The sequence below is a fragment of the Coffea eugenioides genome, chromosome 3 (genome assembly GCF_003713205.1).
Source record: "Coffea eugenioides isolate CCC68of chromosome 3, Ceug_1.0, whole genome shotgun sequence".
Taxonomy (NCBI): Eukaryota; Viridiplantae; Streptophyta; class Magnoliopsida; order Gentianales; family Rubiaceae; genus Coffea; species Coffea eugenioides.
The window spans coordinates 945,578-1,079,625 of NC_040037.1; the positions used below are offsets into that span (position 1 = coordinate 945,578).

The 134,048-nt window shown below is 36.8% G+C and overlaps 18 protein-coding genes and 1 non-coding gene across 26 annotated transcripts in view; 14 read left to right on the forward strand and 5 right to left on the reverse strand.

Annotated features, from left to right (window-relative positions):
• Positions 1-3,651, forward strand: part of LOC113764846 (acetate/butyrate--CoA ligase AAE7, peroxisomal) — a 4,411-nt gene extending 760 nt beyond the window's left edge. Inside the window, exons 2-3 of the mRNA XM_027308863.1 lie at positions 1,475-2,065; positions 2,541-3,651. Coding sequence (XP_027164664.1) covers positions 1,475-2,065; positions 2,541-3,437 — 1,488 coding nt within the window. The 3' untranslated portion in view covers positions 3,438-3,651. The remainder of the gene's footprint in view (positions 1-1,474; positions 2,066-2,540) is intronic.
• A 4,703-nt stretch (positions 3,652-8,354) lies between these two features.
• Positions 8,355-14,715, forward strand: LOC113767055 (beta-D-xylosidase 1). Its single transcript, XM_027311223.1, has 7 exons — positions 8,355-8,767; positions 11,205-11,483; positions 11,955-12,124; positions 12,218-12,315; positions 12,675-13,019; positions 13,346-13,759; positions 13,876-14,715. The coding sequence occupies exons 1-7, from the start codon at positions 8,363-8,365 to the stop codon at positions 14,451-14,453; spliced, it is 2,289 nt and encodes a 762-aa protein (XP_027167024.1). The 5' UTR covers positions 8,355-8,362; the 3' UTR covers positions 14,454-14,715.
• A 1,161-nt stretch (positions 14,716-15,876) lies between these two features.
• On the forward strand, positions 15,877-19,245 carry LOC113765100. 2 transcript variants are annotated; one of them, XM_027309158.1, is made up of 6 exons: positions 15,877-16,048; positions 16,486-16,569; positions 18,134-18,196; positions 18,308-18,355; positions 18,644-18,709; positions 18,881-19,245. In XM_027309158.1, exons 2-6 carry the CDS (start codon positions 16,501-16,503, stop codon positions 18,950-18,952), a joined length of 318 nt encoding a protein of 105 aa, XP_027164959.1. In that variant the 5' UTR covers positions 15,877-16,048; positions 16,486-16,500; the 3' UTR covers positions 18,953-19,245. The 2 variants fall into 2 exon arrangements, with proteins under 2 accessions (XP_027164959.1, XP_027164960.1); XM_027309159.1 differs by lacking the exon at positions 15,877-16,048 and adding an exon at positions 16,231-16,339.
• Positions 19,246-20,779: 1,534 nt separating this feature from the next.
• On the forward strand, positions 20,780-23,984 carry LOC113764627 (putative pentatricopeptide repeat-containing protein At3g16890, mitochondrial). 2 transcript variants are annotated; one of them, XM_027308589.1, is made up of 2 exons: positions 20,780-23,109; positions 23,512-23,984. In XM_027308589.1, the coding sequence occupies exon 1, from the start codon at positions 20,838-20,840 to the stop codon at positions 22,962-22,964; it is 2,127 nt and encodes a 708-aa protein (XP_027164390.1). In that variant the 5' UTR covers positions 20,780-20,837; the 3' UTR covers positions 22,965-23,109; positions 23,512-23,984. The 2 variants fall into 2 exon arrangements, with proteins under 2 accessions (XP_027164390.1, XP_027164389.1); XM_027308588.1 differs by having other exon boundaries at positions 23,515-23,984.
• Positions 23,985-24,845: 861 nt separating this feature from the next.
• On the forward strand, positions 24,846-26,073 carry LOC113767075. The gene is made up of 4 exons (XM_027311244.1): positions 24,846-24,924; positions 24,999-25,165; positions 25,324-25,549; positions 25,728-26,073. Exons 1-4 carry the CDS (start codon positions 24,846-24,848, stop codon positions 25,844-25,846), a joined length of 591 nt encoding a protein of 196 aa, XP_027167045.1. The 3' UTR covers positions 25,847-26,073.
• A 1,635-nt stretch (positions 26,074-27,708) lies between these two features.
• On the forward strand, positions 27,709-29,761 carry LOC113764907 (protein trichome birefringence-like 4). Its single transcript, XM_027308951.1, has 5 exons — positions 27,709-28,229; positions 28,377-28,569; positions 28,684-28,877; positions 29,029-29,187; positions 29,437-29,761. The coding sequence occupies exons 1-5, from the start codon at positions 27,709-27,711 to the stop codon at positions 29,759-29,761; spliced, it is 1,392 nt and encodes a 463-aa protein (XP_027164752.1).
• Positions 29,762-30,650: 889 nt separating this feature from the next.
• Positions 30,651-36,665, forward strand: LOC113765456 (AMSH-like ubiquitin thioesterase 3). Of its 2 annotated transcripts, none has more exons than XM_027309643.1 (14): positions 30,651-30,911; positions 31,169-31,233; positions 31,338-31,413; positions 31,511-31,708; positions 32,200-32,291; positions 32,763-32,868; positions 32,946-32,992; positions 33,198-33,519; positions 33,717-33,806; positions 33,893-33,955; positions 34,470-34,544; positions 34,999-35,061; positions 35,713-35,765; positions 36,250-36,665. In XM_027309643.1, the coding sequence occupies exons 1-14, from the start codon at positions 30,792-30,794 to the stop codon at positions 36,422-36,424; spliced, it is 1,545 nt and encodes a 514-aa protein (XP_027165444.1). In that variant the 5' UTR covers positions 30,651-30,791; the 3' UTR covers positions 36,425-36,665. The 2 variants fall into 2 exon arrangements, with proteins under 2 accessions (XP_027165444.1, XP_027165445.1); XM_027309644.1 differs by having other exon boundaries at positions 32,203-32,291.
• An 11,206-nt stretch (positions 36,666-47,871) lies between these two features.
• On the forward strand, positions 47,872-50,856 carry LOC113765053 (myb-related protein 330-like). Its single transcript, XM_027309105.1, has 3 exons — positions 47,872-48,151; positions 48,610-48,739; positions 49,650-50,856. The coding sequence occupies exons 1-3, from the start codon at positions 48,019-48,021 to the stop codon at positions 50,557-50,559; spliced, it is 1,173 nt and encodes a 390-aa protein (XP_027164906.1). The 5' UTR covers positions 47,872-48,018; the 3' UTR covers positions 50,560-50,856.
• A 231-nt stretch (positions 50,857-51,087) lies between these two features.
• On the reverse strand, positions 51,088-56,534 carry LOC113764634. Of its 3 annotated transcripts, none has more exons than XM_027308595.1 (7): positions 56,378-56,534; positions 55,560-55,677; positions 55,169-55,380; positions 54,976-55,034; positions 53,011-54,804; positions 52,165-52,321; positions 51,088-52,049 (listed from the first exon to the last, which is right to left on the reverse strand). In XM_027308595.1, exons 3-7 carry the CDS (start codon positions 55,287-55,289, stop codon positions 51,388-51,390), a joined length of 2,793 nt encoding a protein of 930 aa, XP_027164396.1. In that variant the 5' UTR covers positions 55,290-55,380; positions 55,560-55,677; positions 56,378-56,534; the 3' UTR covers positions 51,088-51,387. The 3 variants fall into 3 exon arrangements, with proteins under 3 accessions (XP_027164396.1, XP_027164398.1, XP_027164399.1); XM_027308597.1 differs by having other exon boundaries at positions 55,472-55,677; XM_027308598.1 differs by having other exon boundaries at positions 55,169-55,329; positions 55,411-55,677.
• Positions 56,535-60,932: 4,398 nt separating this feature from the next.
• Positions 60,933-62,005, reverse strand: LOC113767047 (zinc finger protein 6-like). The gene has a single exon (XM_027311218.1). It carries the CDS (start codon positions 61,932-61,934, stop codon positions 61,305-61,307), a length of 630 nt encoding a protein of 209 aa, XP_027167019.1. The 5' UTR covers positions 61,935-62,005; the 3' UTR covers positions 60,933-61,304.
• Positions 62,006-66,296: 4,291 nt separating this feature from the next.
• Positions 66,297-67,796, forward strand: LOC113765746. The gene is made up of 3 exons (XM_027309991.1): positions 66,297-66,494; positions 66,670-66,902; positions 67,161-67,796. Exons 1-3 carry the CDS (start codon positions 66,348-66,350, stop codon positions 67,546-67,548), a joined length of 768 nt encoding a protein of 255 aa, XP_027165792.1. The 5' UTR covers positions 66,297-66,347; the 3' UTR covers positions 67,549-67,796.
• A 954-nt stretch (positions 67,797-68,750) lies between these two features.
• On the forward strand, positions 68,751-74,164 carry LOC113764870 (importin subunit alpha-1a-like). Of its 2 annotated transcripts, none has more exons than XM_027308905.1 (12): positions 68,751-68,854; positions 68,990-69,236; positions 69,738-69,834; positions 69,917-70,008; positions 70,100-70,231; positions 71,009-71,194; positions 71,301-71,464; positions 71,558-71,636; positions 72,312-72,440; positions 72,669-72,796; positions 72,876-73,250; positions 73,532-74,164. In XM_027308905.1, the coding sequence occupies exons 2-11, from the start codon at positions 69,030-69,032 to the stop codon at positions 73,246-73,248; spliced, it is 1,587 nt and encodes a 528-aa protein (XP_027164706.1). In that variant the 5' UTR covers positions 68,751-68,854; positions 68,990-69,029; the 3' UTR covers positions 73,249-73,250; positions 73,532-74,164. The 2 variants fall into 2 exon arrangements, with proteins under 2 accessions (XP_027164706.1, XP_027164707.1); XM_027308906.1 differs by having other exon boundaries at positions 69,001-69,236.
• A 1,610-nt stretch (positions 74,165-75,774) lies between these two features.
• On the forward strand, positions 75,775-81,163 carry LOC113764869 (importin subunit alpha-1a-like). Of its 2 annotated transcripts, XM_027308904.1 has the most exons (12): positions 75,775-75,860; positions 76,051-76,302; positions 76,812-76,908; positions 76,985-77,076; positions 77,180-77,311; positions 78,117-78,302; positions 78,412-78,575; positions 78,670-78,748; positions 79,258-79,386; positions 79,606-79,733; positions 79,811-80,185; positions 80,414-81,163. In XM_027308904.1, the coding sequence occupies exons 2-11, from the start codon at positions 76,090-76,092 to the stop codon at positions 80,181-80,183; spliced, it is 1,593 nt and encodes a 530-aa protein (XP_027164705.1). In that variant the 5' UTR covers positions 75,775-75,860; positions 76,051-76,089; the 3' UTR covers positions 80,184-80,185; positions 80,414-81,163. The 2 variants fall into 2 exon arrangements, with proteins under 2 accessions (XP_027164705.1, XP_027164704.1); XM_027308903.1 differs by lacking the exon at positions 75,775-75,860 and having other exon boundaries at positions 75,876-76,302.
• Positions 81,164-82,234: 1,071 nt separating this feature from the next.
• On the forward strand, positions 82,235-84,936 carry LOC113764775. The gene is made up of 3 exons (XM_027308761.1): positions 82,235-82,804; positions 83,017-83,400; positions 83,998-84,936. The coding sequence occupies exons 1-3, from the start codon at positions 82,402-82,404 to the stop codon at positions 84,360-84,362; spliced, it is 1,152 nt and encodes a 383-aa protein (XP_027164562.1). The 5' UTR covers positions 82,235-82,401; the 3' UTR covers positions 84,363-84,936.
• Positions 84,937-88,591: 3,655 nt separating this feature from the next.
• On the forward strand, positions 88,592-90,246 carry LOC113765169 (GATA transcription factor 16). The gene is made up of 3 exons (XM_027309255.1): positions 88,592-89,108; positions 89,309-89,452; positions 89,641-90,246. The coding sequence occupies exons 1-3, from the start codon at positions 89,088-89,090 to the stop codon at positions 89,983-89,985; spliced, it is 510 nt and encodes a 169-aa protein (XP_027165056.1). The 5' UTR covers positions 88,592-89,087; the 3' UTR covers positions 89,986-90,246.
• A 9,173-nt stretch (positions 90,247-99,419) lies between these two features.
• LOC113765281 (leucine-rich repeat extensin-like protein 3) lies at positions 99,420-100,649 on the reverse strand. Its single transcript, XM_027309401.1, has one exon. It carries the CDS (start codon positions 100,390-100,392, stop codon positions 99,820-99,822), a length of 573 nt encoding a protein of 190 aa, XP_027165202.1. The 5' UTR covers positions 100,393-100,649; the 3' UTR covers positions 99,420-99,819.
• An 11,592-nt stretch (positions 100,650-112,241) lies between these two features.
• LOC113766984 (COBRA-like protein 7) lies at positions 112,242-115,675 on the forward strand. The gene is made up of 2 exons (XM_027311144.1): positions 112,242-112,918; positions 113,925-115,675. Exons 1-2 carry the CDS (start codon positions 112,381-112,383, stop codon positions 115,337-115,339), a joined length of 1,953 nt encoding a protein of 650 aa, XP_027166945.1. The 5' UTR covers positions 112,242-112,380; the 3' UTR covers positions 115,340-115,675.
• Positions 115,676-116,665: 990 nt separating this feature from the next.
• LOC113764908 (two-component response regulator ARR2-like) lies at positions 116,666-120,606 on the reverse strand. Its single transcript, XM_027308952.1, has 6 exons — positions 120,147-120,606; positions 119,516-119,668; positions 119,053-119,439; positions 118,568-118,644; positions 117,291-118,448; positions 116,666-117,182 (listed from the first exon to the last, which is right to left on the reverse strand). The coding sequence occupies exons 1-6, from the start codon at positions 120,325-120,327 to the stop codon at positions 117,111-117,113; spliced, it is 2,028 nt and encodes a 675-aa protein (XP_027164753.1). The 5' UTR covers positions 120,328-120,606; the 3' UTR covers positions 116,666-117,110.
• Positions 120,607-129,577: 8,971 nt separating this feature from the next.
• Positions 129,578-129,651, reverse strand: TRNAT-AGU. Its single transcript has one exon. It is a non-coding gene; the product is annotated as a tRNA-Thr (tRNA).
• Positions 129,652-134,048: the final 4,397 nt, after the last annotated feature.

Below are 134,048 nucleotides of genomic sequence, written 5' to 3' on the forward strand. Positions count from 1 at the left end.
ATCACCTTAGCTTATTCAGAGCTGAATTAATTTGTCTAACTTAAATAAAGTTCTAAGATACTGTTCAGTTGCTTTATTTTTTTTTCTTGAAACTAATTTTCATATTGAATCTAGACTTCCATCAAATTGGGATTTCTGGTCCAAATATGTGGCGCACTTTTTAAAGTGGTCCAATCGTTATTTGTTTAATTTAAGCAAATTCTTGGATTTTAAAAAGTGGGAGCTGGTTTGGCTTTAATATGCTCATTTGAGGTAGAGCGTGCTAAACAACGTATATTAGGCAGTAAAATACTCAAAATAAGTTTGTTTGCATCTGTAATAAAGAATATGTTTCTGAGAGTTGGTAAGATTTGGGTTCTGTTGTTTGTTGCCTCTTTCAAAATGTAGAAGGTCACTTAATTATTTCACTATAAAATCTTATCAAAACGATAATGCTGTCTGACTCATTTTCTATGATTAGGATTTAAAGACATCTTTAAAATTGCAGTAGGTTGAATGTTTACTTTTAGAACATTACGCTTCAATTTTAGCTTTTACCATTTAGAACGAATGACCCTTCAGTTTTTTCATGTTGTCAGTTTTCCTTGCTTTTCTCATTGCTGTGTATTACTATCAAATGGAACTTCAGTGCATGGAGATAAGAAATTGAAAGTGGATTAAGAGTTTTAAGAACATGTGCCCTGTATTTCTGTAGATGAGTGAAATATGATATACAATGAATTGATTTTTAGTTCTCTTCATTGTGTTTGGAAGATAAGTGTCCATTTGAATGGAGAGAACGGAGAAGAAGTGAGAGAAATTGTTTTGTCTTGTTTCATTTGTTGGTTTAATGAGGTGTGGAATCAAGAAAGAAAGGAAAAGCTGAATGCAGTACAAAATCTGCTATGCGAAGCAATGTGGAGCTGACTTTGCTTTACTAAACCAATTATCTGACTTTGCATTACTAAACCAATTATCTGACAAATGCGCTAAAAGCTACATATACATTAGAAAAATTCCTTCTTTCCTTTGCTACTCTAGTACAATCTTTCCTACTTGCAAAGCATAATAGAGTAAAATATTTTTGAAGTTTTTCGTTGGTCTCCTATGTTCCCATGAATTGGAATTACAATATATCTAAGTATAGAACGCAGATTAAATCTGACGTGGGAAATGAATTTACTGACAAACTCTAGAGTCAGGGACATATTCATGTGCCAAAACGCTAGTCCTGGAAACAGAAGATGCTGCTGCGCATTATGAAGCTTCCAACTACAATGAGTGAAGAATAAAGGAATTTTTTTGCCCCTTGATCAAAAGAACCAATCTCTAACTATGTGAAATTAAAACAGGGGATCAATACGGAATTAATTCAGGAATAGAAAAATTATGTATGGATTTGTTGTTCATCAAATTGGAGCTTGATCTTGTACCTCAGTTTTTGGAGTTGATGGTACACTTCCACTAATTATCGTATACTGATACTCAAAAGCAGGTTGCAGTAATTGCACCAAATGTGCCGGCAATGTATGAAGCACATTTTGGGGTTCCAATGGCCGGAGCTGTTCTGAATGCTGTCAATATCCGTCTAAATGCACAGACTATTGCATTTCTTCTGGGGCACTCGGCATCTGCTGTTATAATGGTTGACCAAGAATATTTCTCCCTGGCTGAGGAAGCTTTAAAAATTTTGGCTGAGAAGAGCAAAGGCTACTTTAGACCCCCTCTTCTTATTGTTATTGCTGATAAAACCTGTGATTCAAAGTTGCTCCAGCATGCTCTTTCAAAAGGAGCAATGGAATATGAGAAATTTCTGGAAACTGGTGATCCAAACTTCGCATGGAAACCACCACAAGATGAGTGGCAAAGCATTGCTCTTGGTTATACTTCTGGCACAACAGCGAGTCCTAAGGGAGTGGTGCTCCATCATCGAGGTGCATATCTTATGGCTCTCAGTAATCCTGTTATATGGGGCATGAAAGAAGGGGCAGTTTATCTTTGGACTCTACCTATGTTTCATTGTAATGGTTGGTGTTTTGCTTGGTCACTAGCTGCTATTTGTGGGACAAGTGTATGCCTTAGACAGGTATTTTTCTGCGATAGTGATTTTTTTTTTTTTGGTTGTGAATCGGTTATTTCTTGTAGAGGATGGATACATACAATTTCCTATGATGTGCTGCTACTGGCAGTCCCTCTTCTTGGTTGACTCACCATTCCCATACTTTGGCTTACTTGATAATGAATCTTAGGAAGTTAATTCTTTAATGACAAGTCTAAGCACACTGTAGAACATGGTAATGGTTTTATGTTTTGCACTAGATTAGTTTTATTTGATTGTCCCTGGCTCTGGATTATAATTTAGCCTTCAGATATGATGAATCAATTGCAAAACCAGATAATATCAATTTGTACTAAAAACTCATAATTCATGTAAAAGTTTGTTTATACAGCCTTTTCTAACAAGTCATATGCTGATTTCTTCTGTAACTTGCCCTATGGCTTAACTGGGCTTAAATTGCTTGATCATCTTTACTAAATCTTTTGTGATTTTGTCTTCTTAGGTAACGGCAAAGGCAGTGTATTCAGCCATAGCCAATCTTGGAGTAACCCATTTCTGTGCTGCTCCAGTGGTGCTCAATACAATAGTGAATGCTCCAAAAGAAGAGACGATCCTTCCTCTCCCTCGTGTTGTGCATGTGATGACTGCTGGTGCTGCTCCGCCACCTTCTCTTCTGTCTGCAATGTCTCAAAGAGGATTTCGTGTTACGCACACTTATGGCCTATCTGAAACCTATGGCCCTTCCACCATATGTGTGTGGAAACCTGAATGGGATCTGCTGCCACCTGAAAACCAAGCGCGATTAAATGCTAGACAGGGTGTGCCATACGTTGCTTTGGAAGGCTTGGATGTTGTCAACACGAGTAATATGATGCCTGTCCCTGCTGATGGAACCACAGTGGGAGAAATTGTTTTTAGAGGTAATGTCGTGATGAAGGGATATTTGAAGAACCCCAAAGCCAATCAGGAGGCATTTGCAAATGGTTATTTTCATTCTGGTGATCTTGCTGTTAAACATCCAGATGGTTACATTGAAATTAAGGACAGATCAAAGGATATCATTATATCTGGAGGTGAAAATATTAGTAGTGTAGAAGTAGAGAATATTCTGTACCAACATCCTGCAATATTGGAAGTTTCAGTGGTTGCAAGACCAGATGAACGATGGGGGGAGTCACCTTGTGCGTTTGTCACGTTAAAGGGAGAAGCTGAGAAATCTAACCAACAGCGCTTGGCAGAAGATATAATGAATTTCAGTCGTTCCAAGATGCCAGCATATTGGGTCCCAAAATCTGTGGTATTTGGACCATTGCCAAAGACGGCAACCGGAAAAATTCAGAAACACTTGTTGAGGGCCAAGGCAAAGGAGATGGGACCAGTGAAGAAGAGTCGCTTATGAGCAATTAGGCTAAATGAAACGCCTTCCGGATGCTGTTTTTCCTTTTCTTTTTCTTTTAAAATAAAATGCTACCTCACCAGTGTCTCCGACCTCTCTGTCTCTCTCGTCTTTCTAAAGCTGTGAACCTTACTTTGTTATAGCCTTGGGAACCTCGCTGCATTACATTAAAATCGTTTCATATTCATGTTCGTGTGACTTCAGCTAGCTTGCTTCATGCTTACCATTTCAAGTATTCTTGTGAAAAGTTGTGTGGCGCTTGTACAAAAGAAAATTGATTAAAAGGTTATTAGTTAGTGTTACCATTGTATGCTCAAGTATGTACACCTCGGTGCAACTTCACTATTTCAGAAGAGATTTGTTTGTGATCCATAATCTTTCATACGAGAGTCAGGAAACAAGCGTTCTTGAAACTGATTGAGATGAAGCGAGATGCCCACCATTCAATTATTCATCTTCAGCTGGGCTGAAAAAATCCCAATAATAAGGCACGACAGAATTGGACGCAGCCTGGAGTTGGAACATTGTATGCACTCACGAGTTTCTATCTGTAAACAATTGATGATGGGACAGCTTAAACAGACTTAGACCAGATCATTATTCATCAACGAAAAAATACACACGGCCTGTGGGGGATGCGGAAGATAAGAAACATGATGATGCTCAGATTAGTTGGCAACGCCTATCTGCTATATATATATCTGTCATTTAGTATGTTCATCTTGAGGATAAGAATGCTGAATACACTCGTGTATCAATAAGGATCAGCATTCATCACCATCCCCATTCCCATTCCACTGTTACAGCCTGAAGGGGAAAAAAAAAAGTATATATATATATATATATATATATATATATATATATATTATATCGTCCAATCGCAAACAAGCAAATAAATACTATAAAACAAACCAATATTGCTCATGGAAGAAAAAAAATTACATACTTCAAAAAAAAAAAAAGAATTATATGATTGAATGGAAAAGTATTTCATTAATTCACTCCAAGAATATATGGAAGAGCATAGACCTTACATGTCTCCTCCATCATTTCAACATTTCTTGCGTGCAATAGTAAGAAATTTTTTTTTTAGGGGAATTTTTATTCCTGGGTTGGGTTTTCTAGATTCTCATCCGGAGTTTGTGGATTTATTTGAACTGAATGGACGAGTGGGACCTCATGGTTTTGGATCAAGTTAGGCCTGCTGCTTGGTCCACAAAAAAAAAAAAAAAAAGACAGAGAGTCCAACAAATACGTTTCTTATTTAGTAGTGTTCTTGGTCACATTCCATGTCCATGCACAAGCCGCAACAAAGAAAGTCATTACTCATTACATTACAAACGTAAGATAAGAGACGCCGGGTAGCCATGGAAGAAAGACCGGGGGTTTGGCTGGCTACTGAGAAAGCAAGCAAAGCTAATAGAAGAAGATTAATCACTTTTTGAAGTTTCAGGTTCAGAAGACTAAGCAATCTTACAAAATTCATATATTCTCGAAGCCCCTAAATGCATCTGTCAAGACTAAACTCTGTGCTTATCCAAATTGCTATCACAATTAAACCTATCTAATCCATCTGTTGCATTTGTTTCTATGCTTGATTGTGGTTTTCGCATTTAAAAAAGGGTTTTACGAACAACTAAAAAAGGTATCGTATTGGGTTATTAGTTGACCAACAAGGACATCTACGTTATAATCCCGTGAAGGGTAATATGATAGTATAACACATGATTAACAATGATCAACAGTCAAAATTTTTAAGATAAAGGGGAAAAAAAAAAGAAAATAGATTGAAATAGTGGTCAAGATATGATCATCTTTCACCTCCTCAAGAACTGACTCAGGAAGATTAGCTTTAATTTCTTATATACTATTTTTATAACCTAACACCAACACATTCCTTTCACAGCCAATATAGAAAAACCAATCAGAGGATTAATTTTCTTCATCGTATTGCGTAGCTGTGGGGGCCTGCACCGATATGTATGGTTGCTTTGTCGTGCCCCAGTGACCAAAAGAGTTGGAATCGAAAGAAAAACTGCAAAGCATAATAGGAGGACCTCAAAAATATCAGGACCCACAAAGGTTATCCAATTGGTGAATGCAACGTGCAAGTTTCAACATTGTGGACAATCGCACAGCTGGTGAGGAACGAGGCTGTAATATCAAGGATGGGACATATATGGTCCAGAAAAAAAAACGAACGGATTGCGTTATTCTCTGGCATTGGCTAATTATACTAAAAGCGAAGGAAGGTCGTTATGCATTTGGTTTTAAACATACTCCATATGGTTATTATTATGCATTGGAACTTATGCTTCCAAGTTCGATGACGATCTGTCGTTATGGGACCGTTGGAATGAATTCATGCATGGATCATTGGGTCTAAAGTCTAATTTCTTCTTCTTTTTTTTCCCCCTTTTTTCTAGGAAAATAAAAAGTTGAAAAAGAAATTTGCTCCTCTATATTTTCTGTGCAAATTAATGGAAAATGAAAGCTATGGATTGAGTTGCATGACAGACTTTTTGCAACCTTTTTCTGGGGTCGAAAATGAATGCAAGCAAGTTAATATGCGTAAATAAGGTAGGTGGAAGTTTCTTGCGCAAACAAAGACATTTACCGGAGCCATGTACTTACCAGATACAAGATCAGTTAACTCCAGCCCCCGTTTTCTTTCATAAGAATTCCCTCCCTCTTAAAGGGAATCAGCAAGAGCAGTGCATCAAAACCTGGCCATATGTTTTGTTCTTTCTTTCCTATTAGTGCATCAAAACTGACAGCTTTTACGTACACCCTCACATTTTGATTCCTCTTTTCTCTTTGAGGATTACAGAACAACAGCTAAATTCAAATTAATTAATTAAAGTGCGTGCATACGCAAACGCAGACATACACGCACTCTCACACACCAACAAAAGTCAATAAATATTATTACGCCTGCGACAGGACGAACCTCACGTTTTTACCATTAGCAGGAATTTTGATCACGGGGCGATCAGGTATCATCACGAGGGCTCCATCCCTATTATTTCTACACGCCCACGGATTTCTTTCTTCTGGTTTTTGTGTATATACACATATTTCTTTCTTCAAGATCTCAAATCAAATGCTTGTTCCAGTCTGATTCTTGTTAACAATTAGATGAATAACTAAAAGAGATGAATAGGTGGGACATTTGACCAAACGCAACCATAATTATTAATGTTTGCATATTTCTTTACATGTCGACGCAGTATGATGGCATATCATTCGTTTGCCTCGATTTATCAGTCAAAATAGGTTAGATGTGATAAATGCGATCAGTCTGCAATTATAGGCTTCATCTATTGATGCATATATAATCCATACCAGGCAAAGCCCTTGTAATTAAGTCCCACTCTTGTGTCAATAAAACTGTCCATATCAATCCTTTTTTTTTTTTTTTGCCTGCTTTCGATCTCTGTACTGTGGTGGTTTTAAAGCTGTCATCAAGAAAATAGACAAATAGAGATGTATCCTATCCTTTTTCAAGGTGCAACCAATAATTATATTAATTACTTGCTTATCATATCCTATATTGAGATAATTAATCCCTCAAGGCACGATCAGTATCTACATCAGGGCGATGTGACGCCCCCTACTTCCTGATTGTGAATGCAAAATGTGGTCCTCCCAAACTTATCACAGAAACGTACGAGAACTTGGAATCTTTACATCCGCGTTGCGAATGGCTTTAATTAACTTACTACTAATAGCTTTGTTAGTTACTTACTTACTCCCTTACTTGCAAACTTTGCGTCGGTGGTACTTTCTCATAACAACTTTAGCACTAAAATGAAATAAACGAAGCATAAACGGGAAAACAGATCAATATGGAATAAAAAGAAGTTTGCTACCTAACTTCATTTGCCGAAGGCGATTTGATTCTTCCTTTTTTTCCTTTTTCCCCTAATTTTGGATGGCAATTAATCCCATATGAAAATTTTATATGTCTATCAATTTAGGTGTTTCGTCATGGTCAATTCTAAATTACTTCTTACCTGCTAAGTTCATTAGTATCGAAGAGGGAGAAATGACGATTTGAATTTAAAATCTCTAATTTTTAATAATTTTTAATTTTAACCATTAGACAAAAACTTCGTCGACATCTTAGCCATTTGTTTATGTAACTTTGTAAATGGCCGAGACAACAAAAAAATCATTCTATATATTCACTAACGATGCCCTTCCCAAATATCTTAATTGAAATACCGTAATCTTCATATAGGTTTTTAGAATCAATATTATATTCCGTACTTAGACTTTATAAGTATCTTTTATTTACTTTTTACATTAGCAAATTGTCATTGCGAGCCACATGAAAGAAAAAAAAAAGTATTGCTAATGTCATTGGGTTCAAACCTTGGCTCCTACCAATTGCCACAATATGTGGGCTTGTTGAACAAAATTCATATGAGTGCGTGGTACACCAGTGTGGTCCGGTAGTGGTTCAGTCTCCTCCGGATTATCCCTAGATCTCTTCAATTCTCCCTCCTCCTAGTATATAACAGTGTAGGTCTATCGTATCCGACAAAAAAAAAAGCTATAAAGCATTTCAGTCACTGTGCACGTATATATCTGAAATGCGTTGCATGGAGGAGGATAGATTTCCAATTTCATGCAAAATTGCAAATTGCGTGTTTTACTATCTCACTCCCACGAATTCATCACTCATCACCAAACAATAGTCTTAATTTGCATCTTTCTTTCCCATTCCTTGCTCTCTCTTGGAAGGGAGGGGGGAGGGATGGATGAATTTAAGAATTAAGGACGTGGAAATCCAATCACGAAGCTTGTTATTCCAATTTCCACGTCACGATAGCCGCCATTTTAACTCTACTTTTCTCTATATATACACTTCGCTCTCAGTCCATCCCCTTCACATACGAAAAAACAAACCAAATAACAGTAACATGGCTCAAAGCCAACGGCAATGCTTCTCATTTCCCATCATTTTCCTTCTCATTTTCCTATCCTCTTATACGGGACAATCACGTCCACCATTCGCGTGCGACCCCAACAATGCATTGTCCAAAACCTTCCCCTTCTGTAGCGTTTCTCTTCATATAAGAGATAGGGTTAAAGATTTGCTGGGACGACTGACATTGCAGGAAAAAATAAGATTGCTAGTAAATAATGCTGCACCGGTGGAGAGGTTAGGTATCAAGGGCTACGAATGGTGGTCGGAGGCGCTTCATGGGGTGGCTAGATCACCCGGAGTCCATTTTGGAGGTGAATTCCCCGGTGCAACCAGCTTCCCTCAAGTTATCACCACCGCCGCCTCATTCAATGCTTCCTTGTGGGAACAAATTGGCCGGGTATGGCATTTTTCGTTGTCTTCCATCTCCGGTTTTTAAATTACTTTCTTTAAATTTCTAAGTCTGATCATGACGTAGTATATCATAATAGTTTGATTACTCTAGGCAAGCCCTGATGCTGCTGAGAGCGTAATACGATTTGGACCTATAACTACTGCACTGCATGTCACCTGTACAACACGAACTTTGTAAAAATATGCTTGCTTAATTTTTCTTTTTCTTATGGCCGACACAAAACACATTACTTCTATCTCATTCAAAGTAAAAGAGGGCTTTAATATGCACCAGTGAGATTCTTTATTTTGTTAAAGGCAATCTCAAATAGGTATAAAGTGTGTTTAAGCAAAAAGCAGCCAACACATCAAACGTCAAAAGAGAATGATTTTGCATGAGAACCTACTAATTTTCCTTAACAAATATTGTTTCCCATGAAATTATCATTCATCTCAAAGATGGTAAGCTAAGTCTTAAAAATTTGGTCGTGGGGGCGAATTCTTCGTGATTGATCATTGGAATTGGGATGCTACAATGTGACAGTGTCACAAGACGTCCTAGCTGCTTTGTCATCAAGGACAGACCTTTTGACAGTTTTGTGTTTGCATGTGATATGAGTTAGGTGAAAATACAAATACTTAGCAAATTGTTGCAATAGTCCTATAACTTTTCATTAAGCGTCATTTTGAGCCCCTAAACATTTTCCTAGCCTTTTACCTAGCTTTACTCCAACTTGTTCAGAAGATCATTTTGGACCATTCTTTCATCTGTAAAGAACTAATTAATGAACCTAAAACTACGGGAATAAATATATTATTTTCTATAAAGGAATTCTGCCCAATAACAGTCCAAAAGAATTGTATAGAAAAGAGATTTGGTAGCTCAATCTGGGCTGCATATGGTAGGTAGCTGTAGCTCTGGCTATGGTGAAACTTTAATGTTAGGAAGGAACCCTGAAGACATATTTGTCGAAATCATTGGTGGTATTAGTTGCGGTAGTTCTTGTTTTTTGCCTATACCTAAAGATTGCAGAAGGTGCACAAAAAGATAGGGCCAGCAACACATCAGACAAAGCACGCAAGTGGATGGCAACTGAGCTATCATTACCAATATGTTAATATTCTTGATCATATGTCATAACCCTTTGAAGTTTTCTGATGCCACACTAAGAAATATGCGCACACAAAGCTGGAATCTTTTTTGTCGGGTTGATCCAAGAACTCGAACTTCAAATTTATTAGTGCCATCAAATGCCGTGAAAAATCCATCAAGGTTCCTGATTCAATCGAGAAAAATTTTTATGACTGGTAATCTTTACAACAAAGGTCACAAGTGCACTCATGTATGTTCTCTCGAGCATCCACAAAAGGGAAAAAAAAAAACACACACACACACAAAACTGTATGTCTTCCTCTGGTAAAAAGGGCCAGATATGTTGCTCAGGATCACGCAAGTTGCCATGTTTTTACCCGCGAATGGTGATTTTCCAAGCTTCTGTTGAGCTAATTGTATGATGCGTCCATGGCACATCTCATGAGGGGACCATTGCTATGATGTGAGGCTGGTCATGGTCCAGACAGATTAAGAAATTAACAGCTTAATTGTGATGATCAACTAAGTAGCCAATTGACAGCAATTATTATGACAATTTCACGACGATTAATTTGTGCTGCCAATTTCTTCAGACAGATTAGGTAGCTACAAGATTATTAGACGACTTATTAGCAAGGGTAGAAGGTGATTGGATTGAAAAGTCTCACTAGCCAGCCAGTTCAACTCAAAACGTCTTTTTTCTGTCATTTTTTTTTCATCATCTATGCAAATAATTGTTTGACACACTAGTCAGAAGATGATTAGCTTCATCTTTTAACCTCCAGCTTTTCCCTGTTGAAAAGGAGAAGATCAAGCATCAAAAGACAGTTTCAAAGACAGAGTAGTACACGAATTGATAACCTACTAGACTGACAATGACTTTTTGCTTTGGAAAAGAGCGACCCTAAATGCTTAATAATGAGAACCTACAGCGCAACCTTCAACTAATGCTAACCTTTACCTCTGTCCCCTGAGTAAACTGATTAATTAGGTGGCACTTTTGTGGTTACAGCGGCTAATTAATTACTCCAACCGTCCCCCAAAGTCCATGTTTTAGCAGAATTTAAACCTTTTTTTTTCAATCAATGTTTCATTTTTAATGTAATGTATCTTAGTTTGGCGATAAATTTTTTTTTTTTTTACGAATAAATGTGATTTGGACACCTGAAGTATTCGGGACAAGTCCTAAAAAAAATTTAAAATGATGAAATCTAGAATTCAGTGATTTTTCCCTATTACAAAAAAAAAAGAAAGAAAGAGCAACTGTGACAATCTTTTTGAGAAAAAAGGGAGAAAGAAGGAATGATGACGTTGTCATATACTCCGTACCAAACAAATAAGTGGCTTGCAGGTGGTTTCTGATGAAGCGAGAGCAATGTACAATGGAGGGGCTGCCGGTCTATCATTTTGGAGCCCAAACGTGAACATATTCAGAGATCCGAGATGGGGGAGGGGCCAGGAAACCCCCGGTGAAGACCCCATTGTGGCTTCTAGGTACGCCACCAGTTACGTGAGGGGGCTTCAGAGCCCAGTTGGGAATAGCTTGAAGGTTGCTGCTTGTTGCAAACACTACACTGCTTATGACCTGGATCAGTGGAATGATGTGGACCGCTTCCATTTCAATGCCAGGGTAAGAATTGTTCTCGATTGATTATTTTAAATGATTGTGGATAATCAGTTTTAGCGATATTTTCTATTATATTTTGATTATTGATTTTTTAATGATCGAAAAAGTTAAAATTTATGATCATTCAAAGAGTAGCTTTGCTTTTGCTGATTCTGATTATTCTCCACGATCAATTTCTGTAATCAGATTTTACAAAATTTAAAACAACCTAAAACAAACAAGGCTATGTGAATTACAATCGGGACAACAAGCAATAGAGCTTAGTTGCCCACCACAAATATAGTAACATTACCAACAAAAAAAAAATTTAGAAAAATGCTACAACTTTTTTATGTAGGGAAATTTCATTCTTATAAATTCATAGCCTTACCCAATGGCTTGATTATGCCAATAAGCCACAAGTAATTGCCATCTAAATCAGTTGTACATCGTTCATTAAAGGGGCTTGACTCTACTATTTCTTGACGAGTACAGGTAAACAAACAGGACTTGGAGGACACTTACAACGTGCCCTTCAAAGCTTGTGTGGTGGAGGGCAGGGTGGCCAGTGTAATGTGCTCGTACAATCAGGTCAATGGAAAGCCCACCTGTGCTGATCCCAGCCTGCTTCGTGGAACCATCCGTGGGCAGTGGCGGCTGGATGGGTACATGTCTCTAATAATTAACTTTCTGATGATCTCTTCTTGATGATGATACTACTCATAGAGATGCCACTAATTCAATCCAATCTCATGCAGGTATATTGTCTCTGATTGTGATTCCGTCGACACTTTCTTTAATCAACAACATTTCACCCCCACTCCAGAAGATGCAGTTGCAGCTACCATTAGAGCAGGTTACTTCAATTCGAGATATATTATCGCATTTATATTCCATTTACTTCATATATACTTTTGAAACAAGTTAACAAAAAATTTAGGCCTTATTAAATTTTTTTTTCCTTACATTTTCAATCATTCTTTTACTTCACGTACATTACATTCTGCAGAATGTGTTACAGTAATTTTTCTACAAAAACTCCTCAAAAAATGCAATCCAAACCGACTCTTACATTCAGATAAAGTGTTTTATAGTCAAATAAATCTTCATTACAGTTGGCATTGTGTGCAATATAAAGTCGATCCAAATGAGAATATAATCCAAATTTATATAGATGGTAGCTAATTAGGTTGGTATGAATGATTAACATTGTAGGATTGGATTTGGACTGTGGGCCTTTTCTTGCAATTTTCACTGAGAGGGCCATTCGTGCCGGCAAACTATCCGTGGCGCTTGTTGATGCGGCCTTAACAAACACATTACATGTCCAAATGCGCTTGGGCATGTTCGATGGAGCTAGACAGCCTTACCTGAACTTGGGTCCAAAAGATGTCTGTACACCCGCCCACAAACAACTAGCCCTTGAAGCTGCCCATCAAGGAATTGTTCTTCTCCAGAATAGGGCCAGGTCTTTGCCTCTGTCTACACACCTTCACCACACTGTTGCCGTGATTGGGCCCAATTCTGATGCCACGGAAACTATGATAGGCAACTATGCTGGTAAGTAAAAATTTTCTCAATCCCAACATTCTTTCTGATGTCATTTCTTTTTTTTAAGGGAAAATGGCTACAGCTGATTATCAGTATCTGGAGTAAATGCCAGTATTGGGCGAGAAAAAAATTTAAAAAAAAAACAAAGAAAAGAAAATAAGCTTATTTTAAAACGCCAAAATAAGAACAATATTCAAGATATATAGTTTTTAGTCTAAAAAAAATTACGATTTCCAAGGCAAAAAATAATTGTTTTCATGAACTTTGGTGAAGTATAGACCGGATCGATCTTTACCATTCATATTCTCAAAACAAACATTTGATTCATGGTGCAGGGATACCATGTGGTTACATTAGCCCTTTGCAAGGCATAGGAAGATATGCTAGGACAATTCATCAAGCAGGGTGCAATGGTGTTGCTTGCATCAGTAACCACCAATTTGGTGCAGCTGAGGCTGCTGCCCGGCAGGCAGATGCAACTGTCCTAGTGATGGGGCTAGATCAATCGATTGAAGCCGAAGCCAAGGATCGATTAAGCCTCCTTTTGCCTGGACTACAGCAGGAACTTGTCTCCAGGGTGGCAAGAGCTTCAAGAGGACCTGTAATTTTAGTCTTGATGTGTGGCAGTCCTGTGGATGTCACATTTGCCAAGAATGATCCACGCATTGCAGCCATCTTGTGGGCCGGCTACCCTGGTCAAGCTGGAGGTGCTGCCATTGCTGATATAATTTTTGGAACAACCAATCCAGGTACATAAAGATTTAACGTATTCAAGAAACTGTGTTCATTTTCTGAATTTTATTTTTTTCCTATAAAAGAATCTCCAGAATGATACGAGCGAGAAAGTTGCGTTGTTGCATTTCAGGAGCAAAGCTTCCCATGACATGGTATCCACAGGACTATGTAGTTAAAGTGCCAATGACAGATATGGGTATGAGGCCGGATCCATCAAGAGGCTATCCGGGACGAACTTACAGATTTTACAAAGGACCAGTTGTGTTTCCATTTGGTTTTGGTCTGAGTTATACAGCTTTTAAGGTAGCGTTAGCCCATGCTCCAACCACCGTTCCAGTGACTCTAGCAAGCAATTATGCATTTAAAAATATGACATTGTTGAAGGATGCAGTCAGAGTTTCTCACAGCAACTGTGATGCTATGAAGTTAGGCATGCATTTTGATGTACAAAATGTAGGAGAAAGGGATGGAAGTCATTCTCTTTTAGTATTTTCAACACCTCCAGCCGGTAAATGGGCTCCTGCAAAGCAATTGGTTGCATTCGAGAAAGTCCATGTCTTGGCTGGGGCTCAACAGAGGATTAGTGTTCATTTTGACGCCTGCAAGCACCTCAGTGTTGTGGACCGATTTGGAATTCGAAGAATTCCGATGGGTGTGCACAGTCTTCAAATTGGAGATCTTGAGCACGCCATAACACTCCAAGTTTGAAGTTAGAAGTAATAGTGGTGTGTTCTTTGGTACAATTCTGGATTTCAACCCTATGAAACAACAGCAATTGTGAATGTGACATGGTTCATAGGGATTATATATATTAAAAGAAAGGAAATTTGGTTAGTCATGAATGAATACGACCAGATCAAGTGTAGAAAAAGGTTGTAATGCATCTTAGATTGGCAAGTGTAGAAAGAACTCGATGATGTACTTCTTACACATGAAATAATTGAAGAATTGAAAGTTTGGTGTGTTGTTAGTTGCAGAGTTGAAATACTACTGCCATAAGCTTTCTGCAATCTCCTAGCCTTCTCCCAAGTGCCGAGGAACGCCCCTACTATCTGTCATTCATATTCGGTCACAAGACTGGTAACTCAAAATCTTTTGACTGAAAATCACTTGACTATATTCGGCTTGTGAATTAAGTTCCCCAGTTTTTTATGAATCAACATGTTACTGCATCAGACATAAACAGTTCCAAGAATATCCATCAAGAGAAAAACATGAAAAATCTAACCTTAGAGGGTGCATCTCATGAGCGAGTCCCCTGCCATCTATCGGTCATTGACCATCTCGTGCTAACAAATGTCATTGCACGCTCAATTATACACACGAATGATATAATGGAATCAGAGCACCCTTCTGGTCTAGTAAGTTACCCTTTATATACAGTTTCTTTAGACTCCCCTATCCTCTAGAGCAGGATAGATTAGGTTATATAAATGTTATCGTTGCAGTAAAAAAAAAAAAATAGTATAATGGAACCAAATTCTTGCAAAAACAAAAGAAATGCAAAAAAATTTGAGAAGCTAACAAAAGAGCACGTGAATAATGCAAATGCAAATGCAGAGGAGGTGTCGGTGTTGAGGATGGTTAGGACGATATTATTCAGTGTGCCTTTTAATCAATGGTCCCAATTGACGTTGATATCTTAACAGCATTAACCAGCAGCGAAATGCAATCAATCTAAACTAGAGCCCCTTTTAGCTGCTTTCTCTTCTCCACCACTCCAGCCCTACTCTCTCTCTACCTCTCTTTTTAAGTCTATTTGCCCCCAGAATCCAACCTTATCATCCCATCTCTATTCATTCACCGACAAGAAAGCCAAAACAGGGAGTATTATTTTGTTGAACATTCCTTTAATACTGTAACAATTTCAGCACATAAATTTGTCACTGCATTGAAAAGCTTGCAAGAAAATCGCAGATGCTTCATAATCTAATAGGTTAAACAGAAAATAATACTAGTGTGTTTCAAGAACCCATTAATCTGCCCAAGAAAATTTTTTTTTAAAAAAAGACTGTATTTTTTTTAATATATATATATATATGGAAGCGACTACCAATGGAGCCTGTCTATATAAAATAAGCATAAAAATTAACCACACATATATAGCCAAAGATGCATAGACATACTACTATTTGATAGGAGTAACATTCTTATCTAACCGGGTTACTCAACCATCCCTTTCCCCTAACGTCTACCTTCCGCACTCTCTCTTTTCTCTCTTCTCTTTTTATCTTCTTCTTCTCTCTCTCTCTCTCTCATCCTTTGCTTGCTTCGTCTAGTTTCCTGTTTCCCTCAACCTCAAGGTACGCATTCCTCTTATTCTCTCCTTCTTTCTTCTGGACTATGGCGCCTGGATTCTTCTGTTTTTCCACTATTCATCTTAATATATAGTGCTATATACATATATATATATATGTATATACGGCTCAATGCTAAATCTATAACCTGTACATGCCACTATAAATATGCAATGCACATATAGCCATTAACAGAGTATATACAGCCGGTGTTTCCCTCCCTGCTGATTTTCTCCTCCCTCCTCCACCACTTTTGCTGATCAAAACCACACACACACGCAGTACACACACAAGTTTGTGAGTTCAGCTGGCATTTATTTTGTGTGTGTGTGTGTGTGTATGTTTCTCTTTTTAGTGATTATTTTTTGAATTTTTAATGATTGATGAGGAAATAGAAGTACCACTACTAAATGCTAATGAACAAGGAATGAGTGATGTAACAGGAACCGGATTAGCAGATGGCAGGCGTTGGCAGAAGCGAAGAGCAACATCAGCACCGTACTGCCTCTGCCACCGAAAATCATGAGGTATTCATCTCTAGCTAAAACTCCTTTTGTCCTTATCTTATCTATTTAACCTGAATTCGTCCTCATCCTCTTTCTCATTCTCCGTCAACCTATATACTTTTTTTTTTTTTTTTTTTGTAAATAAATTTTATAAAGAAAACAACAACAAAATAAAAAGGTGAATTCAGTAGATAGATCTACATTATGGGATGTTCAGAGTTCTGGTTCTCAACATAAATTTTTTTAATGAATTTGCTGCATTGGATACTCATCTGCGCCATTGCTAATTATTGCTATTTAAAACCATTAATATTTGCTTATATTGGCATTGGCACTTTTTTTTTTGTTTTTGAGCCTTTTCAAGTATTCTCGACCGGATTAGCTGCCGTTGTAGCATTTCTAAAAGTTACATGGAGCCAGGACAAAAACGTAATGCATTGAGGAAAAAGTGTGAATATAAGTTTGTGTTTTTATTACGCTTTTCTTTTATATATGTGTATATATATATATATGGACATAAGATTTCCTAGGATTTGTGGGGCAAATAATTCATGTGTCATGTATAGCTCGCTTGGTCCCTTTGAACGATATATCAGTCATGGCCTTGTGAGCTTTCATGTCCCCCACACAAAAAGCTATTTGTAACCACCAGCCGACCCATGAGCATAAATTAGAGACATCATCAACAAGCAAGATGATATTTCCACCACCAACTATCTGCACATATATATATTTTTTTGGGGTTAAATTTTGTTGCCTTTCGGGGTTTTGTATGGTCCAATCTTCTTCTTCTTCTTCTTCGTTTTTTAGTCTTTGTTTTAACAATTGTCTGAAGTGAAGTATACCAGAATCCAACTTTGAACAATAATAATAATTTGTATGTACCTCATCGTGCATCAACACTAATAATAATTGTAAACAGTCCAACTTTGAACGGGCGGCATAATAATGAAACATGCGTAAAAGAATGAAAAGTTGAATCTTTGAATTTGAATTTGAATTTAGGAAACAAATAATAATTTGAATTCTTCGAGTTAGGCATGAAATTTGAGTAAGGGTGAAGGAAACGCCAGCAACTGGAAATCATTAGTCAATCACTTTTTAAAATTGAGAGTTGTTGGCGGCATCCTCCTTTAAGGCTTTAACAAAAGACAAAGCGTTCGGCTTTGGACTACAGAACAAAAAAGGCTAAGTCATTGACCGGTTGGCATCTTTCCTGGGAATATTCTTCACCATCGGTTTATCAGAAATCAATTATGCTTTCGCTTGCTAATTACTACTACTGGCTATATTTGTACAGCTTGGATCATCTTTTCATCCTGAGCTGAATACTTCGGAAATACTTGATTTGTCAGATCAGTCTAATCCATTTTACTGTCTCCAGCGTCAAGTAGGAGGAGGAATAATTGAACTCTTGTTTCATTAATGTTTGAGTTTCAAGGTCATAGAAAGTAGTGTTTTCTTAATTGGAAGAAATTTCCGAGTTCCCTTTTTTCTCCAAGACAAGACTAGATATATGAGGATGCGGATAACATGAATTATTTTATTGTTCACATCTGCCGACTTCCTTTTCAATTCGGGGCAGGTGGCATCTCAAGACAAGAAATATGGGGGAATCGTGCCAAAGAAAAAGCCCTTAATATCCAAGGCAAGTCATTTAAATCTACTTTGGCTTTTTTTTTTTCTTTCTCTCTCTAATTAAGAAGAAATATATATTTTTTATTAAAAAGGAAAAACATACTGACTGTTGTGAATGCAGGATCCCGAGCGAGCCTTCTTTGATTCAGCAGACTGGGCTTTGTGCAAGGTAGTACGACAGATTTTGCTACATGAAAAAATAAATTTTATTTACTTTAATTTAGATTTGCAGGGAATTTTTAAAAAATGAAACAAAATTATTGTTTTAATGGAAGGACTTCCTCTCCCCTTTCTTCCAAGGAGCGACCGAGTCCAATATCTTAGTTTCAATATAGTCCTTTTTTTTTTGGCTTTTTTGAGCAAATACAGCTTAAGTTTAGGTGCAATTTGCATTGTTTTGTTATGAATTCTGATAACGATGACTGCCAAATATTAATCGACTACGAATGACAAACAGCAAGGTGCAGGCGCATGTCATGAGAAATCAACGGTTGCTGTGGAGACATTGCGGCCAAAGCTACAGGTAATTGACAAATTAATTGAGAGCCCATTTGCCATCTCATCTACAAAGTTAAAGTCATATTTTGTGTAAGAAAAATGACGTAGCAACAAGTAAATTGAATGTAAAAGTGTTAGCATATGAGAGAATTTTGGTGGTTCTTGATTTAATCAAGTTTTAATTGACAAATTGCAGAGAACGCCTCATCAGCAATTGCCTCCTAGGAGGCCAACTTGTACGTCTGGAAGTGGAAGGGATTCTTCATAAATCATAGCATAGCGGGTTAGGCTAAATCTGAAGTCCTTGGTCGATTACTACTACTATTTACTGCCACTGGTGGAGTAGATCTCCTCCATAGAGAGTGCTAAAGCAGTGAGAGTCACCCCCCCCCCCCCCCACAAAAAAATAGGGTAGTGAGAGTCATCTCATCTCATCTCATCTCATCTCATCTATATGTAGTTCACACTTTATAACTGCCACCATGCATCGATTGGCGTACGTGTAGTTTGTACTATTGGTGGTTCAATAAGTTTTTCTTTCGTAAATTTTTTTCCTTTCAAGTTTTGTGCAAGGTTGATGATGAATAGGCTTGTTTTTGGTTTTTAAGATCCAACTAGGCTCATCACAATAGTTGAAGATCCAGACTTGGGAACTCTCTTGCTCATGGAAAGCAAGGAATTAAAAAGCAACTCACAATACCATGAACCACCAGTCAGCTGTAATATATACATGAAATACTTGGAAAACTTGAAATAACTGAAACTGAAACGCCTGTAGAGCTTGATCAAACAGTAAAGGAAGCAAGAACCAAAAAACAATCAAGTTCAGCATGCATTTCTTTATATGCATTTGACCATAGCCAAAATTAATGTAATTGTCACAAGCATGTGTATGCATGTTACGGACAAAGCTTCCCACATAAGTGGAAGTGGAAACCTTTTTTTCTTTATCCCCTCCCTCTCCGGTCCCCATTCCCTTCTATCCCAACCCTGGCAACTAGGGGCGCTACTCGAGTCGAGTTGAGTTCAAGTATCACCATGCTCGAGTTTGAATTCGATCACTATCAATATTATTCGAGATTGACCTCGAGCTCGATCAAGTATATAAATTTGAGCTCGAATTTGACTTGACATAATGGAAATCAAACTCGAACTCGACTTGTTTGAGCTCGAGTAAATTGCAAGCCTTATCAAGTTCGGGCTTGAGTTTTCCTTTTCTTGTTTTTAATTTTTTACATTTTAGATTTATCCGATTACCATTTTGCCATCCATCACTTTTTTTTTACTGAACATTACTTCATGTAAATTTATTAAAATACGAACCTATAATAGTCATTTCATAATTAAAATATATAAAATATAAATAATACAAATACTCGATTAAGTTTGTTGAGTACTCGACTATTTACTTCTATGCTCAAACTCGACTCGACACACGTAATGAGCAACTTGAATTCGGTCAAACCAAATTCGGGCCAAGCTTTTGATTGAGCCGCTCGTAAGCTACTCACCAGCAGTCTGGCTCGATAGCACCCCTGCTGTCAACCAACTAGATTGAACGAGAGTTCAACTTTCTGACCAGTAGCTCCCACAACTAATGGTTAAGTGGAAACATAATTAGCACCAGCTTCACATCAAACATATGCAAACTATAATGAACGAATTAAAGGTTTGTAAAAATATCAAATATAATTATATTAAAATTGGAATTGTCCCATTTATTATATATACAAGTCTCCTTAACTTAATCAACAAAAAATCGTTTTGCTACTTAAGCAACCAATAATTCAACTTCTTGTTATTTCACATAGTATATAATGTTTTGGTTTCTTAATTCAAATTCTTTTCTTTCCATCTCCAACCTTTTACTTTTATACAATATTTTGGACTATTGCCAGTACATTTTAATAGATAATCTCTACATATGCTCTTTAGATACCCAAACGTGCTCTTTCCACAATTTTTGCACAAATTACTAGGAATATGTCCAGTGTCCTTAAATAAACTGGCTTCTCTTGAACGGGAAGATTAAAAAAAAAAAAAGAGTAGAAAAGATAAAAGTAGCATCTTACTCCTGTGAGGCGGTCTCCATTCCATCAAATGGAAAACGTAAAGGCAGCTTTCCTCTAGAGGTACTGATGGAATGAGAGACTATGAGAAGGTTTTGTTCATTGGCTTCCAGGGCTGCACCTTTTGAGAAGGAACAACATTGCCAGACGAAACTAAGAGTTCAAAAGTCCGCAAAGGTCAAGTCTTTAACAACTCCGTTTGCTCGAAACCCTGCCGCCCCTTCAACAGGTAAAAATTTCAAAGATCCTAACTTGAATCCAATTTCAATTACTTCTGCTGCGGTTCCTAAACAAAACCCGAGATTGCATTCGAAGCCCATTGATCACCAGTACTTTACTCACATTCTGTCGAGAAAAGATTGGTATATATTGCTGAGACAAGAGTTTAAGGCCCGGAGAGTGAATTTGAACTGCCAGTCAATCATTAGTATTTTGCAAAATCAAGAAAACCCTTTACTCCCTCTGCGATTTTATATCTGGGTTTTGAGTATTAACCCTTCATTCGGCAAGAATCAGTCGATTCGGGGTGTTTTGAGTAATACCCTTTATAGGAAAGGTCCAGTTTTGTTGTCAGCTGAACTGGTTCAGGATATTAGAAATTCTGGTTCTGGAATTACTGAGGATTTGCTTTGTGTTCTGATTGGCAGCTGGGGGAGGTTAGGGCTAGCGAAGTATTGCGCTGAAGTTTATGAGCAGATATCATATTTGGGTCTCAGTCCTAGCACTAGGTTATACAATGCAGTCATTGACGCTTTAGTGAAGGCTAATTCACTTGACCTGGCTTACCTGAAGTTTCAGCAAATGCAGGTGGATAAATGTTTTCCTGACAGGTTTACGTATAATATTCTCATTCATGGAGTTTGTAAGGTTGGCTTAGTTGATGAGGCACTTCGTTTGTTGAAGCAAATGGAGGGAATGGGATTTGCACCCAATGTGTTTACATATACAATCCTAATTGATGGGTTTTGTACTGCTAAACGTGTAGATGAGGCATTTGCCTTTCTAGAAAAAATGAAGGAAAAGAATGTGACCCCAAATACTGCTACTTATAGGTCCTTAGTTAATGGATTGTTTAGATGTTTATCCCCATCTGAAGCCTTTAAGTTATTGTCAAGATGGGTGGACAGAGAGCTTAATTTGCCTAAAGTTGCTTGTGATGCGATACTATGCTGCCTTTCTGATAGTTTTTTGCCAAGGGAGGCTGCTGCATTTCTTAGAAAATGTTGTCAAAGGGGTTATGCTGTCGATAGTTCAACATTTGATGTGACAATGACTTGTTTGATTAAGGGATTGGATCTTGAGGAGACTTGCCAGTTGTTAGATAAATTTACTGAACTGGGTACAAAGGTGGGGTTAAGAACGTATCTGCTTATTATTGAGGTATTGTTCAGCTCAGGACGAGAAGAAAAAGGTAATCAATACCTGAAGCAGATGCTCCATGATGGGCTTGTGAGGAATGTAAATTCATATAATATGCTGATTGACTGCTTCTGCAAGGCAAAAATGATTAGACTTGCTTCAGAAGCTTTTTCAAAGATGCATAACAGAGGTATTCGCCCTAATCTTGTTACTTTCAATACTCTCATTAATGCACACTACAAGGCTGGGAATATAGTAAAGGCACAAGAACTGCTTGTAATGTTCTTAGAGTATGGATTCAGACCTGATATCTACACTTTTAGTTCAGTGATTGATGGACTTTGTAGAGCACACCAAATTGAGGATGCTTTTGATTGTTTAACGGAAATGGTGGAGTGGGGAGTCACCCCAAATGCACACACATACAATATATTAATCCGCTGGTTATGTGTCACTGGAGATGTCTCTAAAGCTGTGAATCTGTTGAGACAAATGCAAATTGATGGGATAAGGCCTGACGTTTTCTCATTTAACGCTCTAATTCAACGTTTTTGCAGAAGTAATGAGATTGAGAAGGCACAAAGACTGCTTTTAAGCATGTTAGCATTGGATTTGAGTCCTGATAATTTTACATACACAGCTTTTATAAGGACCTTGTGTGAGTTAGGAAGATTTGATGAAGCAATAAGGTTGTTTCACTGTATGGAGGCTAATGGATGTGTCCCTGATGCATATACATGTAACTCATTTATTCAAATTTTGGTTAAGAAAGCTAAATTTCATGAAGCGCAAAACATCTATAATGACTACAGGGAGAGAGGTATGCCATTAAAGCCCATCAGTGTTTTCTAGTATGGTTTTAAACTGGTGTACTCCGCATTGTACTGATTCATGCGGTCTTCTGCTGTATGCAACATGCCTTGAGATGACATGAGGATAACATTCTGATCCAGGCTTCCAATAAATCAGGAATCATGTGGTTTAGTGCATTAATGGGGTGAGTTGTTTCTGTTACTGCCTTCGCTTTTCATTTTTTGAATTTCATCTTATTGTTGTTTAACAAAGTTATTTGCATTTATGAGCTCTTGGGTTATGGTTTTTGGGAGGCCTTTTCTAGCTTAAAACATCCAAAAGAGTGAACTCACAACCTTGTTGAATGATGTGGTGATAATTTTATCGTTAGTTTCAAGTTCATTTTGTACCTCGAGGTACTGTTTTGTGTGTGTGTGTGTGAGAGAGAGAGAGAGCATGCATTTTGTAAATATTGAGATAATCTAAGGAGAAACTACTTCGAAGTTGACAGCCATTGTGGTTTAGTGCGTTTCTTTTCATTTTATTTTATGCAGAAAAGGGATTGGACAGAACAAATAGCTGATGAATCCTTTTATTGGTCTGATAGCAGGGAAAAAGGAAGCTAGGAAACAAGAGTTGATTCCTCGAATGTGGCTTATTTCCTGCTTCATTTTTGAGAGCTTGTTCATATGATCTCCAAATCAAACAAGGACAGGCGATTTTGGCGAAGTACATAGCAAATGTCCATAGAAAGAAATGGCAGTTGCTTCCATCCTCTCCATGACTGTGCCAGGGAGTGTGGCAGGATTATCATTTGTAACACTTGAGCTGTACATCCTGGCATGATGCACAAATTGTCTTGAAGGCTTCAAGAAATATGTCGGAATACTCTTCTTCCAGTTAACTGTGGCTACTCCGGTTTTGCAACTAGCTCGCTGTACATGAACCCCCAAACAGGGCTATATTTTTACATTAGTAACCCACAGGACGAGGATCTCTTGCTGGGGTCCCCACGTTGTAACAATTTTTCTTTGGAATAATGCAAATTATTATACAATGGAATAAAGTGAAAATACACTGAAAATACAATGGAATCTGTGACTATTTGGTCACAGATTAACTGCTAATTTCACAAATTAAGAGTAATTATCGACCAAATAGTCACGGGTTGCTGACAAAAAATAATTTGATGGTTAAAATATGATCCAACCAATAGTTTAGTGGCAACTGAGTTTTTCTTATTTAATGGCAGCAAAAAGTGCATTTGTAGACTTTGTTCTGCTCTTTCGTATCGGAATGGGGAGATTTATGAATTTTACTTTACTTGAAGTGTACGTATGGGTAATACTTTCAAGGTTTGCTTTCTGATGGCTAAAATTCTCGGTTGTGGTTTAGCCGTTCAACTGCCTCTTCTTTAGTCATCTCTGGAGTCTGGCCTGCTTCATTCTTTATCCAAATCTGGAGAACAGATTACCTAGCACATTTACATTTTCCTTATTGTATTTGGTGCATTACGTTATAGCACATCAAAGTTATACCCTTCTATGTTAAGCTTGTTTGGTAGCACCTATAAAAGGTGAATATTTTAATAGCCTGCTACACAAATTTTAACCTTCTAGATCACTGCTTTCTGGTGCTAGCCAAATTCCTCTATAATTGTCAATTACGCAAGTCTTTACACCACCATTTTACATTTATACAAGCAAAAACCAGATTTCTTGCTCGTCTGTAAACGAGGGTTTTATTTTTTCCCCCATTTCCTTTTTTCATAAGCCATATATAATGCGGGTAGTTCTTGAACTTCTAACAAACAGTCGGTTGGTTTGAAATTTGCAAGTTGAAAATTTCCAATAAAGCTATATATTAAGGCCGCATGTGCATGCTTAGGCTATTATTAACATAAACGTGACTTTTCACTTGGAAAAAATACAAGTTTCTGCAATGGCTTTCTCATTTGCCTTGAGGCATTCGCGTTTAGCTCTGGCTGTGTTTTATATCCTTATTTCTCTTGGAAAATTTGGTTTGTATTTGAAACCGTTGTCATGTTTCTTTGGCTTTTTCACAGCTTCTTATGATTCATTGCAACCTTTGCAGGCAAATCACAAGGGACTCCTTCAGAAACAGCTGCTGCAGGAGTACTTGCAAATGAATATTTGCCCGGACAAGTAGGTGCAAATCAAGGTTACCCCCAAACAGGAAGCGTGGATAAGGATCCGGATCATATTGTCAATGAAGCCCTGCAATGTTTCGATGAAAAGCAAGTAAAGTTGCCCATCAACTCATGTAGTAAAATCAAGATTTACATTTTCCTGCAAGAGGCATTTAGATTATCATGTATCAGGACATCCTAGCCTTTGAGAATTGAGATCATGCAACTCTTTAGCAGACTAACATTATTGTCTGGTTGAACAAACTACAGATTTACAGCAGCTGCAGTGAAGCTTATAGATTGTCCTCGAGTGGAGACCTTAACGTGCCAGCAGAATACACAGACCAGTACTGCAGTGGACCTTGTGTCTCTGAGACACACCTTGTTCTTAACTGCATCGAAGGTGTACTCTTGCAGTTCAAGTTCTACAATCAGGCCACTATAAGTGATGTGAGAGAGACAATCAAATCCGGATGTAGCTATGGCCCTAAAAGAGGTAAATAGCTTGTCCGATTACGCGTTTTCTCGTTTGGTCTTCTTGCAGGATGAGAATGAAATCCTGGCTCTTAAACGAAAAACAAGACCCTTGATCATTGACAAATGAGAACCGAGCTACATAACTTATCTATTCGAGTATTTTCTTCTAATTCATGAGAAAGTTCTGTTTTCCACAGGTGACTTTAATGTAGCTGAGCGGATCCAGGAGGAACATAGCAATGGGCACAGGACTAATTTCAGTCTTTTTCTTTCTGGCCTTGTTTTGATCATAATGACACGTCGTTTAATGCTCTGATGCATGGCTTTTTTTTCTTTTCAAGGGCGAGCATATACAGTAGTGATTGTCTGGCGCGAATTGATCTGCATTTTTGGCCATCTTGCTGTGGTCGAATTATGCCCGTGAAAATTATTATGTTGTCGTCTATATAAGCAATCCAACCATTTCAAATGTTTCGTCTGTTTTTGTACCGATATTCCATGAGGAAAAATAAGGACTGTGAAATATGAATGTATATTGTGGGTCAAGCAAAGGTCAACTCGATTTCTATTGCACTGTTTGTCCAACAAAAGCCTTAGCATATGTAAATTTGAAGGAAATTTGGTTGTGTTTGGATTGCATTTTCCGTGATTTTTCATTGAAAAATTACTGTAACGATTTGATGTATGTGAGGGAAAAAGGTAATAGGGAAATGTGATCACGGAAAACGACGTAATTTTTCGACGAAAACCGGCAATCCGAACAAAGCCTCGTACACAACTTGAAGGAGTTACACTGAAGATACAGAACTAAAGCTCAGTGTTTGGTTGTTCTTATGTTTTCCTCTTGAATTTGTATATCGTTGGCTGAAATATTAGAGGAAAAGAAACTGACAATTTTAGTTGATAATGAATCTCAATCTGGTTGGTATTGGTAATACGTTTAATTCTTAACACGGAAGAAAGGTTGAACCGAAGATTCTATCTATTACTCTAATTGAGGTAATGCAATGATGGATAAGTGGGGAAAAAAACAAAAAACAAAAAGAACGAAAAGTTGGACCAAAGATTTTATCTATTACTCTAATTGAGATCATGCAATGATTTCAAGCCAAAGGGTCTGTTTGATAACATAAAAAAGTGCTGAATCTGAATTGTTTCAGACATTCAGATGTTTTAAGTGTTTGATAAATGAAAATCTATTTGCTGAACTTGTTAAGCAGTGCTGAACCTGTGTGTATTTTTTTCAGCACAAGAATCTTAACTGAATGCTTAATTCTGATAAGAATCAATAGAATTACTTCAACTACCTTATCTTATCTACCAAATTTACCCTTGTTTGTTAATTATGTTCAAAATTCTTATCTAATTAAACAACCTAATATTCTCTATCTAACGATTTTTTGTTTCTTTTTTCTCCCTTTTTAATGACTTTCACATCTTCTCTATACTCCTCATATAATATATTTCATCTTTTATATTAATTTGATTTAATAATAAATATTGTCATTTTCATACCTAACAAATTTAAACTAATTAAATCATAGATTCTATTTCTTTTTTGAATGAAAGGATATAAGGGCAAAATTGTCAAATTAAACTTATTAAGCATTCAACTATAAATATTTATCAAACAGTATAAATAGATTTAGCATTAAAATTCAAACATTCATATATTTTTTTCAATACTTAAAATTCAGCAAATTAATTGTTTCAGTATTCAGATTTCAGAATTCAGATTTCAGAATTCAGATTCAGTTTTATCAAACGGAACCAAAGAATATAAGGTAAATTGAAGAGGAGAGACAGTCTAATTCTTGCTTTTCATAAATGTTCTCATATCTTGTTTTTCCTGCGTTGGAGAAAAAAATTCGTTCTTTCTTTGCGGTAAAAAAAAAAAAAAAAAGATAATAAGAGAGAGAAACAGAGTAAGAGCAGATTAACTGATTGTTAAACCATCGGATTACCAATTTTATTTATGCGTAGTTGTTTTACCATTTCACCCAAGTAGAAGATGAGGTCAAAATCGTAAATTAAACAACAAAGAGCACGCATTTCCCTCCTCAACACAACTCTCTCCTGGACGCGATCGAGTATAACCGCCACTCCCACCCTCAGAAACAGAGCCAATGCCATCTCTGGTCTCTGCTTCGTCAAAATTTTTCGTTTCTCAACTCTGCAATGGATTCGTTCAAGAACTTGTTCTTCGATTTCTCAAGAAACTTCGGTCAATCACTGCCAAAATCCAGAACGAAAGGGCTTTTCACTCTGTTTTTAACTCTAGTTCTTGCCATCATCTTCTTCTCACCCCTATCCAACAAATCCCCTGCTGTAACTTCCAAAAATCTCGTTTCTCATCTTCACCCCGGCTCAAATTACATCTCTTCTTTATCCTCAATTGTTCCCAGTGAACCCCATTTCATTTCACAGCCTCCAAGAACTTGCACTGATGCTGTCACGTTTTCTGCTGTCAATAAGAGCAATGAAACTTCAAGAATGCATGAAAGCGTGGCAACTCATGAAAACATCATCAGTTCTTGTGATATCTTTGATGGGAACTGGATTCTGGATGATTCTGAGCCGCTCTATAGGCCAGGATCTTGTCCTTTCATTGATGATGCCTTCAATTGTTTCAAGAATGGCAGGCCAGATTCAGATTATCTTAGGCTCAGGTGGAAACCCCATGGCTGTGAAATTCCAAGGTTCTATTTTTTGTGCGTTTTCCCCCGTTTGTTTCTTTAGGATTGAGTTCAAAATGTTCGCGTTTTCATATAGGTTTCGTTTGATTTTGTGAGATTTTGGTTTCATATTTCTTTTCTGATTTATGTTTGTTTGGGGTGCATGTTCAGGTTTGATGGATTGAAAATGCTGAAAATGTTGAGTGGAAAGAGACTGGTGTTTGTAGGGGACTCGCTGAACAGAAACATGTGGGAATCATTGGTCTGTGCTCTAAGAGGATCATTGGGCAATACCAGCAATGTGTATGAAGTTTCGGGTCGCCGCGAATTCAGGACAGAAGGATTTTATTCCTTCAAGTTCCAGGTTAAATCTCTCTCAATGGAAATAAGATTTTTGAAATTAGATTCAACAGAAATCTTTCCCAATGGTGTTAATTGTTGACTGATATGTTGAAGTACTATTCTTCGGTTGATGTAGGATTTTAATTTGTCAGTGGACTTCATTAAATCCCCATTCCTAGTTCAAGAATGGAAACTCACTACTAAGGCTGGAATGCGGAGAGAAACATTGAGATTGGACATGATTCAGGCTTCCTCGACCAAGTATCATGACGCTGATATCATTATCTTCAATACAGGCCACTGGTGGACTCACCACAAGACATCTAAAGGGTAAATAAAGCTTTAATCTTTTGGTCTACTTGACAAGAGTGAAGTTCCAACCTTGAGATACATTTTTGACACACATATCATGGTTTTGCCACATTTACATAAGTTCTTCAAAGAAAGCATTTTCCTGATCAAGTCTATGTTGTTAGTTCAGGAATAACTATTTCCAGGAAGGCAACCGCGTCTACAACACATTAGGAGTAACAGATGCATTTACTAAGGCCCTGAAGACATGGGCTCGTTGGGTCGATTCCAATATTAACAGCAGTCAAACAACGGTCTTTTTCCGCGGATACTCTGCTTCCCACTTCAAGTAATACTACTATCCACCAAGCTATTTTCTGTGTGTGCAAAACTGTAATGTGTTTCTAGCATGAACTCTGAAGTTCAGAGTCCGAACCAAGTCTTTGGTTGGCCCGATAAATCGAGAATGGTTTTCTAGAATTTGATTCGGGACTTGGCTTTTTCAATTAATCGTAGTATTCAACTAGATTCTCTGTGTTGGCGTGCAAATTTTCGTAGCCTGATTTAGCATTGTTGTTCAATGGTTCAAATTGCGCAGAGGTGGTCAATGGAATTCAGGAGGAAGCTGTGAAGGCGAGACGGTACCAATAACAAATGACACCTATCTTTCTCCACATCCATGGATGATGACCATCCTCGAATCGGTGATATCAGAGATGAAGACCCCAGTATTCCTCCTGAACATTACAAAAATGACAGACTACAGAAAGGATGGCCATCCTTCTATATTCAGCCAGCCAGAAACAATTAGGAGGCCTGGGATGATACAAGACTGCAGCCACTGGTGCCTTCCTGGGATTCCAGATTCCTGGAATGAGCTTCTATATGTTTCTTTGCTCGCATCCCGCAATAAATTTTCGTAGTTTTCAGTAAAAAATAAATAAATTCTGTTGTTGTTGTTGTTGTCGATTACATCCGTTGGTACTTTCTGCTGTCTACCAATTTGTAGATTCTGTTGTTGTTGTCCATTACATCCAGCTGGAATAGGTCCTGTAAAAATGTTTTTGCACTTGATATCAGTTCAGGTATTGAATTCCACTAGTCCGTTTATCAATTCCATTGTCACTTTCTTATTTCGGGCAAACCTATTTACATCTGCATGAATGTAAATCACAGAGAAAGGAATGTGGGTTTTGTCCCCTTTTAACTGTTTTCTGATGTTCCTCGAAATAGCTGTTATCTGTTAGGCTTTATTAGTCATTCATTCATCAGCTTCCCCTCGATTTATAATCAAACAGCAGTTTAGGCTTTTTTTTTAAATTAAAAGCGTAAATAATATAAATGGAAAAAAGAAAGAAGAAAAACTTATTTATTGTGAATTGTGAAAGAGGTCTACATTTTGTATAAAACAAAAATTAGTGAGACAATTAATTTTTCTACATTTTTTCCTTTTATGAAAAAATAGTAAACCCTCTTAATGAGTTTGAAATTGTTATTTTTGGCTTAATTATTATAGCATCTCAATTAATTTTTTTTTTAAAAAAATGCAAATATCAAGTTATCCAATTATGTATAGGACCTTTGACTTGATCAGTTGACAACTCAATCGTGCAGTATTAGTTCATTTTTCCGACCACCACCCTTTGAAAAAAAAAAAAAGAGAGTCCATATTACTCTGCAATTCGCTCCTGCCCCAATTAGAAGGTCCAGTTCGGAATTCGGATCCTTCAAAATAAGCGGTATGACACTCTGTCGACATTAAAAGCTTTACTGTCGTCCTCTTCTATAAAAAGTAAAAACGACCCAGTTTTTGGTCAAACCTTTGTGTTCACTTCTCAACGGGCTCCACGTTCGGGAAAACTCGCCTAACATTTCCAACTGGGGAACGACGTCGCATTGCAGTAAGAGCAGAACATTTTCCCTTCCCCGGTGGTTCCCCATCGTCGTTGGAAAATGAGGCGGCCGGCGAACAAATCGACGATTAATATCAGCGCCATGGCGCGCAAAGTTGGCGTCGATAATCGAATTCCTCTCCGTAATTACTACCGAATTGCCGATAATCTCCTCAAACAGGTCATCCATTTCTCCTTGCCAATAAATATTTTTTTGCCCCCAATTTACGTGAAAATGATTTCCCCAAATCATTTATGTTATGATTGTATCATGTTATTTAAGGATTTGTAGTTGATTAGTTACTGTTTACGGTCATTTCAATTCTTAATCAGGGTTTATGAGTTTGTATGGGCGATTTTGATTAACTTAAAGTGATCACTTGCTTTGTACAAATTGTCTGTTTATGATTTATGAAAATATTGGGTCTTTTATGGCAGGCTAACATTTATCGGGAGGAGAAGAATATTATCGACTTGTATATAATACTTCTTAGATATTCCAGGTATAGACAAAGAATAATGCTGCCACAACAAAATATTTTCTAATACACTAATGCATTTTTTTTAAATTATTACTTCAACGAACTTTTTGTTGATTGTTTGGCAGTTTGGTTTCTGAGACTATACCGTTCCATCGCGATTACCAGGCTTTGTATCCTAAAGAAAGAACGTCTTTTAGAAAGGTTTGTTTGATGTTATTGCATTACTGTAGATACTGCATACTGGTGAGCCTTTGTGTGTAAAGGTGTGGCATATTGTTTGATGCTGGTTCTGTTGTAGAAATTATCAAGTGTGCTAGATGAGCTGGAGGCCTTAAAACCGGAAGCACAACGGCGGTTGCATGATAGAGGAAGAGTTGAGGTGAAAGATGAACCTTCTTTACTTGATGGAGAGAAAAGGGCTCCATCTGCATCAGCATCCTTTCAAGAATGGCCAACTGCAAACAATAGAGCATCATTAAGCTACGACAATCAAAGGGTACTGCTTCTGATTCTGTTCACTATTTTTCAGTAGGATGGTTGTGTATATGTTTTAAGTGCTATTTTTCCGAAACCATCTCAAGTTTTTGTTTCTGGCTGGACTTTGACATCTCTTGTGTAGCACCTATCTGAGACCACATTTCAGTGGTTCGATGATATTCTCTAGGATTCACCAGCAGGCTATTTCCTTGTACTAGTGGCTGCACGTTCTTCTTCCATTTCATTCTTGGACTATGGTTTTTTTTTCCTTTTTTCTTTTTTTCTTTTCAAGTAAATGGCTTCTTCTTCTTCTTCTGGTTTCCCCTCTACTTTTTATAGTCAGTTGGAAATGCATACTTCTTCTCATACATATGTTTGTATATTTTTCTCGTATGTTAAGATTTCTTTTGGACAAATGTCTTTCATTTCATTGATTCTTTTCCTTGTTGGATTTTGTCCTTGTATTTCTGCCATATGGACCTTCTTTATTTATGTTTTTCCCAACTACAGCAGGCTTGCACAGCTCAGTCTTCTTGGAAAAGGAATGATAACTACAGTCTAGTTCCATCAACGAGTCCAATTGATAAGCATTTCCAGAAGCTGTGAGTATTCATGATTTAAGGTTTTTAATTGAATCTGTTAAAGGTGGGCATTTTTGGCTCATGCCTCTTATAATTCAGCTGAATATTAGTTATGTTCTTCCTCTTGTTAGTCTTGATATGTGTTGCTTTCTAGATGAACTATTGTCATTGGCTACAGGTAATATTATTGTCCCTGGTCTGTATTTTGATGTGCAGCTTATCTGAACTTTAGAATATATGCAAAATATTTCTTGAGGACAATAGTCGAATAAAGTAGCCCTGAGAGATTTATTGATCCCTACCTTTGTCTTGGATGTCTCACACATTGAAGTTTGTGTCTTCTCATTTGACGTTTTCTGTTTTACTTCAAGTTTGCTTTTCAGCATAATAACAGCAATAGCCAAATTAAAGATGTTTGTACATGTTGATATTGAAGAATCACGGTCCATTTACATATATCTAACAATGGGTGATTCTCTGATAAATGTACAGAAATCTCAGTTTACCTCTTCCAAAGCAAGAAACATTGTCTAGACACTCCTTTTTAGGACCAAATGGTCTTCATGGTCAGTGGCTAGGATCTACCACTGAGATAAAGGTAAACTTCATCATGTAGTACTTTATTTGCGAAAACTTTTGGGCATGAATAAAGTAGTTGGTTTTTGTTGTATGCAGGTCAACTATCCAATTAACACAGATTTAGCTTCAAATGAAGACTCAAGGTCAGGAACCTATATATTCCTGATTGTTCCGTGTTGGCCCTGCAAGTCTGCTGTATTTCTGTGAATAAAAATTATTAATCATATGATTGTGCCTTAGGGTTTTTCTTTTTCTTTCCTGCTTAATCAATCATGACATTGTTCTGTGTGATGTCTTTCTTCTGTCAGAACTTGTAACATTTCAAAATGTTTCTGTGTATTGTTCTAGCCTGAATCAGGGTGGAAAATATGAGATTGTCACATCAAGGGATGGTGATCTGGAAGTGGAAAAGTCTGCTATGGCATCTGTTCTCTCTCTGGATGATGGAAGATGGTCATCTCTTGACAAGGATTCCGCTCGTCCATTTGATGACGAAGTGAGAGATATTTTTCCATTGGTTAGACAACCATCTCCACCTCCTGTCCTTGCTCAGGTGCAACCCGAGTATCTTCCAATATCTCCTTCAAAGGTTGCAGATCCAAGACCCGGACCTGCAAAATTCTTTTCAGATGGGACAGCCAGTTCTAACTCATATCAACATCTGCATATTGTGAGTTGTTTTCTCTTAATTTTCTATTAACAAACTCCCCTCCCCCACCTCCCCCCAACCCCCAGTCAAAACCTCCCTACAGATTACTGGGGTAGTTATGTTACTATAAAGCATTGTTTGATCTTTAATTAGTTACTGAGTTGCTTACATTTAGTTCACTAAGAACGGGATGCTTGTTTTGTTGCATTATGTTGCAGCCGGTGAAGATGATGGATGATTTCTTGAGATTGGCTAAAAAAAATACAGCAAGAAATTTGGAAACATGTGGAGTTCTTGCAGGGACTTTGGTAGTTGTCTCTTCCTTTCTCGTCAACTATTATGTCTCAATGAGCCAAAAGTAAATGTTGTATTCTCCATGGGTATCTAATTGCAGAAAAACAGGGTGTTCCACATAACAACACTTATCATCCCAAAGCAGGAATCAACTTCGGATTCAGTAAGAGATGTCTCCATTTTCTGTAAAAAAAAACCATTTAAGGCTGTTTATAGCACTGTTTTGTCTCTACTATCCCTTTGCCCACTCTCCTGGTAAAGAAAAGATATAGAGGAAGAGGAACATGCAAGAAAATTTTGTAAAAGAAAATGTACAAAAAAGTTGCTGTGTCAGTCCTTTTTGTTTCAACTTGAATTGTGACTGTCATATGTTGCTGCTGACATCTTTACAAGCTAGATAGGGAACCTGACAAACTTATAATGTTGAATCTTCTCTCGATATCTCAATGCATCTTAGGTTCAAAGTGTAACAACAGCAATATGAAAGAGCGGGCATATGCATGGGTCTGTGTATGCATATTTTATTTTATGCTAATGTTTTAGATGGGTCACATGTCAAGGACTTCTGTTTCCCATGATCAGAAACTATGATTATCAGTTCTCCTTCTCTAGTATTAGCACTTTTTGTCACTTATTACTGATGATCGATCTTATTGAATAAATTTCTCTCATTTCAGTGTCAGACATTGAATGAAGAAGAAATCTTTGACGTTCAAGACAAGTGTTCTCTCTTCCCTCTTGGGTGGATTCATGTAAGTCTGGAAATAGCTCTAATGGGCATTATTTGTTAGCTGATCTATCGTGCTGTGCTCATTAACTAGGATCGGAAGTTCTTGACAACTGTGAAGAATTTTGGATCCCATCATCGTTGATTTTGCTTATCTTCTGCGTCACACTTTGGTCCTCAGTTGAAATGGGCCTGTTGTGATTTGAGGATGTTGTTTAATGTTATTTTTATTGGTAGTAGTATGATAATTCTACTTAAATATATTACCATGTTTTTGGATTCAGTGAGATGAGTTTAATGAATAGAAAGATTTAGAACTGGATCTTTTGAACATTTTTTTCAATCCTTAAATCCATGTTAAAGAGTGTAAGCAGATTATTTGGAGCGACTAAGATTGGAAGTAAAAGGCAATGGTCCTTGTATGAATTTTGTTTACAATCTTACTTTCACCCATTGAACCATTCTTACTTGATTTTCAGACACATCCATCTCAAACCTGCTTCATGTCATCGGTTGACCTTCACACACATTACTCATATCAGGTAATAACAGAAATAGTATTTTGTTATTTATACTTTCTCCACATTGTTTTATTGAAATTTATTGGCTTTTTTGTTGGCAATGTCGAACAAATAGAAGTACATGTACTTTCTACTTTGATTTGATTTTTGTAATCATTTATTTCGTCTCATTAGCTTTATAGACATGCTGGGTGGGTACTGCATTATTTTTAACGTTTCTGGAAAATGTTTGCACGTATACATACTTATTATTCTACTTTTCATTGTCATGGGTAATTTTCCCATTTTTCCGACTCATATTTTCATCCCACCAAACATGGTGTGTTCTTCCTCCGACCACAATTTCTTGACATGTTTTGTTGGAATCTGGTTTTTTTGTCCTGTAGCCAGTGATGTTTTCACCATTAGTATAGGTTGGTGTAATTGGAGAGGTGGATAACTTGTTAGATTGTGGAGTTTGTAGCGGAGGTTAATTAGTTTGAAGAGAGTAAAAAAGAAATCACTTTTAAAGGATATATTTCCAAAGGTTGGCAGTTAACTAAATCGTAAACAATTATATTCCAGCTATTTGACATTATTACGAACAACTTTTGATTGTTGTAGTTCTGGTGTAATTCTTGCAGTAGATGCTCTTGTATTTCCTTTGCTGAGTCACATTTTGTCATATAACAGGTGATGCTACCAGAAGCCATTGCAATTGTTATGGCTCCGACAGACACATCCAGGTATAGCTATATACACCTTTAATTCCTTCCATAAATGTATTCATAGACTGATTGAAGTTTTTGAAACTACCAATCTCTATTTTTCACGTAAAAAGTGACCGGTATACCACTCATCTGGTGGAAACAAAAGGTGGCTCTGAGGGCATTTTTTGGTCATTGTCCATATCAATTATGTGTCAACTGTCATAAAAGTAAGCAGCCAACATGTACCATTATAAATTGAGGATGGGGGATGGCAAGCGTAGTCTTTTGACAATGACCTAACCTCACGGGTTAATGTAATCAGCGAAAATTGATTTTCTTAGGGCCTTACCAGACTGTAATTTGTACTTGCACCATGAAAGTTGATATTCCATTGGCTGGCTAATGTGGGTTACTTTTCAATTTTAACCCCTTCATTTCAGTATTTGTATGTCTGCTAGTATTTCTGTATAGACATGTTTCTTGTAAGCCTAATTTCGTCTCATTCAAATACTTGTTGCAGTCCTCATGGCATTTTTCATTTGTCCGATCCGGGCGGTGTGGCTGTTATACGCAACTGTCAGCAACGTGGTTTTCATCCACATGAGGCTGCTGAAGATGGAAGCCCCATATATGAGCACTGTTCGCACGTGTATATGAATTCTAATTTGAAGTTTGATGTGGTAGATCTTCGGTGAGCTGATGTTATACGGCTAATTTTGTATTGATAGAAATAGTTTCGGACATGAAGCGAGTCTTATTAAAATTAAGATGCCTTTGTGAATAGCATTTGACAGGAAAAGAGAGTCATTCGTTTTCTGTACCATCGAATGATCAGCTAGAAGTAATCATTCAGTTTGAGGATGTGTTGCGATGTTCCAAAAGAAATTTGTTTCCAAACCCATGCCTGTTAAATTCATGTACCTTTTATCTTGTGCATTTGACGAGATAATTTTTTTCATAGCACTCAAAAAGTGTATTTGCTTCGTCGGATAGGTTTCTGGTTTGTGTTCCGATACTGTAGTTAAATTTTCTCTCTCTTGTGTGGATTTGTAGTAGAAATAGGAGGCCATATGCCGCGGAAAGGGACAGACAACTTTGTTTTGAAAATTCTTCCTTGATTGCGTACAACACTTCTTATGAGCATCTCACTCTGATCTGATGGTACCGTAGTTACTAGGTAGAAATGCTATCTGATTGCTAAATACTGACAGCTTCGGAAGTGTGGCCGACTTGAAACAGTTTTAGATGAAGGCAGAGAAAATTAAAAAAAGTCTGCACAAGGGGTTGGTCGTAAGCTGGTAATGTAACTACATTTATATTAACTTTAGAAAATTAATGGTTTTGAAAGTTATTTTAAAATTACAGATGATTTTTTAAACATATAATATAATCCAAGTAGGAATTAATGTGGGTGAAATTCAAGTGATTCAAGACCCATTAATTCTCTCCAATTAGCAATGCCAAGTGCGAAAGAAAAAACATTTGATTGAAATAATAACTTTCATATATATATATATATAGATTCCAATGGTTCCCAAGGAAACATAGCCTTATTTTAAGTTTAAGATAAGAGATTGGAAATGATACGTGTAATCTCAAACATTAGTACTATTTGAGTAACTCAAACTTGGGTCTTAACCCATTGGGTAAATTATATAGGGAGTTTTTAAAGTACTCTAATGGTTAGCTTTTGGCTTTTAATTTATTTCAAATCTCAAATCGGCTCCTCAATAATAAAAAAAAAACATAAAATTATAATCTTTCAACCCATTAGACCCATAAGGTTTAACAGTGGAGATGAATGAAAGGATAGCAATGTAAGGCTTTTTATAATTGAAGATCCAATTTGAGATTTGAAATAGATAAAGGGTCAAAAGTTCACAGTTGAAATAGTTCAGGGATTTCTTTAGCAGTTTACCCTAACTCATTTAACTTGATTATGACTTGTCGAACTTGACATTTTGCGGAATACAACTCAACATTACATGTGAAGCAATAGGCTGGCGTAGATGATGTAAACCTATTTAAAGAACGAGCTTCCAAGTTTTCCAAGTTTCAATTAATTTGGGTGAAACTAAGGTTGTGTTTGGATTGCATTTTCCGTTATTTTTTATGAAAAAATTATTGTAGCGATTTGATAAATGTGAGGAAAAAAGGTGATAGGGAAATGTAATAACGGAAAACGACAATATTTTTCGACGAAAACAAGCAATTCAAGCATGACCTAAAATTCTGACAATCCACGGGGGAGCCGTAGCGAAAGCGATTCTGACACGACCAAGATGACTGGGAACCTACTGAAGTCGTAACAAAAGCGAGTCTTCGTATGGCAATTGTCATCGCTCATGGACCTGAACTTGAGTGATCTATCCATGACCACGATGATGATTTGGGTGTAAACTTAGAATTAATCAATTCATGGATCTAAATTAATTATCACAACAACAACGGGCGTACAAGCATACACCAAATGAGGTAAGAATTGCACAAATGTGAGCCCCTAATCCGGGGCTTACGTGTCTCAAATGTCTCCGCCACATCTTTGACACATGGCATCCGCCAGTTAAAAAAAAATCATTGGTAGAGACTAGAGGGTCCTTCATTGCCTCGTAACTCAGAATCAAAGGAACACGTCGCTTTGACTCTATCGAAGCCAATTCAAATTTTTCCGGCCCTCTGCCATGCAGGTCATCAAGATCATTTGCTCATGCTGCTTCCCGACATTATTGTTAAAGGTTCCATAGCTTTTTAATTAGATTTGACATAAAACATGCAGGAGGACCTCAATTATTGTCCTGTAACTTAGTAGTACTCTGTTACTAGTACAACATACAATAATAATAAAATAAAATAAAATAAAAATGCAAGAAAGTTGCCTCGTCATTTAGCCCCCCCACCAAGCCAAATAAAATGAAACTCACCTGGTACATTACACATGGTTGTACTACCAAGGCCAGTGTAGTGGGGCAAATTTCCCAGTAGCCACGTGTCAGTTCGGACATGATGACCTGTCAGCTCGGCCAACCAATCTACGGATACTGTGATATGGCAGCTCGGGCAGAGCAGCTCGAAGTAGAGGGAGGTCAGTTCGGCCGTAGCCGCCGCCTCTCCATGAAGTGGGCCTGATGGGCCGCCGTCTCCGAACTTGTAGGAGCCGCCGCACGAAACCCTAAGAAGACTCCGAACCCTAAGGGGACGCTGACTCCAATAAGGAAACTGCCACCCATTCTGCTCTATATATAATCAGCGTAAGGACTATACAAGGTACGCCAACACAAGTATTCTAGACTATTGCTCCGAGTATAAGCTCACTGACTTGATCGTCGGAGATATTCCGGGGACATCAGTCCCGCACTTGATCTTCCCTTGTAGGTACGCTAGCTCGGCCCCCTCTCTCAGGTCGATTGCGCCTGCTCAGCTCGGCTCGCTACAGCCCAACTCGGATCTGGTTTTTGGCAGTCGCATCAATTGGCGCCGTCTGTGGGAACCAAGTATTCTCTTTTGCGAAAACATGCCGAAAACTAGATCTCAGAGGAATGTGGACGGATCTAAGGGGAACGAACAGAGTAATCCACCGCACCCCCGTCAAGATCCAATCTTGGAGAATGAAAGGCTTGAGCTCTCACGGATCCCGCCTGAACAACTGGTTCAGACGGTGGCGAAAAACCTACCTACCTTTGAGGCAATCATGAATTACCTCAAGGGGCAGATGGGAGGTCATCATGATCCGGGGCTCAAGTCCCAAGGAGAGGAAGAGGTAGGGCTGTCAGAATCCCGAACAGGGAGCCCTAACCCCCGGCCCAAGCGAGTGTGCCGGGAGCTCACGCGTGAACAGGTCGACGTCGTGGAGCCTTCTCACAAACACTCCCGACCAGAGCACCCGGAGCTCTTCCGAATGTATTCAAGGGGAGAGCTCTCCCAGCGGAGAGAGTCGCACCAGGTGCGGGACGAGCTGGACCTGCTGTTGGATTCTGAGGCGGACAGGTACATCGCCTCTCCCTTTGTCCTTGACATTGAGAACTACCCGCTGCCTGCGAAGTTCAAAATACCGACCATGAAATCCTACGACGCGACTACGGATCCGGAAGATCATCTGTTCACATTCTTGACACAAATGCGCCTACAAACGGCCGCCGATGCAGTTAGATGTAAGACCTTTCCAATGTTCCTGGAGGGAAAGGCACGCCAGTGGTTCCAGGGACTACCCCCCAGGTCAGTTCGGTCCTTCAGCCAGCTCGCGCGATTGTTCTCAGCTCAGTTCATTTCGTCGCGAGCCTTTTCCAAGAGTACTGCTCACCTGATGACAGTTCAGCAAAGGTCCGAGGAATCGCTGCGCGAGTACATGGTCCGATTCAACAACGAGTCCCTCCAGGTCCGGGATCGGGACGATAAGGTCGTCATGGCCGCCTTCATCAACGGACTGCGCAAGCAGAAACTATACACCGAATTCGTAGAGAGACCTCCCAGGTCAGTTCGGGAGATGCTGAATCGAGCTTACGAGAAAGCTAATGCAGAGGAAGCCAATCGCTTGAAAAGCGCACAAGAGAGGTCGGAGAGGCTCGCGTTGAGCTAGCTGAGGCCAAATAGGCCAAAGAAGCTTCTGCGCGAGCTGAGGCCGAGCTGAGGCCCAACAGGCCAGAGAGGCTCCTGCGCGAGCCGAGGTCGTATGGGCCGCAAGGGTCGCCGAGGCCGAGCTGACCTGAGACGCAGCTGAGGCCGAGTTGGTTAGAGACGCAGCTGAGGCCAAGCAGGTCGGAGAAGCTGCCGAGACCGAACAGGTCGGAGAAGCTGCCGAGGTCGTACAGGCCACAAGACTTGTCGAGGCCGGGCTGACCTGAGACGCAGCTGAGGTCGAGCTGGTCAGAGACGCAGCTGAGGCCAAGCAGGTCGGAGAAGCTGCCGAGACCGAACAGGTCGGAGAAGCTGCCGAGGTCGTACAGGTCGCACGAGTTGTCGAGGCCGAGCTGGCCAGAGACGCAGCTGAAGCCGTGCAGGCCGGGGAAGTTACCGAGGTCATACTGGCCGTAAGAGCCGACGAGGTCGAGCTGGCCAGAGACACAGCTGAGGCCGAGCAGGTCGGAGAAGCTGTCGAGGCCAAACAGGTCGTACAGGTCGAAGAAGCCAGGTAGGTTGCTGGACAGGCCATCCCAACCTAGACATCGTATATTGATAGAGCATCAAGCAAGGGTGTGGAGTCAGACCCCTCCTAATCAGCCCTACGGAGGAAGAATTGGCTTGCGCCTTGAGGTTCGACTTCAGAGCTTCCAATGACGAGTCCGAGTATGAAGCTCTTTCATTAAAACTCTCACTCTGTCCATACATGACCTAAGTTGTTTGGTCGCGCATGGTCCTATCTTTTCGTGCAAATATATGAACTATTTGGAAGTCAGTTCACGCGCTAACCCAGGGTCTGCTCGCGCAAGTGTATTTAAATAGCATGATAAGAAAGACATGAATGAAAAATTTTGCTAAGTATAGAAGAAACAAAGATCTATTCATTCGACAAGAGTCTACTTACAAAGGAGGAGTTCATACAAAAAACGAACTGGTCCTACTCAGTTCGGTCTTACGAGTTATTCGAGCAAGGGCCGCAATCGTGGAATCATGGGTCTCATACCGAACTGACTCTTCGCCAAGGAACTTGGTCCAGACTCATGCGACTTTTCGATGACTCTAGACTCAAAGGGGGGCTAGTGTAGTGGGGCAAATTTCCCAGTAGCCACGTGTCAGTTCGGACATGATGACCTGTCAGCTCGGCCAACCAATCTACGGATACTGTGATATGGCAGCTCGGGCAGAGCAGCTCGAAGTAGAGGGAGGTCAGTTCGGCCGTAGCCGCCGCCTCTCCATGAAGTGGGCCTGATGGGCCGCCGTCTCCGAACTTGTAGGAGCCGCCGCACGAAACCCTAAGAAGACTCCGAACCCTAAGGGGACGCTGACTCCAATAAGGAAACTGCCACCCATTCTGCTCTATATATAATCAGCGTAAGGACTATACAAGGTACGCCAACACAAGTATTCTAGACTATTGCTCCGAGTATAAGCTCACTGACTTGATCGTCGGAGATATTCCGGGGACATCAGTCCCGCACTTGATCTTCCCTTGTAGGTACGCTAGCTCGGCCCCCTCTCTCAGGTCGATTGCGCCTGCTCAGCTCGGCTCGCTACAGCCCAACTCGGATCTGGTTTTTGGCAGTCGCATCAGCCAGCATCTTCGCCCTTAAACTGGTGGTCAGATGGACGCGTGGATTTGCTACGATTTCCTGAATCTAACGGTAGATTTGCTCCCTATTCTAACCTGCTGCAGTGCATCGTTAGCGTCAAAATTTTCCTTTTCTTCCCCGAAATAGCAAAAGACTATCCTTGAAGGATGATTTGGATGGTATATCTGATTTGACTTAAGAAGGATAATTTTTTTTTTTTTGGATACATTTTTTGAAGCTTTGCAAGAACTTCGACCATCACACAATCAATCATGGGTTCCTGTCGTGGATTTAACAACATTGCCCATTCGAGGCCAAAATCGAAAGGGTTTTTTTGAAGCAAAATGGGTGGGTTGGAAGCTGGATTCGTCGAAGCTATGCCATAAAAATTACTTGGGTCGTGGATCGCATGGCCTCCAAGTAAAATCCTCCTTTGATTCCATCCATCTAATTGAGGATTTTATCAAGTTTAATTAAGCTTTAAAATTGGACTCACTAATTTCGGTTCAAGAAAAAGAAAAAAAAAATTCGAACTTCGACAAATGGGGATGGATGGATGGAGGAGTCCGTGTGAACTCTGAAATAGATTATCTCCAATGAAAACTTTGTGACTTCTTTCTCCCCATGCGTCCCAGGACGGCAATGCGATCACTGATATTTGATGGAACCAATTGACAAGGAACACAGTGAAAGATACACCCAGCGAAACACGCACACCCAACTTTTGACGCATAAACTGAAGATATTAACCAATTAGTTGTGGTTTAGAATATTCCACCGTGGTTTATTGAGGATCAATTTGTTATTTTTTGCATATATTGGCTGGCAAGTACAGAACAAGTTTTTTTGCATATATTGTTTGGATTGCCGGTTTCCGTCGAAAAATTACGTCGTTTTCCGTTATCACATTTTCCTATTACCTTTTTTCCTCACATACATCAAATCGCTACAGTAATTTTTCCATGAAAAATCACGGAAAATGCAATCCAAACACAAGAAGTTTTCCATCATGTTGTATAGACAAGATAGCACTATGCTCATTGAAGAAAAATAAAAAGAATAATAAAAAGGATAGCACTAATCCAAAATTTGTTCAACACCTTGGAAGACGTGTTCAAAAATTAAATGATTTCATGTTAACCGTGCGAAGATTATTAGGAAGTCTTATGATTTATTAATAGTTCAAAATTTCAAGCTCCTAATTGCTAATGAGACCTTTGTTTAATGATTAAAATTGAGACCCAAATTCAGATATCTTGCGTTCAAGTCTTTTTTTTACCGTAACGATAACATTTTTTATCATCTAATCTATCCTAATTTACAAAAAAGAAGAGTCTAAAAAAGATATATATATAAAATTGGCTCAACTAAAAAATTGTTCTGATACCTTTTTTAAATTTTTTCATTATAAGTAGGGTTTGAACTCCGATCTCGCCTCGAAGAGGAAGTTAGCCCCTTTTTTGGCTCGGTGGCTGGGTTCAAGTCTTTCACTCTATGCAATATTTAGTATAGCACAGCTATATGTATGTTTAGTAGAACTGCTCAACTCAGTTGTAAGTCACATCATATTGTTTATTTTTTTCAAAAAAAAAAAAAAGTTTCCAATCGCTTGACCCGGTAACCCGTATCCAATTTAAGAGACGGTCCAACTCGTTTAGGAAAAAGTATGTAGAATTTTGAGAGACAAAGAAATGGACCACGATTGCAAGAAAAAGACGTGAAAAACGTGGACCGCAATGTCTTATTTCGCTTTGGATAGTTCGCGCTCTACCCAGTCCTTCCAGACCAAAAAGTAAATACTTGTACTATGTGTAATCTGGATTGTACGTCGTGTGATGAGACTGTTGGGGCAATTATTGATCCACCATCCGTGGGCCCGTAAACTATCTCCACTATCAGAATCAGGCAAATAAAACTTTTTAGTAATTTATACCCTGCGTAGTTGGAGGTTACACTCTCTGGTGCATCAAATTGATCCTTACCTTTGGAGATTAATTGTAAGGGTTAATCACAAAATAGCCCCAAACATTACATATTTCTTCTGAAATTACCTTGCTTACTGTCCAATTCAATCAATTTGTTACCAAAATATTTTAACTTCTCCCTGCTGATCCAATAAACTTAACAAAATGTTAAGTTACATTTGATTTTATCATGATTAATCCACTTCACAAATTGCGAGGACATGAAAAATATGCCTTAAATCAAGTCAATAATTCATTGATTCAGTGGAAAAATCTATCTATCTATATATATATATATGCACATTAGGGCATTTTTGTCATTTTAATGAGGTGGGCATAGGTAAGGTCATGTATTATCAAAGGTACATTTTGTAATTAACCCTAATCCTAAAAAATGAAGCACAAATATAGTAGTTTTTAATTGTACAATATACAATATGACCTTGAATGTTTTAACAACTCAACGGATAGCCAGCGAGACGAGTACATGTGCATCAACCAAACAAAAAGGTAATCCTGCCGTTCTAATTATTTTGTCATGTTTTGAAAATTTAATTTTTAAAACATAGCGGTATGATTATGATGTTTGTATTTTTCTTTTCAATCTTACTCTCACAAATTTAAAATTTGAATTTGAATTGTCATATGCATATGATTCAAAGAAAATACTATATTGGAAGCAGTGACGGAGCCAAGATTTTTTTCTTGGAGGGAGGAGCCAAAATTTTTCTAACAAAATTATTTTAATATGTTATGTTCCAAATAATTTTCATCTATTTAAATATATGACATCTGAAAACATTAAATATTAACTTTAATTATAAAGATATGCCTATTTTATAAATATGTAGCATGGTCATAACGAAAATTAAGACAAAAAATAATCATTGATTAAATATCTTATAATATCACAAACCACCTAAGTTGCACATTATGAAAAGATGCTCCATTATGTCACATATGCAAAATATATATATTTATATATATATATTTTTTATTGTAAGCAGGAGGACTCGAACCCGAGACCTCTTGTTTACACTCCCTCCCCCCCCTCCCGGGCAAAAAATATATATAACTATGTAATATAAATATAAATATTTTCAATTAAAAGGATAAAAGTTATGTTAACATACCATGAAATTCCAACCTCTTTTCTTACAAGTAAATTGAACTTTAATCAGTGCTAAATTTTCGGTAACTTCCTTTTCTTTGTACATAGTTACATAATCATTCAATAAATTATTTTCCATCTTGTTTCGGAGTTTTGTCTTGATTATTTTCAATATTAAAAATATCCGTTCTATAGTTACAGTTGATATAGGAAGAGTGAAAATAAGTCTAATCAATTGGATTAAATTATAGAAAGGATGGCAGGAAATTGAAGTACAATCGGATTACCAAAATATCATAAAGAAGCTGCAATAGGAAGATATTGAGGACAACACATGTGCGACGGTGTTGGAGGATATGGGAAGATTGAAGAAGCATTTTTAAGTCCTGTACCTGTTCGTTTATTAGGAGAGCAGGCAATGTAGTGGGCCATGCCCTCACGGGAGTGGTCCAGCGGTAAGCGGGCTCTTAAGAACTCTTGTGATTTTGAGTTCGAATCTTACCCTGAACTTGAACTCCCGTGACTCGCTTGGGGTCGCTGCGTGGGGCCGTGGCGCACTTCTCCGATTTGGTGAGCTGGCTCGAGTCCTAAAAATTCGAATCGGAGCATGTTCCGGGTTACAAAAAAAAAAGGTAGTGGGCCACAAGTTGGCAAAATTTGCCTTAAAATGTTGCTTAGATGTACTCTTGGAAATGTGACTTCCCCCCTGCTAGTCAATGTCGCAAGGGATGATTTAATAGAGCAGTTGCTCTGAGTGTAAAATATTGACAGTTAATGACATGCTATTATCATTTGGGAAAAAAAAATTGGGTTAAATTGTATACGGGCCAAAAAGGTAATTATTTTTGTTTTAACCCACTGACAAGTATGAATTGGGTCTTTTTATTATAATGTATTAAATTGGGTCAACTTACTATGGATCATCAAATTATATATTTAATTTTTTGAAAGTTAAATAATTAGCACAATGAAAAATAAATAATTTTTTTGAAGGCAAAATTAATTCAAAAGTGTCTAATTCATATATATATATATATATATCTATGAACGTATGTATAAAATCTCATGATATAAATTAAAATTATAAAAATCTGGGGAGCCGACGTTGTTTTACACATATATTTATACGCTACAAATTAAAATTTTCAAAACTTAAGAGGGGACCATGAACCCTCTCAACCCCCTTTGACTCTGTCATTGATTGGAAGGAGCTACTAAAATGCACTTTAACCTTTTTAACATGACAAATATTTTAGCATATTTTAAAATGAAAAGTATGACACTTTCAATGAAACGGATTTACGCTTTACCGCTTGCGAGCTAGTAGTACTACGTGAATGAGACTTAGAGGTCCATCCTCCAAATTTCACATCCAAGAAACCCAGGATTCTCAATTTAAGAATCTCTCCTGTATTATTTTAAATCACGCTACAAAAAAAATGATTAACTAGTGTAATATTGAAAATGCTTCAAGCGTAGTGTCTCTATAACCAATAAGAATCAACCATTAAGAGGTCTGCCTCTGCTTTAAAGATGCAACGTGGAAATGGACGGAAAACCAACCAAATCACGTAAAGATAAGTAAATGTCTTGTCGGGTTATTCATTATTAAGAACTTTTTCTTTGTTATTCATTATTATCAACTTTTTTCCTCACATTATTAATTTGTAGATCAAATCGAGTTATTCCACTGTGGTTGCAATGATTGTTCAATGCGGGACAGATTCATTACTTTATCTGGAGCAGCGTCAGGGATATTATAAACTATCAATGGGCAAAAGTTTTAATGCAAGGGAGGACCGTGAGGCAATAAGCAGCAATGGCCAATATAATAGATCGTACACATTTGTAAAGCTCATCATGAGTCTTTGTCTAAGAATCGTACAGTTTAGCTTTTAATCAATAAAAATTGATCATTTCAATAAAAATATATAGAATACATTGTACGTTTGGGTCCCGTGAATGTAAAAAATCTTTTGTTAATAGGCAATGTCTTGATCTACAACAATGATCATAATTGAACCAAAACATTTTTTGTCCGTTTGAATTTTATGTATTTTGGAAAAACAAGTTTTTCATATATAATATTATAATAATATATAAATAAAAAAAACTTCAAAAATATCACATTCATACAACATATAAAAAAAATTCTAAATATACAAAAAAAAATTTAAAAATTCACATCATTTTCTTCTTCTTTTATCTATTACCACAATTCCCTCGTTCCTACTCTTTCCTCTCACTCCGTCTTCCACCTCCCCTCCTCCCTTCCCCTTCCCCTCCTGTTTCTTACCACATCCATCAAGGTCATGTATTAGAGGAGGGGAGGGGAAGGGAGGAGAGAAGGGTAAGGGAAGCGATGGAGGGAAGAGAGGGAGAAAGAAAAGGGAGGAGGAGGAGGTTTAGAGAGGAGGAGGGAGGGTCAGTGGAGGTGATGGGTGGTGGTGTTAATTTTTTTAAAAAATATATTAAAAATTTTTAAATTTTAAAAATATTTTAAAATATATTCTAAAAATATCTTCAAAAACATCACCAAAAACATTTACAGTAAAAATTTTCATATACATTATTATTGTAAAATATTTTAAAAAATAGCTAATTCAAACGGAGCTTATATATATATATACTTATATATATATTTATACAAAAAAATTAACAGTAATGGACAAATAATAATAATATAAAAAGAGCAAAAAAAAAACACATGCTGCATAAATGGTGGGGCTATGGTTCTTGTGGCGCATTTGATATCCGTAAACATCTCTATCAGGAAGCCCCACCTCTTTACATCTCTGACGAGTTTTTTCCGGTATATAAAAGCAACTGCAAAGTCACGTTGGTCTGGAGTTGTGCTCATGATCGGTGGGAGAAAGAGAAGAAGTCTAGCGAGCTAGTAGATATCGGTCCTTCATTGATTATTCTTTGCTAGCTAGTAGACCACGCAGTGTCGTTTCCAATTTTTTTTTTTTTTTTTTTTTTTGGGGTGGGAGGGGGTTTGGAAATTAATAATGGGAAGAGCACCTTGCTGTGAGAAGGTAGGGTTGAGGAGAGGAAGGTGGACAGCTGAAGAAGATGAGAAATTGATCAACTACATCAAACAAAATGGGGAAGGGTCCTGGAGATCCTTGCCCAAGAACGCAGGTATATATATATATATAGATATTTTTTTTGCATGTTGGAATTCTTGGAACTCTTAGCTCCCTCGTGCAGGCAATCAAATCACGTCTTGCCATTGCTATATTTTTGTCGCCATCCTTTGCGGAAAGAAACGCGACACACTAAACTAAAGTCGCACCGCATAAACCAAAACAGCAGACAACAACGGACAATGCTAGCAACCATTTTGCCAGGCCTTTTGCTATCAATCCAAATGCCCTTTCAATCTTTGGGCATCAACCCAACAACGGGTCAGGGTTCATATATCTATACCAAAAACTAGATATCAATGCTCCAATATTTCATTGCCGATCGACGTCAAAGCCAACCATTAGTGCTGGTTTTTTATTGTTCTTTTTTCTCTCTTGCATTCAGTTTTCATGCTCACCTTTATTCTTCATGGCTTTCAAATCAAGACTTCATTTTGGCATGGGATTTTGTAGGTTTACTGAGGTGTGGGAAGAGTTGCAGACTTAGATGGATTAATTACTTGAGAGCAGACTTGAAGAGAGGAAACTTCACCAGAGAAGAGGAAGAGACAATCATCAACCTGCATCGATCTGTGGGAAATAAGTGAGAGTCTCTCTTATTCGCTTTTCTTTCCCCCCCCCCCCCCCCTTCTTTTTATTCTCTCCAAGGCCTAAGTTTGGCTTCACTAAACATAGTTACAAACTTGTACCATTTCGTTATTAACATGTAGTTGTGCGTAAACAACGGTCCAAAGAGAAGAAAAAAAAATCAGTTCCAACCTAACGAGTTGTTAGCACTTAGTAACTTGCTGAATCGTGCGTAAAAAAAGAAAAAAAAAAGGGAAACTTTATTGAAATGTACTTGGTACTTTAGATGCTGAAAAGTGAATCTACAATAATGGAGAAATTTCTTGACTTCGATACGATTGTAACTTTGTCGTACCCTCTCCTGCCAATTCTTGGTGGATGGTAATAAAGATGATGATGTAGCGCAGTGGTATGTATGTATGCATTCCACGAGTACATTCTCCTTTATTCACTCGACAGTCATAATCCGTGACTCGGTACTGTTGATGTGCGAAGTTCCACGTTTAAGAAGGCCTTTTGAGAAGCATCAAGTTAGTAAAACGTCGAAGATCGCGAAACAAAAGTATTGCCGACCACTAAAAATGCTTGTTTATTTGTGTTCCTTGTAGTATCTTCTGCCTTTAATGACTTTGGTGGAAAAGAAAAATACGGCCAAAGAAATTAAAATTGTAGCTGCCTCCCTTTACTTGGAAATGAGGGCATTAAATTTTCTAGACCCCAGTCCCCGAACTTGAAGCCGTTGATCTCTATTTTTTTCCATCTAAAAGTTGGTCGGGAAGCAGCAAATTAATTATGAGCAACTAGAATTAATTCGATCGTACAGTTTCTGTCTCCGTGGCTCTTGTACTAGTGTTTTTTCATGACATTTTATTAATTCATCGTGAGATGAGAGTTTTAGTTTTACTTCATGGGGCGATGCGTCGCAGGTGGTCCTTGATAGCAAGCAAATTACCAGGGAGAACAGATAACGAAGTGAAGAACTACTGGAACTCTCACCTCAGTAGGAAAATCTATAGTTTTAGGTCCAGCGATGGTTCCTCGGTGACCACCTTAGACATGGTCAACATGCCTAGCAAATCTAAGAGAAAAGGCGGTCGGGTGAGCCGAGCGGTTGCCAAAAAGTACAGCATGCACCCAATCACAAAAGCTCCTCCTATTACTACTACTACTAATGAAACATCATCATCATCAAAGATTAGCAGCACAAGTGGGATTCAAGAGGCCACAACAGCAGCGCAAAATGCACTGGTAGGTATGGTCGAAGCCACCACACATGGGGTACCTGAGTCCACGGCTGCAGCAGAAAAAGTTTCTGATGACGCGGCGGTAGGTGCGGTTGAGGAGAGCGGAAAATATCAGTTGCAGCCAATGGCCAATAATAATTATGATTACGATGAGAGCGAAGGGGGATGCATTAATAGCATGCACGATATTAGGTGTGGTGATGGAGGTGAAGGATGTGCGAGGGCATTATTGGTGCCCTCTCCAGAAAAGCTGGAAGGAGAAAAGGGAGTCGCGGGACCAAATGATGAGCTAGATGATGTAACTTTGCTTCTTGAAAGTGTTCTGGAGAGCGATTTGATGGACCTGAGCGAGATTTCAGTGCATACTGGGGACACAGAAAATGAATCAATGTATCCAGAAAGCGCTTCAATTAACAAGGACAGCGACTCCGGTGCCAGCAACTCAAATTCAGACACGGGGGATGGCCTGTACGACTGTTTCGCACCGTTAGATTCTTATTTCAATCATACCTGGGATGCAGAATATGCTGTACCAGGATTCGGGCTTTGGGATCAAGAAGATGACGACGTACTATGGCCATGGGAGAGTTAAACCCACAAAAACAGACCAGTTGCAGTAAGTTCAACATCAAAATGCTTCATCGGAGGAGAAAGGCATATATCGTCAACTTTTCTTGCTGCAGCTGCTGTAATCCCCTCTCTAAAAAGTAATAGTCGGCTAACATAAAAACTAGTAGTCCTGAATAAATTCACAATTTTATCTAGCAGATTGTCGCTTTATGGTAGGTAGCATGTGTAGGCAATTGATTATCAGCATGTACAGTATCAAGACATTTGCCAAAAATAAATAAAAACAGCACGAGTAGATGAGTATTCTAACTTCCTCAAATTTGAAAGCTGATGCATTTACAAATAATTTGACAGCTTACGAGTAGATGATGCTTGCAACAACAATTAGCAACCGTACCAGCATGATGCATTTCCTAATGCTAGGTTTTTATGCTTATAAACATAGTTCGGTAATTCACTTTAATATGGTCAATATGAAACGCTCGTGTCAAAGCTTGAGACAAAATGTTTGTTTTCCAGAGGTGCATCATCAGTAGTAAGATCACTTTGGGACAATTAGACAACCAGAAAACACGAGAGAATGGAAGGGGATCAATGATATTCGGGAAACAAGACATCATTTGAAGATACAGGAGATCAAGGCATGCAAACAAATATCCCAAAGTGAGAAAAGGCCAGAACTTTTCTTTTCAAGCAGAAAGAGGTTCTCTAGAGTAACTTTTGTTATTTATGATTCCAAAAAAAACCTCTTAACAATCTCAAGCAAAATTCTAAACAGGACGAATTTCCTGTTCAATTCTATAGGATTTTCGCAAAATGAAAATAAACCAAGCTAATGCAGCTTGAGCCATTAGGGTACCAATATGTCTGCTATGACTTCATCTAGTAATAGATTAAGTATGCGGTTCCCAATCTGCACTCCCAATTCAAATGCTTCAATCTCAAAGTCAAGCCATCTTCCGTGTTTGCTGCTCATATCTTTGCCTACAAGTTCATCCACCATGCAGTCCCCCATGTCATTCCACCCCGAAATTTCCTTGTATGCTTCCTCTGCAAGTTTCCCCTTGCTTCTCACCAAGGACAGACCATTTACCCATGTTTTGTATCCGCCACCAACATACCTCCTAAATCTTATGTCCAGGCACTCTGCAACACTGTCAAATAATACTTGCCGGCTTATTTTGGGTTCGTCCTTACACAACACTGTTTTTTGACTTTCCAACTGATCAAAGAGGCCAGGGTTAATTATCTGACCAGCCCTACCCAATGCAAAATCCTTGAACATCAGCTCTATGTTGGACAACATTTCCTTCACATAGTCCAGTTCCCATTTTGCCGAGTGATTGAGCTCTGTCATTGATGAGGAAACCGCTTGCTTTTCACTTATGCTTACAGTGGACATGGACGAGGCTGAGTCTGACAACTCGGTTTCACTATCCACTAGATGGGGATTCTTAAAACAACTAATACCAAGCACTTCCTGAGCATTTACTGATGAACTTTCTTTGCTACCTAAAATAATTACACAATGCTCAATTATTCAGGTTTCATCTAGTATTCCATTGTGCGAGACTATTTGTCTGCAAAAGGAAGAAATGAAAATAAAGCTTAAAAGCACTGCCCTTACCTCCAGTATTGATGCTATCTGCTGTATCTGAAGAATTGCAACTCTCTGTGAAAATCGAATGCCCAAGAACAGATACAGGACTTGGAAGTCGATGGTGGAGGAATTGTCTTGCGTCAAAGTTGTTTCTGCTATTGTTATCCATAGCTTGATCAGTCACCTGAAAACATATAAATCATCAATGCTTCAAAAGATTCTAGAGAGAGTTTGACAAGCTCTCATGCTAAGCTCAGAAGGCATGTGATTCAAAACCAAGTTTATGGTCATAGATCCTCATAGATATTGACATCATTATAATATAATCATGTAAGCCACAAGATGAGTCAAGACCACATCCATTAGCATTAACCCCCGCATTGGTGCATCTGAATTTCTCTTGGTTACTCTTCATTTTTTGTTAGTTCACAAGATAAGTTTCCTGGGATATTTTATTACCATCAGATTTTCCATAGGACAGAATGGACATCATTGACCTAACCAATTTCAGAGTGCATATGTTATAAACAGATATCTCTCATTGTACGAGAGAGTAAAAAAATGTTTGAGATTCACAAACTCTACCTCTACAAGCATCAAAATTCACAAGAAGAGCGGCACCAAGGCAATTTGATGGTAAAGTAATCGCAGGATTGCAACCTTCTGTACAGTTCCAGTATGGAATGACAGTAAAAAAATGATATCCTTCTAATTTATCTAGTGTTTAAGTGTAGAAGCTGAATGCAGATTGAGAATATCAGAGAGAACAATTTCTAGTTACTTCACTGAATTATATAAATGATGGGAATTTTGAAAGTGGAAGAACTTGTTTGACTCAACAGTTGATAGATAGAAATCATATTTAAATGATACCTGGGATTTGTGTTTCATTATGAATCCCTGAAGATCAGTTGAAAAGCCAGAGTTACATTTGTCAACAATATGATCTCTGTTGATTGCATCTCGACTTCTATCATCAAGCAAACTGGTTGAAGAGGATAATGCATCTAGATCAGGCATAGAATCCTGGAAAATGGATGGGGAAGTCCAACCTGTCCCTGCCTTGATGCGTGAAGTCTCAACTGCATGAGTTAATTCCCTTAGCTTTTGCTCCAAAAGAGTGCTCAATGCATCACCTCCTATAATATTAGGTCCAAAGAGAGAAAACTTCTTATGCATGTTATCCGAAGTTTGCGATGACCTTTTACCTCTACAATCAGCAGAAAGGGCATCACTATTTTTCTCACTTACTTCTCTAAATGCCTCAGGACCATGAACAAATGACCTTGTCATTGGAGCTGTGAATGTAAAAGAAATAACATCCGTTCCTTTTCTTTTGCAAGCTTCTGTGAGACTATTCTGCTTGTCCGCCAATGTGCTAGATTCGATCAACTTTCCATTCTTGCCAATGACGTTGTTATCCAAAGTACGGTTTTTCTCAAACTGAAAATTGCCATCTATAGACCTCTTCTTGCAAGTGATATTTCTGGTAGTGGAAGAAGAATCTTCTCTTTTACTATTCATTCCTTCTGTATTCAACCTCCTGGAAACAACTTTAGAGTTTGAAGCATTTTTGCTTGCGCTTTTGTATCGTGCAGACGAGGAATTTCCATTATGTGGTTTCCCACCTTGCACATTTGAAGTAGATGGCTTAGACATTTGCTTTCCTCTATCAACTGAGCAATTTTGTTTCTGATTATTCTGTCGAAGGACATTAGAATCTGCAAGAGTGGATGGTTTCTTCTGTGTGCTCTTTTGACTACTTGCTCGGTTTTTGAAAAACTCGCTCGAAATGACTTCAGGAGATTCTTTCTGGCCACTCAAAATTCTGCTGGTGTTTGAATTTAAACCTTCTCTTTTCTGAACATTGGCCTTTGCCTGTAATGCCAGAGAGATGGATTTACCTTTGCTTTTGGCAGTAGATGAACATTCTTCTGAGTTGGAAGAAATCTTTGATGATGTTGTATCTGCTGATCCATTCCAGCTCTTATTTAGGGATTGTCCCTTGAGATGTTTAAAAGCATTAGCTTCAATTGGATGTCGAGACACCTCACTGGATTTGGATGGTTTTTGAGAAGATTCAACCTTTTCTTTCAAGTCTCTTACTTTTAAGGGAACAGAAGAAGACCCAACCACGGGCATTTTTACATTAGTAGTGGTAGCCTGAGGTCCAGGTCCAATAATTCTAGCAGCTGCTTCCATTATGTGAGCAGCACTCTCAGAAGGGATAAAATTGGCACTTTTGATTGGAGACAAAAGCTTATGATGGGTGATTGGAATTGACTTGGCTGATTTAGGTGGCAATACTTCGGTTTGAAACTTCTCAATGGGCCTGCTCAAAGGCTTTGGACGCTTTGGCTCCAGAGAATTCCCAACGGAGGCCACCATATTGTTCTGCAAGTTGCCTGACAGGATTGATTGATATTCACAGTGACCTCCAAGGTTTTTGGAATGATAATTAGAATCCTTAAGAGACTGTGAATACAAATATGGGGTAGCATAGGGCTCCGCTAGATTGCAGGTTGGCATGGCATCCAGTCCCATAAGCCTTGCAACAACTCCAGGTGCCCTTACTCCACCAATGTCCTCATCAGTCACTGATGAAGCACAACTATAATCGCTACTTCCTTTTATACTTGATCCAGTTACAAATTCATCCTCATCTATCTGAAAATTTCCAGACAAAAAGCATACACAGTTTAACGACAATGTATACTCCCAGCCAAGGGGAAAAAAGGAAGTAGTCAATGAGAAAATGTGCTCAAAGAATGATACTAGCAACAAATCCAACATTCATAAAGTGAAAACAAATATACATAAAATGTTTGTGTTTCCCACCAGATGAAACCGCGTCCTTGGTAAATTTCCATCACATCTCTTTTTCTGTTTGGATAGCTCTACGAGACAAGCAACAAACAAAAACATTTACTCAAAATCATTGAAAACAAGGATAAGCATGGCTAAACCTACAAAAAGCATATCAATTTCACAAATCAATGTAGTGAATTGGTAAGCATATGAATGAATTTACCAGGTATACTAGGCTTGCTTGAGAACAATTTCTTTCGTGATTTTGCATTCCAATCAAATAGATGTAGCAACCCACCAACATAACCACCTCCACTCTTTGAACCATGTTTTTCAGCCCCCATCTTCACTTGCAGATATCAAGTACGGTTCACCAATGACAAACTAAAGAAACAAGTGTTAAGCCAAACATTATTTTGATGGCAAAAGTCCAATCTGCAAAAGTTAGACTTCAAGTTAATTTACCTTGCAACAACTTTATATCCTCAAAACAAGCTTCCAGACACCAATTGATAACATGCTTTACCAGATTGTTTATGGTCAGTCTACAATTGAGTGACGTTTAGCATGGATAATCCCTGTTATCACAAGACAAAGGGAAATAGCAGCGATACATTAATCATATGCTCTAAAAGGCCGACACTCGAGTCATTTAATCATCTTGTCATACAAGGACTGCTCGATGACGATACCACTGGGCTGTGTGATTTTCTTTTCAATGCAGCCATTTCCCTGCAAAAGCTAGTCAGTTTCATGCCCCAATTCTACCCAATAACAGCTGTAATTTAAAGAAATACCACTATGTGAAGATTAACAGAAAAATGCATCCGCTGTAATTTTGACTTTCCCGTTTTCCAAATTCGGATCTCCAAAAGAAAGATCATCCGGGTCTTTTCTAACAACTTGTACTATAATAAGCGTGCCTATGGAATTCACAACAAAACTGAAGAAAAGAAAATTCAAATGCCAACATACTTTTACCTAACCTGCAAACTAAACAAAACAAGTCAACTTGGTTTCGCACCACTTCCATTCTTAGCACATGCTACTTCAATTATGCCCAGCTTAGCACACTTCCATTTAACTAAGAGTAATATCTAAGCCAAAAATTCGATCTTTATCACGAAAAAACTACATGCTTCTACTTGTATAAAAGTTTCGATGTTTTTCCTACCACATTTCCCTATTAACGTTTGCTGAACAACCAAATAAAAATTAATCACCATCACCAAATCAATCTACGACTATGCATCAATCCAGAAACAACTTGAACCACACAAATCACGGGACTCGAGCAAGAATAGTAATCTACGCAGACATGAAGATACATCAGACATCAGCACTGAGACCGCACCAAAAAAACAAAAAAAAAAAAAAAGAACCCTGATGTTGATTTCAGTCAAAAAAACATGACAAAGCCAAACAAACTTACATGACCAGAGGACAATTGCAGATCTTCGAGCCTTTTCAACCACAAAAAAGATTTCTGCACTTCAAAACCATGTATGTGAAGACATATTCAAAGTGATGCTGGAGGGGAAAGAGAAATGAGAAGGAGAAGGTTTTTAGAGCTGTTTTTCTCAGTCGTCGAGTAGTCATATCATACTCCGAAAGCATTAAATGAAGGAGACAGAAAATGAATTTAAGGAAACAATAAAAGGTGTTTTTTTTTTTCGAAACAACAATAATGATTTTTTAAACAGATAATTGTTTTTAAACTGCAGAAAAGGTTAAAAAGGAGGTAACGTCTACTTTTTAGAGAGGGAGAGATTTCAAATTACAAATATGGTGAGGTGGGCCAATAAATATCACTGGGATTGCATTGGATTTTGGCGTTGAAGCCGGTGGACGATAGAGGTCCGATTACTCCTGAGGCGGTCAAGCAGAGGGTAAATGGTTTCCTTGTGCACCGAGATAAAGGTCAACAGGTTAAAGTAAAGTAGCTAGGTGCGTAATTTTTTTTTCTTTTTCTTTTTTGGTCTAACCGCCAACCGTCTATTTCTACTTTTACACTACGGGAGAAGAGGAAGTCCAAAGGAGACCCAAATAAGAGCACCATGTCACTCACCCCATCTTTCCTCCTTTTATGAATTGAGTTTGACATGTATAAGCTTGATAAAATAATTAAGGTCATGTTTGGATTGTATTTTTTTAAATTTTTTGTAGAAAAATTATTATAATAATTTAATATATACGAGATAAAAATGTGATTAGAAAATGCATTCACAGAAAACATAGCTCCAATGCCTTCGAGGCTAGCTAATGAATTTATATGCATACGTCTCTTGAAAATATTTGATTCTGTATATTATTGTATTTCATTTCATTGCATTTTTTTAGTCATACATACAACAATTACATGTATATGAATTTGTTAGATTTAGAAATCAAATCTTATTTCCTTAGGAGTAATTTAAGCTTTTAACAATAGCATATGTTTGTGGCATAAGCAATTACAAGGGGAATTTGAACAGCTTGTGCTAATTTACCCTCTTCAAAAAAAAAGAAGAAGAAGAAGAACACAAAATGGGGAAATTGATCTAATTTTAGGGGAAAATGAATAAAATTGAAATCAACCCAGATAAAAAAAAACTATGAATTTAAACCTTTCATGGTGAATTAATCATGCAATGTAAGTAATATGTTTGAAGGATTAAAGTATATGTTGCACTAGACACGAGAAGCTCCCAGCCAAATACTCAAGTAATTAAACTTTACTTTTAACTACGTACCCTAGTAACTTGAATTTGGTCAAAGGGAACTGGATTTGGAGTTTGTGAGGGCGATCCTCTTTGGGGTAATTCGTCTCACACTTGCAGCCATAGAGCCAAGCGCGTTGCTCTAGCAAACTTTTGTAGACTTCTAAACTTTTTGAGGATATCTACAAAAGTGTTTAGTAATTACGAAACTTAGAAATAAAAGAAAGAAGTAACTAAGCCAGATTTGGCTATGGATTCTATTAATGCACTTTTAAGGTGAATCTTTTTTTGTCTACTGCTGTTTGCAGCCTTTTCGAGATCGTGCTGGTAATTCATTAGTTAATGTACTGCTCTTTCACTTAACATGATGTATAATTGTATATGTATATATATATATATATATATATATAAGTATTTATGTAACAAGCAGCTCTAGATTATTAATACTCCCTCCGTCCCATTTTGATAGTCCTGTTTTCCTTTTTCGTCTGTCCCAAATTATAGTCCACTTTCCAATTGAAGAATGTAGTTGTATTTTAATTTTCCTAAAATATCCTTATTCAATGTAAGTTGTTGTTACTATAAACCTATCCCATTTAATGAGAGTTGATTCTTTTTTTACCATCAATTCAAGTTTCCATAAAGTTATACTCTAATTAATGTGAGGGTATTTTAGGAAAATAACTACCTAAATTGATTGTTCCAACAAAGTTAACTACTTTTTCTTAAATTGTGTGAAAAAAAGAACAGGACTATTAAAGTGGGACGGAGGGAGTATAATCTTGAAGAATTGTTATACATCTACAATACATCGAATTTGGGAGAAAATTCTACACCGTTATCGTATAAAAGACAAATCCTAGGTTTGCCATAACGTCTTTACTTTAAAGTACTTTGCTAAACTTAAGAATGGACAGAACGATTCTATCTTACCAATTTTGATGGAGAATTGCAGCAATACAAGAACATTAACTACTAGCTCGAGTCGAAGAAAGTACTAAACGTAATTCCCTTATCATCGATCATTTGGGGAACATGTTTAGTTTTGCATTTAATTTCTCGACCAGCATCAGCTTCACTGCTTGCACGGTCTACTTGCAGTAGAATCCACAAGGAGTAAAAGCCAAAAAGAATGTAACAAGGATTCTAGTTTCTCGTTGTTGGAGTACGTGTTTTTGGAGCTAAAAGTATATATAATAAATGAGTTTGGCGAACGAGTGCTTGTGGGATACTCGTTAATAAGAGGGATTCAGATGTTAATTTTTTAGCAAAAGTTTAGAAAAGTAACCAAATTCGATAGTGTAATAAACATGAATTTATGCATTCATTTACACCACTAGCTAGGGTGCATTTGGTTCATCAAAAAAAAAAGAAAAAAAAAGAGAGGGAATTATCTATTCTCAGACATTTATCTTGGATTGAGTCATAATCTTGTATTGTATTTATTTGGTTTGGTTGTAGATAAAATAAGTAAGGACTACTTATTTATACATCAAAATACCACGTTTGGCAGGATGAGGTGGGATTACTTATTTATACACCAGTACTATACCCTCTTTGGCAGACTTCTAATTAGAAACATGAATCAGGTTTTAATTAATAAGCCCAAACTCGACTTGTAAAAAGTTTTAATTTTGTAGTAAAAGTATTAAGTATTTTAGAAAGGTATTTAAATTCAAAGGTATAATAAATGTGAATATATAGTATATGCATTCATTTACACGATACATTAGCTAGAGATGATGCATATGTAGTAACAAGTCCATAATAACAACACACGCTTATAATAGATATCAAAGGATCAACCAATACAAATTGAGAAGAAAAACAAAAACAAAAAATATACAAGAGATTGATGTATAATACAAATATTGACCATAGGAAAAGGGAAGAAATAAAAGACCTCTTCCAACAGGGTTGACAAACAATGAATTCAATATCCATGCACGAAATAGCTATACTTGTTCTTCATCCAACGAAAAGTTTTGCGTACTGAAGCCTTGATCTTGCCTTCAACAGCGTATGCTTTGTAGGACGCAATCCGTTGCTTCCTCTTAACTTCTGAATCTTTCCCACGTTGCCAAGACGAGTTTGCATTGGAAGAGGCGGGTGTTGATGATGTTGTAAGCCTAGTGTTACGCGACGTCGTATCTGATCCGCCATAACAAGAAGAAGAAGAATCTGGGATGCGATACATGGGATTTGCAACTACATTGGTATGGTTTGAAAGCTTGGCAGCCCGGACGGGCTGAAACCTATGGTCAAGGGTTAAGGACCAGTGGGACGAGGCCATTGTTTCCTTCATTTCTCCTCCTGAATTGATTCAGGACACGTCGTGTTATGGTTGTGGTAGGGGAGAAAGATAGGAGGCAAAAGTGCTGCCCTTTGGATTAGGTTTCATTTTATAGAAACAATAACATTGAAGCAGGCAAAATCAGGGTGCTGCTGAATCCATGGGTCTTTGTGTGTTGTCCGAGCCATCATTTTGGCATTACCCCCCAAACAACAAAAAAAGGTAAAAAAAAAAACAGAAAAATAGCACAAGTAATTTGTGTGAAGAAAGGCCGAAGAATAATCTGCGGGCTTTTCTCTGAGAGACAGTGGACGACCTCAAACTTCTCATTATCCATCAACCTTTTATTTCTTTGCGTTCTCTCAAAATTGTTTTTATCTATGATGAAGATAGATTACTACAGCAACAACATTTTTTTCCTAGAAATAACATCGAAATTAATTTGTCAAATTTTATTGTCGATCGATGGAGTTCTTAAAAAAATATACAGTTTAATCATTTATGACATGTCATGGTAATGTAGCATTAATGCCTATTTGGGAGAGGGCTTAGCCACTTTTTTTTTTTTTGGGTGGCTCTTTTTCTCTTGTTTCAGAATTTAGTCCTCAAAGTTTAGAAATGTGACGAAATTTCTTCTTCTTCTAGATATAGGATCATGGAAGCAAATTAGTCCAGCACACTATTGATTGTAGATACAAATTTTAATGGAGTATATTGCCGGTAAGGTAGATATATACATTAGTAGGGTTAGACACAAATTTTGAACTTTAAACTCAAATTATGATTTGTTAACTTGCATCTAAACTTAAACAATGCATATGTATGATTAGTTAAAATTCCTTGTCCTCTTAATGATGCATCATGCATTAATTCGTTAATACTTTGATTGATATAATTTTTCCACACATTTTATGACAGTTTTTCTCATAAAATCTATTCTCCTTGGGAGTGAATCTTATATAATTTCCGAAAATTCCAGAAATTAATTCCAGAAGTGCTAAGTAAGGAATGTTTCCATAGTGAAATTCAGAATTTTTGCCACAGCAAGACAGGCATCTGAATTGTCAAATAACGACCCCAAAAGTAACTATAGCTACAATGGTTGAAAAGGATGTTACACTCGCTAAGTCATTATTTAGCTCATTAATTGTTCTTCTCCTTGTCCATCCAGCTGAAAAAACCAAGGACAATTCTACTTTCTTTACAAAGCTTTTAGATGTGAAGAGGAGAAGAAAATTGAGCTCTCGTTATGAGATATGAAAATAATGTCCTTGACAATTGGATCCTGCCACGAGATTTAGAGGTTAGTTCCACGGCGTCAAGAGCACAGAATAGAGATAATTCTACCGATCTCCTGTTGGTGCTAGTTATAGATGGAGATCAACGTCCACTTCATCATTGATCTCAGACACTGATGAAGATTTTGAGGATCTTACAGTAGCGCGTTGGAGATGGTTAACCTCCGCTTGCTCTGATCTTCCAACGTAATTAGTTGCACAAGGATATCTAATAGGTATCCCAGATAGCACCTGAGGTGGGTGTGCGAAGCTGTACTGATGAGCAGCCGACGACCCTAAGTGTGGGCCGATGTATGGACCGATGCTTGTAGCACAAGGCGGTGCTGTGGAATACAAGAAAGGTCCCGATCGAGCTGCATGTTGATTGATCATAGTGTCATGACTAGCACTAGCGTCTCCAAATTTTGGAAGATATTGATCATTCATGAACTGCACTCTTTTTAGTCTTTGCCTCTCCTTCTTGTGTGCATTCTGATGCCCACCTAAAGCTTGCGAATTTGCAAATTGGCGGTGGCAGTATTGGCACTCGAATCTTTTGCTGTCTGCATTCTGGTGCGCCCCAAGGGCGCTTCTGCCCCATTGGGTGACAGGAAAACCAAATAGCTTCACTACTGATGGTGAAGCTGTGAGACTCAAATCTAAGGCTTCAGTAGGATCTGCTGTTGATGCTGAGCTGCTTTGGTTTGAGCTCTCAGCCATTTGTGCATAGTATACTATTACATGGATAATAGATTCCAGAATCGTCTTCACAAGATGAAGGATAATTCTTTGGTGTGTAGCATATATAGAAGACTAGCTCTTTACTTGGGAATCTGGAACCATGGTTTTTGATTTTGGATTGATAGACGGACACTCAATCTGAACAAAAGGTAAAGCACAAAATAAAGTCATACTTGGAGGTACAGTATTGCTTTGCCGTTGCATCCTGTACAATTTTGCACATTAGTAACAGTGGGTCATGTCAAAGCCAAAACTTGTAAACTAGATCGCAGATAGGTTTAAAACTGGATCTTTCACTTTAACTTTTATTACTGTTTCTCGTTGTTTCAAGGTATAAGACTTCCTTGTTTACCGAAGTGTTTTTCATTCACTTGCCAGCCAAAAATATAATGATCAATGAACAGAGAGAGAGAAGGAAAAGAAAATGTATAGGCAATGAATTTAATTACCCAGTAGGAAACAGGCGTACTAGATTAATCAGCAGATTCCCCATGTGTTCTGTCTTTATACATGGAAGTGCTATAACAGGGGCCAACCTGCACTAACCCCATCTATCTGGTGGAGATGGCCAAATCTTTTGAAATCAATTCTAAATATGATGTTTTGTCTGTTTTCCTCTAGCTCAACCTAGATATATAGCTATGATAAACCCAAAAGTGCCTAAGGACGCTCCAAAAAGTACTGTTGTAACACACGCCAGATATGCTATGAATGCGCTTCAAGATATATTATGACTAAGAAAATGGACTAGGAAATTATCCTCAATTCCACACCATGCATTTCTTTCTATCGTATCGTTGATAACCACTGCTCACCTTTCGGGATGTGTAGAAGTCAAAATTTTCTTTTTTCGGCATGGAAAAGGCAATTGAGCTCTTACTAATCTTGCCATGCACGAGCACACAGTTTTTTAGTGTTTGCCTCTAGGAATTTAGGATTGCACAAGTGACTGGCAGGAGATTTTGGCTAATGAAATTGCAGTTAGCAAATGTCATCAGGTGTTGAATTCATATTAATGTTGCTGTGTCTATATGAATACTGAACTGTGCTACTTTGCAGTGTTAGACAGAGTTAAATCATCAAATGTATTCACGAATATCATTTCATCTTTTCTTGAACTCAAGAATGCAGCACCGGACTTGTTCCCGAGTAACTTGCACGGCTTTGGATCTGTGGATGCATATGGAGCTCCTCAGAGAAGTGAGCTTCTAACATGTGAATGGGGTCGGCATGTGTGCCACTGTCGTTTAGGAAAAAGGCAGAAAAGAGAATTCTGCTTTCTGATGGGCTGAATATCCAAGTCTTGATACGTTGTTTTCTTTTCTTTGTTCTTAAATTTTTAGTGTTTGAAGTTTCAAGTACAAATAATTCTGAGTTGTATGGCTTTTTCATGTTATCTCCAAGTTACTCCTACAGCTTTACCACTTTGATCATTGAGCACCCAAGTTGTCCCACTAAGTTTGGATTCAGAATTTTTAGTAGGATATGTCTTTATATCTTGTCCATTTGATAGAGGATCCAGCAGGTCTAGACAACACTGACACTTCTTGCTTCTACTTGACACAACACAATAGTGAGACACAGGCTGGTGGTAGAGGCCTCATCCGAGGAATGGCAAAAGCAGACATGACCAAAATGGTTGACGAACCTAGACCGTTGGTTTTTTTGTGCTTCAATTTCTATCTCCTGTTCTTTCAATTCTCAAGTGAAAAAATGGAAACATGCAATCCTCCTCATATCTTCAACATCACATCACAGTCCTCCTTTGCCATTTATCTGAGAAGCCTGATTTCACGTGGAGGCTTCCAAATTATTCCATTCTGCTTGGAATAATTTGCTTCCAAATCCGTATTATATATAGCCCAATGCAATTCTAACTCGTACTTGAATCTTATACAGTTCCATAAACAATATATATATATATATAGGGTCCATCTATCTGACGAGTGCTCGTGAAGTAGTTCGACTTTTAATTTTTTTTTTTAAAAAAATTATAGTTAATTACAAGAGAGGCAGGCGTATAAATGCAAGAAAGAATAATAATTATTAACATGTGAATTCACGCGATGAGTTTGATATTGTTTATGTGCGTTAACGAGAATGTCTAATGAGCACCAATGATGGATGGATTATGCATGTTACAGTGCAAGTTGATGAGATTCCAGTTCCTCTAACATGGCACCATTTATGGGAGAAGACAAGATTAGTGTTGACATTCCAGAGACTCCAGTATGAAAAATGTCAGGAACCAGAAAGATAGTGTACATAGGAGACCAAACTGTAAGAAAATTAAAAGGCAAAGTTTCTTCCAGTCGAATTCGACTAGTTTAACTAAAAGGAGCACAGCGAGATTAATTAGTCATCAATCAAACATGAGTGACTATCACAACTAATTAATCAAAGCTTGTGATCATACAGAAAAGCACACGTTAGCTTGCGGATCAAGTGTACAAAATCTCAATGGGTTAGATTATCAATATGTGAGTTTAAAAAGGTGAATATCGCTGTCATGATCTATATATGTTCGTCGTCCTTGGAGATAAGTCGGGTTTGTACATGGAGTTTAGTCCGAATATTCTTTTTAAGCATCCTAAACACAGATTAGACTCGTAGCGTAACATCACAAGATTGCAGAATCAAGAAACTGGTCCACCATCGCCCCAGTGTCCCCCGTCACTTGAGGCTTTGCAGGAAATGCAACATGCTATGGAAGAAAAGAAAAAGAAGATTAGAGTCCAAATTCCGGGTTGTTGTTGCGGTTGTTTAACTAATTTCCTGAGGTCTGCTTAACAATTCTTGACCATCCCTTTGATCAATGAAGTTGCACCTCCATCCAAAAATCCATCAATGCTTTGCGAAATTTTCTGGATGATAATCACCACGAATTATTTGGGTTGAGAGTTATATTCTCAAGAATTCCAAAATCTACACTACCACTTTTTGGAGGTTTTCTTTTTTTAAAAATAGACCCTTTGAGATGATATGTAGTTCTGCACCATTTGACCCTTTAGATTAATGTTCATCTGGAGAATTGAAGCTGCTTTTGGCGAGCCCCTCCGTTTTTGGTTTCACATTTCATCTTCCCTTTTGCTTGCCAAGTTGAACCTTCTCGTTCCACTACCTTTTTTTTTTTTTTTTTTTTTTTAATGATAGGTTTTTATTAATGAAGAGCTAAACTACATAATTCTTGAGGAAAAACTCTTATTGGTATTTTAAAATTTTGAAAGGCCTTGCTTTAAAAACATATTCCGCGTCTCGCCTATCGGCCCGGGTGTTATTCGGGCTTAGCCTGTTGCCAACTACAGCGGAACTTCAGTCAGCTATGCGGACCATTGCCCTCCTTTGCCTACTTTCTCTGGGCCTCGGAATGCAGTCCAAGGAGGAAAAAAAAAAGCTAAAAAGGTAGAGTCAAGATCTTTCAATTGTTGTATCAATTAAAAAAAAAAAATTCTTTTGGGATAGGAAAACATAATCAAATAAACAAACTTGGACGAGGAATGGGTTGGGTAGTAAGGGAGAGAAAGTGTAAATGAGATGTTTCGAGTTCAAACCTTCCACTTCAATTGCTTCTGACTATGTGAAAACTAATTTTAGAAAATTAGAATTAGAAAAAAAACCAAGACAGACGCTTTGATTTCCAATCTTTTTGGGCCAAAAGAAATTCTTCTTCTTGTTGTACTCCCGAGAGGATGATTTGAAGCTAATATTTGACTAGTAAATATTCAATGAATCTAGGGGAGAAGCAGGAAGGCAAAACAAGGGCTAGACCACCGGTTCCTGGAGATTAGCTGCAGTAATTGCAAGAGCCAAAGATGCTTGCTAGTATTTGTTTTCCTTTATTCTTGATGACAATATATTACTAGTATTTTCTTGATGACTATATATATGCGAGTAGTAACTAGCAAGACTAGAAGACCTTAATCTCGCTTCACCGATCACTAATGGAAAATAAGAAAATATGCTATGATAGTATATTAATTAATCAGACAGGCACTGTCGAGGATTGCCTTTCGAATTACAAAAAGGTTTAACTTTGGAATGTCCAAAATGGCAGTCAGTAGTGTGTTTTTCGGTTCCAAGCATCGCAATCTCCTTTATCTAATATCAGCAAAAACAACTTTTCAAGACAGGATTAGTCGAGCACATTAAAAGCTAAATCAACTTCAAGAACCCGTGTGTGAAAACTTGAGCATAAAGCCCAGTAAAGAACAAATGGAATCTCTGCCCTTTAAGCAACCTTTGTTCCAAGCAATTCTCGACTGTGCATCTTTTTCTTCTATACCACCAAGACATATCCCTGATTCTATATGTTGCATCTGCATTCTTGAGACACTGTACAATTGCAGACCATACCTCCTCCTAGCTGGTCGCAGTGCATGCACCGCAGCATTAATGGCGGTGACACATGCTGATCTTGCACCGAGTCCTCCAAGCTCAGACTTGGGTAGCAAAACAGGTGCATTTCTTATGGTCATGTCCGTCTTCTTTGGGCTAATTTGCTTCATTCTCTGCCTACTAGCCGAAGCAACTCGCTCTCAGGTATTATCCAATGTCTATCTTAACGTATTCTTTTCACAGTTCCATTCTCACGAAATAGAATATAAACAATTCAAACGAGCCCCTTGAGTTTCATTGGCGCGTTCATGTCACAGGGTTTTTTTTTTTGTTGTTTAATTTGGGGACCCATTAATGAGATTGTTCAATAATTAAGCAGGTGATACGGATGAAGCCGGCTGGTCTGTGTGTGTATTCCGGTAGCGGAAAGCTACCTTTGTTATGTGCAGCGGGTGCATTTTTTGCTCTGGCAATTGCCATGGTGGTACAACATACATTCCTGTTGATTGCAGTGAGCAAATCAACCACTTTACCCTTAATTAATTGGGACCCTGATTCTGATTCCTTCAAGGCTCTTACATGGCAAGCCGGTTTTTTCTTCGTAGCAACCTGGTATGACGGTTTCTTCAATTTTCTCTTCCCTCCGTTCCGAATATTTTCAATTTCAAAGCATTAAAAATGGTGCCACACGTACGTTGGTAGGCGACATGTTCCCCACTTTACAAAGAAAGTCACAAATTAATGCATTAATTTGTTCGATAATAGAATACAGTACGCGTTCCTTGTACCATTAATTTTGAAGAGGAAAGAAAATTAGAGAAGGTACGTACGTAGCAAAACATCAAGAATTCTATTCCACCTTCATGGCAGGATATCATTTGCAGTTGGGGAGATTCTGTTATTAATAGGGCTGAGCGTCGAGTCGGGGCACCTGAGAAACTGGGGAATACCAAGGCCGAGCTGCCTTACCATTGGAGAAGGGCTGTTCACAGCCGCAGGAGTTTTTGGACTCGTGACGGTCTTCCTTGCTGCTGGTCTCTACATCACTGCATTGCGTGCACAAAAGCTCGCGGAGGACGAAGAAATTGTGAGGCGCGAGGTCTTGGAGGCCTCTGAACTCTATGCGACCCCGCCCAGGTCACCTAGACGCGTTATCAGGGCTGTTGCAAATGAAAATACCGTCGCGAGACATGATCGGAATCAGCAGTCTCTGGCGGATTACTTGACAGAGTTTGAGAAGTACTCCAATCTAATGTAGGGATGGAAGGATCAACGGAAACACATCATTGCCTTTCCAACTTCAATTGTACATGAAACACATGGCCACTGAAGGAACCAATGTGCCAAACAATCTTTGAACAAAGGCACTCAGTTTGTCGATTGTTGTATGCTTGTAATTATCCTTGAGAGAAGTTTCTTGAATGTTTGTACAAAAGAAAAGGTAGATTAGAATTTAAAATGTTTAAAACCCCTCCCGATTGGGGCTTTTCATTGTTCTTCCTTTCATTGTTTTCTAGTCTGGACAGAACACGAAAAGGAAAAGGAACATTATAACACCAGCTAAGTTTTCTTAGTCTGGACAGAACATGGAAAGGAAAAGGAACATTACACCGGCAAAGCTTATCGGTAACTATAGATAAATAAAGGGTGAATAGAGTGACTGTGTTAAATCATAGTGTGTGTTTGGATTACACATTATTTCCATCTTATTTCCACATCATCAACACATTTTTCAATCACCATTTTATCTCACATACATCATATCAAAATTTATCTCAAATAATTTACTATCCAAAATTTTTTTAAGTGATCACTTTCATTATTCATATCCCGGCCTTTGTCATCCGATTGGAAAAAGGACAGTGTGAAATTAAAAAGAGAGTGAGAGAGAGAAAATAATAATAATACAATTGCATTAATTAGCTAATACCACTAGCCTTTTGAGTCAACCAATGAGTTGAGAATTGAAAAATTAATCGTGCAATATTTAACCTGTTTGGCACTTGATTTTTTTGCCAAGTTTGTCTGCTACAAGTTTTTTAAAAACTTTAGCTACAGTAATCTCAAAAAACTTTTCAAAATTTTTAAATTATACACTTCAAAATATTCAAAAATTTATACATTTCAAAAATTTTTTTAAAAACTTTTACAGTAAAATTTTAGACAAACACCTAAACAAAATGTACTTGCCAAATGGGCCCATTGTATTCTTTAAGTTTCGTTCACAAACTTGGTACGTCATTATTAACAGCCATTTACTGTTTGATTGTCCCAAAAAAAACCCCCCATTTAATGTTTAAAGAAATCAAGAAAAATATGAGCAACTTTACAAAAGGTAAATAAATAGAATAAGATTATTGTGGAAAGTCAGTCCTCCCCAAAAAAATAAATAAATAAATAAACACAGCCCAGCCCAGAATGCAGAGCCCAAGATTATGTGGAAAATGAGTCCTCCAATAGTCCGAACCCTTCCCCCCTCTCTCTCTCTTCTTCTGTGAGACTGTTATTCTCTCACTCTGTCTCTCTCTCACACACTCCCACACTCTCTCTCACACGCGTGTCAGGTACATACCTTTACGCGCAGACGATGAATTATTTCAATCACCACCCTTTAATCTTTCATATAATTTCTGCATCTCCTTTGCTTTTCTTAATTGAAGTGATGTATTATATTAATTTCGGAAAATTTTTTTGGTTAGGTTTTGATTAGAGTAAAGGAAATCAAGCACAGTAGAAACGATGTCGTTGAGGCCGACCGAGAGAACGGAGGTTCGGAGGAACCGGTACAAGGTGGCGGTCGATGCGGAAGAAGGACGGCGGAGGAGGGAGGATCAAATGGTGGAGATCCGAAAGAGTAAGCGTGAGGAGAATCTTCTTAAGAAGCGTCGCGAAGGCCTCCAGATGCCCTTCCCTGCCGTCGCTCCCTCCAATAACATCGAGAAAAAGGTCTTTATTTTTCATCCCAACTAATCTGAGTGATTATGCATGCGTAATTTGATTAATTAATCGACTTGAAATTGTGTGATCTGATTATGGCAAGATTGTGAGTAGGTATCTTGTATCTTTGATCACTTTTCTGCTTTTGATTTTCACCATTTTTCCAAGCAGTAATTAATAGTGGCAACACAAATTGTGAAGATATTTGTTCTGACTTTGGCAAGCATGTCAATTAACTTTTTATGCAGAAGTTATAGTGTTTTGAGGTTTGCTGTAAAGCCCCTAACCTGTCATCATTTCCTCGGTTTTACTGTAATTACCTGCATTTTTTTTCATTTTTTCTGCATTGATTGATTGTGTAAATCCTGCTAGCTGTTTGTTTATGAGCACAGCTTGGTTAGTGATTCTGTCTTTTATAGGCCTGTTCCGGTTAAGTGGGAATTTTTTTTTTTAAAAGCTCTGAGTGTTTTTATTCAATGTGATGTTGAGAGTTTACTTATTGTGCTGCAGTTGGAGAGCCTCCCTTCCATGGTAAATGGAGTTTATTCGCATGATAACAATTTGCAGTTGGAGGCAACCACACAATTTCGTAAACTACTTTCAATAGGTATGATTGTGTTCCTTATTGAATGCTTATTGTTGTTTGTTCATTATCATAGCTCATTTTATTTCTGAAAATTTAATTACAGAACGAAGCCCTCCTATTGAGGAAGTCATACAGTCTGGAGTTGTTCCTCGCTTTGTTGAGTTCCTTGTGAGGGAGGATTTCCCACAACTCCAGGTTTTGCATAGTATCTGTTTCTTCCACGGTGATTGTGTGATTGGAGCTGAATTTTTCTTATCTTAGTTATTTATTTATCTATATTATTTAGTTTGAGGCTGCTTGGGCTCTTACAAACATTGCTTCTGGAACTTCGGAGAACACCAAAGTGGTGATTGATCACGGGGCTGTACCCATTTTTGTCAAGCTTTTGGGATCTCCAAGTGAAGATGTTCGCGAGCAGGTAATATATTGAAGCCAGTTTTAAGTAAGGCATTATTTTGCTGCACCAGTTGTTGGCTAGGGAAGGTGTAATGATTCCTAGACTCTTAATTCCGATGTTTAGAGAGGTCATTTGCTTTTAGGGAATCTTACACAAAGGGTTGGCATGTTAAAACAAGGAAAGAATAAGCAAATTGATGATTTAAAGAATATCAAAAGAGGTGAGAAAAGTTAGGTTGTGAGTGAATATCGGAGGTGAGAAAAAGCATGTATTTTTCTCTCTTAAATTTAGAAGGTTTTAATAGAGCCTGCACTCCTTTCTTAAAATTAGATTCTGTTCAGCCAATGTATTTAACACTTCTGAGAAATCTACTTCTACTTCCTATTTTGTGTTGGACATGCTAGGTACTGTTTTTTGGTGGCTCAACTTTTCTTTAGGAATTATGGATGCTTATTTTGTAATTGTGGGTGGATAACATAGTGGTTGTGCATAGCATAAGATTTAGAGGATTTGCTGCTGCGATAAGTTGTGGAAAAATAATATTATTATTATGGTCCTTAAATTTGTTATTTAGTTTGGATCAGAGTGAGGAAAGCCAATTGATGGTGCTTTGTTCTCAATTCTTGTAGTTATGCCATTCTGATAGGGGAATGATTAGAAGGTAAAAACAAACAATAGGAACTGAGGTTTGATAAATTGGTCATCACTTTCTTTTTTTATTACTACCAACAAAGCAGATCGCAAGTAAAATGCTCGATCATTGTATGGAGACTTACTAGAATTGTTATGAATTTGTAGGCAGTATGGGCATTGGGGAATGTTGCTGGTGATTCTCCTAGGTGTCGTGACCTTGTCCTTGGCCACGGAGCTTTAATCCCTTTGTTAGCACAGTTGAATGAGCATGCCAAGCTTTCGATGCTGCGAAATGCTACTTGGACATTGTCAAACTTCTGTCGGGGCAAACCACAACCTCCATTTGAGCAGGTTCGCTGCGTATTTGTGTTGGTGGTTTTCTTCTCTTTTTGATTTTTTTTTCAAGTGGTTTTGATTTTAGTCCAACAATATAATAGCTCAATGCTTCAATTGTCAGGTGAGGCCAGCCCTCCCAGCACTTCAGCGTCTAGTTCATTCAAGTGATGAAGAAGTTCTAACTGATGCATGCTGGGCTCTCTCCTATCTCTCTGATGGTACAAATGACAAAATTCAAGCTGTGATTGAGGCAGGTGTTTGTCCAAGACTTGTGGAGCTGCTTGTGTGAGTGTCATTTTACACAATTTGCATGTTGCTTATCTTTGTTCTTTTCACTGATTTCTGAAATGTGTGGTTAAAATAAATCTGATTGCTCAGGCATCCATCTCCTTCTGTGCTTATTCCTGCACTTCGCACAGTTGGGAATATTGTTACAGGAGATGACTATCAGACTCAGGTTTGATCTTTAACTTGGATCATTTGTATTTTTATTTTTCTTTTGAAAACTTTCTGCAGGAATACTGAACCTTAATATCTGTTAGTAATGCCTTTAATCATAAAGTGTTTTACTCGTCTTTTCTTTGCTGAAATGTGGTCTCCAATACACTTGCCATCTTGCTTCTCTTATGCTGATTTGCTGTGACATCTGGTTGCATGAATGCATTACTATGCTCTCATCTTCCTTCCCCCCCCCCCCCCCCAAAAAAAAAACCCCTTTTTGGATTTTGGATGGTAGTGAGTTATTTGCACAATTTTACTTGCTTACATCATCAAATCATTTTCCAACCACCTTTTTTATCTCATATACATCACATAATAAAGTGCTGCGGTATTTTTTTCAAAAACTTATCCCAAATAATCACTATCCAAACACACTCTGTGTTATCCTCTATTGCATGAACTATTGGAATTTGTATAGAATGGAAGTTTCTCTCCTTCCATGATTAGTGTTTTCAGTTGCTTTCATGATAGTAGGAACAAATTCATTATGGTCATTTGTCAAATACTTCATTTCAGCTTTCTCCCACCTTCCAAAAATAAAAATATTACATAAAAGAGATGGAATAGAAGACAGTGAAGGATACCACAATTATAAGGTATTTGGGGTTTTGACATTTAGTCTTTGTTCCAGTGTATAATTGACCATGGGGCGCTTCCTTGTTTGCTAAGCTTATTGACTCATAATCATAAAAAGAGCATCAAGAAAGAAGCTTGCTGGACAATTTCCAATATTACTGCTGGAAATAAGGAACAGATTCAGGTATGGTCTTTTCTTCTGAAATTTTGTCGTACATGATGTCCTCCTCATTTGTTCTTTGACCCCTCAATGCACCCTACCCCATCCACTGGAAGAAGGAAAACATATGATTGTGACTTGAATTATTTACTTTTCTTGTGGTGTTTTGGTTCCAATTATGATGTTTATACACTTTGTATGCTGTTTCCTTTTTCACTTTACCTCAACCTGTGTATTTGTATGTAATGACAGGCTGTGATTGAAGCTCAGTTAATTGGCCCTTTGGTCAATTTGCTTCAAACTGCTGAGTTTGACATAAAAAAAGAGGCTGCTTGGGCTATTTCAAATGCTACCTCTGGTGGAACTCATGAACAAATCAAGTATGTTTTGTTTCTCATCGCCTTCCGTGTTCAGTGCAGAATGCGTGGACGTGAATTTTATGTTTTGTGTCTTGTGTAGGTACTTGGTTTCTCAAGGCTGTATAAAGCCATTGTGTGATCTCCTTGTGTGCCCAGATCCAAGAATCATTGCTGTCTGTTTAGAAGGTCTTGAGAATATATTGAAGGTTGGGGAAGTAGAAAAAAGCCTTGGCAACAGTGGAGATGTTAATTTCTATGCTCAATTGGTTGATGAAGCTGAAGGCTTAGAAAAGATTGAGAACTTACAGAGCCATGACAATAATGAAATTTATGAAAAAGCGGTCAAAATACTAGAGACGTATTGGTTGGAGGAGGAGGATGAAACATTGCCAGCTGGTGATGGAGGCCAGCCTGGATTCAACTTTGGAGGGAATGATATGCAACTTCCACCTGGTGGATTTAAATTTGGCTGAAGGTAAAGATTCAGATGTGCAGATCCAACTGTTCCCTGTTCCACATGCAGCTTCCATGTTCTGCATGCGGCTTCTGACATGCTAAACATGAAGTTTCGTTTCTGGCTGATTAAATCAAATCAAATTTGTCAATTTCCATCTTCGACTATGGGAACCTTGATAATTCAGGCTCAACTGAAACCTTCTATGAGATATATTTATTTACTCATCCTGGAGATTTCAATTGTTATGCAAGTACTATGGCTTCTTATGCACCTTCTTAATAACGGACATAAATTTGCAGGGTCATTAGTTGGTGGATACGACCTCAGATTGAGGACAGCGTGTTTGTTGGCGTCAAGTCAAGGTCAGGTCGGGTCAGTTCAAGTTAGAGCACCTCACAGAGTCTGGCTGTCGTATGGTTCAGTGTCGGTTGCCTTAAGGAGGTGCCAAGGCAGGTCTTTTGATACTACGGTGGAGAATAAGAAAGGGTGCGTGCTCACTGGTTGATGGTATGTTGGGCTTGGTTAATTCCCCTGATGGAGAATGGCATGGGGAAAAATGAAGGGTTTGTGGACTCTTCAAATGAGTTGTCAGAACACGGGGTTTTGTATTTTGTCTTTTCATGCCTTGTAATTGAGTACATGGTACCACAGAGTCGTCAGGTATTGATGGGTAGTTACCGAGTTCTGTATGTATTGATCATGATTCGGGATTGTTTTGTTGGTGTATTGTAAGCAAGGGAAGAGAGAGACGAGAGTTCACAATTCACTTGATATCCTAGTATGGTATGTTTACTAGTCATTTGTTTGTAAGTAGGTGTTGTCATACAGCTTTTCAGTTTCTTGCAGACACGGGTTGGTCTTCTAGATTGTACTACAGTTTTGTTCCTCCCAGGCACTGAAAGTTCAAAGTTTTCGGAATCGGCTTTGCTTTACATTTTTTTTTTTTTGGGATACGATGGACTTACATTTACTTTATATTAGGGGAACAGAGGACTCAAAGAGATCAAAGAACTTGGAGAGGATTGAGGCTGGATTTTTAGAATATAGACAGAGATTTGGTCTCTTGATTTATGCTCAAGTACAGCTTTAAACTTCTTTTGGGGACCGACTATATTAGGAGTAGTTGCGTTACTAGATATCTTTGGAATCCATGAACATGCAAATAAGCTTCTTTTGGGGACCGACTATATTAGGAGTAGTTGCGTTACTAGATATCTTTGGAATCCATGAACATGCAAATCTTTTTTTCGGGGCTGTGCTGAGCTGACTTTTTTCGGGGATGCAGCATTCCACTGAAACGAAATCAGGAGAGACGTTATCATTTATGCCCACGGTTTGGTCATACACTCATTTTCCACTGCTCAAAAAAACCTCAAGAGTCAACTATCCAGCATTCCAGCTGCTAACCTTTTAAACGTAGGAAACTAAGGTGAATTAGGAGGAGCAGGAAGGGCTGTATTTGAATGGTGTAACTTTAAGTGAACAAATTGTAATTGTTTATTAATTGTTTGTACAATTTTTCCATCATAGAAGTGTAATGTTTGGAAATTATTTATGTGGATTTCATAAATTCTCTCAATCCCATTTTGATTGTCTTGATTTTTTTTCCATACAGTTTAAGAAAAATTAATTAACTTCGTTGAAAGAGTAAATCTAGTCTACTTTTTTTTTTAAATACACTTACATTATTATTAGGAGTATAACTAATTATTATATATCTTTATAGTAATTACAACAGCAATACTAATGAAAAGTTGCACCATTCAAGACATGAAATGAGAACAATTATTGAATAAGGTATATTATACTCATTAATAACAAAGTATATTAAATAAGGGTATTTTAGAGAAATTAAAAGTTACTATATTCTTTAATTGGAAAATAGACTATAAATTAGGGCGAATGAAAAAGAAAAATAACACTATCAAAATGAGAAAGGGAGAATATAATAATTGTGTCCCTGTCATGAGGTTGTACAAGTCATTAAATAATGAGTTACAATTTACTGAAAAATGTTACGAACATGTTTAGGAATAATTGTAATAAAAAATTGTTCTTGCCCGTCTTGAATTAAAAAAGATTAAATTTCACCTTGTCCATCAGTTTTGAACTTCATTATCTCTCTTGAATTGGCCCAAATCTCCACTGCAAGAATTCCAAGCCATAGAGTTTTGTTATGTTTTTTATGTTTAGTCTTTTACTAGTTATATTTATCCAGAAAAGAAAAAATTATGAACACAAAGGGTTTGTTCTCATTGATTATTTTAACTAACTATAGATTCTAATTTTGGATAACCAATTTTTGTGACTTTTTATTGTTTTTGTATTCTAATTATAGATTTTTTTAATGGTCAAAAAGGCTAAAACCTATAATCACTTAAATAGTAAAAACTGAATTATTCTCTATTATCAATTTCTATGATCAGATTCTGTAAAATCTTAAAGCAATCGACAGCAAAGCCAAATTCAATTACGAACATAAGATCACAAATTCAATACTTTAGAAGGCAAGAGAGGCCCCAGTGCAGCCCAGAATGCAGAACCCAGGCCCAATGACCATACAAGATTAATGTGGAAAACAAGTCCTCCAATAATCCAAAACCCTTCCCTTCTCTCTTTCTTCACCTGGTAGACTACAATTCCCTCCCTCCCTCTCTCTCTCTCTCTCTCTCACTCCCCCACACTCAGTCACACGCATACGCGCATACACTGAACAATTTCAATCACCGCTTTCTAATATTTCTTTTGATTTGTGCAATTCATTTATTCCCTTAATTGGAGTGATATAATCATATCAATTTCCGATTTGTTTTGTTAGATTTTGATTAGAGTGAAGGAAATCAGCTTAGTAGGAACGATGTCGTTGAGACCGACCGAGAGAACGGAGGTTCGCAGGAACCGATACAAGGTTGCGGTCGATGCTGAAGAGGGACGGCGGAGGAGGGAGGATCAAATGGTGGAGATCCGAAAGAGTAAGCGGGAGGAGAATCTTCTTAAGAAGCGTCGTGAAGGCCTTCAGATGTCTCAACCCTTCCCTGCGCCCGTCCCCTCCAATAACATCGAGAAAAAGGTCTTAATTGTTTTCCAAGTAATCTGAGGAATTATTTAGACGTAATTTGATTAATTGATCCATTTGAAATTGTGCGATCTGATGTTGGCGAGAATGTGAATAGGTATTTTGTATTTATGTTAACTTTTCTGCTTTTGATTTTTCACCATCTTTTTTTCAATCATCAATTCATGGTGGTATCATAAATTATGAAGAAAAAATTGGTTTCCATTTGTTCTTATCTTGGCATGTATATGGATCAACTACTTGTGCAGAAGCGTTAGTACTTGAGATTTGGCTGTGAAGTCCCAAGCTCGTCACTAATAATAATCTGGATTGTTTTCTCGTTGTTTTTTACATTGCGATTCCTGTATTTACTTACTCATGCTCTCTGTTTGTTTATGAACACAGTTTGTTTTACGTGCGATTCTGTCTTTTATAAGCCTGCTGCAGTTAAGTGGGAATAGTCTGTTTTTGAGCTCTGATTGTTTTTATACGACAATCCTTAGAGGTGACTTATTTTGCTGCAGTTGGAGAGTCTCCCTTTGATGGTGAATGGAGTTTATTCGAATGATAACAATTTGCAGTTGGAGGCAACCACTCAATTTCGTAAATTGCTTTCAATAGGTATGATTGTGTTCCTTATTTAACGTGCATTTTTTAATTATCATAGCTCATCTTATTTCTGAAAATTTAATTCCAGAAAGAAGCCCTCCCATTGAGGAAGTTATACAATCTGGAGTTGTTCCTCGCTTTGTTGAGTTCCTTATGAGGGAGGATTTCCACCAGCTCCAGGTTTGAAGCTGAAGCTTTTTTGCAGGATATCTGTTTATTGACTTTGTAATTTTGTAATTTGAGCTGTGTTTTGCTTAATTAATTAATTAATTAATTTTGTTAGTTTGAGGCTGCTTGGGCACTTACAAACATTGCATCTGGAACTTCGGAGAATACCAAGGTGGTGATTGATCACGGGGCTGTACCCATTTTTGTCAAGCTTTTGGGTTCTCCAAGTGATGATGTCCGTGAGCAGGTAATGTGTAATGTTGACCAGTTCTTTTGAGGCATTATTTGGCTGCGAGAAATTTTGGTTAGGAAAGTGTTGTGTTTCCTAGACTCTTAATTTTGTCATTTTGAGAGGCAATTTGCTTCTAGGGAATCATGGAAAAATGTTTGGCATTTTAAATAAAGCAACGAAGGAAATTGATTATTCATTGAACACCAAAAGCAGTGAGAAAAATTAGGGAGGTGAATGAATAAAGGAGGAGTCCATTGTCCTCTCTTGTGACTCGAGAAGTTCTAAGGGTGCACGCACTGCTATCTCAAGTTTACATTGTGGTTCTTAATTGTTGCTTGTTTCTATTTAGACAATGTCTTGTACACTTCCACAAAATCTACTTCTTTCTATTTGTGTTTCAACATATTTGGTATTGTTTTTGGTGGCTCAGCCTTTCTTTTGTATCATGGATGTTTATTTTCCTATTATGTTCATGTTATGATTCATTTTCATTGTGGGTGAATGACTTTGTTGGTTGCACATAACATTAGACTTGGAGGATTTGCTGCTGGTAAAAGAATAATTTTACGGTCCTTAAGTTTGTTGTTTAGTTTGTGTCAGAGTGGGAAAAGGCAATTGATGGTCCTTAAGTAATTGTTTTTAGTTCTTGTAGTTATGCTGTATTGATGAGGGAATGGTTAAAAGGTAAAAACAGACAATAGGAATTGAGGTTGATAAATCGTTCATTAGTGTCCTTTTGGTTACTACCAACAAAATAGGATGCAAGGAAATAAGTTTTAGCATTGTAGGGAGACTCACTAGAGTTGTCATGAATTTGTAGGCTGTATGGGCACTGGGAAATGTTGCAGGTGATTCTCCAAGGTGTCGTGACCTTGTCCTTGGGCATGGGGCTTTAATCCCTTTGCTGGCACAATTGAATGAGCATGCCAAGCTTTCAATGCTGCGAAATGCTACCTGGACATTGTCAAACTTCTGCCGGGGCAAACCACAACCTCCATTTGAGCAGGTTTGCTGCGTAATTATGTTGTGCTTTTGTTCTCTTCTTTTTAGACTTGTTAAGTAGTTTTGATTTTAGTCTGAGAATATAATAACATGCTGTAAGATTCAATTGTCAGGTGAGGCCAGCTCTCCCCGCACTTCAGCGTCTTGTTCATTCAAATGATGAAGAAGTCCTTACTGATGCATGCTGGGCTCTCTCCTATCTCTCTGATGGTACAAATGACAAAATTCAAGCTGTGATTGAGGCAGGTGTCTGTCCAAGACTTGTGGAGCTACTTGTGTGAGTGTTCTTTTACACAATTTACATCTCACTTATCTTTGTTGTTTCTCATTAATTTCTGAAAATCATGGTTAAAACAAATTTTACTTGCCAGGCATCCATCTCCTTCTGTGCTTATTCCTGCACTTCGCACGGTTGGGAATATTGTTACAGGAGATGATTATCAGACTCAGGTACTATCTTCAGCCGGGCTCTTTATTTTGATGTTTTATTTATCTTTTGAAAGAAAATGATAACTTTGTGCAGGCATACTGAACCTTAGTACCTGTCATTTGACCCTTTAATAGTTAAGTGTGTTTTACTTGTCTGTTCTTTATTGAAATGTTGTTTGCATATTACTGCACTTGCCATCTTGCATCCCTTACTGGTACCGATATCCTGTGACATCTGGTTGGATGAATATTTAGTATGTTCTGTATTTTCCCCCCTTTGGCTATTACTGCTATCATCCGCTGCATGAAATATTGGAATGTATATAGAATGGAAAGTCTCTCATCTCCAATTATTACTGTTTTGAGTTTTTATCTTGACAGTAGGAAGAAGTTCATTGAGATTGAATGTTAAGTACTTTATTTCAGCTTCCTTCCACTCCCACCCAAAAATATATAGAGAGAGTTGAAGAAAGAGAAGTAAACAAGAATTATAATGTATTTGAGATTTTGACATTCAGTCTTTGCTTCAGTGTATAATTGACCACGGGGCACTCCCTTGTTTGCTGAGCTTATTGACTCATAATCATAAAAAGAGCATCAAGAAAGAAGCTTGCTGGACTATTTCCAATATTACTGCTGGAAATAAGGAGCAGATTCAGGTATAGTGTTTTCTTCTTAAATTTTCTTATGTATGATGTCCTGCTGATTTACTCTTTGATCCCCCACCCCGTCCCCCTCTGGAAAATGGAAAACCTATCATTGTCTTTAGAATTATTTACTTTGTGTGGTGTTTTGGTTCTAATTATGATGTTTATACACTTTGTATGCTGTTTCCTTTTTCACTTTACCTCAACCTGTGTATTTGTATGTAATGACAGGCTGTGATTGAAGCTCAGTTAATTGGCCCTTTGGTCAATTTGCTTCAAACTGCTGAGTTTGACATAAAAAAAGAGGCTGCTTGGGCTATTTCAAATGCTACCTCTGGTGGAACTCATGAACAAATCAAGTATGCTTTGTTTCTCATTGCCTTCCGTGTTCAGTGCAGAATGCGTGGACGTGAATTTTATGTTTTGTCTTGTGTAGGTACTTGGTTTCTCAAGGCTGTATAAAGCCATTGTGTGATCTCCTTGTGTGCCCGGATCCAAGAATCATTGCTGTGTGTTTAGAAGGTCTTGAGAATATATTGAAGGTTGGGGAAGTAGAAAAAAGCCTTGGCCATAGTGGAGATGTTAATTTCTATGCCCAATTGATTGATGAAGCTGAAGGCTTGGAAAAGATTGAGCACTTGCAGAGCCATGACAATAATGAAATTTATGAAAAAGCTGTTAAAATACTAGAGACATACTGGTTGGAGGAGGAGGATGAAACATTGCCAGCTGGTGATGGAGGTCAGCCTGGATTCAACTTTGGAGGGAATGATATGCAACTTCCACCTGGTGGATTTAAATTTGGCTGAAGGTAAAGATGTAGATGTGCTGGTCCAACTATTCCCTGCTTCGCTTGCAGCTTATGACATATGCTAAAACATGAAGTTTCAATTCTGGCTGATAAATCAAAACAATTTTTGTCAATTTTATTGACTATGGGCACCTTGCCAGTTCAAGCTGCAGTCTAACATGATTCTCAGTGTTGTGCAAGTACTACAACTCCTTATTAACCATCTTGCTAACCAACATATATTTGCAGGGCCATAAGTTGGTGGATACGTCCTCAGGTTGAGGACAGGGTGCTTGTTGGCGTCAAGTCAAGGTCGGGTCAGGGTCAGGGTCAGGGTCAGGGTCAGGTCAGTACAGTCAGAGCACTTCACCGAGTCTGGTGGTCGTATATGGTTGAGTGTCGGTTGCCATAAGGAGGTGCCAAGGCAGGTCCTTTTATACTATGATGGCGAATAAGGAGGAGTTCATGCTCACTGGTTGATGGTATGTTGGGCTTGGTATTTCCCCCGGTGACGGATTGTTTGGGGGGAAAAATGAAGGGATTGTAGATTCTTTAAATGAGGTTCTCTCGGAACGCGGGGTTTTGTGTTTTGTCGTTTCATACCTTATTATTGAAGTCCTTAGTCCCACAGAGTCGTCAATACTGTTCGGTAGCTGCGAGTGAAATATGTATTAATTAATTAAGGTGATTCGTGTTGTTTATTTGCGTATTGTATTCAAGGGAAGAGAAAGAAGAGAGTTCACTTGATTTGTCATTTGTCTATAGGTGTTGTCATACAACTTTTTCTATTGATATAGAGATACCGTTGGCCTTCTTGATCTAGACTGTACTACTGGTTTCTTCTGCTTAGGGATTGAACATTTTCTGTAAGGGCCTTGCATTACTCGATATCTTCAGTATCATTGAATAGGTAATTTTTGTTTGGGGAAGCGGTGAGCTGACCAACCTTGTAATTAGAAACACGAAACTTCAAATGGAAAGAAATGTTAATGAAGGTTCTGAGCTTTGTCGACTGAGGTTATTCTCGTTGCATAGAGGTTGATATGGTCATGGAGCTTGTCGGGCTGTAACAGCAGCCCAATTTGAGCTATGCACTTCAGAGGCCCGGTTCCTCGCCTGGATGAAAACTGGGAGGTTGTGCGGCTCCTGACTGCTGCTTACCTTGTGTGCCTACTAGCAGTGAGAACAACAACGGAACAGGGGCCTTATAGGTTATGTCCAGTTCAAACTAATTTTATAATATTTGGTTTGACATTATACAGTTTTAGTGTCGTCGTGAGTTGTATGTTTGCACCTAAATCGTACGAATTTACAATATAACTTGCAAGAATTAGATGAACACATTTGAAATGGACATAATTCAACTCGTGAGGCTCTCTGATCCAAGAAGAAATATGGTTATGGAAAATTGGAAATTGTCACAAAGTGCTTAATGGTAAAATTTATGCTAGTGTCTTTCCTGCTTTTCGACCTTTACTTGAGTGGGGACTTTAATCTGATCAGGAAACAAGTGCATTTGAATGAGTTGAGAGTTGAGAGACAGCTTGGAAAAACATTGATGTCACCAAAAGATGTGGAATAAAATTGAATGCCCCTGATGCTGGGGTAAACTGTGGTCTCCACGATTTCGGAGAGTGACTTTAGACTAGACGTTACTCAAACATTTTGAAGCAGAAGCCCCCCCGCCCCCCCCCTCACCTTCGTAGAAGTTACTTCCGATGAAAGGGCGGCGTATGGCGAAACTTCGAAGAAATGTAGTCTCGTACAGGATATGCAACAGATCCAAAAGAGTGAAAGCCCATCCCGAATTGCGCCAAATATGTACAGCAACTTAGATGTGATCCTGCCCAGAGGTACGATTAGTCATAATAGTCCGAAGGCTAAAGGACATTATTGTACTCAAATTGTCATATTTGCTAATTTAATCACATCTTGCTACAATTCAATGAGGCTTAATAAAGGCAACTTGGTTTCTGAAAGAAAGAAAATAAAATAAAATAACTTGTAAACAGTTGACATGGAGACAAAAGTGAGCCAGTTATAGGTTGGACACTTCGCAGAATGCATTCGTTTAAATCCCCAGCAACCACACCCAACAGTTTGTCATAATGAAAGCCAATAATGATGGCACCTATCAAGATCCACAATAGAAGGCATTAAAATTAACTACCATCTAACAACAGTGCTTGGCGCACAAAATTTTTTCCATTCCAAGTTTGAAACTTGATCCAGAAAAAATGAAAAGTGGATTCTCCTGTAGCGATGATGATCAAAGCGAGTTGGGTAAATCAGTGAGTTGCTGGTGGAGAACAGCAGAAGAGTTCGATGAACATGGGCATTTCAGAGTTGAAATTTGCGACCTATCAAAGCTCACACCGAGACTCAAACTCCTTAGGGAAATGGAGAGGCTGGCTTTTGTTGCACCCGAGGGACTCGATGATCTTCGCCACAAGCTCATCACTTACGGGTCCGGAGACTTTTGGTTGCCGGTGGGAGGAATCAAGAAAGAAGATTTGGATATCCCACCTGTCATCACAATTCTTCTAGCAGGCCTAACGAGTTCTGGCAAAAGCTCTCTTGTGAATATGATGTACAGCGTTTTGGGTCGATCTGGCCTCATCCCTTTTGCTCAAACGTCAGGTAAGCATTTGATAAAACTTTTTAACTTAGTTAAGCATTTAGCATTTCTGTACCGTTTAAGGTTACTTTGATTTTGGACCATGCATTCAATGTGAAGGAGCTCGAGGAACGTTAATTTGACGATGCATGTTTTTATAGATTATACTACTGGTTTAGTTTGTTAGTGTGATTTATTAATGTGTCCTACGTCTTACATACGGGGCGGGACGCAGGTGGATCTTCTCATCGCAGTAGAACAGTGTTTTTGGAAGAACATATCGTTGTGAGATCGGCCCGAAGTGGATTTTGTGTGTTTGATACGAGAGGGTTAGATTGCAATCAGATGAACGCGGGTTTAGAAGATGTTTCAACGTGGATGAGTCGCGGTGTTCGCCAAAATCAACCTTGTTGCAGACCTGGAGATGAAATACTTGCCACTGCCACCGCTGTACACGGATCATCCTTCAACACCAGTTCGAGGTACATGAACAGAAGAGTCAACTGTGCAATGGTTGTTGCCGACTTAGCAGAGATTCACAAGGCATTCAGGTCTGGTGATTTGAAGCCTGTGGAAGCCATAAGGGCCCTCTTCCAATATCCCTGTATTCAGAAATGCAGTTGAGTTTTTTCACCTCCTATGTTTGCTTCTCAAATTTGGATTGCAGTTTTCTACCAATCATCATTTTCCAATCATCATCAAATCACTACAGTTGTGTAATCATGAACGAACGAACGTTGTATGTCTTTACACCAAATGTTAAAAATTACACCAGTCGGATTGAATTGGATGGAACTCAACTGGACAGGTCCCATGGCGATTAGAAGGTTCCAAAACATGTGGGTCATCATTCTCTTTTCCTTTCTTTTTTTTTTTAAAAAAAAAAAAGGATTTTGGGGGAAAGGGTGTGGGGTGTTTCTTTGGCGAAAAGACTAAGGTGGGGTTCTAAGAATAAAGGCTCTCAAGCTCAAGTCTCCCTTTTGGATACCGTGTGTAAATTCATGAGTGAATCCGTGTGTAAATTCTTTTTACACTCATCAGTCAAGAAAAAAAAAATCATGAGTGAATTCTTTTGGTTTTTTCCTTTACCTCTGTTGTGCAAAATTCACGAGTTAGTTGCTTGTTCTTTTTATAGGAAAACATAAAGTAAGTTACTTGTGTGTTATGTTGAAGTTCTGGGTATGATTCAACACGTTCTATAATTTTTGGTGTGCAGACGAAAGTCCAATTTTGATACTCACACATGGTGACATGCTCAATACTGAGGACAGGATCAACAGCAGGCTCAAAATATGCGAATATATGGGTATATCTGAAACTAGTGGTGCATACGACATAGCCTGCCTCACAGAGCAGGGGATTCTACCGGATGAAGCTGACGCGGTCACCGCATTCGCGTTAACTGAAGCAGTCTACAGGTCGCTGATGGTCAGCGACCGGTCTCATCTCCCCAAGAAGAGATTCAAGGACTGGATATGGCTTCTGGTGTCATGGATTATGGGTTGCATTGCTTCTTTCTTTCGTTTTCTTGCAAATCTTTTCTCCAAATTCGATCACAAATACAAACCGAAACACCCTTGAATTACTAAGCACGCTATTTATTGCAGTGAGCTGATCGACCATCTGTCGATAGATACCCTTAAAAAGTGAAACTAAGATGAGTCTGCACGAGTACTTGTTGTCGGTGATTGGAGTGAGTTCGCTCCTGCGTCAATTTAAACTGTGAAAACATGAAATCGGCGGCTGTCCACTTCCACTAAATTGACTTGACTGGCGGTGATCGATCATAAACCCGGGGTTGGATTTACTTCTGGAAAGGCCGAGCCAAGTGTCGTTCTGTTTCTGTTTTGTTTTCTTCTGGAGGATAAGAAGATAAATCATTAAATGTGGTAGGGACGCTTTGAGTGTCATCCTGTTTCTCTCAAGTTGTTACCTTTGCCTTTGCCTTTGCCTTTGCCTTTGCCTGCTGTATGGTTTCTGTGTGTGTGTTTTGTTTTTTGTTTTTCGAAGATCATATGATGATGGTTTCTTATCTTTTACCTGTACGTTTCTCTTTCATTTGAACGGAGTTGTGTTTGGTCCAAAACAAGGAGTTTAACCTCCATACCATAGATCCCATCTCTTCCTTGAATAAAATAAAATTTGCTTTAATGTCTCGAGATTATTTCAAAGCTGGCCCTGTTTCATATTTCCACATCTGTATGTACGGACTCAATTTTCTTTCCAACTTTTGACCACTATTTCTTCTCGATCCACGGCAGTAAATAATAATAATAAAAAAAAATTACCAGACTAATATATATCTAGAAAATGAATGCTCTACTCCATAAAAACAAGTGGAAGACAGAAATGTTGCATGGTGAGTTGTGAAATTGTGATTTCAAGGCAGGCAGTGGTCCAATATGGGGATCCTATCGCTCACATTGTCTGCCGCTCTCAGCTTCTCGCTACGGAACAAAAGAGTCTTACGTGCCATCCTTTTCATTCGTTGTCTGCCAAATATTTGTCTCATAATAATAATAATATAATAATAATCTACTAGTAAATATCTTTGTCTTAGATCCCACCATTATAAAAAAAAAACCCTTTTTGCCCGTTTATAATTAGTTCATGTGTCGTTGCAAACGCCCCCCGTAATCCTATTTGTGTTGTTTAGGTTATTCACAAACCAATCAGTTAGTTTGAGATTACAAGTCGGCTCAATTTATAAAGTCAAGTCATTTTTGATATAAAAACTGTGTTACCGAAGCAAAGCAAATCTGTAAGAATTCTTATAAATGATTTATGATTCGGGAGAGGGAAAAATAAAAAAATCTGAGTTACGTAAATATACAATTGTTACGCCACCCTCAAATATGCCAGCCAAAAAAAAAAGAAAGGGTCTTTTCTTTCCTTCCCTCTTCTTTTGGAGGATGTCGCTAATTGTTGGGAAAATGTAATAATGAGTATTGAATTACGTCACAGAGATAACCAAAATATTTGGAGGAGCTTAGAAGAAGAAGATTTGTCTTCACGTACTGTTGGCTTGCAGGCAAAATTTGTCATGACTTTGCAAAGGGAGTCCTCTAATGTGTAATCATCATCTTGAAGTTGAGCTGTAATAATAATACCCAAAGATAAGCTCAAAATCTCATCAACGGAGTGTGGGTTCAAAGTGAGCTACTTGTTTAATCCATTGCCACTCACGGATCATCCCATTCCCATGCTATGTGAAGACGGGAGCACCCGTATTCTCTTTCTATTACCAAGTACTAGTAGCCTAGTACTCTACATCATCTTCTCCTTTTTGACCTGAAAAATCAAGGACCTTGATTTTGATTCATAACCCTCTTAGTCTCCCTCCCACCAATTGATTTTGATTCACTCCTGTCCACATGACAGCATTTTTATGAACCACGAAGATCCATCACAGCCTAATTGCATCGTGACAGCAAACGAGTAGTTAGTTAATTATTCTCAAAATGCATTTATTTCATCGGAACATTTCAAGGTCGAACTTCATTATCTTTCTTTAATGAATTTGGTGGTACCAGCAGCAGAGTTTGGCCTTTGCTGCCACTTCTCCGGGTAGTATATATCATATGCTACTTTTAGTAACATATTCCCTGTCCTCCCTGAATGAATATACCAAATGCAAAAGCAAAAGCTGGCCAAGCAAGCAAAGGTAAAAATGTCACAGTTATGAAGTAGTATGGAAAGCTGATCATTGCATTTGCAGAGTACCGAAAGTTAAAACAATTTGCAATTGAATGCTGATCTATGTTTCGGTCAAACAATACCGTGCCATAAAAATAATCTGTAGTACAAAAAATTATTGGGAAGAACTCGATCGTTAAACTTTGTGTTGATTCTTTTTGTCTTACTCGCATGTGTTTTTAGTTGTTATAGTAGTAGTATCATTCATGAGGTAGGTAGTGGGTACTTTCAAGAGATAAAAAAAAAAAACCTGAAGTTTTACTTTCAAGGATGTTGCAAATAAGTAGTGCTCCTTCCATTTCGATAGTTTTGGTTTTTTTTTTCCACAAAGTTTAAGAGAGATTAGTTAACTTTATTAAAAGAATAAATCTAACCTATTGTTTTTCTAAAATACCCTAATATTAATATTAGTAGTATAAGCAACTATTATACCTTAATTGCAATAACAATATTGATAAAAAAAAAGTTAGGCATGAATCAAAGCAAGTAATGAATAATGTAGGTTATATTCACTGATAACAAAGTACCACATTAAATAAGGAAATTTTAGATAAATTAAAAGTTAATCATATTTTACAATTGGGAAGTAGACTATAAATTGAGATATATGAAAAAGAAAAAAAAAACTATCCAAATAAGATGGATGAAGTATTTTTTTTAGCAGCGATAACATCTGTATAACCACTTGTATATAAGCAATGGAGGGCATAATTAGAAATTTCGGATTCAAATTTTCCCATTATCCTCTCTATTTCTTAAATTCTATCTTTTTTTTAAAAAAAACAAAGGGTATAATGGTTGACGTGCGCTCATTCCCAAAAAAAAGAAAAAAAACCTTAACACGACGACACACACACAAAGCCTCAAACATCTAGTGTATTTATTACACGAACTCCTCCCACGCCACACATCGGAATTAACTATTAGCCTTCAAAACATCTTACCAACTCTCCATCTTTTAGCTTTTAGCTTTTAGTTTTACGCGCCAAACATAACTATTCAAAATTTAGGTACTAAGAAGTACTCCTACCTTCTACACAACACACCAACAAACATTTCAGTTGAACATATGATATGGACAACAACATATTTCATCCAACATTTTTTTTTGGTTGGGTTGAATGGAAACTCCAAATCTAAGTTATAATGAAACGGGAAAGAGAAATGATTCAAGAGTCGAGCTGTGATGATTTCAAGGTCACGTGATTAATATTTATACTTGTGGGTACAGCACAAAAAATTTCTCCAACATATAGACCTAAAATGGTACTAGTAAACATTTAAGAAGTGTTGGCCCCCGGGTTTACTGCGACCGGTCCAGTAGCTTCCTCTTCAGGAGCAAAGTTTCGTGTTCGACTCTCTCCCCATACTGCGCTGGAATCCTTGGGACGGGCTCTTCCAGCCTGGGGGGATTAGTCTGGTCAATTGACCAGGATAGCCCCCAGTCGACAAAAAAAAAAAAAAACATTTAAGAAGTGTTACTGCAAACATCATGGGCCTCATTTTTATTATTGCTGATATTTGCATGAAAATGTTTATATTTTTTATGAATATATTTTTCAATTTTTTTTCCCAAATACATTAAATAGAAACTCTTGAAAACAACTATATAGTTCAAATGAGTTCTAAAATTTTCAATTTCTACTAAAATATGTTTTGTTATTGGCATGTTTTATATCGCTAGCTCCCTTTTGACTGCAATTGATGATTTGCCTCCCGGGGCAATTTCATTTCATATTGAGAAGTAGATACTACTCACAAGCTAGGCATATATGGCAGTCCTAAAATCAGATCACACATCGTTCCAAAACAAAAAAAATATATCAGATCACATCTGTGGTTGACTTTGACGGCTGGGATTAATCCAATATAAACCCTAGAATTCTCCAGGCTGGCCGCACTAAATCACAAATTGCAAATTGCCACAACAGCCCAATCCAATCTCTAAACAAATTCCTGGCGCCCTTTTTTTCAGTTTTGGCGGGTGTACTGTTGGTTGGAAAAGCTTCGTCAGCCAGCCCCTTTTTCGTCTTTTCACTCTCCCGCGCGCCTAGGGTTTTCGTAAAGTCCCATATAACCCCCACTAAAATTTTCTAGATCGCCCACGAGCGCCCTTCCCTGTCGGTCTCTCTCTCTTCCTCCTCTCTCCTTTGCTCTTTTGCATGTTGGTTTTTTCTTTCAAGCTTAAGCCAAAAATACCTCTTCCCTCCTTAAAACCCTCCTTTTCCCTCCCCAAAAATTTCCCTCTTCCTTAGTTTAAATGAGCTTTTGTCAGGGGTTGATAGTTAAATAGGTTCTTGCATTTCAGCTTCTGCTAGAGTTGCTTCTTTCCCGTTCCCGGTCCCGGTTCGGTTTTTTTCTGATTCATTTACTAGGTTTGTTTTTTTGATCGCGTTTTGCTGTGCTTTTTGGAGCGGTAGTACTAAGTTCGTGTGTTTTTTAAGTTGAATTAGTTTGTTTCCTGAGGTTGGATTTCTTCAGTTGAGCGATCAAGGTGGTGGTCCTCGGTTTGTGATCTGACCGTAACGGTGGCTAATTCTTGTTCTTATAGTTAGTTGATCTGAGCATTTGATCTGGGCTTGTTTCAGATCTTACGATTAGGCCCTTGAAATGGTGGATCTGAGTGATAAAGTAAGTGATCACCTGATTATCAACTTGCCTTTCCCTTGAGTTGTTGATGTTTATTGTACTCCTGTCACGCACTTCATTGTGTATAAACCATCATGATGTCTGTGATCGTCGAGAATCAGCGTTTGTTTATGATTGATCCAAGGTTTTGATTTAAAAGTTGATTTCCGAAAAAAAAAAAAATTTCCCTTTGGTGCGTTCAGGTTTCAGAATCTGAAGATATGAACAGCCAAGCCCAAACCCCAGAGAGAGTCTCCTCCTCATCTGATGGCACTCAAATCAAGACCTGTACTGATTGTGGCACTACCAAAACTCCCCTCTGGAGAGGTGGTCCAGCTGGCCCCAAGGTCTCTCTCTCTCTCTTTCTCTCTCTCTCTCTCTCTCGCATATGTGCCAATTTTTTATTCCTTTTTTTAATTAAAAAAAAACCTTTAAGGCATATGGGGCTTAGATGATGATTTTTTTGTCTATTAGTAGTTAGATAGAAATAAAATGAAGATGATCTGAAGATGATTTGTGTTTGCTATTATTGCAGTCACTGTGTAATGCATGTGGGATCAGGAGCAGGAAAAAGAGGAGAGCACTCCTGGGATTAAACAAAGAGGAAAAGAAACCAAAGAAGTCCACTAGCAGCAGCAGCAGCAACAACAACAACAACAATAGCAGTAGTACCAGTAATAATTATTCGAGCGGGAGTGGTGATAGTAATAGCTCAAGTGGGTTTTCGTTGAAGAGGAAGCTATTGTCTTTCGGCCGAGATGTTGTTGTTCCCTTGCAGAGACCAAGATCAAGTACAAATGGTCAGAGGAGGAAGCTAGGAGAGGTTGAGCAAGCAGCCTTTCTGTTGATGGCTTTATCATGTGGCTCAGTTTATGCTTGAGAGCAAGAGTTTCCCTATAGTACTACTAGTTCAAATTTAGCTGTAACGGTTTCTTCGTTTTCTTTTCACTGCTACTAGTAGAGGGATGCATGAGCAAGATTGAGCTAAAAGAGCTACTTGTCGTGATATATAATCTCTGAGAATGGCAGAGTTAGATTTTTTCTTTTTTCTTTTTTTTTGGGGTAATGATGAAAATCCTGATCCGGTCCAGTTTCTCTAACTTTGGGCTAAACTTGCTCGCCGGTTTTTCTTCTTCTGTGAGAGAAGAGGAGGATTGATTGATCTGAGAGACAAAAACTGACGATCGATCTTACCATCGTAGTTTTGTCCAAGATTTCGTTCCCTATTTAACTACTAACTAAAGGGATCTAACGTGAGCTTGTATCAGTTGTGGTTCCCTTGCTGATTCTTGATTTGGATCCATTGTTGCAGAATTTTTATTTTTTTTATTTTTATTAGATTTAAGTGCTGCCAACCAAGTACTAGTTAATAGTAAAATCAAATGATGATAATTGACGAGGCGAGCTAATGAGAGAAGGAAGAATCTTGCTCATGATTGACGGTTGGTGCAGGCCTCAACGTCATTTTCGCTACGACTCTATAGTAATTTCAATAGGATTGCTGTTTGCGGCGGCGGCCTATTTGGATACTACTACTCTATAGAGGTAACAGACTGTAGCGTTAACGACCAAATTTTTCGAGGGTGGCTTGGAAAGTATTTGACGATTCATAGTGATGATGCTCCTCTCAAAATGTTCACGCGTGAATAGTCTAGTGGCAGCGACTCTCATCAGTGACTTTTGAGGTCACAAGTTTGAATCTCCGTTACGCTGGATTCTTCCGCGCACTTAACGTGTTCGGGCCAGGTTGGAGTGCCGGGTCCGAGCTACAGGGAATTAATCGAGTCTCGTAAGGATTGATCGGAACACTCCTGTGTCGACAAAAAAAAAAAAAAATGCTCTCAAAATTCTTTCATGACAGATCTCAATTTTGTACTTTTATTTTGTACTACTACTACTATAATATAAAAATCGTTCATATGGCTTATTCCGAAAAGTAAAAGTTGTCAAATAGGTTAAAAAGGTGTTTTTTTTTTGTTTTTAACAAAGGGGTGAAAGTCGATTACCATCATATATTTTACCAAGACCTCCAATTATTAGTTTGATATGTTACTTTTGACCCTTTTAGTTGCTAGTTTTAGGTTGCTAACTGACTTGACCCCTTTCAATTTTGACCAACTTCCACACTTGGCAAGCCAGAGAGTCTTCTTGCAGAGGTCCTTTTTTTTTTGGAATTAATTGAGAAATAATACTTGTATAATTTTGTTCTAAGACAAAACGTCCCCCTTAAATTGAGTAATCTATACTCGGTAATTCCCTTCAATGACAAAAAAAAAAAAAAAAAAAAAGGGTGGGACGTGATTAAAACTCCAATTAGCACCCTATGTTCATAACTCACTGCGTGGCGATTCTCAAATGCCAACCACCAATTTTAAAGCTATACGTTTGTGAAAATTTTAGTAGTACGTCATCTATATAGATACCTTAATTGAGCAAGGCATCCTAGAACTGGTTAATTCCAAGAGGAAGAGCGAACGAGTTTTGGAACTTTTATTATTATATTGAATATAGTCGTCCCCGACAACTAGTTTTTGAACTGAAGTAACATATCCGCTTACCACATCTTATTAATTCACCTTATTAGTAGTGGAGTAGTACTATATTTCACCCTCGCTGTTGTCGTTGTTTTATTATTTAGGGATAATTTCAGAAACCTCCCCTGAGGTTTCTGACACTTTCACTGGCGCCCCCTGAGGTCCTCAAAATTTCACTGACCTCCCTTGCTTTTGAGTTTTTGGTAACAATGCAGCCCAAATCTAATTACAATATTATTTTCATGTGTGAGAAGGTATTTTTATTCCATGGCTGCTTGTATTAGTAGAAGATTGAAAGAAGAATAAATTATTAGAATGATTACTAAAGTTGAGGGGGTGTAAGTACAATACAAAAAATTGTAAGCACTAGATGTGCCAGAAAAAATGCCGGTTTTCATAAATCTTAAGTCAACCAGTAGGTTATCTATTTAACATAAATTAAGTAACTAATTAAATTACCTGCGAGTATTACTTTCACGTAATTAATTTATGTTAAATACAAAACTTATCAGTTTCCCTTTCGTAAAAATATGAGTGTAATACTTTTTGAATTTTACTTACAACCATTTGTATATTTAATATAAATTAAATGATTTAGAGTAAAATGCTCATAAATAGCTATTACTTTGTTCGTGTAATAGAGGAAACCCATAAAGAGGTGACATGTTATGGGCAATTACTTCTTTTTTTTTCATCTTTCACGTATTTAATTTATGTTAAATAGAAAACCTACTTGTTTTCCTTTCGTAAAAATATTAGTGTATCACTTTTTAAATTTTACTTACAAACATTTATGTATTTAACATAAATTATATAACAAGTGTAAAATGCCTATAAATAACTAGTACTTTATTCATATAATAGAAGAAACCCGTAAAGAGCTAGTAAAAAGTGGGTAATTTCTTTTTTTACTTTCACGTATTTAATTTATGTTAAAAACAAAACCTACTAGTTTCCCTTTCGTAATAATATTAGTGTAACAATGTTTGAATTTCACTTATAAACATTTATGTATTTAATATAAATTAAATGATGCAAATTAAATTACTCATAAATAGCTAGTACTTTATCCATACAATGGAAGAAACTTGTAAAGAACTGGTATGTTATGGAATTTTTTTTTACTTTCAAATACGTCATTTATATTAAATACAAAACATGCTACTTTTCCTTTCGTAAAAATATTTGTGTAACGGCTTTTGAATTTTATTTGAAAATATTAATGTATCTAACATAAATTAAATGATTCAGAATAAAATGCCCATAAAACCTGGTACTTGGTTCATGTAATAGAGAAAAGACTAAATAGTTAGTACTTTATGGGATATTTATTTTTTTAAAAATTTAATTTATGTTAAATAGATAACCTACTAGTTTTTTTCGTAAGAAATTATTGTAACACTTTTTGAATTTTACTTAAAAACATTTATATATTCACAGCAGGCACAAAAATGGCGCCTTACTCCCTAATCCAGCTTTAATTCATGTATTAACCATCAAATTTGTGTTATTGTTGTTAAGCTTGATTAATCACTTTAGATGTCTTTTTCTCCAACTAAACGGTAGAAATAAACCCCAACTTCATATGATATATTTGTAATTTTGGCCTTCATGATGTCAGCAAAGGGGCCCAATTTTCTATCAAGGGAGGTCAATGAAATTTTGAGGACCTCAGGGAGTGCCAGTGAAAGTGTCAAAAACCTCATGGGAGGTTTCTGAAATTTTCCCTATTATTTATTGAGATACAAGATGCCCTGTGTAGTGGGGTCAATCCGCCAAGGCCACGTGTCAATTCGGACAGGTAACATGGTAGTTCGCGCAATCCAGCTCGGTCCTTCTCAAGGGCCAGCTCGGACAAGACCGCCGCCTTCCAGCTGGATGGGCTGACTGGGCCGGGGCTTCCTAACCTTTTGAAACCAGTAGACGGAGCCCTAAGAGGAGTCCATCTCTAGTAGGGCTCATAATCCTATAAGAAAACTACTACCCAAAGCCCTATAAATATAGCACCACAAAGCAAGACAAGGTACGCCATCTACAGTAGTCATTACCTTTGATCTACTCATAGACATAACTAACTTGATCGTCGGAATCACAACGGAGAACCAGTCCCGTTGTCCATTCTCTTGCAGGTCAGCTTGTGCCACCTCACTGGTACTAGTTCGCTCATCCATAGTTCACTCAGCTCGCTGCCACTTAGTTTGGATCGTGCTCTCGGCTATCGCATCACCCTGCTTTTAAATGCAATCATTTCTCGTACTCTTGATGCCTTTTTCATATTATTAAAAAAAAAAAGAAGAACTTATCATCGTACAAATGATGTGATAATGTAAACCTTATTGTAGGAGGCGGGCATGCAAATTTTTTTGTACTCTTAATGTAAGTCCACAAGTTGAATAATGGTCTTAGAATAGGGGGGTGGGAAACGAGCTGTTACAGCCCTGTTCAATGAATGGTGCAGATCAATTATTTTACAGGCCCGAATAGTAAAATAAAAGGAGTAGAGAGAAAGGAGCCGTATTTGAGTTTAGACTTCAAACTTGTGGAGTTCATTGAAATTCAACTCTCTAGGCCCATTTGCACTACAGGGCCATGGTATTGTCCATTTACTTTTTTGAGTTTTCAGTCATCCGAAGTTGAGCAAATCACTCGCATTAAGCAGCCATTCCACAAGAAATCAAAGCAAGGCAAATTGGACGTGGCCGCCGGCCTATCTCTTAGAGTTAGAGCAACAATTCTGGCGCGCTATCATACGACAGCAAGCATTAAGGACTGCGCAGAAGAGCCCATACCGATACTGCTGCTTCTGCGTCAAATGCATGCATTTCCATTGCACGTTATCGTCTTATCACTTCTGTGTGATTGTGATCGCAAAACAAAACACGCTATTCAGGTCAAAGGGTAACGTGCGTGCCTTTTATCAATCTTTTATTTGATCGTCAAATTAAAAATTTTGATAAATATCAGCTCCTCTTGAATACTGATGAACATTGGAAGGGAAAGCACTTTAATTAGTTATTAGTAGTACTTGCAAGAAGAATGAAAAATTACTACGAAACTTCAAATTGTACGTGAAAATTTTGAGAATTCCTAGTGTGCCATTCATTAGGGCTACACATTCACATTCGCCATGTTGTCCTATATATATATATATATGTATATATACAAGTACTGTTTGTATTTCTAGGACTGCCCATTATCCTATAGTTTTGGACCCACCGCACGACAGCATTACATGCCCTCCAGCTATTCTCTACAAACAATCAAAAACCCTCTGGTCCCTCCCACGCTCACGCCCACCTCCTCCCCACTCCCCTCCCCTTCCCGCGCCCACTGCTTACCTACTTGCCGTCACAATATCACCTTCTTCACGTGTGTATGCAAAACCTAACCACCGAACTTTTAACTCGGTGTCCACCAAAAAAAATTAAGTCACTCTTTGAGTTGCAGTAGGTTAAAGTAGGGATGTAATCGAGCCAAAAAAAATTAAGTCACTCTTTAAGTCACTCGGTGTTCAATCCAAGCCATTGACCGAGTTACTCGCGAGTAGCTCGGCTCGCATACATCCATAGGTTAAAGGGTTCAAATTTCACTTTATAATGAAAAAAAATTTGAAAGAAGCTTCGGAATACTTCTTTGGTCTAATCAGACTATATACCTATATGCAAAACTTGCTGTCACATAAGGAAATGATAGAGAATGGGTCTAAATTTCACACCCCTATCATAAAGATGATAATAAAGCCTATAGAAATTTGATAGAAATCCAATACAAAAATTTATCTTTCATATAACAAGAGATGTTTAAAAATTCAATTATAAATTGTAATTAATTGAAATTATTTAATACCATCATCTTAATTATTGATTCGCTAGTGTTTTCTAAAATTATATTCCAATCAACTTTGAAGTGAATGGGCAACGTGCTAAAAAGTAAAAATATTTTCTTAACATAATTTAAAAAAAAAAAATCTCTCATCTCCTCTTACATTTTTTTTTGGGTGCATTTTTTTTCCCCTTTGCCCCCTCCCTACACCCAACTGTTAGACGTAAGATTCAAATCCTAAGGTTGTGTTTGGATTGCATTTTCCGTCATTTTTTATGAAAGAATTACTGTAGCGATTTGATATATGTGAGGGAAAAAAGTGATAGGGAAATGTGATCAAGGAAAATGACAATATTTTCCGACGGAAACAAACAATCTAAGCATGGCCTAACTGTACAGAAGACTCTAACAGTACTCCCTTGATCACTGGGGCGACCCCATTGGATCTCTCAACTGCTCTTACATGATAAAAATAGATAAAAGCATTCTCTTCATCAAATAAGAGAAAAAAATAAATAAATGCCACAAAAGTGAATGAAAGATTAGACATTTTACGACCATTCGTAATGATTTTTAAATCCAAATTAGCACCATCTATTTTCATTAAAAAAGGATTAATTTTTTATTAAAAAGTTTTTACCAAGCCCCATAAATGCTATGTGCTTTTTGGTCAACTTAATTATAAGGGTGTGAATTTAGCCCCACCCAAAGATAAGATTAAGCATGAATCTGATGAGAATAAACAAATTATTAACGTCACTCTGGAGATGAGATGTACGAATTTGGGTCTTCTTTTTTTTTTTTTGTTATAATTGTATTGACTTAAGAAGAAAAATTTCAAACTATACGAAGAGTAAAGGAAAAAGACTGGAGAGTTTGATTCAAACAACTCATGATCCCCTGACTAATGTCCTTTATCTAATAAAATGGGTCGCAAGACATTTGAATCTTCGTGAATGATGAAACTATCCTCTATTAGATCGTTACGTCGAATAACACGAGTCTTTCTGTACGGTACAAAACTGGGCAGAAGGAAGGTATACGTTTTCTCAATCTCACACATCCATAAAACGTGATGCAGTTAATACTGACTCAAATATGATGATTGTTGCCATTCACTCATTTTGCTGTTTTCCTATGTATTTCCCAACAACCTTTCGATCACATGCTACCGAGAAAGAAACAAATTTGAATTTGACTATATATATGTTTCGTTTGCCCATATCGTGTAACTCGAGTTTGTTTTGCATCCAAGTAGCTACCACCAGCATCAAGAGAAAGTTCATTGAACTCTTCAACACATGCTTTCACTAATCGAATTAGAATTTGGTAAAAAATGCAAAATGTACAAGGCCATCTCTGAGAGATTATATATATATATATATATATATATATATATGTTTATGTTTTTTTTTTTAAAATATACATTTTGAAAAAAACAAAAATCTGATACCATACAAACATATATAGGCAAAAGTTCGGAGGAAAAACAAGAACAAATTGGAAAGTCTTGGGGCAGCAGATCATTGCATGTTGGGCTGCGCTGTGTCTACTCTGCCCAATCGTGGGTAATTAAAGCGAGGCTGGACTGGAGACGCAGTACAAAGTTGGCCAGCCTCACAATTTCGATTCTTTTTTTTTTTTTTGAGACTGTGGTAGGGAGTTAGTGGGTATACAGACCCAACTAGATAAAGAGAGTGTTATGACACAATCCTTAGATTTTTTTTCACTGCAGGTGAGATTTGAACCCTCACCTACAGCTCAAAAGAGGGACTTAAACCCCTCCTGGTGGCCACTGAGCCATTGGCCCAGTGGTTCTCACAATTTGGATTCATGAACGAATGAATTATTACAGCAAATGTCGTATTTCTAAAAATCCGACTAAAAGGGCAATTGATGAGCCAAGTTGGACCAATCAAATCCATCCACGTCAAAAAGGCTAAAATCATTTCTAGATTCTTCTATGTGCCCCGTGAGAAAAATATTAGCCTTACACTTATATATGGTTTGTGAATCACTGCATGTGCCTTTGTCAACGATCCCTCCAGGATCCCTCCAGGATCCTTTTTTGCTTTTTTTACTTTTTCCCCTCGTTAAGTTAGGGGGTTTTTTTTTTTTTTTTTTATCGTTAACACACCTAACATTCATCTAACCTACCATATATATACATATACTAATATTCCATAATTATTATTTTTCTTTATATTAATATACTTTCTCTATTTAATCTTACACATCCTCCCTTATATTTATCTACTTTTTCTAATTAATCTAACATTTTCAAAAGTATAACATCTGAAATATATTTTAACGATGGGTGCTGCTCGTTAAAATATATTTGAAGAAATTTTAGATTAATGAGAATTTCAAAACTCAAGGTGTTTTGGTGATGTTATAAATCATCCATTTAGACCGAAAGATGCATTTTAATTAACTTTGTACTACTACAACAAGATCTTCGAATTTGAATACCAATTCAACTCGAGTTAAAATCAAAATTTGTATTTCTTCCAAAATTGTAATAGCATCAAATGACGAATATGAAATGTTATAATTGTGAAATTATACCATTTTTTAAAGAAAAAAAAATCCGGACTGGCATCATCAACCTCACAATGCGTATGTTTAGATAGGAATTATTTGCTAAAAAAATAATTTACTTATATCCCAAACACATTTTACTGAGGAATACTGAGGATATACATCCAAATGTCTTAGAAAATGTAAATATTTTTTAATAGGGTTTTGGTTAGCGGGTGGCTGACACTCTCTAAGAGAGATATAATAATAAATGTGCACGTATGTATACATGTATTAAAATAGCAAGGCGCGTGTAGTTTAAATGTACTTAGTAATTTTGTAAAGTACTCAGCGAACGAGAGCTTAATGTTAAGAAATAAAAAGTCGTTATGGAAAAAAAAAATGTCGTAAAAGCTTTTAAAAAGTTGATGCTGTATGCTTCGCCCGTGAAAATGTTCCGGGATTACTTCTTTTAATATATATATATAGAAAAAAGAAACTTTAAGCGGTACTAGTAAATTAATTGAAAAGCAAATTCATACTATAATTTCAGTTGACAACTTTTTTTCTTAGGGTCCGTTTGTTTCGGGTGAAAATATTTTCCAGAAAAATATTTTCTTAATTTCCCATGTTTGATTGCACAAAAGTTACTGAAAACATTTTCCTATGTAAAATATTTTCACTCATCTTATGGAAAACAACTTCCCTTCCAAACTTACTGAAAACATCTTGTAGTATGTTCTTTTTTTTTAAGTGTAAATAGGAGGATTCGAACCCAAGACCTCTTCCTTACACTTCCTCCCTCGTACCACCCAACCCAACTCAACCCTCCCCCTAGTATATTCAAAATCAAAAAAAAATCTCATCCTGCTCATCCTATGATAGTAATTAATTATATATAATAGGGACATTCTTTTTTAGAGAAACTTTCAGCAGTGAGAGTGCAAGATATATGTCACAATAAGCATTGCATGTGATTGATATTTGACACTAAATAGCCAGTAATTTATTTATTGCTTAAGGAGATATTTTTTATTCATATATACATTTCTCCAACATTTTTTAAAGTTAAACAATGAGATAAATTTTCTTATTTTACATGGGAATAAGTATGTAGTTATAATGTATAGAAAGTAAAGATAAAGATAAAAGTGAAAATATTTCAAAAGTTAAACAAACACCAGAAAAATAAAGTAAGAAAATATTTTCAATAAACTAACCAAACACCTGAAAATGATGAAAGGGAAATGATTTTCATGAAAAATTACTTCGAAAATATTTTCCTTCCAACCAAACAGACCCTTAGTGTTAATCATTTTCAGTCAAATGATGCATTGATATAACTTATGAAACTAAAGTAACTTTCAATTAGTTAGACAAGAGTAGCATTTAATCAATCAGCTGAATTCAAGAAAAAGAAAATTGCTTAGGGAAGAAATGGATAGTATAAGATAGAATTATTAATTGACAGTTTCCATAGAAGAAGTACAAAATTGAGTAATTTTTTTGTTACATCCTACAACAATAAAATCAAATGCGGTGAAGAGAAACTACTGTCAAGAAATTTACAGACTACTCCACAAGAGCTGAGATCAGAGGCAGTTGAGGTTTCTTTAATTTGATTCCTCGCATTCATGGTCCCTTTCCATTTCATTTTCACCTGATAGAGAAGTTCCTCACTTTTTCGTCTATAGCCACTGACGACCAAAACATATAATTGTCGATTTCTCGAATTCGTAATTTTCATCCATCAGCTCTTGATCAGGATCAGAAACCTCTTCTCTTCCTCTCAGCTCTGCAAGCCAGTAGATCTGTGAATCTGACAAAAGTTACTTCACTCAGACAGCTATGAGAACAGAAAAGCAAACGGTGATGAAGAAGGATACTGAAATTCTCAAGTTCAGTGCGGCTGCTGATTTGGAAGGTGGCGGAGGGCTGTAGTAGTAAAATGGAAAGTAAGGTACAATAGGATTCGGAGGAGGTGGTGTTGGCCCTGAGGGATATGTTCTGTAAGGTGGTGGATAGTAGCTTCCAATTATGCCGCTGGGAGGAGGTGGGGACGAGTATGGGTAGCCAGACTGAGAAGGTGATGGTGGTGGTGGAGAGTAGTAGGTGCTGCCTGAGCTGGGAGGAGAAGGTGGTGGAGGGCAGTTTGAGCTGGAAGATGATGATGATGATGGTGGCGGCGGCGGTGAGGGTGGTGGAGGAGAGGGCGGTGGTGGTGATGGGGTGCTGCATGGGTTGTCACAAGCTGAACACATTGTGCATTCAATTTGATACTTCGATCCAACCCATGTAGCAGCGGTGGTGGTAGCATTTGCACTGACTAAAAATTCTTGTTTTGACGTCAATGCTATCATGAAAAGAGTGAAAATTGAGGATCTCAGTAGTATTTCTCGTGTACGCCCCATTTCTTGAATTCTCTTCGCTAGGCAAAAGAACTGAGTACTTCTGATGAATCAATAATTTGAATGCTGCACCGCAGATGGAATTTTGAGGACGATTCAAGAGACTGAGAGATGGAAAAGAAAGGAAGGCAGCAGAGAGAAAGTACTCAAGTAACAGTGGAGAGAGTGAAGAGTGGAGGACAAGAAGGACAGAGTAGTGCAGTGTAGAGTGTGTGTGGGTGTGTTAAAACTTAAAAGGGATCCAGGAGTGAAGTGAGGGCAGTGTGGTGGGCAATTCTATCCTTTTGTGAAGCATTAACAAAGGGGTCTTAAAGAATGGTTAAAGCTCGTCATAATTGAAAGGAGGGAGGATTAAAAAGATGGACACCGACACGTTTTACACTTTTTCACTTTGCAATAACAACTTCAACAGCAACGCGCTGTGGAAAGAAAGAAACTTGCTGCCAAATTTGTCAAACTAATGGCACTACTTTCGGGCTATTATTTTGATTGCAGATACCGTGCAAATGCCCTTGTATAAACAAACGTAACTATAACCACTGAGCTAAAACCATTGAGCTTAGCTCCAGTGCCCACCAAAGAGGGACGTGGGAGTTTAAATTTCACCTGTAATAAAAGAAAATTTAAGAATAATGTCATAACATTCTCTTGGTCTAATGAGATCTGCATGTCTAGTAGCCCCTAACATACAAGTCTTCTTAGGCTCCCCTTCCTTTTAAATTAGGATAGAATACGTTATACAATTGTTATCGTTATCGGAAAAAAAAAAGAAAAGAAAACCCTAGTTTTTATGAAACTTTTTTAACTTGTTTGATTTCTTGAGCAACATTCAACGTGAACAGTTCATCACCCATACGTCTACTGATCAGAACTTCAAGCAGAAAAGGTTCAGTCCTAAAGGAGGGGTTTTGGGTGTAGAAATTTTTACCTGGACTAAATAAAGAGGGCTTTTTTGTTATTTTTGTTTTGGACACAAGAATTGGCCTGGATGGCATAAGGAAAAAGAGGAGTGCACTTTACGAAATTTGCTAAAGTTCATGATTGTCAGGCTTGACTATCAAGTCGTAGTTCACAAATGGACCGATGGGATTAAGCGGTTGTAATGACGTTGGTGGGGAGCGTGATAGTTAATACTCTATAAGTTTTGGTGTGATCCAAAAGTTGGCTTCAGCATCGAGATTGACAAGTTTTGGGGATATGGAATGATCGATCATACAATGGGATGGTATACAGAATGTATCTTACTGTTTCATGAAATGGTGGACTGCAATCATGGAAGCTCAGAAAGAGAGAGGAGGAGAGGACCATGCGAACCTTACCATTAATATTCTCTGGCACATTTGGAAAGCCAGAAACGAGAGGGAGTTTGATTGTAAGGAAAAAGAGCCTCATAGAGTAATACAAAAAGCTGTGAAGAGTTGGACGGAATTTGAGGAGGTCAACAAAGGGAAGGAGAGTAGAAAGAACACTCAGGGAACAGAAACTCTGGAATATGCTGAGCAAGTCCAAAGACAGAGTGAGAACCAAGCCGGGCTGATGATCAAGGTCCACACCCACCTAGACAGAAGGCAACAAATGGTGGGAATTGGAGTCACTGTGACAGACTTGGCAGGTTGTCTACAAGCGAGCTGGGCTTTAAGGGAAAGAATGTCAGGAGACACAATGCAGGACCTTGCTGGTGCGGTGAGGCTTGCACTTCTGAATGCTATCAATCAAGGCTGGACATGTATTAAAGTGGAGCTGGAGGATAGTGAGTTGATTGAGTGCATTATACATTCAAGAACAAGCAATCAACAGATGGCTACTCTGGTGGAGGATATTCAGTCTATAAGTAATCTGTTCCAAAAGTGTACTTTCTCTTTTGCTGAATCAGGTTTCGTAGGTAGTATCAAATTGAGCATGTATGCTCTAACAATCTTAGTTGATGAGGAATGGGTGAATCCCAACTTAAAGTGCTAAGCACTAATGTTTAGGTAGGACCTTTGTCCTGATGAATGGACCTTTGTCCAAATCTGTACAAATTTGAGTAATTTATAAAGCTATCGTTTCGAAAAAAAAAAAAAAGATCATACAAGTTGAAACTTCTAGTTTAGGTTAGTTGACTATGAAATACTCTACTAATAATCTGACATGCATTATTGTTGTGTGTTCAAGGTTACGTGTTCATGTGTTGTGTTTCAATTTCTTAAGCTTTGGAATTCAAAAGTTTTATGTCTTGTTTGGATTGCTTGTTTTCGTCGGAAAATATTATCGTTTTCGTGATTACATTTCTCTATCACCTTTTTCCCTCACATATATCAAATCGCTACAGTAATTTTTCCATGAAAAATAACGAAAAATGTAATTCAAACACAAATTTTATCATTCCTACCCCATGAATCTTTTTCTAGTAAGAAAAAATTGTTTGGTATGGTCGCTGGTTTACTTGCCTGCGGTACACACAGTCTATCTCACTGCAACTAAAGTTATCCATCAAGGCTGTTACCATTCACACGAATAAGGAGCTTAAAGTGACAAATTTGAGCTTCTTTTTCCATGACAGCAAAGCCGTTAGCTGGTTAAGAATCTAAGTACTACACTATATAATCACTGGGCCAATGGCTCAGTGGCTACCAGGGAGGGACTTAAGTCCTTCATTGGGCTATAGATGGAGATTCAAATCTATCACCTGCAGCGAAAAAAATCTAAAGATTGTGTCATAATATTCCCTTGATCTAGTTGAATCTGTATATTCACTAGTCCCTTACCACAGCCTCCTTAGGCTCTCCATCCACTATATAATAAGGCGAAAGAAACAGAAGAAAGATTTATTATGAGCCAATGAATGCACTTTCCAGGCTGGAAGGAAGGGCGGCAGCAGTAGCTGTTTAAATAGGAATCGCTGCAATATTTTATCTTCTCCACATTGCTACTTGGGAAAAAAGATGGTTGGTAACTAACTATTCCTAGGGGTGGCTAGAGCTGTCATTCCCTCTTTCTTTTTTGGAGCCCTATAGCCGTGAAAAATCACAAACGATTATATTATTGTCTCCCAACCGCTTATGGCAGGTAATCAAAATCCTCTTTTTTTATTAAAAAAAAACCCTGAAAAGAAAAAATATTCTCAAGAGTCACGACTCAGGAAGGGGTTTTTTTTTTTTTTTGGCCTTTCTTTCTTTTAAGGACCACAATTCAACCATTTATCAATTGGGGATTTTTCTTTCTTTTGGATTGTAAATTATTTGAGATATTTTTACTGTAGTACTTTTTGTGACGTGATGTATGTGAGATAAAAAGATAATTGAGAAGATAAAAAGGTGTTTTGAAAATTGTAATGATGATGTAAGCAAATAAATTTTGACAAATAATCCTCTATCCAAACAAAGCAATATATTGGAGTAGCAATTTCAATATAACAAAAGTCATGAACCGAAAGTCACCAACCACATTAGTGTCTTCAGGAGGCCAAACGGCTAAGGGAATACTTGATTTAAAGTCATCAACCACATTAGTGTCTTAAAATCTTATTTATGTCCTAGAAGAAGAAGTGTGGATCTTGAGAATGATATCTCTACCAAGTATTACGTCAGCCAAAAATGAGAAGCCATTTTACTTCTTATAACGCAATATAGAGAATTCAAGCCAATCTCTCGCCGATGGGTTAAATTCTTTTAGGCTACTAATTTGTTATTATCACCTTAACATGTGTGCAATTAACTAAAAATTCTTTTTTTGTTCGTCAAATTACTTTATGATCTAGAGAATTGTATAGAAAGGCGATGGAAGTTGAGGAAAATATGTGAGAGTTGATGCGAGAAAGTTGCAGTTGTCCTTGTAATTAAAGATAGGTTAGATACTTAAAAAAGTGACCACTTTGACACAATGTCTCTCTCTCTCTCTCCATATATATATATATACTAGTACTAAGGACACACCTATTGTGTATGCAATTAGAAAACAATTAAAATAAATCAATTTTGTATAAATTTTGTTTGTTACACACAAAAAATTATATAAAATTTTCATGCATAGTTACAATACTTACAGTGGTTATACGAAGTTAAGTATTCATACCAACTGCTATTATTTAGGCACTAATACACACACACATACATATACATATGTGTGTATGTGTAATGACAAGTGATCTTCTAGTATTTAGTAGAATTAGTGGTTAAAAAAATATTCAGTTGAACTAATGATTATAGATTCATTATTTGACAACAAAATCTAGTAGTAGTAAATTTAAAAAATTAATACAAAAAAAATCATAAAAATCAAATCAAGCAATTATTGTTATATTTAAGTGACAGACACCTATTTCAATGGTTACATGATGTTAGTGGTTGAATTGAAATGGATTACTGGTGAGAAATTATTTGAAGAGTAAAAAAAAAAACCACCATTCCTGCTTTTGCTCAAGCTTTATTATTGTAGAGATATTGTAGGATACTAAAACTACACAGGTTATTTGTGCATACGCTTTTATCAATAAATGAATTTGGATCAAACAATTATTCGTAGACATTGATATAAGGTAGGGACTTCACTCTAGTACAAAATCTATGTCACACATATTCGTTGCCTAAATGTGACAGTTTATGAAAATGAGTGATGCGTGCCTCTCAACCATAACATAATAGCATATTTGTCTAACCACGAGAGACAGGCGTAGAGGTCCTCCACTTGACGTTACAAGGTATAAACACAGTCGATTCTTCACAATTGAATTCAACTATAAAAAAGAAAAAAAAAAAGAAGAAAGACCTGAGATATTTCTGTAGACATTGTGGCTCAATCAGAGCATGCATTTCCAACTTGATATTTGAAGTCGAATATTAATGGAACTATTTGCTCGTCCCACATCCAAAAGGACATATGGTGACCGGGACCCAAATTTCAATTGAACTTCGTAATTAGGGTCATTGCTTGGTTGGTCGGTAGTATGCCCCATTGCAGCCGCCCAGTCTCGAGTAGGGCTGCAAACGAGTCGAGCTGAGTCGAGTTTTGAGCTAATCGAGCCGAACCTCGACTAAATTTTACCAAACTCGAGCTCGACGAGCCGGCAATTTTCAAGCTCGAGCTCGACTCGAATCAAGTCGAGCCGAGCTCGAGTCCGAAAAAAATAAAAATTAATTATTTTATTTTTTAAAAAATAAATAAAATAATATTTTTTTCTTAATAAATAATAAAATATTAAGGATATATACGTAATTTTACTATGAAAATAAAAAATATATAATATACGTAATTTTATTATTAAATAAATATATATATATATATATATATACTCAAACTCGCGAGCTAACGAGCTTAATATTCTGAACTCGACCTCGACTCGAGCTCGATTAATATCGAGCTCAACTCGAGCTTGACTCGAGCCACTCGCGAGCTGCTCGATTCGTTTGCAGCCCTAGTCTCGAGTCTCCTGTCACAAGAGCTTTCCTATTGCACTCCATGCCTGATTTACCATAAAAATATTGTAGCCAGGTTTGATGGCCTTTCTATCGTGCTCTCTTTGAGACAAAGAAGGGTGGCAGTAACAATTATTTTTCTTAATTTTGGAATAAGCAAATATTAGGAACATAAAACGTGAAAACTGTTGATCATTGGTAAATGTAAAATCCACGTGTTGTTAATAATCTTATCCACACAAACAGGTCGGCACACTTGTTTATTCTTTCCAATTTCTTCGATAGCTCAAAAAGTTGGTAATAGCAGAGGATGCTTCAAAATTTGCATATCCAAAGCGGAAGAAATGTACCATATTCGTTAACCATTCAGTTAAATAGTACGTAATTCCTATCTTCCACTTTATTTAGTTCCTGTATTTCTACACGCTTTTGTTTTTTCGCTTTTACACACTGTCAATTTGCTCTGGAGTGCTTTTCCTGATGTACCACCACTAGTTTCCTTGTACCAGTGTAGGTAGAGAACCAACAACTCCTTATGTGCTAGTACGGGTGCAAACGTGATTAATCAAATCAAGCATCCTAATATTTAAATTTATTTGATTATTTTAACGAGTTTGAAATATTGTTCAAATTTAACTTATTTTGTTACTGATCCAAAGTTGACTAATTTTTTTTTTCTTATCGAGTTTAAAAGTTATCAAACACAAAATGCTGTTTTGGTTTGGTTTAATTTGCCAGTGAATCAAGCTCAAACGATTTCTTATCAAATTGAACTCAATTTGATTTTCAAATAGTTTGGTCTTATGTGCCAGCTCATTACTTTGACACGATTAATTTGGACCAGGCCATGCTGTTAGAAGTTTGGATATCCAGACGACAATGAACTAAGGCCCATGTGCCCTCTTTGGACATACTTAAGTCAGTGTGGCCCATGATACTCCTTTGGACATTTTTTTGAGTTAAACACAGAAACCTGTATATTGATCCAGGAAGTCTGTAGCAAAACCTCTTAATTTTCTGCCCGTACTTTTCTTACACGAACTTAGTGGCCCAGAAATTTGGCCCACCAACTTGCTAATTTGGTCCAGTATTTTGGTGTCGAATGGAGCATTTGGAATGAGAAACAGCAGAATTTCATCATCTAATTTTACTGTAAAATCTTTTCTTTTTCCCACTGTAAATCTTAATGGTATAGAACGGAAAGAAGAACAAAAAAAAAAAAAAAAAGATGAAAAAGAAAAACTTGGAGTGGTATTTTGTACTGTACAATTTTACGGGCAAGCTGCAATTGGAATCTTCTTTGTTTAAGTGCATATGATGGATGATGACTCGTGGATGGTATTGAAGCTTAGACGCAGTTGAAACATCAAAAGTCAACATTAAATGTTGGGCTTTTTTATTTTTTTTCATCTTCCGGTCAAAAGAAGCACCTTAATTTGAGTTGGCTCTCATTATAATTATAATCGTGTTCATGAAAATCAGAAGCAAATATTTTGATATATGTGCAAATTAATCCAAGGACTACTACCGTACTTACGATAAAACGAAATTTTTTTTTTGGTTGCCTGCTACGGTATCCAGGGATTTGCCCTGATTAATCCGTTGGCCGCACACCTTACTGTGGTGGGTGAGTCTCTCAACAAGGGTGGCTGCGTACGTAAAATAAAAAAAAAACGAAGCTTTTACACGTGAGCTTTTAAAGACAATAATTATATGATATGATAGGATTATTTCATTGATTCACCATTAAAACTAATAATTCCTATTTCTCAGCAAAATTTTAAAAAACTTAAAATTAGAGAGAGATGCATGAGCAGTGTGCACGTTGTCAAGAGTTAATCACGCAACACATAAAGCAAGAAGTCAAAGTGCAAACAAAGAAAAATCTTCCACCCTGACAATTTATTTAGAAGAGTTCTCCAATTCCTCAATTTCAAACATCTTCTCTTAACCACCCCCATTTTGAATACTGACTGATTCATGACCTACCAAGTCCCTTTGTCCGACCAAATCAAACAAAATTAATGCCTAATAAGCTTACCTCCTTCCTCAATTATCTCCCTTCTCTGAACAAATTCACAAATTCACAAATACTCAAGTACTAGACTACAGTACAGTACTGGCTTTGTTTGGATATCAAAATTTTTTAAGTAATATTTTGTTTGTATCATAAACACATTTTAATCTATTTTTTTATATTTTTAATTACCATTTTATCTCATATATATATATATATATATATAATCACAAAACTCTATTCAAACAAACCACCTTTCCTTCTCTGCCTCGAGAGTAGACAATCCTCATAGTATTTATTTCATTACTTCCTTCCCCAATTCAAAAGCTAATCACTCTATTTCATTATTTATTTCATTACTTCCCCAATTCAAAAGTTTCAAACTCTTTCTACAGAGGCCCACAGACCAACGGTCTACCAGGAACAAAAGCTAATCAGAAAGTTTAAAAAGCAATTTAAAGAAAAGAAACCCACACAAAAATGGAAAAGTTACATGACAAACGGTCACCATTTCTTCCCTCACATATACTTCCAAGTTCCAGCACCACCGAAATCCTTCCTCCAAATATTCCAAAATTATTACTCCTATTATTAGGTCTCAAAGAGAAAAGCTGAAAAAAGAAAAAAAGGTTTTTTTTAAGAGCATCCGATAACACATTTACTATTCACCAATACTATTATATATATACACATGCTAATAATTATTGCTCTCTGTTATATTTATATATTTTTCTTATTTAATCTTACATGTCCTATCTTGTATTTATTTATTTTTTCTCATTAATCTTATATTTGAAAAAAATATAACATTTAAAATATATCTTGCCAAGTACTCTATGGATACATATTAAACAAATTGAAAGGGAAAAAAAAAAACTTCCCTTACTTTTCTTCCTAAGAACAAGAAGGCAAAAAAGAATTCGGTGACCCACTTTGAGACGCCACGCCGCCTAATACATCATTATCACTTCAAAAAAGAAAAAAAATAATCGAAACGACAATTTCGTCTTTGTCCTCTGGTGCGTATAAACCGGCGATGTTGCTACGCTCCTGCTACATCTAACAAATATTTTATGTTCGCGTCACATTTTGACCTGAAGCTTACGAGATTTTATTAATTGTTACTTTTGGTTGATGGCAAAAGTCTTCAAGAAAATTACGATTTATATGTACATTTAACGAGTTAATTACAATTCCAAGCATAATTAGGTAAAATTAAGATAGAAATTCAAACTTGCTGCTAATAGGATCAAATCATGCTTAATCAAAATGGGTACTATGCTCAACTAATCTCACCCAGAACTTAATAATAAAACGTGATAATATATGAGTAAGGATATGTCTAATGCGACGCACAGTAAATTGAGTATGATTGAAGTGTTTTGACAAGTATTTATTGGACACTCGTCAGAAAGTTCTTATCGATATAACTCGATTCGACTCAACTACTGCTTCAGTAACAATGGAAAAATGTTGGCTCCGTTTGGATTAGCTGTTTTTGGAGTTGTTTTTCAAAAACAGCACTGTAGCATTTCGTTTTTGAAATACAAGTCCGTTTGGATTAGTTGTTTTTTAGGTTGTTTTTCAAAAACTATATGAAAAACTTTTACTGTAGATGTTTTTTGGATTATTTTTAAAGGTATTTTTTAAACATATTTTTGGGTATTTTTATAATTTTATTTTTACATACATTTATGCATTTATAATACATTTATAAATATTTATAAATAAATATATTTATATATTCGCTAAAAAATATATAAATGTATTATATTATATATAATACATAATATAAATATATTTATAAATGTATAAGTGTATATTATAAATGTATAAATTATAAATGAATATTATATAAATGTATAAATGTATAAATTATAAATTATAAATTTTATATTTTTATATAAATATACATTTATGGATTTATAATACATTTATAAATATTTATAAATAAATATATTTATATAAAAATACAAAAATTTATTATAAATTTATTATATTATATATAATACATAATATAAATATATTTATAAATGTATAAGTGTATATTATTGTAAATTTATAAATTATAAACGAATATTACATAAATGTATAAATTATAAATTATAAATTATAAATTATATATTTTTATATAAATATACATTTATAAATAAATATATTTATGTATTTATATAAAAATATATAAACGTATTATATTACATATAATACATATTATAAATATATTTATAAATGTAAAAGTGTATATTATTATAAATGTATAAATTACAAATGAATATTATATAAATGTATAAATTATAATTTTATTAATATATATTAATATTATGTATAAATGTATTAATATAATTAATATAAATGTAAAAATGTATTAATATTATGTGTAAATGTAAAATTAATATTATTAATATTAATATAAATGTATTATAAATGTATTATATTATGTATAATACATAATATAAATGTATATTATAAATATACATTAATATATATTATGTATAAATGTATATTATGTATAAATGTATAATATATATTATATTATATATAATTTATATAATATATAATATTCATATAAATATATTATAAATATATTATAAATATGTAAAAATATTTTTAAGTAAAATAAAATATTTACAATATGTAAAAATAAATATATAAATATTTAATTTATATAATATACATTAATATTAATTATAAATATTATAATATTATAAATATGGTGTTTATATAATATTTCAATTTGTAATATTTATTGTATATCTCATTATATAAATATATAATTTTCAATTTGTATAATATACATAATATTGTATATATATAATATATTATACATAATATACATTATTACATTATTACATATTATGTATATTATATATTATACCTAACATTATTAGACATTATTATACACAATAATGTACATAATAATATTATACATTAATAATGTATATATTATAATATAATGTACATAATATATTATGTATAAATATTTACACATTTATGTATACAATATTACATATTATTTATATTATATTATGTATATTATAATATATTATGTATAATATTAATGTATATAAATATTTATATAATATATAATATATATAATTTTCAATTTGTATATTTCAATTTATATTAATATAATATATATATATAATATACATAATTGAAATATACATATGTAGTTGTTTTTGATATAATGTTTGGATATGGTGTTTTTGGAGTTGTTTTGGAAATACACATTTACTGTAGCATTTGGAATGTGAAAAACAGTTTTTCAAAAACAGCCCCAAAAACAAGGGATCCAAACAGTTGTATTCTGGTAGTTTTGTGATATAATGTAAGTTAGATTAAATTGCAATTAGTAAAAAAAATGACACATCGCCTGAAGTAACATAAGCATAGAAACTATTATATAGAGTTCAGGTATATTTAGCATACTAATAACATCAACCTATATAGAGTAGTAGGGGTGGCAATTTTCGACACGACCTGAAAACACGACACGAACCTAACACGAAATTAATGGGTTTGGGTTGAGGTTTTGGGAATTTGGGTCAGAATCGGGTTGGACCCGATGAACCCGAAAAGAAAACAGGTCGATTTCGGGTCAACCCGTGGCGACCTGATATGACCCGATATAACCCGTTTACGAATTAAAAATAATTTAATAAACATAAAAATAATTTTATCTAACTAAACTAAGTTATTCTTTTTTTCAAAGACATTAATTACTTAATCTTAAATGAATTTATTTAATTTGTGTGAAGTTGAAATTATTATATTTAGACAAATAATATATTATATTATATTTTACTTTTATACTGTTTTAATTTATTTTATATTTTGTTTGGGATAAAACACTTTTACGGTGTTTAATTTATTTTAGATTTGGTTTGGAATTATTTATTTAAATTTTTATTACTTGATTATGTAATTAGTTTTGTGAAAAATTGATTTTATTAGAAATTACAGTGATAAATTAATAAATTAAAATTAAATTTCGGGTTGACCCGCCAACCCGTCAACCTGAAATTTTCGGGTTCGGGTCAGCATACCTGACCCGTCACGGGTTGGCGGGTCAACACGGATTGACCCGAACCCGACCCGCCAACCTGATTTGGACCCGAATTGCCACCCCTATAGAGTAGTATTAGGTAAAAATGGCGCAATTCAACTTTTTGGTGTCAGGAGTGTAGTGTATAATTAATTACTCGAAAGTGTTTTAAAAAATTCCAAAAAATTTCCAAATTACGCTAATATTGCAAACCTTAAACCACGGGCTCACAAGTCACAACCTTACAGCTTCCCCTAGGCTGTCCCCATATTATTATTTTATTATTATTATTATTATTTCCTTTCCCATTTGCATTCCGCGTCTTCCTTCGCTTTTCCTTCCTGCGTTACCATTTCCATGATGAGATTAACGCACACTCCCACACGCTAAGAAACACGCACAATGTACTAGTAGTAGTAACTCAAACTCTAACGCTGTTCCTATCAATCATCCCTTTTACTAGTTCAAAACTTCAAACAAATATATCCCTCCCAGAAACTTTTCTTCCATCTCTAAAAGAAAAGGAAAAGAAGAACATGGCAGCCACGACCACCACCACCACCAGCACCTGTTTTCTGTTTCTGTTCATCTTGTCTCAAGTCCGGGCCCAACCCACGGCGCCGTCACCCGCCGCGGATGTCTGCAACGGAGTTTTTCTCTCCTACACTTTCACGTCGTCTCGGAAAATCCCACCCACGCTCAGATCCGTCCCGGCCCGACAGCCATACCGCTTCCAGTCTACCCTCCATGTTCTCAACAATGGCCTTCAGGAACTCAAGTCGTGGCGGGTTTTTGTTGGTTTCCAGCACGACGAGTTCTTGGTGTCTGCTTCTAACGCTGTGTTAGCAGATGGAAGCTCTTTGCCTGTGGGTGTGGGAAATGGGACCGTCTTCGCGGGTTACCCGAATTCGGATCTCAAGACTGCCATTGAAACAGCTGGAGATCAGACTCAGATGGGTGTTCAGGTCGATTTGGTCGGGACCCAGTTCGGTGTTGGGTCGCCTGATGTCCCTATGCCCCAAAACATCTCTTTAGTCAATGATGGTTGGCTTTGCCCGAAACCCAGCACGCAAGGTAATATATACATATATATTTTTTGGCCTTGAACATTTATGGTTTAATCTTTCTTTTTTTTTTAAAGAAAAAAACAAATTATGATCATTTTTAGTAGGAATTAATCAAATTAAGTTACTGGGTTTTAGTTGTCTCCCTCTGTTTTGGAGTGATTTGGGTTTTAGTGGGTGGTTGCTGAGGAAAGTGCTGAAGATTGAATAAAGATTTGATTTTTATGTGCTTTTGCATTGGAAAAGAGATGATGTTGGTAGGCGGGAGAATCATAGATTTGTGTTCTGTGTAGGATTTTTATGTCTTTGTAGCATGATATGAGGAATTATGAAATCCTATTTATTAGGAATTTTCCCGTGATTTTTGGCTGTTATTGGTATTTGGGGCTGCTTCCTTATAAGCTATTTAATTGTGGTTTGTTTTATACGGTTTGGGTACTTCTCCGCAAATTTATACATGCTAGTTTTGTTCGGACTTTCATATTTTCATTTCCTTGTTTCTAGAACGGCTTTGTTGGCATTTTAGCTGATGCCCTTTCGTAGTTTGTCTGATTTTACCACATATATTGACACAAAGCCATATAGGAGGACTCGAAGAAAATCACTCCACGAAAACCGTACGTATATCAAATTATCATTCCACTCAGCATTCTGATTCATAAATCGTAGTAAGTAGACTTCCACCAATAATCTGAATTAAGGCTTGTAGTTGAGCTGTGCAAACTTTGTCATTGATTTTGAAAAAAAACATATTACGACACCGAGTACATCTGCGAAACGGCATGTCTGCACTTGTCATGGTCATGTATTTAGAATTGAAGGAAGAGGGAAGGAGAGATTAACTCTAGTCATCTGATATTATGCAATGTCTGGAATTAAGGGCTTATGAGTGAGTAAACAGTTGACTCGCAGATTTGTGTTGGCAAGTTTCTTGGCTTCAAAAACTGTCACGCATTCATTATTACTGACATCATCCATTGTCTTGAGGAATTTCTTGAGCTTTTTATTTTTTTCAGGAAAGAATGTAATGCAAGTATGTTGCACCCAAGATTCAAAGTTTAAGGCCAATGTGACAACTGAAGAATTTCTTCCTCGTCAAAATGGTGATCTGACAATCATGTATGACGTAATCAGAACGTATGACTCTAATTACTGGGCACAAGTTACGATCTCCAACCATAATCCCCTTGGCCGTCTTGATAACTGGAAATTGAGCTGGGACTGGATGAGAGATGAGTTTATCTTTGCAATGAAGGGTGCATATCCTGCAGTGGTTGATACTTCTGAATGCATCTTTGGCAAACAGGGTCAGTTTTATCGAGACCTTGACTTTTCCACTGCCCTGAATTGTGAGAGAAGGCCAACCATAATTGACCTGCCTCTGGCAAAGACTAATGACACAAATCTGGGGATGATACCTTTTTGTTGCCGGAATGGGACAATTTTGCCACCATCTATGGACCCAAGCAAGTCAATTTCGTCATTCCAGATTAATGTTTTCAAAATGCCACCGGATAATAATCGTTCCCAGCTAAATCCTCCACAGAACTGGAACATCACTGGCACGGTGAATCCTGATTACCAGTGTGGACCTCCAGTACGGGTAAGTCCCAGTGAATTTCCAGACCCAAGTGGGTTGCTCTCAAATACTGCTGCCGTTGCTAGCTGGCAAGTAGTCTGCAATATCACACAACCAAAGGGAGCAAGCCCAAGATGCTGCGTATCATTTTCTGCTTACTACAATGAATCTATCATACCATGCCAAACATGTGCTTGTGGTTGCCCTTCTACTAGTACTAGTACATGTAGTGCCAAGGCTCCAGCTCTCCTCCTGCCATCCCAGGCTCTCCTCATTCCTGTTGAAAATCGAACTCAGCTGGCCAAGGCTTGGGCTGGTCTTCACCATTTTCCAGTGCCAAATCCACTGCCTTGCGCAGATAATTGTGGTGTCAGCATCAATTGGCACGTGGCTACAGATTACAGTGGTGGATGGTCTGCACGTATTACAATTTTCAACTGGGACGATTTCTCTTTTCCTGACTGGTTTGCAGCAGTTGAATTGGACAAAACTGCTTCTGGTTTTGAAAAGGTTTACTCTTTCAACGGAAGTACCTTAAGTGGTGTCAACAACACTATTGTTATGCAGGGTATGGAAGGCTTGAATTATCTGGTGGCAGAATCGGATGGAGCTGACCCGCAGAAGGATTTCAGAGTGCCCGGGAAGCAACAGTCAGTTATCTCATTCACAAAAAAGAATATACCAGGAGTTGACATTGCTGGTGGTGATGGATTCCCCACTAAAGTTTACTTCAATGGAGAGGAATGCTCCCTCCCCAGAATACTTCCAACCAATAATTCCTACAGGATGGGCTCATCCATTATAATCTCTCTCATTTTTGCCCTTGCAGTTTTCTTGTTTATGCAGCAATAACAATGGATTAGGTGTGTGATTCATTGAGAATTGTGCTGCTCATTCGTTTATTCTTTTATTGGTGAATCAGCTGATGACGTACCAATTGGTCAGTGTTCAGTGTTTCGGTGAGAGAACTTCTGCATTCAACCATCGGTAGACGTACAAATTGCTGCTACAAATTTGGTTGTCGATTCTCAATGGTGAATGTTGTGCAGAAAACCATACTTGGGCTCGCAGCCACCACATTTAGCTTCCATACCATGCTTTATAGTTTTGTACAATTCATGTTTATTCGCTTATATCATTATCTCCTGAAAGTGCATTACAGTGATTTTTTAAATATTTCTTTCTCTAGCTTCTTGAATTACCAATGCAACTTGAATGAGAAAAAGGTTGGGAAGCAAAAGGCAAAATGTTGGCTTGTGAACTTCACCGCAGGATTCATTTTTTGGCTGTTTAACGGACTAGCTTAGGAATGGACAGCTACGGATTGATTTTGGGCTTGCGCTCTGATACGTTTTTGCCATTACTTGCCACATCGTAGCAATTCCGTGAGCGTATACAAGGAAATAGTCTTGGGGTTGGGGCAAAATCAGGCTCTAAGTTTATTGAAAAACAAATATGAAAGACTCAAAAATTGGTATCACAAAACAGAGTGAATGTGCACCATTGGATTTCTGAACAGAAAACAAAAGAATTTTGTTATTCGTTAGATATATATAGTATACCAATAGCGTACGCTGGAAGGTAGAATTTCTACCAATGATTTGGTTCTAGCATCAATTACTTGCGGAATATACCCACAAATGTGGAGAACTTCTGACTGAATTGGTTGTTCCACTCTACTAAACATTGTTTGGAATGCCAACCTTTGGCAGAATTATTCAGCCTTAATAGTATTCTTTCGTTCGAGTTCAAAATAACAATGGAAACAAGCTAATTATTCAACCTTATTATTCTTTTTGAGTGTGTTTGGATTGTACCTTACCTTATTTACACACACTGACTTGCTTGCATCATTGACACATTTTCGAATCATCTTTTTATCTCACATACATTACATAAAAAAAATTATTCCAAATAATCTCCTATCTAAAATATTAAGCTCATCATTCCCAACAACATACTTAGATCTAGTGTGACGATATTAAGGCTTGAAGACCATGATCAATAAGAACGACATGAAAATCCCACAAACCAATGAAGAGATTCATTTCCATCAAATAATTATTGAGTGATAAGAACAATTCGATAGTATGAAGGAGTTGGCTTATAAAGGCTTAGAAACACAATCTAGCACGAAAACAATTGGGAAGAACATCAAACAAAATCTGTACATAATAATTGATTCCAAAAGGAAAAAGCGAAAAAAAATTCCTTATTCGAATTATGAAAGGGCTCAAGTTTGATAAAAATACGAGGAAATTATCCCCAAACCAAAAAGACTTGCAACCAGAATGAAAAATACCAAAGCAAGTGCCTAATTCTAGCTACAATCACCTACCTAAAGCCAGTCAAAATTTTGCATGCATGCCTTTGCACATCATGCAGCAGTGTCAACACATTTCTTCACCTTACCCCGGCTGATTCATCTGACTACATTCTTCCGGCTTAACCTCAAAAACAACCCTTAAAACCTATTCACGCCAAGTAGTCAAAACCAAGATGTTTTCCTTTTGAGTGAACTAGGAGCTGAATCTCCTAGCCGAATGGAGATCACTTACCTCTAACAACAACTATATACACCATTAACCACAATCTTTAAACCATCTACACTAGAGATGAGGCATCATACTGGGAGATTATCCAAAGGATAACCATCAAATCCAAATTCACTTTCCACTGATCCAATGCCTTCTTGCTGTTACAAAGCATAAAAAAGAAGTGAGTTATCAAGCCAATGGCTTGTGTATAACATTTAATACTTTCAAAAACAAGCTGCAAAAAGGAAAGGCAACATCAAACTCACTTGTTTAAGAAGAGCACTCATGAGGTCCTCCTGGCCAAACTGTTGAGGGAAGAGGTTATTTTGGCAACCAGAATCTGGAAGCCTTTCAGCCTTAACCCTTAGAGTATTGTCAGCTACAAATGAATTGAATTGTTGCCCAAATTTTGAATTGTTACAATGTGCACCTTCCCCAACTGAGAAGATTGCATCCCCAATAGACACATTTCTATCTTTCTGGCTAGAAGAGAAGCCTTGTTGAACAAAGCTTGATGGCGAGATATCTAGGCTTCCTTGTAAAGCTGAATGTTGGGAGGCATCAAAGGTTGACCCAACATTTTGCATACCCCAATCCTGGGCTTTATGTTGTTGCAATTCATTGAATATATCATAACTATGAATAAAGCCTCTCGATCCTTTTACTTCTGAACTGACCTCTTCTTGAATGATTCCCTTTGATGTTAGAGAGGAAATTCCAGAGTTACTTGCCTGAGCAAAACTATTACCGGGCAATTCTGCACTTTTGTTAATGGAAAAATCCACCAATGATGATGCTTGGGACACTGGGTTGTAAACTGCTCCACGAACATTGTCAACAATACCATTTCGTGATAGGACTCCACTATGCATGCCATTTGACAAAATAGGTTGACCTATTGATGATTGAAGCCTAGGAACATGATTACCTTTATTTTCATTCAACATCTGTGTCCTGGACATCGGGTGAGACATCTGTACTAGTAAAGAGCTACTTTGGCTTGCCTGGGGATTCACTTGCATATTAAGGCCACCAAATGTTTGGGCAGATTGGTTCAAACTTGCTAGTTGTTTCGGCTCCATGTTTGTCGGGATTCCATGAAGTAAATTTATTTGCTTGCTATTATTGTTCAATTGCTGCTGCCCATCTCCAAATCTTAATTTTGGTGTTTCGAAGCTAAAGAGGTTCCGTTGGTCAACCATAGGCATTGATATGGAATTTTTTGTGGTAGGCCTACCAAGTGCTTGGAGCGAAGCAAGACTCTGTGCCGGAATATGACCAGTGGCAGCAAGAGCTTGAAGATCAAGCCCACCAAGTGAGGACATGGAAGCGAAAGTTGCTTCAGGAGGTCCCATAAAAGAACTATTGAGTCCATTCTGGTGTGATGATACACCACTCAACCTTCTTAAATAGAGCCGATATTTCTGCACATCAGATAATTAATTTAAGAACACGTGTTATGATCAAAATTTAATTCATGTGATAATTCATCCATCAAAAGAATTTTGGAGCAGAAAGCACACGAAACGAAAGGTCAACATACTTGAAGGTGGCTTGCAACATTTTCTCTTGTCAATCCAGGGACATTCATCAATTCCAAGATTTTCTTTGGAACGGCCTCTGCATTCATGCAGCAATATCAAAAGAATAAACACAGTAAAGATTATAAAGACAAGTCGTGAAACTTGAACCTAGTAGATAGCTTATCAAACTTTTACCCAACCATTTGGAAGCAATATATTAAAAAGTTCTGTCTAACCACAAGGCAGATATGTGACAACGATACTAACCATCACTATCACTATCAGCACATTATAGAGATTTCAAATGAATGTGCAAAATAAGATTTGAAAATTTATCCAACTTTTCAATTCTAAACGGCAATGGAGGACGACATCAATTCAATGGTGAATAATACAAATACCAAACTTATAAACTGATGGAATTTGCTAGAATAAAATAATTGAGAAATAAAACTTTTGTACAATTCAAAGATAATAGGGGGAAAGAAAGGTAGTTGGTTCATACTATCAATTCCAAGTTGATTAACAGCAGCTACGAATTGTTGGTGTAGCTCAACTGACCAAACAACACGTGGTTTTTTCAATGAAGATGTATCATCCTTTTCCTCAGGTTCATCTTCCTCGTCCTTTCTTCTCTTTGAGGTTTTCCAGTTTCCTTCCGTTGCTGATGATGAGTAATCAACATCCTCAAGTGGTTTCACCAGTCTTTCTCCTTCTTCTGCACTTCCTGATTGTTCAAAATCCTTGTCCTTCCACTCGTGCTTCCGTTTGCGAACCACATGCTGCCATATGTTCTTCAATGCCTCAATGCGGACTGGTTTGATCAGATAATCACATGCACCATGAGTAACACCTTTCATCACAACATTTTTACTGTCGTCCGCTGACATCACTGCAATCACATAACGTGATGTCAGAATTTCAATCGAGTTGAAATCAATCCAATCCAAATGAAAATGGGTACTTACTGATAACAGGCAAGTCCATCTCGAGACCAACTTGCTCGAGCAGCTTAAAACCATCCATATCTGGCATGTGAACATCGCTTATTACTATATCATACCCATTTCTGTTATCCCTTAGCAGCTTCAATGCAATCTCAGCTCTATTACACTTGGTGACTGCAAATCCCAAGAACATTCAATTTAATTTTCAAGCAATTTCAAATCAATACATCCAACCAGATAACATAAATAGATCAAGAAACTTTATTTTCAATTTTTTTTTTAAAAAAAACAATGGAGGATTTTGCACACAGCATAAGAGATCCAAAACTAATTCACCCCACCAATATTGTTCCATAAAAACAACCAAAAGTCCCGCTAAAAATTGAATCTTTACGCTGCCCTGCATTTCTATTCAGTGAAAACAAACTAAAGCTTCACATCAAGGTTGAATCTTTCCCACCGACGTATGATTTGGAAGTAAACAATAAAAATGACCAGGTTTACTAGTGTTATGATAGTTCACTGAAACCTGGACTACCCAAATTAAAGACTTGGGCTCCAAATATAAACATAATAGAATAGAAAGCAACCAAAATTGAGACAACTAGAACCAATCAAAATCAAATTAACAAGCTTTATTTATGGTCTATACCTTCGTAGAGGCAGTTTCTGAGCATCTTTTCCAAGATCCTGAGACAAGTGGGATCATCATCAACAACCAGAACCCGCAGGCCCGCCGGAAACTGGTCGGAAACCACATCACCGGACTTCAATGAAGCACTAGAGCTGGGAGCAGACATGGCTTTTGCAGTTTGACCACCACCAAGATTCATGTTCCTAATCCAACCTTCAATACTTATATTCCTCACATACAGTGATTATAAACACTTAAGCCACACAAAAAATCACATATTTCAAGCTTACGAGGATTCAGAATTTTGTGAAAGCCAAGTTCAAGAGAATATCTGTGATAAAACACAAGAGAGAGTGAGAATTTTAAGGGAAAGATTTTTTTTTTTTCCTCGGGAGAGAGAAAAGGAAGAGAGGGAGGAAAAATGTGGAGAAGTATTTATATTGGATGCTAGTTGCATGTGCATATGTGTGCAATTGAGAATGGAGACATATTGTGGTTACGCTATAAGAGTTGAATACTATATATTTATTAGGATATTGTGTGCTCCAATTTATTTTGATTTTTAAATTTTTTTAGTATTTGTTTGTTATTTGAGGGGTGGGTCAACCCGAGTTGAGTGCGAGTTTGGATACAGCTCACGTATGAGCTTCACAAACCCCACGTCCAGCTCAAATCATTTTATAGTACATAGGTGTTATATCCTCCAACTGAATGATGATTGTGTTACTTTAAGTAAACTAATTGGGGGGTGTTTGAATATGGTATTATTATTCAAAATAATTATCATAATATTTTGTATAATGTGATGTATGTGAAATAAACAAAACGTGTCTTGTGATGCAATCAAAATAATATTTGAAAAAAAATTGTGTATCTAAACAAAAAGTATGCAATCAAAATATGTTTTCTTGCAAAATTTGGGGATATTGTTATTACAATTTTTTTAAGGAACTTATTCACTAATTTATGTGAAATTGGGTTAGTAATTATTTTAGGAAACATGTTTAGTTTGAATTGCAAACTTTGATTGTTTATGTTCTAGTACATATATTCTCACTTTTTAAGAGTTCACCAATTTATGTGGTAAAATAATAATCAAGATTTCTTTTTTTCCTTTTTTTTTTAAACCCTCGTGCTCTTTCCCCGCACTCAGATTGCGAGACACAGAGTTCAAACTTTGAACATAACCGAAATTCAAATTATATGTTGTTGCTTATATTTAGCATGTGGTTGTTAAGGATCATAACATATCAAATTTTGGAAAATCAGCAAATTTGGGAGGATCATAGAAATCTTTTCACCGTAAATGCAAGGATCATATAAATCTTTTCATCATAAAGCCATTTATAATTTGATTGTTTGGTAAATCTTTGTTGATAGGTAAATATTTACCTTCCCCAATTGACCCATCCGTTAGTTAGTGTTTTAATTTGAATTCTTCCCTTATTTCAGAACATTTAATTTCACATTTAGTTATCAAATAAGCAATATTCTTTTTTCCCTATGAAAGTTTAGTACTTTTGTGAGTTTTGGATACATTAATATTTAACATTATTATTTTTACCAAATAGTCCGCATCAATATGCATATCAACGGACGAGGACAATATCCTTGTAATTTTTTCTAAGTGAGACATTTTAAACCGTGGTTCTCAAAATCAGAAATTCAGATTTAGATTAGGTCACAAATTACAAAAATCAACATTCTTAGGTTAAAAACTCATAAGGTTTTAACAAATGTAAAAATATAGTCTTTTATTTCCTTTTAAGGCAAACATATGGAAAAATGTGAAAAAAATGTTAACCCAAAAAGTTAAGTTTTTCAATGAAATAACACTTTGTCATTGTATTGTAAATGTTCAAGCACCATACTCTCTGGATCAAGACTAAAAAGAACGAACTATTTGGCAAATCTCATCGTAATATCGTGAGTTGAAATAATTAGTCAGCGGAGCTGACAAGCATGCACAAATATTTGTGAGGCTACAATTATTTTATCTTATTTTTAAAAATATTTGTGGAGTTTTAAAATGCAATTTTTATCTGTTATTTAGATCCGTTGTATCCATTTTTTAGATATATATATTTTTTTGTTGATATCTTTGAATATTTGATGATGTAACTTCTGCCGTTAGTGTAGATTTTAATTAAATTATGATGTATTATTAATAAAAATTCTAGAAAAGTATTCAATTGGGGATTGAATTGTAATTTTGGAGTGTGAAGTGGTATGATCAATATTCTACTAACCATATTTTAAATTTTACAAGGGATAATAAGATTTTACGACAGGTAAGTGTTTCAATGCATTTAGAACAAGAAATGGAAAGAGAGGATAACTATGAATTTCTCCGACTGACAAGGAAAATTGAAGACATGGTCAAAGCTAAATCAGTAAACAATCAGTACAGTAAATCTGAGAGACTACGTAGGCTACCAACCAACATGTGCAATTGAAGTTACATAAAGTACGAGGGGAATTACTTTATAGACTAACAAAAGCAAATGCTAGAAGTCTCCTAGAACCATATTGGAATTTTCTTTTAACCTTCCTGAGTTTTATGACCGGTAAACCTAAATAATCCTTAAAATACCAGAAAATTCCTACTTAGTAAAGCATATTAATTTATTAAACGCAATACACACACATGTATATATATGCATAGGACAGGGAAAGTAACAAAATAGCAATGGTGATTTTAAACGCCTAAAAGCCTCTTGACTGAAGGTTTTTTAGCATAATGTCAGACCTAAGGGATGAGACGAGACCATAATATATATGCATATTTCTTTCGAGTTGAATCTTGAATTTACTCGAGTTCTGAAAAAGCTTTCTGCAATATGGCATTCTTTATTATTACTGGTTAATAAAGGTTAAAGAAAAGTACTGGTACTACTCGCTGATTCCCGTGAAAACCCTATACAACAAAGCGAATCCAAATAGTACATTACAATTACAATTTCTGAATCCAAATAGTTACTCGATATTTGTATCATTGAACAATCTTTTTGTTTCTTTTCTTCAGCTCTTCTTTTCAAGCATGTCTTCTGATGGTGGCCATTCTTCGGTACTCTTCTCCCCTTGTTTTTGTTTGTAGCATGTACTAGTAGTACTTTTCTTTTCTTTTCTTTTCTTTCTTTTCTCCCTATTTTCTCTCTCTTTCTCTCTCCCATATGACTCTTTTCATGTTTTGGTGCCTCTTTTTTCTTTAGCCCTTTTGTATATAGACTTGGTCTTCCCCTCTGTCGCCACTTGTTCGTTCCTCAAAAGTTTGGATTGATGCAATCGTGGAGGCCTATCAACATCTTGTTCTTAAACCTTTTCCCTTAATAATAGTGGATGATGGTACCTAAATCCGTTGAATTTTATCCGCTCTGATTTTACAGCACCCCTTTTCAGGAAATAAAATAATTTTCACAGATGAGCCAACATTCATCCATGTTATGTTCCACTTGCAGTAACAAAGCCACGAGCAGTGTATACCAATCAGTACGTGTCAACTGTCAACTGTAGTTGGGGCGTGCCACGGCTTGCTATTTTTTTTTTTCCTTTTGTCGATGCAGGGTGTATCTCAACTTTGTTAGACTAATCATCTTGTACCTGAAGTACCCCGCCCTCAAGAGCACCCAGGCGTTAAGAGAGATTCGAATCCTGAACCTTGGGACTTGAACGAGACTACCCAATATCAGGTGATCTAACCCCGAGGGGCTTGTGCCACGTCTTGCTATTGACTCAAGAAACCGCGTGTGAATTTAACATCAATTTAAGTAATTTACCAATAGGGAAGCAAAAAACAAGTAAGTCTTTCTCTCATGCTAAAAAAAAAAAAAAAAAGATTTGATCTATAGTTTTTTTTTTGACAAGTAGTTTAAGTAGCATCAGCAATATGAACTAGACTGGTCTTTAAATTAAAATATTTCAACCTGGAATGCGTAAGCATAAAATCTCAACTAAGATGTAATGACAATCAATGGGTGAAATGTACTATGTTTGGATTGTGAATTATTAGAGATATTTTTACTGTAGCATTTTTTGTGATGTGATGTATGTGAGATAAAAAGGTAATTGGGAAGATAAAAAGGTGCGTTGGAAATTGTAATGATGATGTAAGCAAATATATTTTGACAAATAAACAACAATCCAAACAAATAGATGGATAAGAATGGCGAGGTGATGTAATCTTGTACTAAGACATATGGTACATTTTTGTATGTAATTCTTCTTCTTCTTCTTCTTGGTTCGTTTGTTTGAAACTTTAAAAGTTAATAGATAGACAGAGAGAAAGTAGTTGTGGACTTCCAAAGTATATTCCGTGGAACCTTTCCTCCCTTCCAATGAATAATAAACTAAAGGCACGCCATCGCTTTCCCAGTTGAAGGCCCTCTATTGCGGAATTGGTTCCATACTCACTTCAACAAAAAAAAAAAAAAAAACGATTTCTTGGGGGGACTAATTAGTTGCTCTAAATAATCAATAATCAATTTAAATATTCTAACCATCCGGATGAATAAACTTGACCAACTACAAACCGTTATCAGCAAGGGTCTTGGTTTTAGCACAACCGCTGGCTTTTTTTTACTTACTTAAATACTTGCTTTCATCTTCTTTTAATGAATCCATTAATTATTTGATTAGTCCCATATTTTAGTTGCTGCTTTAAGAGGCTTTTTGGCCTTTTGGTGGAGGGAGAGATGCTTTTAAGGAAAAACGAATATTATCATATGCAACTAGCAAGCATGACCGACCGAGCATTGTTCCACGCGCGAATTAAACTAATCGTTGATGGGGAGTGGGTCTCACGGCACGAGATCACGACACGTGGCATCCGGCGGAAGTTGAAGGGAAAAAGTCTACGAGGCTGCTTTTTTTCCGACCTCTTTTCTTCTTCAACAAATGTAGTAATGTTCCCTTGTGGCTCTTTTGCCTCTGGCTCTGGAATGATTGGTGCCATCCCATTATCTCATTTCAATGCCCTTTCTTCTGCTCCGGGGCTTTAGCCTTCTTCAGTTCAGTTTGCTGCAGATGAATATAGCCGTCACTTTTTAAATGCATGCCTGTGTTAATACCAAAAAAAAAAAAAAAGGCCTGACACATATATTTTATAAATTAATCTTTTGTTCGGTGACACGATATATACGCTAGCAAAGTTAGATGCACATCGAATATACAAAATTCATATTAAAATTTAACTAACATCCATCCAAATTCGATAGTGTATTAAAAATAAAAATCAACGCATGTTTTATACAGTAATTTTCTTTTTTCCGTCAAGGGTTCTTGCGTTCTCAACTTAAAGCATGCTCTTTGAGACTTGACTACTCTTCATTGTCTGAAGTATTTCTTTAATTTGCACGAGAGAAAGAGAGAGAGGTCTTTGTTTTTTTTTTTTTTTTTTTTTTTTTTTTTGGTGAGTGGATTCCTGCTTCATGTTAGAGGATGCACGTTAGGCCTTAGGTGCATGTTAGAGATGGTACTCACGTTTGCATACTTGAAAATTATTATTAACCAAAAAAAAAACTCCATCGAGTAGGCGTCAATTTGTTTGGTAATATTCAACGCAGACTCTTGTGTCTTCGTGCACCTCATTAAAGATGGTAACGTAACGCTACAAAACAACCAGGATTCTCATCGTTGCACGTAATGGATCGTAAACGAAAACATCCCATGTTCGAGATTCGATAGTGATTCAGTCCTGATTATTTCCCGTAATCCTGTTGAATCATCTCCTCAAAATAGATTAGAATAGTAATAAGAATAGGTGTAGATGATGACAATTGATTAAAAAAAAAAATTTGTAAACCAAAACTGGCCAATAAAGTTGGCTGTTTCCTTGGTTAATTACAGACGTAATTATATATGATAGAAAATAATTAAGCCATGTTTTGGGCTAAAGAAAAATTAATTGAGATGGATCACGATTTCAGGTAACATGATAGCACAGCAAATGCCAATAATAATAGTTTGTTATCTCGCGGGAAGTCAAAGTAGACGACTCTGCCGCACTCAATGTGGATGAGTGGTGCCGGTGCGACAGGACAGGAGCCAGGAGGAGAGACATTTGACTTCCAGGCTCCAGCTGGGCATGAAAACGAGATTTGCAGTTTGCAAGTGACATTATTACTAGTATATATATATTATAAAAAAAGGAAAAGTGAAAATGATTTGCTGCTTTTGCGTTTCCACTCATTAAGCCGTTATGGACCAAACTTCTTAATTCCTACTCTATCTAGATGTTATGTAGCAGATGAACTGATTTTATTCAACTTCTAATTTCTCATGAAATATGTGTGTGAGAGAAAAGGAGTGGGGGCTGTCAAATCGGCACAATGATGAAAACTTTATAGTTTTTTTTTTGCATTATTTATTGTAACATTTTTTTAACGTAATATACGTAAAATAAAAATGTCATAGAAAAAATATATTTTACAAAAAATAAGAGTTTTTTTTTTTTCCAAATTCTTTCCCTCAGTTCTTCTGTTATCTACTACGCGTTTGAAGGTGATCCAAGGACTTGTAATTTTGAAGTTAATTACTAGAGCAAACAGCAAAGAAATTTCCTGGATTGTCATAAAACGGTCCAAATCAGATGACCAGTTTCTCTCGATGTGCAAGCTGTACATGTAGACTGAAAGCCTGTCCACACGTGAATATTTAAGATTGAAGAATGAAGTAATATTGTCCAATAAATGGAGATAATCCTAATCCACGCAGATGTGCTGTTCTGTATTTGAAATTACGTACTGTTACAGTTGAAGTTACGACAAATCAATTTATTTGGACTTGAACTCCGTCAACTCATGAATCAAAATTCGGCGAAGCAAATATAAGAAATTATTTTGGTGGAAGATATTTGTCAGGATTGTTTTATACGTGCTCTTTTTGTCTAGTTAAAAATAAAAAAAAAAATCAATTAAGCTCTAAGATTAGCAAATATGTCTTGGGCATCACTTTAGACGAGGAACTCTAGTTTTTTCAGTGTCAATAACACTGAATATAAAGTCAGCTCGAACCTTTGCTTGCAATTATACATCTTTTGAAAGCAACACAATCAATTGTTGTTTCGGAAAAATGTATATATAAAAAATTATTTGCTTACTCATAAATGAGTTGTAAAATAAATAAATAAATAATAAAGGAGGGCCGGCCAACAAATACCCGCATCCATACAATCCACATCATCAACCAACCAACCCAAGGACTCTCAATTCTCAAACAGACGTCAGACGTGTCGTGTTGGACGATTTACTTTATTTATTTATAAATTTTGGAGGCTGAAATCAAACGAACACGTGGTGCTGTCTTACTACGACTGTAACGGACCCCACGAGGCTGTAGCCCAGAAAAGACCCGAAGTTGTTTGGGGAGAAAGTGGCCCAAACACGGAAAGGCGTACTTGGATTGGACCCCTACTCATACTTAAGCATTGGGCCCACAGTCTGCACGTACGTGTGGCTATCGGACGCATCCCTGTCAATCAATTCGGATCCTACGAAGGCAAGACAGAGACCTTTTCATCTTAGTGCGTCTGTGAAGATGGGAAAAATGGGTTAGGAGATGGCTCACTCGGTTACATTCGTTCGGCTCATTCATGTCCTTTCTCTCTCACTTTCTCCTTTTTGCTTTTTTTTTTTTTATTTGTTTAGGATTAACTTTTTATGGTGATATTAGTGTGATCTTTTTACACTAACGATAATGAATGTATATATAATTTGAATTTTAAATTTAAATTTATGTTATAGACATGATCTAATCATGTTCGTGTAAAAAAAAAAATTACACTAACTGACAGACGATGTATGAAAGACTTACTCATTTATTTTTATGATACTCTATTTTATTTTATTTATTTATTTTTATGGCACAAGCTACAAAGAATGGGAATTGGGAGCGTAATTTTGTACACATCTATTGTCCCCAGCACAACATTTCAATTTTTTCTTCAAATGTAGATTGATTGGTTTGTGTGCCTTCACGGTTTTGAGATTATGAAAGTTTTTGCTGTTTCGACTTAAGTTTGAAGCACGTCTTAGAATTACATAGTCATATGCCAAGGATGAACATTCACATATATAAGGCCTCGAAAAGAAAAGGAAATGCAAATAAATGGTTCATTTCAAATCTGAAATTTGCTCGGACTGACGAGAACCGACGCCCAGTCTGCCTTTGCTTCTGGCTGGGCCCCTTCATTAGGCTTGACTCATACAAACTTTCATCTATGGTCCAAAGCTCTCCAAATTTGGACGTTACATATTCGAACCTCATGCTTTGATTGTTGAAGCCTGCAGGTATGACACACTTGGCTTTTTCCTTTTTTTTTGAAATTTTTTTTTCTTTTTAACTAAGGAGGAGCGAGATTTAAAAAGCAAAAAAGAGAAATAAAAATATGAATTAAATCCAAAACCTCGAAATCTTGAAATCTCGACTTCGACCAAAACCTCCTCGACTCCAATACACTTAGTCAGTGCAAAGGAGGATGATTTTTCTTGGGAACAAATTTTCATTGATCTTGGTTTGTCTAACTTGGATTGGTAACTACTATTACTTAGTACGTATTTTTTTTATGACTATGATAATATTTTTATAATCTAATTTATTCTAATTTACAGGGATGAGAGTTTAAAGAGACTGTGTATAAGGGGTTAATAGGTATAAGAATCTGACTAAATCAAAGGGGTGCTCCGACGCCTCTTTTGAATTTTTTTTACTGCAAGTGGGATACATAGTACGTATCACTATTTACTTTTTGTGACAAGTTGCCATTGTATAGTTATGTTTAAGAGAATAGATACGTTCATTGGGTAAGTACTCAAAAGAATAAGCATGAAAAAAAAAACAAAACAAAAATTAAAGGATAATCTAATTTCAATTAGTCTTCTTAAAATATCAGTTTAATCATCTCTGACCATAATTACGCTTCATCATAATTTGCTCTCGTATCCCAACTAGGACAAATCTTGTTATACCCCCATATATACATTTTTTGACAACTGTTAAACCCTAATATAAAAAAAAATATTTAGCTGAAAGTGCAACTTATTCTCAGCTCTAAACATCTCAAGAAACTAGAAGAGTCACCATAATAAAGGAGTTCGTATGAGTGCATCACTAAAATTGGTAGTAGCATCCAAGTTCAAGTTCACAAGCAATAGAATATTTCGCTGTCTATTTCACCCTCAATCTAACATCCAAAAAAAAAAAAAAGTACACAGAATAATTCACTGCAACTCGTGAAAGTTTCTAAGAATTTGAGGCACTTCTTTCTGATTTCTGAACCAATAGTGCTATAGGAATCTATGTTGTTGTAATTTTTCCATCATCAGAGAGACTTCCGGCAGATACCAGGCACCATTCCCATTGCCTCGCCAGGGCAGCAGCATGTGGAGAAAAGCTTCATAGGCCGTCAGGTTTCAGGAAAAGGTTAAAAAAAACTAAGAAATAGTCATTTAGTTTGCTCTCGTTGAGAGTCGAACTCAAGACCTCCCGCTTACTAAACGGGTGCTCTAACCAACTGAGCTACGAGAGCCTGTTTGGCTGTCAAAATAAAGAACATATATTTTACTCGCTTCAGTAGCACTCGCTTCCGTCATTTCATTTTAGCCACTCATGTTTCACTTTAAACATATTTCGCGCCCTAAGTTTTGGTTTCATCCTAGTTTTGTTCCCTAATCTTTGCTATTGGCATATCAAGGAAATGTTACTAGTGGTTGAAGCACACCCTAACATGTGTGTAGGTAATAAAAATTATATATTTTTAAAATTATCTCTTTATAATATATTTTAATTGGTCAAAATCTTTTAGATAATCGTATGTAAAGATAATGGAAGTACATGAGTGGATTATGTCGAAATTGGAAGTTAATGCGAAAAAGTGGATAATCTCAATAAATAACCACCATTGATTCAAATGGTTCTCTACTAATTATGGGAAATTTTTTTTTAATAAACCTAAACAAATTTATCCTTGTCATTAAAGATATATTAGAAATTTCAAAAAGTGACATTATTATGTATTAACACCACATAATGATGCTTTCACTTTTATTGTATTGTGTGAATATTCAAGTTAAATAAGAAGAATCCCTAAGACCCAAGTAAGTTGGTTGAGAAATTAGTCATTATGTAATCACTAGTTTGACTCTCAAACTTTTTTTTTTCCCTTTCCCCTTTTAATTTCTATTATCTTTCTTATATCCAAAAAAAAAAAAAATGAATGAACAATAAAAGAATTCCCAAAATTTTTTTTTTTACATAGTTTGTTATAGCCTTGAAGAGCAGGTACCAGAATATCTCTTTTACTCATGTTAAGAGATTTAGAAATAAACTATATGTGTTTGGATAGTCATTATTTGCACAAAAGTTATTTGTTTGCATCATAAACATAATTTTCAAGTTACCTTTTTTATTTTTCTAATCATCTTTCTATTTCACATAAAATTACTACAATAATTATTCAAAATAAGATCTCAAATAAACTTAGATCTATCAAAATTTGTGTATTAAACTTTGTCATGATGTTAGGTGGAAAGGATCCTTTCCCTTATCATTGCTTGATGCAACTCAATCTGGACTTAGGGCAGTTGCCCAACTTATGTAAATCATATTGTTATGAATGATATAAAATGTTGCCGTTTTGCTAAAAAAAAGAGGAAAAATTCACTTTCTGACGTTACACATCACATCATATCACAGAAGGTATTATCATAATTCTTTCTGAAAATTGATATTCTCACTCCCTATTTAGTCTCTTGCAATCCAATTTACTCACTAAAAATATAACCTCCAAAGAGTGCTAGAGGTTAATTGGACGGTGCAAAATCATTTTTCTCTTTTGTTTTTGTTTTTTTTAAAAAAAAGAAAAATTCAAAAACTCTTCAGAAAAGAAAATATAATCCAAACAATCTCTAAATCAGTAGTGAATTAGATCAAACATTCAAAAGCTAGCCTCCAGGGGACCAAATGCGCGAAGCAAGATCGAAAGGGAACCACTTTCCGTTGAAACTAGTCCACAGTACGAGAGGTTGAAATTGTGTCTGCGTCTGTGTTTTTCTTTCCATCTCTGTCCCCAGACCAGCTGTGAACTACAGCGTCAGGCATTCAAAAGAAGATAGGGAATCAAATGAGGCGGTGACGTGGGCCGTACATTTCCAACGTCTCTTCAACCTTTCACATTCGGCCCATTCCGCAATCCTGGCTTCCTTCTTGGTAGCTCATGCGCCACAATTTTCTTCGTCGTCGTCGTCTTCGTCTTCCTCTTACTCCGGCATATCAGACAGTTCTTTCGTCATTTTCTTTCTTAAATTTTTAAACAAATATAACTACATAAGTATATATTCTTTGTCTAATAAGTACGCACGTATGTACCATGTACATGAATCTTTGGCCAGTGTATAATGTGAATATGCTTTAGGTATAGAGATTTTTACCTCTTTGCTAAATTTGTTTTGGAGTTAGAATTTGGCCAGTAATGCCATAGCATTCAGTGAGTGTTGGATCAATTGAAAAAAGGGATAATTTCAGAAACCTCCCCTGAGGTTTCTGACACTTTCACTGGCACCCCCTGAGGTTCTCAAAATTTCACTGACCTCCCTTGATAGAAAATTAGGCCCCTTTGCTGACATCATGAAGGCCAAAATTACAAATATATCCTATGAAGTTGGGTTTTATTACTGAAGATGGAGTGTATTACTACCGTTTAGTTGGAGAAAAAGGCATCTAAAGTGATTAATCAAGCTTAACAACAATAACACAAACTTGATGGCTAATACATGAATTAAAGCTGGATTAGGGAGTAAGGCGCCATTTTTGTGCCTGATGTGAATATATAAATGTTTTGAAGTAAAATTCAAAAAATGTTACAGTAACTTTTTACGAAAAAAAACTAGTAGGTTATCTATTTAACATTAATTAAATATTTTTTAAAAAAGAAATATCCCATAAAGTACCAACTCTTTATGGTTTTTCTCTATTACATGAACCAAGTACCAGGTTTTATGGGCATTTTATTCTGAATCATTTAATTTATGTTAAGTTCATAAATATTTGCAAATAAATTCAAAAGCCGTTACACAAGTATTTTTACGAAAGGAAAAGTAGCATGTTTTGTATTTAATATAAATGAAGTATTTGAAAGTAAAAAAAAATTTCCATAACATACAAGTTCTTTACGAGTTTCTTCCATTGTATAGAAAGTACTAGCTATTTATGAGCAATTTAATTTGCATCATTTAATTTATATTAAATACATAAATGTTTATAAGTGAAATTCAAAAATTGTTACACTAATATTATTACGAAAGGGAAACTACTAGGTTTTATATTTAACATAAATTAAATACATGAAAGTAAAAAAATAAATTACCCACTTTTTACTAACTCTTTACAAGTTTCTTCTATTATATGAATAAAGTACTAGCTATTTATAGGCATTTTACTCTGAATCATTTAATTTACATTAAATATACAAATGATTGTAAGTAAAATTCGAAAAGTATTACACTCATATTTTTACGAAAGGGAAACTGGTAGGTTCTGTATTTAACATAAATTAATTATGTGAAATTTTTAATACTCGCAGGTAATTTAATTAGTTTAATTAGTTACTTAAGTTATGTTAACTAGATAACATACTAGTTGACTTCAGATTTATGAAAACCGGTATTTTCCCTGGCACACCTAGTGCTGACAATTTTTTGTATTGTGCTTACACCCCCTCAACTTTAGTAATCATTCTAATAATTTATTATTCTTTCAATCTTCTACTAATACAAGGAGCAAAGGGGCAGCCATGGAATAAAAATTTCTTCTCACACATGAAAATAATATTGTAATCAGATTTGGACTGCATTGTTACCAAAAACTCAAAAGCAAGGGAGGTCAGTGAAATTTTGAGAACCTCAAGGGGTGCCAGTGACAGTGTCAGAAACCTCAGGGGAGGTTTCTGAAATTATCCCTTGAAAAAAGCAAGCTAGTGGTAAATGCGGGAGAAGCCTAACACTCTAACACTCTATAGAGTGTGCTACTGTATAAGAGGGTGCGCGTGTCTCTCTCTCTCTATCCCTCTCTCTGGACAGACAGCTATCGAGAGAGAGCGAGAGAAGCCTATAACCCTCTATAGATTATAGAGGGTACGTAACTGAAATGTTGCACTTTAGACCTTTTTTTCTTAATCAACCTGGCTTTGTTTGGATTGCCGGTATTCGTCGAAAAATTACGTCGTTTTTTGTGATCATATTTTTCTATTACTTTTTTTCCTCACATACATCAAATCGTTACAGTAATTTTTTCATGAAAAATCACGGAAAATGTAATCCAAACACAACAGCTTTTGTTGAGAAATGCTCAGGTGTGGGCTCTTAGACTAGGGCCGAAGGAAAGTAGAAGCATTAAATTCATTTCTATATACAAATAGGGAAGTTATATTAAAATTATTGATATTTTATTTATTTATTTTTTTTTGTAAGTGAAAGGTTTTGAACAAAAAAAACTTCTTACTTTTAATTTATTTCTCATTTTCACCTGATCCAATCCTCTCCATTGATATATTTGGCCTTGGTTTGCTCTTTAGCAGCATCGTAATTCGTGTCAGGACAGTCCAAAAGTATCAATTTATTAGAACGGTCAATGAATGAGCATTTTTCTAGATGAATTGACGCGATTTGGAGACGAAATAATTAGCGAACCAAACCAGGGAATTCCCATCAACTTATCTTTTTTTTGTCGGAACGATAGATGTCCTATAATCTAATTTAGCATAGTCTAAGAGGAAGGGGAGGGTTTCGATGTGAATTCCTATCAACTTATCGTGTGAGCTTAATAGTAGTAGCATGTCATATGACAAAATGGCACGACACTTGACTTGAGCAGTGAAGTGTTACTCTAATGGCAAATTTATAGTTAAAGGCTGAGCGTTTGATGATCAAA

Excerpts from the sequence above, each read along its gene's own strand:
- LOC113764634 (XM_027308595.1), bottom strand. The coding sequence starts at position 55,289 with ATGGGGGCTGAAAAACATGGTTCAAAGAGTGGAGGTGGTTATGTTGGT. Across the intron at positions 54,805-54,975 it reads CAAGGACGCGGTTTCATCTG|ATAGATGAGGATGAATTTGT; the intron begins GTGGGAAACACA and ends GGAAATTTTCAG. Across the intron at positions 52,050-52,164 it reads AGATAGCATCAATACTGGAG|GTAGCAAAGAAAGTTCATCA; the intron begins GTAAGGGCAGTG and ends TAATTATTTTAG.
- LOC113765456 (XM_027309643.1), top strand. The coding sequence starts at position 30,792 with ATGAGGCGGCCGGCGAACAAATCGACGATTAATATCAGCGCCATGGCG. Across the intron at positions 30,912-31,168 it reads CCGATAATCTCCTCAAACAG|GCTAACATTTATCGGGAGGA; the intron begins GTCATCCATTTC and ends CTTTTATGGCAG. Across the intron at positions 32,869-32,945 it reads GATCTACCACTGAGATAAAG|GTCAACTATCCAATTAACAC; the intron begins GTAAACTTCATC and ends TGTTGTATGCAG.
- LOC113764907 (XM_027308951.1), top strand. The coding sequence starts at position 27,709 with ATGGATTCGTTCAAGAACTTGTTCTTCGATTTCTCAAGAAACTTCGGT. Across the intron at positions 28,570-28,683 it reads TTTATTCCTTCAAGTTCCAG|GATTTTAATTTGTCAGTGGA; the intron begins GTTAAATCTCTC and ends CGGTTGATGTAG. Across the intron at positions 28,878-29,028 it reads CACCACAAGACATCTAAAGG|GAATAACTATTTCCAGGAAG; the intron begins GTAAATAAAGCT and ends TTGTTAGTTCAG.
- LOC113765100 (XM_027309158.1), top strand. The coding sequence starts at position 16,501 with ATGGCAGGCGTTGGCAGAAGCGAAGAGCAACATCAGCACCGTACTGCC. Across the intron at positions 18,197-18,307 it reads AAAAGCCCTTAATATCCAAG|GATCCCGAGCGAGCCTTCTT; the intron begins GCAAGTCATTTA and ends TTGTGAATGCAG. Across the intron at positions 18,710-18,880 it reads CATTGCGGCCAAAGCTACAG|AGAACGCCTCATCAGCAATT; the intron begins GTAATTGACAAA and ends GACAAATTGCAG.
- LOC113766984 (XM_027311144.1), top strand. The coding sequence starts at position 112,381 with ATGGCAGCCACGACCACCACCACCACCAGCACCTGTTTTCTGTTTCTG. Across the intron at positions 112,919-113,924 it reads CCCGAAACCCAGCACGCAAG|GAAAGAATGTAATGCAAGTA; the intron begins GTAATATATACA and ends TATTTTTTTCAG.
- LOC113764908 (XM_027308952.1), bottom strand. The coding sequence starts at position 120,327 with ATGAATCTTGGTGGTGGTCAAACTGCAAAAGCCATGTCTGCTCCCAGC. Across the intron at positions 118,645-119,052 it reads TAATCAACTTGGAATTGATA|AGGCCGTTCCAAAGAAAATC; the intron begins GTATGAACCAAC and ends GCATGAATGCAG. Across the intron at positions 118,449-118,567 it reads ATGTTGCAAGCCACCTTCAA|AAATATCGGCTCTATTTAAG; the intron begins GTATGTTGACCT and ends TCTGATGTGCAG.
- LOC113767075 (XM_027311244.1), top strand. The coding sequence starts at position 24,846 with ATGGCTTTCTCATTTGCCTTGAGGCATTCGCGTTTAGCTCTGGCTGTG. Across the intron at positions 25,166-25,323 it reads AATGTTTCGATGAAAAGCAA|ATTTACAGCAGCTGCAGTGA; the intron begins GTAAAGTTGCCC and ends AACAAACTACAG. Across the intron at positions 25,550-25,727 it reads TAGCTATGGCCCTAAAAGAG|GTGACTTTAATGTAGCTGAG; the intron begins GTAAATAGCTTG and ends TGTTTTCCACAG.
- LOC113764627 (XM_027308589.1), top strand. The coding sequence starts at position 20,838 with ATGAGAAGGTTTTGTTCATTGGCTTCCAGGGCTGCACCTTTTGAGAAG.
- LOC113764869 (XM_027308904.1), top strand. The coding sequence starts at position 76,090 with ATGTCGTTGAGACCGACCGAGAGAACGGAGGTTCGCAGGAACCGATAC. Across the intron at positions 76,909-76,984 it reads TCGTAAATTGCTTTCAATAG|AAAGAAGCCCTCCCATTGAG; the intron begins GTATGATTGTGT and ends ATTTAATTCCAG. Across the intron at positions 77,312-78,116 it reads GTGATGATGTCCGTGAGCAG|GCTGTATGGGCACTGGGAAA; the intron begins GTAATGTGTAAT and ends ATGAATTTGTAG.
- LOC113765053 (XM_027309105.1), top strand. The coding sequence starts at position 48,019 with ATGGGAAGAGCACCTTGCTGTGAGAAGGTAGGGTTGAGGAGAGGAAGG. Across the intron at positions 48,152-48,609 it reads ATCCTTGCCCAAGAACGCAG|GTTTACTGAGGTGTGGGAAG; the intron begins GTATATATATAT and ends GGGATTTTGTAG. Across the intron at positions 48,740-49,649 it reads CATCGATCTGTGGGAAATAA|GTGGTCCTTGATAGCAAGCA; the intron begins GTGAGAGTCTCT and ends GATGCGTCGCAG.
- LOC113767055 (XM_027311223.1), top strand. The coding sequence starts at position 8,363 with ATGGCTCAAAGCCAACGGCAATGCTTCTCATTTCCCATCATTTTCCTT. Across the intron at positions 12,316-12,674 it reads TGCAGCTACCATTAGAGCAG|GATTGGATTTGGACTGTGGG; the intron begins GTTACTTCAATT and ends TTAACATTGTAG. Across the intron at positions 13,020-13,345 it reads TATGATAGGCAACTATGCTG|GGATACCATGTGGTTACATT; the intron begins GTAAGTAAAAAT and ends TTCATGGTGCAG.
- LOC113764775 (XM_027308761.1), top strand. The coding sequence starts at position 82,402 with ATGAAAAGTGGATTCTCCTGTAGCGATGATGATCAAAGCGAGTTGGGT. Across the intron at positions 82,805-83,016 it reads CCCTTTTGCTCAAACGTCAG|GTGGATCTTCTCATCGCAGT; the intron begins GTAAGCATTTGA and ends GGCGGGACGCAG. Across the intron at positions 83,401-83,997 it reads TCCCTGTATTCAGAAATGCA|ACGAAAGTCCAATTTTGATA; the intron begins GTTGAGTTTTTT and ends TTTGGTGTGCAG.
- LOC113765169 (XM_027309255.1), top strand. The coding sequence starts at position 89,088 with ATGGTGGATCTGAGTGATAAA. Across the intron at positions 89,109-89,308 it reads TGGTGGATCTGAGTGATAAA|GTTTCAGAATCTGAAGATAT; the intron begins GTAAGTGATCAC and ends TGGTGCGTTCAG. Across the intron at positions 89,453-89,640 it reads GTGGTCCAGCTGGCCCCAAG|TCACTGTGTAATGCATGTGG; the intron begins GTCTCTCTCTCT and ends CTATTATTGCAG.
- LOC113765746 (XM_027309991.1), top strand. The coding sequence starts at position 66,348 with ATGGCGGTGACACATGCTGATCTTGCACCGAGTCCTCCAAGCTCAGAC. Across the intron at positions 66,495-66,669 it reads CCGAAGCAACTCGCTCTCAG|GTGATACGGATGAAGCCGGC; the intron begins GTATTATCCAAT and ends ATAATTAAGCAG. Across the intron at positions 66,903-67,160 it reads TTTTTCTTCGTAGCAACCTG|GATATCATTTGCAGTTGGGG; the intron begins GTATGACGGTTT and ends CCTTCATGGCAG.
- LOC113765281 (XM_027309401.1), bottom strand. The coding sequence starts at position 100,392 with ATGGGGCGTACACGAGAAATACTACTGAGATCCTCAATTTTCACTCTT.
- LOC113767047 (XM_027311218.1), bottom strand. The coding sequence starts at position 61,934 with ATGGCTGAGAGCTCAAACCAAAGCAGCTCAGCATCAACAGCAGATCCT.
- LOC113764870 (XM_027308905.1), top strand. The coding sequence starts at position 69,030 with ATGTCGTTGAGGCCGACCGAGAGAACGGAGGTTCGGAGGAACCGGTAC. Across the intron at positions 70,232-71,008 it reads GTGAAGATGTTCGCGAGCAG|GCAGTATGGGCATTGGGGAA; the intron begins GTAATATATTGA and ends ATGAATTTGTAG. Across the intron at positions 71,465-71,557 it reads AGACTTGTGGAGCTGCTTGT|GCATCCATCTCCTTCTGTGC; the intron begins GTGAGTGTCATT and ends CTGATTGCTCAG.